Raw genomic sequence first — 121896 nt, 5'->3', positions numbered from 1 at the left:
TTTGATAAGTAATTGACATTTGTTTGTTGTCATCCAAGTACAATTTTTTGCCCATTTTCTCGGATAAATATCTTACTTGCTTCAAGGTATTAAGTAAAGGAATTCGCCTTGAATTTGTAAATCAATATATTCTTAATTTCACTCAGTAAAGTCAATTTTGTGGCGAAAGGAAAACATTTTCAATTTTTTTTTTTTGTAATTTGGTTATTTTGAAAAATTTTCAAGACTTGACAACTGAATATTATTTTTCTTAATTACGGCATTGGCGATAGTTCCACTAGTATCGGCTTATGGTGTATCGGCATTTGACCCATTTTTATTATCCTTATACAATGTCCATCGTAGTAAATAATTTAAAAAACCCTCGGCACCTTGTGTGGTTTGGTCGAAGTTTAGCATACTTTTTTGACTTATCCAAAGATCCTCTATAATAGCGAATAATCTTGGTGTATTTGTTTTACTTTTAGTAACAGAATCAATGCCATCTGATTTTACGGACATAGTGCTATGCTATCCACGCCTGCAAGCTCCAAAATATCCTGTAATTCATGCAACCTAAAATAAAAACATGGTAAAACACACCTTTGTTACAATATATCTTTTGTCTGGGGCTTCCTTTATAAATTTCTCTAGATCAACTGTATCTAAAATTTTTGATTTTTTTGGCTAAGAATCTTACGAAAATCTTTTTAATAATGCAATGAGTGTACTAAATATTGATGTGCTCGTATCAGTATTTCGTTTGATATTTAACATCGTACGAAGCATAAAATAGTTTGTCCAAAGTGTGGAACGTTTCTTGATTTTGTCCAAAGTCCGCTATCAGTACATATTTTCAGTACGAACGTAGCATTTTTATGTCCCTCGTGAACGTAATTTCAAAAATCTGGCAATTGTAAATTTTGGTTTGTCAAGCATTTCATGACCTCAATCTTTGTTATAGAATTTGGTGTATAATGATCAACTTTACTGCCTCTGAACAAGTCCATAATTATAAGTTTCGAGGCTACTAGTGAAAAAACGAAATTGGTTGTGAACAATTTTAAGATTGTAGTATTTTCAGTAGACAAATTTAATAAAAATTATATAGGTATATATGGATATTATAAAACCTTTATTTTGAGAATTTTTACATAAATTTGAATTGTTAATCATATTTTCTCAACTATTTATTTTAGAACAAATTTATAGGAGAAAAAGTTATAGAGAATACGAAGAGGAAGAAGAAGAAAGTCACATCTAGTTTATTTATCTTTATTTATTAATTGGATATTAAAACTCTAATAATTCACAATTAACAGTTATCTGTACAACATTTAAATCATTGTGAACTCAATTTTTCAAAATTTATTTCGAGTTTTCCGGAATGAAGACCAATTTACTCACGTATAAGGTTATTCATTCCAAAAATATTTTGTTCTAAGCTTATAGGTTTACCAAATATTAATTATCGAAATATTTAGTGATTATTTAAAAAGGCGATGCTTAGAACTGACACAGCAATTTATGCGGAAAAACTGTAAGCAAGGGTAAGGAAAAGGTATGTAGGTAAAGGTAAGGACAAACTATTTAGGTAAAGGTAAGAACAAACAAAAATATATTATTATAATAAATTGTTTCACATGACACCTCATGTTCGCACTTTTATTTAATTACCGAAGGTGAACTTTAACAACTAACCTAGACAAAATTTTACGCTGAATAATAATTTTACAGACTAACAGACAGTGAGTAACATTGAACTTAACATAGCAAAGATAACATCGTGTTGTGTAATAAAATATGTATATAAGTGTTAGATAACAAAACGTGAACTAAATTACTTAGCCTTTTTGAGTGCGGTGCTGATATTCATCTTTACATGTATTAAAAATCTTCGTAGTCAGTTTGAGTCTTCTTTTTCTGCAAAAACCGTCGATAGTACACGGATCTCAAGAGTACTCTTTAATAAAAATTAAAACATATCTGTTAATTTTACTTTATGCAGTTTAACAATTTAAAATATTATTTAATAAAGAATCGTTCTCTGAATGAATCTTATTGAGATATTTTTTATATATCTCAAGATCTCAAGACCTCAAGAATCTTACTCAATACTGTAACACCGTTAACACCAACAACAGGATGTCAGATATTAATAAATGTAATGAGTAATAAATAAATATTAATCAATGCTTTTATTAAGCAAAAAATATATATCATCGAATTACATTCAGTTCTTTATAGATATTAATTCCGTCTGTGAATAATTTATATTGTATATCAGGCACTTGTTTGAAAAACATGCACCTAAATGTAGTTATCATTCGAGCAATTCTACATATCCTGTCTGGTTTACAAAAGATATTATTAATAAAATTAAAATTCTGCAATAATTAGTGCAAAACAAAACGATTTCACTTTTGTACATACTGTACTGTGTGTAGTGTTAATTTCATGCGATCTTTATAATTTAATTTTACATACAGATCTATACATTTTGCTTGTCTGGAAATGATTTCGTATACGTTTTTTAATAAAGACTCGTGATAGAAGAGATGAGATCTGAAGAATTATAGATCAGTAGCAAGTTGATGCAAAATTACATCAATGTAAGTAAGACATTTGGTCGAATAAATATATGGATCTATAGGTAAGTAGAGAAAAATGTTGTGCCTCGGTGGGATTCGAACCCACGTCTCCAAGCAATCCGGGCTGGTATGCTAACCGCTACACCACAAGACAACTTATCTTTGCTCTGCTTACCCATGTGTTATTGTGCCGCTACAGTACTCCCCCCCCAGCGACACAGCGCGCGGTCGTGCTGGGGTGCGAAGGAGATAGATGCTGGCGTCGCCCCTACCACTCTTACGGTCGTTGTTCGAACCCTGGCGGTGCTGCGGACCCCGAACACAGCGGGCACAGGGCGGTGGCAGAAGGATGTTGCGTGCGCGTTGCCTGTCGGAGGTCACCAATATAGGTAAGCAGAGAAAAATGTTGTGCCTCGGTGGGATTCGAACCCACGTCTCCAAGCAATCCGGGCTGGTATGCTAACCGCTACACCACAAGACAACTTATCTTTGCTCTGCTTACCCATGTGTTATTGTGCCGCTACAGATCCTCGTGACTAAGTCTACCATTTATAAGCATTTAATATTGTTAATTAAATCACTTATAATAATTAGTTATTAGTAAACAATATATGCAATAAAAGTTATAGGAGTATTTCTTATTTATTCACTATGAAGTAATTATGGCATTGCCCAATCCTCAAACTTGATGTTAACGTTGTACCAATACAATTCGATACTGATACGTTAATTTCTTTTATAGTCGTATACGTATATAAATATGTACCTTATCTAATGATGTTATTTCCTAGAAAATTAATCTCTATCTATGTCGAATATATCTTGAATTGTGAATTCATGCAGCGATGTAGTACTTTCCGTGATGAAAATATAAAATGTTTTTAGTATTGGGTATTTTATGTTATTGTATGCTTTTATTAACAAAAAAAAGTAAGTTACTAATGTTTAAAGGACGATCACCTTTCATGTGTGTTTATATTCAATAATTCGATAAAATGTATCAAGTGTTGATAACACGGTAGTAGAATGATAAGGGCACGCACTTATTCGTTTACCAGATGGTAAGCGTAAATAGCTGCGCTACCAGAATAGGAAATGAAGACCAGAAAGAGTATTGAGATTTCGATGATTTTGTACGCGTGCAGTGCGTACAAGTAGACGTGAGAAGTAGACATTTATTTGTTCGTCGCAACAGATAGCAACAAACACCTAGTAAATATCCACGTTGTCTAAACGGCATATGCTAACTCAACACCAAACAGTGCTGTATCTAGTAATCAAAAGATGAAATAATGTGAAAGATGCAGTTATCTAGTTGTAATAGATAAATATAGAAGAAAGATTTAAGTCTGATAAATTTATTGTTACAGGACTGCTTATATTTAAGTAAACATACGACATTGTTAAGCCAACAAAATAGTTTAATGATATGGATAAAAGCAGAAAAAAATCAAGCGATTTAAAGGCCGTAAACGCATCTCAAACAAAATTGTAAATTTTAGTCAGTATTGGGAAGGCCATAGTCGATGGATAAGTAATTTTTCAGCACAACTTCAAGTTTATTATGTGGAATCAGACCTTGGTCAAAATTATCTTGTGACAGTATTTTCCTTTATTTTTTATCCTTTTGACATACACAAGTGTTTGTCTCGACTAACAGGCTGACTGATTCATCAACGCCTAAACTACTGAAGCTAGTAACATGAAATTTGGAAAGTGGATCACTTTTGCGTTATAACTACCCACTAAGAAAGCATTTTTTGGAAATTACGCCCCTAGAGAGGTAAAATAGGGGATACAAGTTTGCGTAGGAGTCCCGTGAGTTTTTAACTTATACGGGTTCCCTGGGGATGGGAGAGTGGACGGGGTGAAAAATGATATGTCCTAATTGCGAAATCCACGCAAGCACAGCTGCGGCAACAGCTCTTCTAGTTTTCTATATTTTTGTTTAACTACAGCTCTGTGGATTCAATTTTTGCAGAGAGAAAAATAAAAAAAAAACTGTAATTAAAGTAGACAGCAAAGTAAACCATCCATTGTCACAAATAAATAAAAAAAATATATTTCTTCAGGACAGGTAACTTAATATTGTCCACAGATTTTACACATACCCTCGATAGATATAATGAATTGAAAGTCTCTACACTAATTTCATCGCTTATTTTACATATTTATTATCACAGTTATAACATTCATAATTCGTTTCATCTGTGGCTCTGATAGTTCCAACTGAGCAGTGATTTTTCTCCTTTATAGAAAGCTATTCCATTCCTGAAAAAGATTTTTTTAAAGTGTCAATAGAAACTTCTGTTCCTAGAAACTGCGATAAACCTACGTACCTTATGCTGAAACCAACTGAGCATTGTTTTGTTTACCAATTTTCATTCCTTCGAGTGTTTTGCTGCAAATACATTCCTGCGACAGTAAACTCTGGATTAGATAATGCAGTAAGTCATATGTCAAATAAGTTGTCATTATAATAATAATTTTACTTTCTGTTTCTGTTCGTTCGAGCTTTTCTTTGATTGTCAACATAGTTTGCAGTGTTTTTTTGAGTATTTCAAGAAAGGTTGACATTGCACACACGCAGATTCATAATGGTTTATAACTATTTTACGGAAATTTATGTAGAACACATTAATGTAACAAGCAAATGATTTTGACAATGTGATGTCTATTTGACCATATGCATGTTTTGGAATTTTAGGATTATGTAGAAATACCAAGAGCCGAAAAACTATCAAAATACCATAGGAGCTTTACATAGAAAATACATTATCTGTTTTTTAAAACAATATTTTGTATTCACTTTTCTAATTATTTATGGTGGTTAGTAATAAGTAACTTTTGAAACAACTATTTTCAATATTGTGTGGACAATATCGATGACGCGGCCAAAAAACGAAATTATTTTCCGAGTCTTGGCTTGAGAAGAACTGTGCTATGGCTGTTTTCAAAAGTTTTACTACTTTTGTAAGAAGAGCAGAACCCCAAGATCCGACCGATCACCCACCGTAAGTACCGTTTTGGGTTTTCTGCCTGTTTGCGAACCGTTTTTGACTCGCCGTCCCCGAGCGAAAAAATCGTACCGGCCTCACCCTTTTTTTTTCTGTTGATCGCAAGAAACCGGAACCGTTGAGCACGCGTCGCGTTCCGCCACCACCCTCCCTTCTCAGGTCGCCGTACCGTCCTCGCGCGATTTCCCGTTTCCCGTTCCAAAGTCGCCCGTCCCGAAGGAAATCGCCGTTCAGGAGGGAACGACCGTGCTGGACGTTTTGTTCTTTTGTTTTCTTTTGTTAAAGCCGTATTGTAATTTTAGTATTAAGAATTAGCCGTAAAACTATTTTACCTGTGTAGCTGGTTGCAGGAAATAAAAAACCTGATTTATTCTTAGAAATTTTTCTGTTTTATTTCTTGTTTCCGCGGACGTTCACCAGACCACCTGAAGATCCGTGTCTTCGGGTTTAGAGCCACCCCGGTGTCCCCTCCCTGGAGAGGGGGCTGGCGTACGAGCACCGCCGCTAACGACCGAAGATGCCACCCCCGGTGGCGTGAAGGTGACCGCATAAGTCTAGGTAGGCCAAACGTGTTTCATTTTTCAGCTGCATAAGTCGGCCCAAAGCTTGGCACCGAGGCACGCCACCCCCACGAGATATCGGCGAAATTCGGGACCGTCACCGGACTCCGTCCATTCACCGGAGTTTCGTCGTAACGTAATAGCGAGTGCTTAACGTAATAAATAAATATAAAAAAGAAATAAACCAAATTAAAGTACCTATTAATCCTCCTACATAACCTAATTTGAAATAACTTAAACAAATACTAAATAAAATGATAAACTAAATCAAGAACCATGAAGATAATAATATAAATAATACCTATAATTCTAAGGAAAGTATTATTGTACAGTATTTAAAGTTGTAACGACATATTCATTAATAAGATTTAAGGAATCAGCGTTTATGTCACATAGATGTGACACACTGTCAAAAAGTCTACACATAATTAAGGTTGGAGACCTTACTAGAACGTTGGAGTTCGGAGTATCATAATAAAATGTATGAGTATTACGTGAGTTGAAGTGAACAAAATGTTTAATTTGTGACAATAGCCATGGACAATCTATCATATTGTGAGCAAGATTGAAAAGAAATTTAATAAGAATTAATGTGCGACGAGAGTTTAACGATAAGTAATTAAATCTGTTTAAAAGTAAGGAATGATCATAGCTGCCATCGACAAAATAGGTCAAAAATTTGAGATACTGTCTTTGAACAGATTCTAATTGGTCTATGTAAATGTTGTAAATGGGATACCAAATTAATACTCCATATTCGAGTTTGCTTCTAATTAAGGAAGAGAATAAGATGTTAAGAGGTTTGACACTGGTGAAATTTTTACAATTCCTGTATATAAAATCATACATTTTGAATGCCCTTTCTGTAATTTCTTCTATATGTTGATTAAAGGTAAATTTAGAATCGAAAGTAATACCTAAATATTTCACAGTAGTGGAGCATTGTAAGGGAGATCCATTAATCATGTATTGATATTTTATAGGTGTATGCTCTTATTTAGGCAGAGGCGATTATCAGCACACCATGAGGAGATGGAATTAAGATCCCTCTGCAAAAGTACGGAGTCAGTCAGAGTATTTATGCTACTATAAATTTTCAGATCGTCAGCAAAAAGTAGTTTTCTAGCTGAAATGGCTTCAGTTATGTCATTAATAAATAATAAAAACAAAAGTGGCCCCAGCTTAAAATCCTAAGGCACACCGGAAGTTGGTATGTACATTTCAGAAAAGAAGTTTTTGTATCTGACACATTGGCGTAGTTGCAACAGATAGGATTTGAAAAGTAAGAGGAGTGACTCAGTGAAACCAAATTGTTTTAATTTTCCAAGAAGAATATTGTTCATAGATACTATCTTTCATCGTAAACACGCTTGACTGCTTTTTAGTCTTTTACAACGACAAACTTTCCTTAAAAAAACACAAATTGTGTTACACATTTCAGCAAATCAAGCACAATAATTTTGTACCATTTTGTGTGTAACTTCATTACTGATTTTATTACTCGATTTTGCCACCTCATTTGTTACTCTACTTTTTGACCTTTCAAATGGTTCATAATTGTTTACGGCATTTTTTCCTTTCACCAAAAATATTTTAAATCAGTACACTATAAAATTTCGAAATCCGTTATGTTTGATCTGCAAATATAATACAATAAGTATAACAAAAAAAACAAGCAAGACAAGGACAAAAATTCCACAGTACTTAATATACATATATAAATAACGTGGAACAAAATACAATCTTGTACATACCAAGGGCAGATCTGCTTTGTGTTTACATCTTGCGGAAAGTCTTGCCTAAGCTACAAACAAATTCATTTATCGTCACCGTGCTGTTCCGTAATTACAAATGTACATTATCGTCTGTTTTGTTTTTTAGACTCACACGTGCGTTAAATGATTCATATTTAACAACCCTCAAGTATGTTGCGAGAGGAACGTGTCGCCTCAAGGTATATGAAAACTTCCATACATTTTTTAAACTGAACTATTACGTGAAAACGCTTTTAACATGCAAGTCCTTGACATTGACAAATACATTGATATTCGTACGTTATAATTAGGTTTTTATTTTATGTAGAAACAGTTTCGAAAATATTGTATGATATAGTGCGTCCCCCTTGAAAGTTGAAAGTCACATATTTAAAAATAACTAATCAGTGAAGTTTTAAGTATAACCATTTTTTTGTATAAAAATGCAAATGTGTATGTTGAAAACTATTGATTAGAAACCCTTCTCTAAATCTAAATTTGTAAAAGTTTAGAGAGTTTGCGAACTTTAGTTGCTATTTTCCAGTTTTTATCGTTCGCTCTTATGTCCTCTTCTATTTATTTTCCCAATTTCTCTCTTGGTCTCTTCCGATTCATTTGGACCCACTCATTTTATTCTTCCTTCTATGGCATTCGTTCTTCTGTCATTTTTGTATGGAATATTAATTAATTTACAAGTATTTATTGTTTTCTTACGTTATTCTGTCCTCGAGTTTTTCCGCATCAACTCTACCAGGAGTTTCGTTTATTGTTTGAAGTGTAATAGATTATTTATGTTGGTAATATGAATTTTAAAAATTTAAAATCAAAACATTAATCTTATACCTTATGTTTTGTGTTCATTTCGAAACCTATTGATTTAATAGTTAGTATCTTGGTGATTTTTGTGTTCGCAGGATCTAATACAGTCTATTATCCATAATTACAATTCTTATACTAAGTTGTATTAATCATAGTTTTTAATCTACGTTGTGTCGTTTTTCCTAGCAAAAGTAGAAAAGGATTACATCCTGAATTAAATCTTCTAGTCTAGAGGGTGCAATTAGGTTCGAACCGGTTTGCTAAAGAGTGTTTTCCATGAAACAGTAAGTAATTTTTTTGTTATTTAATTATTAACTCTCCGTAACTAATACACTTGTAAGTACATGACGACAGACTGTTTAAAATTCATAAAAAGATTTGCTAACTCAAATAATTAATTTATTGCTACATACAATTTTGAGATAAAATTTGTATATACAATAAATGCTTTACATATAAACTGTTGTTGATTAATATATCACTAAATAATCGCTTGGTTAGAGCACAGTTAACTTTAAAATGACATTTCAGTCCTTGCGATTACTTGCTTGGTCTTTATATTTTGTTGTCGTGCAACAATTTGGCTTTAAAACAAGCGATGATATCAGTTCTCAAAATAATACGTTGGTACTTGTGCACGTAGTAAGTATTAATAAATACACGAAGAATAAAATTAAAATACAAATAAGGTAAAAGCTTTTCAGGCATGGAAATAGGACTGTTAACGGTTTTGAGGAATTGTACCCAAAAGATCCGTATTTGAATGAAACATATTTTCCATTTGGTCTTGGTCAATTAACAACTGTAATTAATGTAAATGAATTTACTTATCTTTAATTATACAGATATTATTCTAGGCTGGTAAAATAAAAGAGTACAATATCGGAACAGCATTACGGAAAAGGTACAACGAATTTCTGGGACCCTATTATTATCCAGATATTGTTGAAAGTTGGAGTACGGATTACAATAGAACAAAAGCGTCTTTAGAGCTAGTTTTAGCTGGGTTATTCCCTCCTCACAAGGAAGAAGTGTGGAATCAACAGTTATTGTGGCAACCTATTCCTTACAACTATTATCCTGCTGCACAAGATAAAGTACATCAAGTGATTATGGAAGTACATTTCATTAGTTCTTAGCTTTTTAGGTTTTATTAGGAGTTACTTGTCCTTACTATTTAGAATTATATGATCAAGAAGTCCAATTGCACCGTGACCGCAACATGTTTGATAAATACAACAACATTTTTCAATATATTTCTAATCATACTGGTCTTAACGTTACGAAATATTTAGATGTGTATAATTTATATTTCGGGCTTGGAACAGAAGTAAGTATATACCTAACCAAGAAAAGGTACTTGATGTCACTTTAACATATATGATATAGGAAGAATGGGGTTTTGAATTACCAGAATGGACGAAACCAGTATGGCCGCAAACTATTGTTGACTTAACTATAAATGAATATTTTATATCAACAGCTACTACAGAAATGAATCGTATGGCGTCTGGTAGAAAATGAAATGTGAAATAGTGATCTTTCATGCTTCTAATTAGTTCATTTTAGGATACTTTTTACAAAAAGTAGTGAGTGATTCATTTTCCAAAATTAACAACATTAAATCTGGTAGAAAAGTATATCTATATTCTGCCCACGAAAATAACATCGCTGAGCTTTTGATACTTCTGGGAATTTTTGAACCGCTACATATACCCGATTATGGTTCATATGTAATGTTTGAAATTCACAAAATTAACAACGAACATGGTGTCAAAGTCTGTTGAAGTAGTACTTTATATTTATTATAGTTTATTTATTATATTTTTTGCAGATCTATTACGAAAATTATGTAGCAAATGGACCTCAACTTTTGAAGTTACCAGGATGTGATACCTTCTGTGAAATTACAAAATTTGTATCTTTAATCGAGGAATATTTTCCACCTGACGATTTATGTTATAAAAGTCAAAAGAGTCATAATTACCAATAACAGGAAGTATAGGTATTCTAAAATACAACCAGTTTTAAGTTAATAAGGATTCTAAAGATTTTGGCCTCTTTAACGTTCATTGTGCTACCATTAATAAATACTAGGTACCAACTATTAAAAGTTTAATTATTGATATGATTTTTACTTCCCAAGCATAAAGTAAAGTAGGTATTGTAATATGGTAATAATTTCATGTTTTCTTAACGTTTCATAGCCCGTTGAGAATGGAGCAGTGGGTCCCTATTTCTATATCGTGTTCTGTCGTCTGTGAACGATTTTATTAGACAGGAGAGCAGTTCTGTCTAAATAACCTTAGACCAATTTTTTAAAACTCTAATCCTAGTGTGACAGATTAATAAAAAAATTATATTGTAACGAAGCGAATTTTCGACGGGTGTTGAGCCACGACAAGAGTATAAGAAGAAGATTTTTTGTGACAACCACCCCGTGCCGTCGGTCGCGGCGAGGGCAGCTCAGTAGTATATGAGGGCAATTAGTGCATTCCTTAATTACCGTCCTAATTACCCGCCATGTCCTAATTATCCGCCCTGGCCTAATTACCCGCCCATTAAGAAGTCATTAAGAAGTGCCGCCATGTTTTGGCCTAATTACCTGCCCATTAAGAAGTCGTTAAGAACTTCCCTAATTACCCGCCGTGTCTCTGGCCTCTCATTGGTCGGGCTAGTGTATAAAATGAAAACAAAGTGTTGTGTTTGTGTCATTCTGTACCCCAAGTTCTACGTCGAAGAAGACCCCTAGGTGAAGTAAGTGATTTTTTTTTTATTTATTTTTCTGTTTTTTAATTATTTTATTTTGTATATAGAACCAATGGTTGGTGAGAAACGCGCCCTACATGTGAATTTGATGTCGAAAGCAACCTAAGTGCAAAAAACTGAAGCTGATCATTACGATTTTTTAATTTATTTTAGATGAATTAATGAATTAAATAAAATTATTGAAATATAACAAATTTCGCCTATACGAAAATACTCAGCAGACTCAGTTGTGGGAGTAAAAAGTCGTCTGAACTGTATTGAAGTCTCAAAATAGGTATACTGGTTTATCGAAATGTCGGATGGAACTCTAAGACGAAAAAATATATTCAACTAATAGCCTTATGTAAAAGTAAAAAATTATCGCAAAATTTGCTTGTCTATTTTATGTTATGTATCCACTTTAGCTTATTATGTACAAAGTAAGTATAGTGAAAAAAAATAAAGAAATAGAAATATACTTTTTTTTATTACTCCCCTATTATAATTACTGTTATCGGAATCCCAAGTCTTAAAGGGAAAGTACGAGTTATAACGTGACAATGAAAAGCAAGAAAACATAGGTCTACAACCAAAAAATTGTCAAGAAAAAGAATAGACGGACTTTACTAAGTTGATGTGTGCACACAAGCCGCATTACACGAATTTATTATTATTACCATACCCGACATTTAAGAGGAAAAGAGCTTTATTTTTGAAAAGTTGTACAAGTCTGTAATATTTTGTTAAGAAACTATTTAATTCATCTTAAATAATTTTAAAACATAATGATAATTAAAATGATATAAGAATTTGATATTATTCTTGATTAGTAATTACATCATTCTTGATTATTAATTAAATTAATTGTATTTGGCGGCCATCTTAGACTGCAGGAAATTATACCAAAATGTATAAGAGGAAAAGAGATAGCTTTACTTTGATAAATAATAAGTAAGGAAATATATATTTCAATAATTTTATTTAATTCATTAATTCATCTAAAATAAATTAAAAAAATCGTAATGATAATTAAAAGAATATAAGAATTTGATATCACTCTTAATTAAATTAATTGCACTTGGCGGCCATATTAGAGCGCGGGAAATTATACCAAAATATATAATAGGAAAAGAGATAGCTTTACTTTGATAAATTATAAGTAAAGAGATATATATTTCAATAATTTTATTTAATTCATTAATTCATCTAAAATACATTAAAAAATCATAATGATAATTAAAAAAATATAAGAATTTGATATCACTCTTGATTAGTCATTAATTACATTTGGATTAAATGATGTCACTGATGTCACAGGAAATTATACCAAAATATATAGGTAAGAGGAAACGAGATAGCCAGGAATCAGCTTCAGTTTTTTGCACTTAGGTTGCTTTCGACATCGAATTCACATGTAGGGCGCGTTTCTCACCAACCATTGTTTCTATTTGCAAAATAAAATAATTAAAAAACAGAAAAATAAATAAAAAAAATTCACTTACTTCACCTAGGGGTCTTCTTCTACGTAGAACTTGGGGTACAGAATGACATAAACACAACACTTTGTTTTCATTTTATACACCAGCACGACCAATGATAGGCCAGAGACACGGCGGGTAATTAGGGAAGTTCTTAACGACTTCTTAATGGACGGGTAATTAGGCCAGGGCGGGTAATTAGGACATGGCCGGTAATTAGGAGGGTAATTAAGGAATGCACTAATTGCCCTCATATACTACTCAGCTCGATTCTATGGCAGCTCGAGAGAACTTAGTGTGCAAAAAAAGCAGCAAAAGAGATAATCTATATGTTTTGGAAGTTTTCTTTACTTGCTTCAAATTTTTTTAGTCATATAGTTTTATCATTTAGCTTCTGTACTGGTGGCAGTAAATAAAGGTCGAATATCTTTTTTACTGGAGCATTATTTCGGTCACAGCTGCTCACGGCAAATGGGCGCCCTGGGCTCTTTTTATCAAAAACGGGTGTTTGCCACTTTATTTTTAATTTCTTTCCACGTCTTTTCGTTCAAATATTGGTCTAACGATATTTAGACAGAACTTTCCGGGGTCTGAAGTACAGTCGAATAAATACCACTTCTTAGAAAAATTAAAAAAAATTATTTTGTGCATTGCATTTATTTTTTTATGACAATCCGTATAACTTAGAATAAAAATATGTGTAGAATGTTAAAGTACCAGTAAAGAAGGAAGCTATGCAGTGACTTAAATAACACCCCCGCAGTCCTGAACAATATGAAATATCTTTAAAGGAAATAACCAACGGGCAAAAAGATATTACTATTATATGCTTTACCCCCTGTTTGTGTTTATACATTGAACAGAGGCTACCACTAAGCATGTAGCAAGGTGGTTGCCAAAGCTTGTCTCCTCAAAAGACAAGAGGCGACTAAAATTATGAATTAAGCTGCAGCAGGACAAGTTGTTGTTAATATTATTTTGACTAAGCAGCTCTTATTATGATCATTCTTATTATAATTAAAGATGGGTATGTGTAACATTACTGTATTTTGAAATTTTCGAGAAAATGGGGTGAATCATTCTTGATTTAATCAATAAAAAAATTGTAACGCATGAGTTAATCCAACCAGCGACCAGTTTCCACACGTCAACTCTTTATCTTGGTCGCCAGTGGAAGATATTTCTAGTTCACCTTTCCAAGGCCTCAATGCATCCCAATTAAATACTGCTCCAGAATTTTTAAAACCCACAAGGCCAGCTCAACAGTCCAAAAAAATCAAGAAAAGTTTATCTTCTGATAGTCTAACTTCAGATAATGGAAATTTGAGCAAAATAGCTGAACATCTTCAACCATTGAAACCAATTATGCAAGAGAATCCAGACCAATTCATTTTATCCTACGATCAACTTCAAATCTTTTTGGAAAATGTAACCGGCTCCGCAGACCCAATAGCAGTAGCTAAAGAATTTACTCAAGACCTAGCAAAACTAATAGATATGCTTTACCAACTATATCCACATCTGACAAATCGTACGATGAAAACCCGTTTCACTAAGATTCGGAAGAAATTAAACCCACTAGTTAATCCCTCAGATGATGACGGCGAAGCAACCGATTCATCCCAGACATTTTAAGTTTCTCATAGCCCATTCATATTACAATGGAATTTAAACGGGTTTTATACCCGCCTTCCTCAATTGCAAGTTTTAATGTCTGAATGTCGTCCTTCTATCATGTGCTTACAGGAAACTAATTTTAAAAACAACCATTACTACTGCCATAAAGAATATACTTGTTTTTATAAAAACAGATTGCTGAGTTCTATAGCTAGTGGTGGAGTGGCTATATACGTAGATTCTTCCTATCAGGCAATGCAAATTCCACTACAAACTCGTCTTGAGGCGATTGCGATTGAAGTGACACTCAAGCAGTCATTCTCAATCTGTAACATATATTTGTCACCTTCAACGACATTTTCTCTCGAGGAATTAGAAAATATTTATCAGCAACTACCCCACCCGTGCATCATTGTAGGAGACTTCAATGCACATAACATTCTCTGGGGTTCTATCACAACATCTTCAAAAGGCACAATAGTTGAGGACTTCCTTGGCTCCACCAACATGGTCCTTTTAAATACTGGACAGGCCACTAGAATCAACATAGCTACAGGCACTACGTCGGCCTTAGATCTAGCATTTTGTGACCCCTCTTTGGCTCATATATTCAGTTGGAGCCCTTACTCATATCTATATGGAAGTGATCACTTGCCAATTAAGTTGGACCTGCTCTCACAACCTTCAAATCCGAATATTGCAGTTGGTCAGTTTAAGCCTAGATGGAATCTCCTGAGGGCTAATTGGAATGAATATCAAGCAGAAATCGATCAAAATTTAGGGTCGTTAAATACTAACATGAGTCCAGAGAGTGTTCTATCTCAACTCAATCACCTTATAGTCAGTGCCGCTCATAACCATATTGGAAAGACCAAACTAATACCAAGAAAAACTGTCCCTTGGTGGAACGTAGAATGTGCAGAAGCATTGCGAAAAAGCAAAAGAGCCTTCAATGTTTGGAAACGTAAAAAATCACAAGACTCTTTTATTGAATTCAAAAAAACTCCGTGCACAAACACGTCTTATCATCAAAAGAGCCAAACAAAACTCCTGGATGAACTTTGTTTCCACCCTTCACAGCAATACTCCTACCAAGGTAGTATGGGACAGAATTAAACGTATTAAGGGTAATACTTATCAACCGGGTCCTGCGCAGATAATTTCTCACGGTTCTGTTATTGATGACAATCAAGGCATAGCAAATCTTCTTGCACAAAAATTCGAGACGGCCTCAAGCAATGCAAACTGCACCCCCGCCTTTTTATCCCACAAAAACCAAGTGGAATCGTCTTTTGCGCCCCCCCAAATCGATTCAGTCCACCCACTCAACAATATTTTTTCCCTGGAAGAACTAGAGAATGCACTTCAAGCTTGTCCCAATTCTGCTGCAGGTCCAGATGACATACCTTTCATCTTTCTCCAAAATCTTCCTTGCACCGGAAAAGTTATCCTCCTAAATCTTTACAACGACATCTGGACTGGCCATTCCTTTCCTGAGCTCTGGTCAGAAGCTATTATTATTCCAATCTTAAAACCCAACAAACCTAAATTCGATGTTAACTCATACCGGCCCATTTCTCTTACTTGCACAATGTGTAAACTCATGGAGAAAATGATAAACCGGAGACTTGTATGGTATCTAGAAAAGGAACATCTTTTAAACATCCATCAAAGTGGCTTTAGAAAGCTTCGTTCCACAGCCGACAACATTATTAATCTCGAATCTGAAATTCGCGAAGCTTTCGCTAATAGACACAAAGTTCTGGCTGTTTTTTTTGACATTGAAAAAGCCTATGATATGACTTGGCGGCATAAAATCTTAGACCAACTTCTTCGATGGGAACTCACTGGAAACATTTATTTTTTTGTTTTTAACTTCTTACACAACCGTACTTTTTCAGTAAGGGTAAACAACACGTTATCGAGAAAAAAGAACTTACAAAACGGCATCCCTCAGGGCTCCGTCCTTAGTGTGACTCTCTTTCTCATAGCAATCAATGATATTCTCAAGGATGTAAACCACCCTGTAAAAGGTGGCCTCTTTGCTGACGATCTCATCCTCTACATAAAAGGAAAGGAACTCCAATCAATAACCAGTCTACTCCAAAGAGCCATACACACTGTCCAGGCCTGGTCCGAAAATAACGGAGTTCGATTCTCAGCCGAAAAAACGAAATGTATCTGTTTCTCGCAGAAAAGCGGGCAATTACCTCCACCCCTCCAGCTTGAGGGAATAAATCTTGACTATGTTCCTCAAGCCAAGTTCCTAGGAGTGGTTTTTGATCAGCACCTCTCATGGAAACCGCATATAGATCACTTAAAGGCTACCTGTCTAAAAATTGTAGACCTTCTGAAAGTCCTCTCTCATCCTATTTGGGGAGCCGACACCCAAATCCTCCTTCGTATCTACAGAACATTACTACGACCCAAACTTGATTATGGAGCAGTGGCCTACTCAGCATGCCGTCCCAGGCTCCTTACACCTCTAATCACTCTTCAGAATTCTGCATTACGAATAGCCCTTGGGGCCTTCCGCACAAGCCCAGTTATCAGCCTCTATAGCATAGCAAAGGAACCGCCTCTTCTTTTCCGTTTCAAGTACCTTCAGTTATCCTTCGCAGCTAATACCTCTAGAAATCCCAGCAATCCTGTTTTCCAGCATGTATTTACCGATCGCCTGACTATACTATTTGATCGCAAACGACACCTAATCCCACCCATCTCAATTCGCCTTCAACAAGATCTGGTAACTCTCGGAATACCGTCCTTCCCCGCTATTCTTCCATATGAGTTCGCTACACCCCCGCCCTGGCTAATTCCATCTCTTCGACCAGACACCACTCTCCTCCAGTTCACCAAAACTAATACACCCGCTTCAGTGATCCAGACAGAATTTCATACCTTACAAGCAACCTGCTCAGATTCGACTTTTCTATACACGGACGCTTCGAAATCAGTCACAGGCGTCGTCGGTGCAGCCGTCGTTGGGCCTTCCGTACGCCGACTATTACGGCTACCATCTCCAGCTAGTGTGTTCACGGGCGAACTCTACGCTCTCCTCCAAGCCTGCAAGATTATCACCACGATGAGCGCCTCTAAATACTGCATTTGTACCGACTCTTTAGCCAGTCTAAGCGCACTGCGAAATATTTATTCAACCAATCCGTTGATCATGCAAATTTTTGAAGTGTGGACCATGCTCTCCAATAGCGGCAAAACCGTCCGTTTCATCTTTGTTCCATCTCACACTGGCATATCGGGAAACGAAGAAGCTGACAGGGCTGCTAAAGAAGCAGTCGAATCGGAATCTGCCGCAGAAATTTTGTTAGTCCCAGCACCTGACGCCAAAAGTTTATTTAAACAGGCTATCATTCAAAAGTGGCAAACAGACTGGACCTCTACGCCTACAGCATTGCAGCAGATTAAGCCAGAAGTTAACTGTATACTTCCACTTCCGCCAGATCGTCGTGATCAAGTCGTTTTAACGCGGTTGCGATTAGGACACACTCGGCTCACCCATGGATACCTGCTCAACCGCACCTCCCCAGCTACTTGCCAGCAATGCGGATGCCGTCAAACTGTCCAGCATCTCATCTGCGATTGTCCCCACTGGCAAACCCAACGCAACCATTTCCAAATATCACCCAACCTCGCCGAAGCGCTAGGAAGTACCATCCCGAACGTGGTCAACATCCTTCTGTTCCTTAAACATATTAAGCTGTTTGAATGCATATAGAAGGGTTTTTCTTTTTACTAAGTGTGTTTTCCCTACCATGTAAGGTTGCTAATGACCTAGCTGTCGATGCGACCAAATGTACAAATAAAAAAAAAAAAAAAAAAAAAAAAAAAGCTCTTTCTCTCAACCTCAAAATGAATCAATGTTTGAAGTTAAGTGCTACCAATGTACAATTTTATTGAGTGAGAAGTTATGAACTCTAAATAACGTTAATAACTTAGGGAAAACCATTCAGAATTTTATATAATCACAACGAAACTAGTCGAGCCTGAATAAGTGAATTTCTATCTAGTGTGTTTTATATTAACATTTACATTACTGCTCCCATAGTTATTTAAACAACAAGCAAATCTAACTAAATGCACTCTAAAATCACCTGCACAAATGTGCGAAAAATACCATAATGTGTGTAATGTCCATGAAAATTAACTGAGTGTGATAAACATTATAAAATATGTGGCAGATCATATTGCATAAAAACGTCACATATTAGGTATAAAATACGAATTCCTCTGTTTTAAAAAAAAAAATGCATTATTTGCAAAAATGATGATTACAAGAAATGAAGTGATAAATTTACTATTACAGGTACATACAAGATGTGAACGAATCTAACAAACTAATGGTTATTAAACTTTCTGGTCAAAACAGTGACACAATGCACATCCTCTCCAATTCATCGAAATTTCACAACGTATACGGTTAACGAAATGCTAATACAGTGACCTTATAATCTAACTATACCTGAGGTAACAGTGGTGTTATCAATTTATTAAAGATAAGTCTTTGGTAATTTTTAAGAAAAAACATCATTTTAAACCCATGGATCTCGAGAACCCACTCGACACCATCTTGTTCGCTAGATTCGCAAATTTTGTATGTCATGAGGAAGGATCTGCATTACTAACAATAAATTAATTGATGAAGTCTCGCTACTACAATAACCTTGTGAAAGCATGGATGGTTGACTAATTTAATTTTGAATCGAAACAAGTTCATTGCCATCGCTGAAGTATAAGCTTTCAGGTTGTTCAAGATTTATATCTAGAAAAGTCTATAAAGTACGTTAAAAAAATTAGGTATACAAAAGGAAAGCACATGGTGGGTATAATGACATAGTGGTGGTGTCGCTAATCACTCTTCAACTAAAGAGTGCAGCAAAAGAAATATTTTTAACACAAATGTTGCCACCGTGCCAACCGAAGAAGAAGATGAAGAACGACTTGTTCAAAAACTCGAGATCTAAAGAAATTTGGTTACGATGTGCTGTTTGTAAGTTATGGGCACATAGCGATTGCGCTGGTGTGTCCCATAAAACAAAACATTTCATTTGTGAACTTTCTGCCTAGATTTGTAATACATATAGGTAGTATGTCATTTTATTGCCTCAAGCATGTCATTTTAAAAGCACCTTTGAAGGTAAAATGACATATACCCACTTCTAAAGTTGAATTTTTTCTCCCGGCTTTATAAGAAAAAATAAATTTTAATTTAAAAATATAGATAAAAATAGCTCGTATCTACAAAGACTCATTTTAGAAAATTTGAGCATCTGAAAAAAAGTATGTCGATTTAGGACACTTTCCCCTACACATTATGAGATTAAAAAGAAATAATTTAGAAAAGTAATAAAAAAAATAATAACAAATATGTACCTAAGTTATTTTTGAATCTAGATTGCGAAATGCTACATTTCCATTCGAGAATGCAAATGAATTTCGCAATCAAGTATCAAACAACGTTTTTTCGAAAACTGAGAATTACGAGAATCCAATAAAATCAAAGCAAAGAAATCATATCAAGTGAATTTTTGAATCAAGACGATCTATACCAATGTAGCAAACAATAAAAATCAGTTGTTTCAAAAACTCGTTTTGGAGCTGCAATTTTATAGTGTTTTATTAAAAAATAAGTTCTGAACGAGGTTCTGAAAGTGAAACAACAAGAAGTTTTCGAAGCGGGACAAAGAGCGGTGTTGCAATTGATATCACAAAAATCGGTAAGACAATACGAACTTGCCTAAACGGAATTCAAAGAGTGGTGCAGTTCCAAGAAAATCTAAAAAGTGTCCGAATCTGTGTTATTGGCATACTTCGAGTGTAAAATAAAAAAGGTAGCACCCTCCACTTTATGGTCGATATATAATTTCCGAAACTGATATGTACCATATTTGAAAAACAAGTCAATTGGGTACCGACCAAAAAAGTCGAAGATTCTAACAACAGAAGAAGTAGAGAGATTTTTACAAGAGGCACCTGATAATAGATTTCTGCTACAAAAGGTACGTACTCCAAATTGATATAAATACATCGATTGAAATAATTTTGACCCATTTTTCAAGTAATCTTAATAATTGGCCTTTGCGGAGCTTGTAGAACAGATGGACTGCTCAAAATGACGACCAGTGATATAGAAGACAAAGATTACATTATACAAGACATTATTATAAGAATTCCCGATTCTAAAAATCATAGTCAGAGAACTTTCGTGATTTCACGTCTAGACCATATCAGGATATTGCGAAAATACCGTGATTTCCGTCCGGCAGTTACTACTAGTCAAAGTTTTTTTGTGAAATATATCAAGGAAAATGTGTTAGTCAAGTGGTTGGCATCGACAAAATAAGGAATGTACCAAAAGAAATAGCAACGTATCTCAAATTGCCTCACCCGGAAAATTATACATGGCACTGCTTCAGGCGTTCCTCCGCCACTTTGTTAGCCGACTCAGGAGCCAATATTACAACCATTAAACGACATGGGGGGTGGCGCTCTACTACGGTAGCAGAGACATATATTGAAGATTCTATACAAAATAAAATTTCGATAGCAAATCAAATGTTACAATCTTCAGCAGAGGTCACGGAAGTTACAAATAATAAAAAAGTAAACTTGAATAATTACAGCAGCAGCCTAATTGGACATACAGAAATAGAAGCTACGATAACTACAGGCACTGGATCTAGCATCAATTTAACCAATTGCAACATCGGGACTTTCAGTTTACATGTAGAAAAATAAATGATAAATTGTATTAATAATTGTAATTTGTAATAATAATAGAATTATTATTTGCTTTAATAAAGTAAAATCAGTTAATAGAATTCCCAATAAGTTCTCAAAAGTTTACAAAGTTTTTGACATTTATTTTACGTTCTAGAACGAAAAAGTATTTCGCGGTGATGTGACAAAAAAGAATCACTTTACCCACTAAAAATTCAATGGCGGCTGCTGACCTTTTGAAATGGGGGGACACAATTTGATTGATGAGAGTTAAATATGAAGATATAAAACAGGTTGTTACTACCAATTAATAGACGAAATTGTGTGACGGAAATAAATATGAAAATACATTCAATAAAAATAAAGGAAGTTCATTTTGGACAGTTTTAGGCGTTCCTTTAAAAACCGTTGCTTCTTTCAAATGATCTGATAAAGTCCAATTCAGCCATAAAATCAATCAGATCTCGAAATATACCTGGATTTTGTGATTCCCTACTTTCGTCCAAGTAAAGCAAATTCAAACACTCCACAAAATTGTATGCACATTATCAATCGGCGTAACATATGGCGATTTTTGTCGACCCTTGCGTTATGTGCCCGAATATTATTAATATAAGCGGTGTGTAGTTGTTTCCGAATGTCTGTACTACCGAGAAGATTATCCAAGAATATTTATCATACGTGTTCGCGCAGAATGAAAATTAAAACCCGCGATAGTAATTCAATCCTCCAGAGCACGGTCGCAACGGGCTCACAATCCAGTGTATCAGGCTCATATCAGGCGGCTACGACGTCTAGTTTCCATGCCAACGGTGTAAACAAAACATCTAAATCAGCCATGATTCGGTCCATTCGGTCTCTGTGCCGGGCTTTTATCAGCATTTCATCAGAAATAACATATCATATATCCAAAATATCTTTAGATGCAATTGGAAGTAAGTTTTGATACATTTTATACAAGTGGAGCGAGATAAAAAATTAGTTTTGATAATTATGACACAAATTTCCGGATAATTTTTTAAATATTGAAAATTACTATTTTGCTACATCCAGTGTGTTTGTAGACGTTGTAATTTTGGGGGGACACGTGTCCTTGTGCCCCCCGGCACCAGCCGCCCCTGTAAAATTTAAGGAAAATGTCAACATTTGATGACAATTTTCGAAAAATATAATTTGTCACTTTGATGGTTAGGCCACCACAAATACATTGAAGTTTATTGTTGTAATTAACCTTTCATTCTTGTAGATGTTAATCACAATGTAATTATGCACTCTACGCATTGTTAGAATTATGATACTGAGAAATAAGACATTAAACAGATAAGTCCGTTAAAAAAATATTGTTACGCAACAAAAATTATTACCAAAACTAGCGAAAATGCCTAGTTTACGACCAGTGCACATTATAAAGCAACTAAACAATACTCATACAGCGTCCGTTATATTTTTACATGGCTCAGGTAATGTAAATTATGTTTAACGTTATATAAAAAGCTATATTTTTTAGGGGACACAGGACAAGGTGTACTCGAATGGGTTAAATTTCTCATCAAAGGTTTCGCCTTACCACATGTTAAATTCCTTTTTCCAACAGCTCCGTTACGGCCCTACATCCCAATGGATGGAGCGGTAAATTAATTTATCCGGCACTAATAAATCTCAGCTAATTTTTATTTTCCAAAAAGCTTAGCAATGTTTGGTTTAATCGCTATGATATTACACCAGAGGTTCCTGAACATACAGAAACTATCGAAGACATTAAGATACAGATCAAGTCTTTAATTTCAGAAGAAGTAGATGCTGGCATACCCTTGGATAAAATTATAGTGGGTGGGTTCTCCATGGGAGGGGCTTTAGCCCTACATACTGGATATCGTTTTGTTCCTGGTTTAGCTGGAGTGTTTACCTTATCATCATTCCTAAATGATGAATCTGCAGTTTATAAAAATATCCAGTCTACAGAGACGCCTCTTCTGATGTGTCATGGAGACAAGGACACATTAGTGCCAATGTCATGGGGAGAATCGACATTTAATCAACTTTCAAATTTAGGTGTTAAAGGTGAATTTATACCAATAAAAAACACACTACATGAGTTAAAAAGAAACGAGTTGGAAAAACTGTTACAATGGATAACAAACATTATACCTCCAACCTCATAGCCCCTTAGTTTTATACATTGAATACAATTATTAAGTAATGTGAAAGCATTTTATTAAATTTATTTATTTAAAAAAATTCTTCCTTTTTACTACAATAAACCCAAAGAACGTTCTACAACAGCATGTGGCATTCCTGCAACTTCTATTGATTCAGGTATATTGAAGACATCAACAGGGTCTATTTCTATATCTCGACCAGTTAAGGATTCAAACATGACATTTGATGATGGCAAAAATGGTAGACGACCAACTTTATTAACTGCTTTTACTTCCATAGCAAGCCGAAGGGGTGCATGCAATCCTTGTGTATTGCGCAGAATAGTCATGTTCATCTTGTCTACATTTTTCCTATGCTAAAGGAGAAATGATTAATTAACTATTATAACATCTGAAAGTATTTACGTTTAATTCTGACTGCATTAATGGGTGAGATACTTCCAAGGCATTCTTTACAGATGACAGACCATCGGTCATCACTTCAGGAACCCCAAATTTACCATCACTAAATGGGAAATCTTCTTGCTCCGGTTTACATTTAACAGAAGGAAGAGCAAAACTCTAAAAAAACGCTTTTATTTTTATTTTTAAATACTTAAACTTACCATTTTGCACGCAGAAGTGTATTAAATTTTTAACAATACAAAAACAACTTCAGAATGAATCGGCACGAATTATGTTTGGTTATGTCAATGTCAATTTTGACTCATTAGTACGAGGAGCGTCACCTAGAGAGTGTTAGTGTACATGACGTACCCGCGAATGTTTTAAAACTTTCATTTTTATCTATTGATTTGTTTTTTATTAATATAATTACAAAAATAGACTTTTATCAGTAACATAATGCTTGTACATGAAATGAAAATAATATATTTAATATAGATATGATGATGACGACGGTATGTGGTCTTCATCTTCGTCAGCCTTTAATAAATGTTGAAAAAACACGTTTTGTTGCTTATTATCTTTATAGTAGCCATTTACATCTTCGTCGTTCTTAATTTTCGGTATGGCGATTAGAACTCCTGTGACATAATCTTTATTCTTGTAACTGAGATTTCCCTGTTTATCCTGAGCGATTTTTTCATAGACGTTCTGTTCGTAGTCTTTATCGTTTTGTGCAGATACTTTTTTTTTTTCATCCTGATAACTTCTCCTCTCATTTTGAGAATAATGATCGTTCATTTCTTCGGTGTTTTTACTGTAATATTTCTCCACCCGATCTTCTGATGGATATCTGTTCTGGTGATGGTGATGATGATGGTCAGGATGATCGCAATCGATATGTGAATGATGAAGTGCCTTATCGTTATGAATACGTCCGACTTTTCCTTTGGGATTTTTAACACCGCTTCTCCGGTGTTCTGCACTATCATACGATCTATCATAATTATCGTGAACGTATTCATCGCGATAACGATTATCATTTTCACGATGTCGATGATGGATCTGACGGTGTCGAGGGTTCGTGTCCACCTCAAAAGCTTTCGGAAAATATTGTAAAATTTTTTTCAAATCTTTGCTTTGTATGAAAAACGTTTGCGAAGTTGCTATTACGAAGAAAAATAAACATATTACCTGTAAATTAGATTAACATTATCTCTCTAGTAAACAAAAATAAAACTTCACTTACGATTTTTTGCATTTTAGCGAACTGAACTACTGTTTGTTAGTAAAAGAACTGATGACATTTTACGAATTCAGCAACATTTTATACTACTTTTGAGAAGCTCAATTATACGAATCGATCCAAATAAGTTACATAAAGTGGTTTAAAATAATAAGATATTAAGTATCTCGTAATAAGCGGCTTCATACTTTCCATATTTTGACGATGTGGAGAAAATTTTAATAAATTATAGGTTTTGTTAAACTTGGACTTCCGTGTTTAATTACTTTATTTTTGGTATTAGGTACACGTTAAACAACTAATGTACTTTAAATATTGTAAAATAATCTTTAGTGCAAATTATTATTTTGGTGGAAAATTTTGTATTTTAATTTGAGTTGTAACCCTAATCACGTCGTTCTACAAACATTTAATTTAGGACAAAAAATAAATCACAAACAATCCGTAGAGGAATCATAGAAAAGATAATACACATTTACGTTTGTATATATCTTTTTCAAATAAATTTCAAGCACTTTCAAGCACTCGTTGTTATCTCTCAGCGTGACTTTAATCACAGTCGGGAGAACCCAGATTGCCAAGCTGTCAGCGGTGACAGTTGTCAAAGTGCGGTTGGACGTAGTCTTGTGTCATGAATTTTTTTCTCGTTCATTTCTTAATTTAACATTAGTAATTAACTTCGTTTACTCACAATGACTCTTCATGTGATTTTTATCGGAAATTAAGTCTTTTTACAACACGTCTTCGAATTGTGATATTTAATTGTGAAAGTATTTTAAAAAGATGAAGGGCAAATTAATTTCTGTAATAAAACATACTTGTGTGGTATGTTTGATGTATTTAACGTTTTTACAAACAATAAAGGCCGAATTAGAACCTAAGGAAGAAAGTCTGGAATCGAAAACCATTTCCGTAAGTAATGTAAAGACTAGATTGAGGTTATGTCATCTGTCTTTTATTTAACACATGTTCCACAGAGTGCAGCAGCTTCATCAAACGATGGACCCGCAAAAGTCGTCGCAGTGGAAAACTTTGGATTTATTCATGCTTTTGTGGCTTCGTTCTCTGTTATTTTGGTTTCGGAGATCGGAGACAAGACCTTCTTCATCGCTGCTATTATGGCTATGAGGCATCCTAGGATGACAGTATTTGCTGGGGCTATTTCTGCGTTAGCTTTAATGACAGTTTTGTCGGGTAAGAATTTAAGAAAAAAGTGTTTATAATGGAACAAGGGCATGACTCTTGAGTCTTTTCAGATAAGATTTTTTAATACAGATTTCATAATTTCGCATTTAGTAAAGATAACAATTCTTAAATACATTCAAGTCGTTTTTAAAATTTATAACTGTGAATCTTTATGAATAGTAAATTATTAATGTATAGTTTTTACTGTAGATAATTTAAATTTTAGATACTTAATTATGACACTACTTAGTTATGACATTGTAAGTATTCAAGCGTAGAAACCTAATTTTTGATCATATTTTAACTGTGTCAAAAAATTTTGCTATCTATGTCAAGGAGGAATTGCTGATAATTAGAATGAAAATTGCACAAATTATGGCGGCATAATTACACCAGTTTTTGAAAAAATGATATATCAGCATGATGAATGAATTTTATTCCTGCGGTAGCTTTAAAGTTAGTACAAAGTGAAAGTGTCACTCTTCAATTAATACCTAGATTACCTTTTTTATACATGCAGTGCTCCATAAATGTTAACTTTGACATAAACTGCCACTAAAACACTAGATTGTAACTAAACAAATAGGAAACTAGGGGTTTAGAATAGGTTGTGACGGCACAAAATATATCAAATTTCAAAATAATATGTGTACTTTTGAGTGAATCGTTTTAATGTCTTTTCTGTTTCAATTAATTTGATAAATTTTTGAATTACTATTATCAGATGGATGTTAAAATCCCTTATCCTTTTTTGCCTATGACATTTACAGATTTAATAATAAATATCATAGTCGATTTAAATAATTAAAGAATTAAGTAGAATTCTTAAATATTCAGTAAGTATTGAAATACACAAATTTATCGAAGTAGTAAGAAATTACTATATTTTAACATTAGTAGTTAAATTTTATTGGGAATATTGTATCGCATTATGACGGATAAAAGTTATCAAAGGTTTATTCATACACATATTCATAATCAAAATTTCAATGCTAGGTTCTTATTATTTCTTAGAATGTAGGCAGTTTTACTTTGACTTTGCTTCTTTGGTAGTGGAGGTTTTAGTAAACTTAACGGTTTTTTTGGCTACACCAACACTGTTTTGTGTTTATTTATTTGGGAACTCATTAACTGACCTTCACAATTATTAAATGACATTAAATTTGTAAAAGTGCTAAATTGTTACTGAATTTTGTAAACATTCAAAGGAATTAATACATTGACAAAGGATGCAGAAGGTTTAATTTATATCAATAGATAAAATTGTCAAGTTTGTATACGAGATATATCGAGTTATATAATTATCGTGGTTTGAATAAGTGAAAAATAATGTAATGTACACCTTTGAGTACTACTTAAACTAGATAAAAAATGACGTGTTAGAAAGAAATTATTTTTAATGCTATTGTTATACATCTGGCGTTGGTGCATGAAACATTACCAACGTAATCAAGTTTGTCAAGTTATTTACGAAATGTTTACAAGAATAGTGCAGTTGCTAAATACCTTAATTTTTTGTCACACTTACAGAGCTTCTTATCATAGAACTGTTTGTCCTGAGCATTTAAGAAATAATACTCTGCTAACTATTATATCTAATCTCTAATTATTATTAAATTACATAGGTGCCGTGAAGGTCCTTATAATAAATTTGATGTTGTTTCCTTAATGTGACGTTAATTTTTTCAAGTTTATCAATCTAATATAAATACAAATAAATTGGCTATTAATGATTGAAGCAAATTTTTGTGTTGACAGTTCTGAATTACTGGCATCCATATTAGCACGTCAGTTCACAGTTGTCAATTTTGACATGAGCAACAAATGTGGTGATTGGAGGAGACGATGGCAGCTGACATTAATGTCACTTTGATAATTAGATACGTCATCATAAAATTTTAAATAGATTGCTAACCTTACAAAAAAACACAAATATTAATAGTCAGAGCGTTAATCAAAACCTTTTTCATATTGTTAATTAATTCATTTACCAATGGAAATTGATTTCGTACTTCTTCCGCTATTCTGTTTACACCGTGGGCGAGACAAGTACAATGAATCAAATTTGGATAAAATACTTTTAAGTGGGTTCCAGCTTTGACCATATATCACGCAGCATCAGAAGGCATTAATACGATTTTATTAAATGGTGTAGCATTGGGTGAAAATATATTGGTGAAACTTTCTTGAACAAATCTACTACAAATAGTTACATTATCCGCTTTTTTTAGCTCTTTAACAGCAATTAAATAAGAATCTGCAACTGCAACTAATACATTTGCTATATATCTGCGGCATACATCTCTTGTTTCGTCAACAAAGTAAATAGTTATTATTTTGCAAACGTGTCTTAATTTTAGCAACAGTTTCGGTATAACATGTATCTACACAGTTGTTTTCCTGAGAGTGCTTTCGTCTGGAATGGTCTTTTTACAATATTTTGCAAAAATGAATTAAATGTAGGATTACTTAACTTATTTAAAGGAATATTCAAGGCAAGCATAGCCTGGCATAACTCGAACGTGCATGTTTCGTCTTCATTTTTGGCTGTATAAGCAGTATAAGTTTCTCGTATTTATGTTTGAGTTACACTGGTGGAGATTCTTTTTTCACAATTTCTTTTGTGAAGAGGCGTTCTGCAGTGTTGGTCTATAAGATGTTTCTTTGCGCTCGAAATCTATTAAAAAAAATTAAAACAAATAATTATTTATGTAAGAGATACATATTATTGACATTGAATAACATACAAAACATATTTTTTTATTTGGTTCTCTTAGACTTTAGTCTAAGGACTGAAAATATATTTTAAAAACCTGGTTTGCCGCAACGTTTGCAAAAAAACACCATCTTCATGTAGAACCAACTCTGAGTAGGGCCGAATCCATGATGATAGTTTGGAAGACATTTTTTTAATTATGCGTAGTATCACTGCTCTGTCGCCAAGCTCGTAGACGAACGATGAATGAATTTGGAAATCGAAGAATGAAATACTTACAAATCCATTCTAGGTTTTCCATCTCTTCCAACCCTTCGTTAATACATTTGCAGAACTATCTATATTTACAACATCCGGCTTAGAGGGCGTTAAGTAAAAAAATCCAGTAATACACCCATAAATGAAGCCTTGGAAAAACCTGTCCGCATTATTAGAAAAGGTCGGTACTTATTTACCTGCATACTGCCAATAACCAACTGTATTAAAATTAAGATTTTTACCATTTACCAGGAAAAATGCATTTTGCATATTATCCGACCCTTAATTATGACGTGTGGCTAATTAACGGGCCACCGAACTGCTGCCGAATTTTCTGAACCACAAACCTCGCATCGGTTAAGTTGGCGCCAACAAAAGCCACGTCCCTCTGCCGCTGATAAAATATATAATGGGCATGCATGTCTGCACAAAAGAGACAAAGATATTTTTGTTTAATCTATTCGTCTGAGAAAAAGATTTCAGTTGGTAAAGTGCATGAGATATTTGTTTCAACTCAAATATCTTAATCAAGTAAAAAGGATATTTAGTACTGTACAGAATTTGTAAAACCCCTCTAATAAATTTCCGTAAACATAAAGTCATTAACATCAGTGCAATTCATTAATAAAATCAAAATATGTAATTATGAAACAAAAGCCAATGGTCTGATAAGTGTTTCGTAGCGATAAAATACAAAGTACAAAAATAGACCAGCATTAATTTTTGTTCTAAATGGATAATTGGTGTGGTGTTTACAAGATACTTACATCTAAAACTTGTTGATTATGAAGAAATAAAAATATCATTTTGTAATTAGAGTATGCACTAGATATTGATTCATATTTAGAAAAAACATTGTTTAATTTGGGAATCGAGTTAGTAGACAGCATCAGTTGTGATGGATTATTAAATAAAAAGAAATCGGTCAAAGTTTATTTCGACAGAACTTCCCGCGCGTCTGAAGTACAAGTCCAAAACAAATTCCGTTTCTTTGAAAAATTATAAAATTTGATTTTGCGATTTTTGTTTTGTGATAACTTCTATAAAAAAAAAACAGCGCCATAAATAACACCCTCGCGGCCCGTGCACCATGGGGTCCGCACAAGTACAAGTACGGGCTATATAAAATATATTCAAAGTAGATAACCAACGGAAAAAATGTCCTCTCAGCAATAATAAGATGCTTAACTTCGAGTGTTTATGTTTGCATATGGAAAGAATGTCGGCTTACGCTCAGGAAGTAAAAAAAACAATTTTTTACTGAATGAACTCAGGTATTAAATTTTCGTTGGAGGACGAGCAGGTGCGTAGCTTCACATTAGAACCAAAATTTCCCCCACTTTTAGACAGCCAGAGTTCTTCCGATTGAAATAAATTTTAAAAGATAGTGATAGAATGTGAACGAAGGGTTGATGAACTTTAAACAGGACACGCAAATCACTTCAAAGTTTAACAGTTCAAGCAGTTTCAAAAAGGTGGGAAAAGGAAAAACATGGTCTCAGAAATCAACAAAGAACACAGCTGTTTCCATAATTAGAAATGTGAAATATCTCATAAAGTAGGATAGATATCGATATACCCGACTTTGTAGAAGCAATGAGGTTTCTGCGAACCTTATAAAAAGACTACAAACTTTTAACACAATACAAAGAGGACATCTGTAAACAAATCATCTAAAAATGCTATGACTCACTGGGTCAATCGATAAACTAAGAATAATCGCAAGTATGTAAACTTTCAATTTACGGCGTTTATACGAGAATTCAAGTCGATTCGGCGTCGGACATTAGCCTCATTTCAAAAGACACTTGGAGACATTGTGAAAACCAAAGTATTAACCATGGGATCACGTGACGGTAAACACCTCACAAGAAACCTTACTCCTAGTGAATTTGAAGGTAATGTCGCATTTGACGATTGCTCTATCAGAATCATTTTTGCGATACTGGAGTTAATGGTTTAAATACATTCCCAATGTGTCAAAATTGCTCCTCAAATTATTCAAGAAAGCAAGGAAAATTTCCACAAATATTTCCTTTAGTTATTCCAGAAACATTGTATCTTTTTTTTCTGGAAAAATCCTGCTTTATTATACCCTTGTCAATGACTGTGATAAAAAAGTAGAATGAGCTTTGTTTTTTAGTGTTACTTTTCGACTTTGAATTTAAATACCGTTGGTAGTAAATCACTTGCAGAATTGTTATTTGGGAGACAAGTTAGATAAAACTATAACTCGTCAGTAAAAACGAAAATCGCAGCTTTGTATAACATTTAATACACCAAAAAACCTGAATTACTATTGGAAATGGTGTGCTGGGAAGGAAGTTTACGTAGAGGATGTCTTCGGTTATCTGTATGCAATTCTCGTCCTGCTAGCTTGCGGGATTTCGTTTCAGCTAATAAGAAGAGACAATTGTAGGAATCGAATCAAGGAAACAGCATCAGTTGTTACAGATTAAAAATAAATAAATGAATACAAATATTTATTTTACGAAATTCATTCTTTCGCCTTATCGGTCGACCGCAATAGATTACCCCCCCCCCCCCTCCCAGAAAAAATCGAATTCCTGTAAAACGTACGAAGTGATTATCTTTTATTTCGGACGAGATTTTTTGTGTAAAATTGTATTGTTTATTCCCCGACATATGGTGCATTTCTTTGAATTTTTCCATGTTTATTATTCAGCGCACGTGTAGTTGTCGGGCAAGTTTCCTGTATAAATTAATTGCTTTGAACACGAACATGAATGTTTTATAAATTTTTGTTTTTTCAAATTTGCAGCTCTTTTCGGATGGCTGGCCAACGTTATACCCCGAGCGTACACTTTCTACATAAGTACAGCCCTGTTTGCCCTCTTCGGCTTAAAAATGTTGAAAGAAGGCTGCGCGATGTCACCGGGAGAAGGTCAAGAAGAACTCGAAGAAGTTCAGTCCGATTTGCGGAAAAAAGACGAAGAGGTGAAAAGTCACCAGTGACGTTAAATATTGTTGTAAGCGTCTTTGTTTCAGTACGAGAAGCAAACGATGCTACCTGACGCAGAAGCAGGTACTCCCAGGAAATCCAAAAGTGGTAGTGTTTTTTCACTGATATCTAGGATATTTTTACAGTCGTTCACGTTGACGTTCTTAGCTGAATGGGGGGACAGGTCTCAACTGACGACGATTATTCTGGGCGCTAGAGAAGTACGGTTTATGGAACACAGGTCGTTCTCCGATAATTGTGTCCTCAACCCTATTTTTCAATTAATTTAATAAATGTCAGCCAATTTATTCATTCAAAGGCGCAATTAAAGCAGAACGGCCTGTATATAACTGTTGATCTGATTCATGTTGTCATTGAAGGATGTTTATGGCGTCATTATCGGAGGAATTTTGGGTCACTCCTTGTGTACAGGTTTAGCGGTTTTGGGTGGACGAATGATCGCGCAAAAAATATCTGTGAGGACAGGTAAGAACACTCACATTTTAAAGCTACACCCTTAGTTATTTTCTTATTTCAGTTACTATTATTGGTGGTGTAGTGTTCCTCTTATTTGCCTTTTCCGCCCTTTTCTTCGATCCGAACATGGAATAAATAAACTTATTCGTTTTAAAACTGAAAATTTATTTGCGATTCTGAATATTTTTCAAGCACTTACTAAACTTTAGTTTGACGAAATCAATACAGCGATGATTTAGTAATCCATTATTAATAAGCATTTACATTTAATTTATTTTAATGCTTTGTTGCCTGCGAAAATATTGTTTAGTGAAGTGTCTATCTGTTTTCATATGCGTCTTCATTTCCATGTAATTATTTAAATTTTTTCGATTTAAGTAAATATTGTCGTAAGAGAAGGCGATAAAATTGATGTGTGCTTTACATTAATTTTGTTTTCCTTCACCTTGAACTTTGAACCTCGAACACCGTAATACGGTTACTTTAATGCCATGTAACAAAAATAACTACAAAGTATTATTAAAATTTGTATAGTTAGTGAATTTTAAACAAAAGATGCAAGAATATTATTAGGTGAGAGTGTAAAACTAGCTGTCCTTCTATTAAATTATCGGATTTATTTTTTTATTACCTCGTTATAAGTGTATATATGTGTAACATTAATTTCAATTTGTTAGCATGCATTTTACCGTAATATAAAAAACGTGTAAATGCTGCAACATTTTTGAGATTATTATCAGTTTTCGTGTGTCTAGATAAATTAAGCTTGCCCTGCAAGAAATGTAACTTATTATATCTCTGTGATACACATTTTTATACTATTGATGCATTTTGATGAAGTTAGCTGTTTTGGAGTTCCTTCGATATACCCAAATGCGTTTCAGCTTTTATAATTTTTAAATGTATATTTTTTATATTTTGTACTAAAAAAAAAAACAGAATTTGTAATAAACGCAAACTATGATTAAGTTACTGTCTCCAAAAGAGTAGATTTAATCAAAATGGATATGTAAGTATCTATGTACATAATACAAGCTAGCCTAGTAATTCTAGTGTTCATTTATTCACTTTAAAATCCCCCTCTCTATTTTCTTGTTTAGTTCATGTTGGTATTGCTCATTTGTTAAAAGCACTGCAAATCTCTCGGTTTCTTAACCCACGGTTGTTTTAATCATTTTGTGGAGAAATGTATGCCAATAAAACCACGTTTTTAAAATTTACAAAGGGTTAGATTTATATTACTGTTAAAAACCTAAGACGTATCTTCATATTCCGAAATTCTTATTATGTAATAGCTGTAACTTGCAGGATTGTGAAAATGTAGGAAAGCTACTATTTACAGTTGCATATTTAATAAATAAACAAAGTCTCGATTACAATTTAAGTTGTGTAAAGTTAACATATCAATGTATAGGGACTTCTGAAACCCCTCAACAAGATTTGTACACTGCCATCAAAGGGCGGATGGATACATTAACGCATACCTATCACGACATCTGTGGTGAAAAAATGATGTTCTTCCTCATCCTTCTTTATACAGTTTCCGTCCAAAATAATTTCATGGTAATTAGATGCAGTATTGCGAGAGTCCCTGCGCTATGAATAGGAAGATACATATTTTATTTTTAGTATTTTTTAAGAGTGAGGAGTCACAACGTAGAAGACTAAATTTCTGAAAATATTCAGCTTAGTGTTTTCTTTAAGTAATTTCGGACTAAAATCAAAACATCAAAGGCAAAAAGTTTACGAAAAACCCAACTTTTATTGATGATGATATCTCAGAAAACAACGCAACTTGTTCTGCACCATCTGAGTTGACAGAAATAAGCGACACCGTTTGAAGTCTAATTTTGATATATAAAGGAAAACACACACTGCCCAATAGCTGGTACTGTTCTAAATCGCTTTCATACATTACTATTAAATTCAAATTTGTCGACATTATAAAATTAGAATTGCAGAAAGATGTACATGCACTCGTCATTTATTGTGACTAACATAAATAGCGCCAGTTTATTTTGTTATTTTTGACCACACTTTATTTCGTTGCATAACTGACTTGCTATTTAACGAGAACAACAAAAAACACAGTTTTTTTTTTTGTATTTGTAGTTTATTCCAGGTTACATCACCTTCAAGAGGCAAGAAACCTCTGTGAGTGATGTCAAACTCATATTTGACCGATTCGGGTTGTGAAAATCAGAACCTTTTTTGTGTCCTAAATTTATATAAGAAAACAAGGAATTAAGAATTGCAGATGAAACTTTAACTTGCAATTTTACGTCTCGCTGATGATAACAACAACGTTCACATAAATTACTACATAATTATCACTAAATTGAAAAATTTTTCAGTTCGGGTCATGTATAAAATTTTTTTTCATTTTGTAAAGATTCATTAAAACCGAAATTTTAACATATACCAAGAGAGCAATAAAAAATTGGTCTAAAATTATTTAGATAGAACTTTTCTCAGTCCTGAAGTATATTCGAACAACTATAGCCCCTTTGCCTGCGAGGACGCTGTCCGCTGTTACCGATAATGCTAAACATATTTAAAGCAGATAACCAAAGGGAAAAATCTATACGTGGATCTGGTAAAAATACGTAAGCGAAATTATGCAAGGGATTGAAAAAACTGTTTCTGTTTTTTCCTAGCCATGATATTAATACACTATCTTATTCTACAGCATCCTGCCTGTAGGCGACTGAAATTATTAGTAAAACTACAATGAAGCAAAACATTCAGATAATTCTCAGTTTAGTATTGTTAAATATATATGAGCGCAACATTACTTAACGTATTGTCAAATTTTCGGGAAAATGGGGTGAAGTTGTGACCCACGAGTTAATCGAATTAGCGACACTTGCTTTAGTAATTCAATATTTTTATGGCCCAGCAACTGAGTTTACCACTCCTCAGTGCTCTTATAAGGGTATAAAATGTGATACAATTGGGAATTTGTTTGCGAAAATCTGGATGTCTCGGGTGAAAAATCTGGTAGGATTCTTATTATTGTATCAAATTGTAGGAGTAATACGTTATTTTATAAAATTTAAACGGCATTGATTAAATAAAATCTGAGGAGATGTCATCAATTTTTTGTTTGAGAATGATTAGCCAAATTTTAGTTAGTGGTTACTATCTGCACAACATCGCTAACATATAAAATAGGTAGTTTCGAAGATTATCTGGCTAATAAAATCGACGCAGCCGACAGGCAGGTCATGAATCGTAGCCACTGGACCCTATCACAATACCTCTTTAGCGTACTAAATGAAATAATACTTAATCACATACCTTTTACCTCAAATTTGTGTGATAACCCAAATTTCCCGCCTTAAATTAACACTTGAAAAACTTTGAAAAGCCCGCGAAAAATTAAAAAATTTGGCCTTGGCTGTAATCGTCTAATAAAATGAAACCTACGTTGTGTTTGTTTTTTTTTTTTGTGGCGAAATGCGCTCAGATGCAAGTGTGGACCCCAAAGTTGGAAAAGTACCGCTAAATAAAACACAAAATATATAGAGGACACAAAATTATTTATTCCTGCACTCACAAAAAAAAAGAAAGAAAAAAGCTGCGACTAAGTTGTGCCCGTTGGAGACACCTCCTATAATGCTCTGCTACAAAAAAAAACTTGCCTAACTTTGAATGGAATCAAATTAAACGTTCTGAATCAATGCAAATATTTGAATATCACAAATTTAATAAAGACAAAGAAAAATCTGAATTAAAGTAACTGGATGCAAATATACAAGTTACTACGGACGTGTGGCGGCAAATTTAAGTTATGACAGTCAACAAGAAAACAAAATTTTAATAAAAACTGTATGCAGCGACAGCGGCACTAGGGCGCTATAAGAGTGTGGCGATCGAACTATATCAATTTCATTCTAGAGCAGAGCAGCCCCATAGGGGGCGTTGTAGCACGAGCGGAGTTTGGGGCTCCTGGTCATGGCTGTTCTCCTAACCACGACGGTGATTCTATTCTATCGCAAGCACTGTGCCCCAGCACCCCTCTATCACGAAGAAACGTGCCTAGACGAGCAGGTCGTTACTGTCGCAAACTCGTGGTTGGGTCTCGGCTATTGGGACAAACCGACAGCGTCACGTCATCCCAGTCGCCCCTGACTTCTATCTTAGGCTTGCATAGTTTGTGCAGATGGCGCGACCGTCAGCTCGACAAGGAACCGCGCACTCCGCTTCCGCCACATGTTATTGTGTTATTTACCTCAATTCCATTTTAAATGTTCACTTTCAATGACTCTAATATTAAACTACAACCGAACAAGTTAATTTAAAAAAAAGAATCAACAACATTTAAATTCGCCATACACTCTCCTGAAATTCTAAACAGCAAAGAATTCTTACCTGATTAAGATTGGACGTCAGAAAATTTATATGATGGAAACATTAATCAACAAAATATTATATGAAAAAAAGACTAACAAAGATTTATAAAAACAAAAAGATCTGGTATGAAGTAAAACTTCTGCAGTCAAAAAAATTACGGTAGCTTAGGAACTGCACAGCATGAAAATTTACATTTAATTTAAATTACAGCAAAGAAAAGTACTGAGGCTAAAATTGTGAGATAGAAAATTTTGTATCAGGTAAAAAATTGCAAAGCTAACAAAGTTGCATGAGGTTAATATGTTAGGTCCATTCGAGCGATTGGTTAATTTTTAAAAGTGAAGTTATTCAGCCGCATTGTGGTCCATCGTTTTACATTCTTCCAAACAAACACAAAAAACATAGCCTTCAATCTGGAGGCCCAAATTGGCGTCGGACGAATGCGTCGTTCAAAAAAATGTGTCAAAAATGTTTCCCAGATATTTGATCAATCCTGTGGCGCTGTGCCTATATCAAAGGAATAAAATGCACGTCCCACATGACCCACAATGTTGTTAATTTGTTCAACGAGATTTTACAGTTCAAACATGTGTTCGGTTTGAAAATACTCTTTCAACATGGCCGCTGCCAGAACAAAGAATTTACCTGATGTTAAATTATGCCACACTTTATCAACGATTCCAACAAAGAATTTACATTATGTTAAATGATGCCTCGATCCAAGTGACTGGTTACTTAAAACCATTAGTTTTGAGAGTTAATATCGTGGACGGACGGTCCCCAGCGTATCCTAAACAAAACAAATGATAAATAAACACAAAATGCATGCAGCGTTGTGAGGAAAGCTTCTCGGTGATGTAATTTTCCACGTTGCGAGAAAAAATGTCTTGGTGATATAGCTTTCCACGTTGCGAGAAAAATGTCTCGGTGATGTGATGATGATATAATAATAATAACTGCCTAATGGGAGATATTTTTAATCCCCCCGTACCTCAGTCCATGATATTATGAATTCTACCGTATTTTCACGGTACTTTTCCCAGAGTGGGACAACGTTAGATTGATTTAACTGCCGTAAATGAACTATTAGCAATCTTGTGTGAGGAATTAAGAAGTGTTATAATGTAACACTTGAGTATAAGCATCCAGAAACCTCATTCATAATTAGATAGGATGAGCTCTGACTAAGGGAATTTCATGAAATCTCCTAGCAAGTACTACTATCTGAACAAACTTGTGACTGGTAAATTGTGTTAGAACCAATTAACGTTTAAAATCCTAACATAAACTGTGAATTTACAAACAATGAATCAATTTACCGCAAGAATTAGCTACGCGTGTTGTGACGTTGTTGTCGTTCCGATTAATTTTCATTAAACAAAGGCTCCCCATTTTTATTAACTACCAAACCAACTAAACTTAACCTAGGTAACTCATCACGTGGTTTCACTCACAACAAACAAACCAAAAGTGACCCTCTACCTTAGATCATATAATAAATATATTATATGATCTAAGCCCTCTACCCACCAAATCAACTTCTACCAACCCTCTCAACAGAAATTCCCTAAGAGAGTTATCAACTACCAGAAAAGAACTAAACGTGCTCATGGTTGCCTATGTTTAACGATTTTCTTGATTGGATTTTTTTCAAGTTCAAATTATTCAAATGCGATTTCGCGCCGCTGTTTTTTTTTTTCAGAGCGAAATTTTAATTTATTTAAATCTAGTCACCACACATAGCACATAGAACGTATTATGCAAATTTTCTTCGTACCTTTATCGTTACGAAAAATATATTGCTAGAAAAAACTGAGTTTCATGCGCAGTATTAACTCCTTTAATTTAAACACGCAGACTATTAGACAGATATTTTTTTGAAATTGAAGATGTACAGAAAAATGTACGAAAGTAAATACCACTCCATTTTTCAGAATTTACTATTTCATGTATTTCATCGAGAGACTCCTTTTAAACTAATTTTACAAAAAATAATACCTCATTTTTTATCTTAAGTAACATTTAATTCACATTTCACGCTTACCAAACTCACAGCGGACTGCAGTTTCAGAAGCATATCCACTGGCAGACAGTGTAGTATATACATGTACATATCTATGTAGAAAATGAAATGTAAAATCTATGTATCAGTGACAATAAAAAATGATGTATTTCTAATACATAGTTCTTTTGTTCTGCTGAAATAAAGAATTTTATCACATTTACCTTTACGCCTTTATAGAATATTAATTTCTGGAAGTTTCGTGTTTCAAGTCTATTTATTCTTGTAATTACTTACCCTTGCCCTCAGTACAAAAACAAAGACGAGGGAAGACAATAGACTGATTGTCGCGTGATCCAACTATATGATCACAATAATTAATACATAAATGTCATACGAAACGAAGCTATTCTTTGTACGAAATTTACCGTAGGTTTTAAACCCCCAATGGTCCCATTTATTGCGTATATTTGGTTAGAATTTATCATTATGTTAGATGCACATGTTAGTAGATGAATTTAATTAAAATGAAACATGTTTCAGTATCTATCTTTTTGATTTTACGAAACTTAGTTTTATACACAAGGTTTTTTTTGTTATTCATCAATATATAAATAATAATAAATGAAAAAAATATAATAGAATATATAAAGCGTTACTTACATGTACGGAATAACCAAACACGCAATGCTACATTAAAGAAAAAAATTGATAGAAGGTTATTTCGACAGAACTTCCCTTGCCCTTGAAGCATAATTCAACAAATGTTGATTGTTTTTGACTCTTTGAAAAATTATAAAATTTTATTTTTGTTTCGTGATAACTTCTATAAAGTAAAAACCAGTGGTGCGGTCCACACAAGGAAGACTACATGAAATATACCGGGTGACTATTAATAATTATTGTGACTTTTTTTATCAGGTTGGCGTAAGATTTAAAATTTTATGATAGCTTACCTGTTTGTCAAAATGAAATTTGGCGCGTTATGCGCGCTCCTGTCAAAGTTGACAACTGTGAACTGATATAATAAACGACAATAATTCAGAATTGCCAATACAAAAATTTGCTTCAATAGTCACCCGGTGTTAAACGCAGATAACTAACGGGAACAAATGTATTCTCAATCTTTCGGTACATGCTTAACGTCGACTGTTTACTAAGCAAGTAAGTATTTACCTACTTAGCAAAATTTTTAAACGGAGTCATTAAATTTTTGATAGATACGAGACGTAAACGGGCGACCTATTTAATTTACGCTCGGGAAGTAGGTAATAATAAAAAGCAGCAAAATTTAGTTTGTCAGAGAATAGTAGGTAAATTGGTAAACAGGAAAATGCACATCTTCACACGACAATGCAGAATCATATAAAAAGTAAATATGTGCCAACACTAGAAGATAAAAGTTGAATAATTTCATCAGACAGTGTTGTTGCATTTGAACAACGTACGAGTACGTAAGTGTGTCTGTAGTTAGTGTGGCAACGTGTAAAGAGAATAACGATGAGTTAGGTATACAAATGGTGTCGAGCATCAATCTACCAGAATTTTATTTTTTCGTTTCACACATTTATAAGAAATGTGTAAATGGAATTTAATATCGATTATGCCGGAGAAGTCTTGACGTTTTAGATAGTCCTTCAACGGTGGGATTCGTGCCTCGCAGTAGCTAAGGTTGTTGTGTAATACATCAGATTGAGAGATAATTTAGTCTGATCACATCTGACTTGATACAAATTCGGTAGTTAGTTAAAACTATTTGATATGATAATAATAGATAAACAGAAAGTGTGTAAGTACCTGTTTAAAATTTATTTAGATAGGTAAGTAGTTTGAAATTTTAAAATATCTTAGTACATACTTATCCAAGACAGCTTGTATATCTAATACAGACAATAAATATGTATTAGTATACTTATTACATATTATTCTTTGGCCACAATGACGTCATGACTCCCTGTTCAAAATACACAAAAACAAACCAGGAAAAGAAAAGGAGAGGCGACAATTAGACGGGTCATGGACTATTCAGCTTCACAAAGTTCACATTAGCATTTCATCCATACTCACCATCTGTGGAGCCAGAAGCAGACAGAACGAATCAGTATCATGATTTGAAAGTTTTCAACATCTGCTTTGTGGAAGCGTTTAGCAGCAGCACATACAAACTTATTTATCATCGTGAAAAATTAATCAGTTCAACTACTTTAAAACAATTTTCTGAACACAAAATAATCGAAAATTATATTGCACTAGTCTTTCAAAAAAGGGTGAAGAAATAAATCAGTCTTGGTGATTTTATTCTTTTTTTTTTTAAGATGAAGAGAGTATAAATTAATTAATGAAGATTTTAATGATTAATAGAAGTGGAGAAAAACATTCTGTAGCGTTACTCTTGAAATAATGTTTAATGCTGAAATTAATCGATTCAAAATATAATAAATAAAATTATTCGCTTACTTCGAAGAAGTGGAAGTCTGTCATATACCCGTATAATAGTTACAACGTTTATTTATAATGTCAGTTGGCAAAAATCTTGATTGATTTTTAATTGTCTTTCTCATGCCTGTTACGAGTAGTTGATGATGAGTTGATGAATAAGATAGCTTGCTCGCTCAGTGCCAAGTTGCGAACATTTTTCGTAGATTTCAAAAATGAATTCTTTAAACTGTATTTAAAGACAAGTGTCCTTTATTTTTGACATTTAAATATTTAAACTTTTTAGTAAAGATTTATTGCATAATGTAGAATAATATATTCATTTTGATATGTACGATGCAACGCCAAATGCTAATACCATTTCATCATTTCGAATAGATTAAAGATGGGCTGTTTCTAACATAAACTTGTTAAAATATATAATTCAGTCTATACATATGCTAAATTCAAGATACTGTTCATCAGTGTACATGATGATGAAGTCATTGGAATGCTTTGCTACAAATAGGATAGTCTGCTTATAAGTTACAGACTAAACTTATTGTTGTTATTATTAATACATTACGTTCCCCTGTAATTGGGCCTCCGTGCCTGTTGGGGGACGTAATTAAATAAAAAAAAATTAGATACAGACCCACATTTACCATTTGAAGTCATACACAACTAAGTACCTCGATCTTATTAAGAAGGATTTGAGTTTAACACCGACGCATGTGAAGACGGAAAGCTGTTTTATTCCGTAATTCCGGTAAATGTACGTTTAATCCAGTTGGTATTAACACATCGGGTCAAATTCCTTGACAGATCACCAAGTATTTGGAAATTCCTAATATTGCTTAGTATATGTACGGTCTCGCTTCGAAGAACCTTCGGAAGTTTGGTGGATACCGGTGCTGACATTAGAACCCTCAAAGGACACGAGAATTGGAAGGGCGATGCAGTTCGCTGAAAGATACTTTACTCAAAGATTCATGAGAAATTAAGAACAAAATTATCCTATCCCTCAGATCTCCTACTAATAGTATGCTTATTCTTTAACAAAAATTTAAAATTGTGTTATTCATGTTGATATCTTAACTGAATATAGCTGATGTGTTTAATTCGTCGTTATGGCACTGGTGGCGTATTGTATTTGTTTACAAATAATTGTAACAATAACAACAATAGGATTGTAGTGTTGATCAAGGACAAAGGAAATCTGTTTGAAGATACCTTAAATATAAAAACATAATAAAATTCCTCTTTAAAATATTGAAACACAATGTATGGATGTTATCATTTGAGTTATAATACCCAAAAGCATTTTCTTTGTTGTAAAATAACACAAATAATAAAAAATAAGTAGGTATATGAAATGTTCCAATGAGAAGCTTAAAAACGGAACACTTTTATAAAGTGAAACATAATTTTATTTAGTTTGTGTTATGTAATATGTACTTAGTTGTGCTAATAAATATTCATTTCATGTTAACAAATATAATAATCATTCCGATCGTTGGTTGTTTGGGTTGCAAATGAAAATAAATTTGGTCATAAAATTTTCCTAAAATTGGGGAAAATCACCACCATAACCGATAATATAAAATTATTGGGTACTAACACAATTCGGCACTTTTCTCTTATCCATTTAACACATTTTATTACTAAAATTAATGGTTTGTATGCTAAAAGTTTAATTATTGTTTTATTATTATTATTTCTAAGTATAGTTATAGAACTAAGTTTGTAAAAACAAGTCCCTAGTAAAATTTACTTGCCACGCAGAGTTACGTATATTTAAATACAAGTAACATATTTACGTATAGACATATAGACTCAAATTTTAGATACGCATCCCAGTCTTAAAAATACTCGATTGGAATAAATTGGATTACAGTGGTAAAAGTTTTGCAGAAAGTGAAAACTATTTAACCACTTCCAACTCGCGCTGAAGATTCCCAGGAGACTTTCAACACCACCTGAGGATTCTCAGATTATCTCCAACGCCTGCCAAACTTTTCCAAGTGACTTCCGACGCCTCATGATAACCTTTCTTAATAAACGCCTGGAAAACAAACAATTGACATTTTACTGAAATGTTTGTTGGTTTATTCTGTGGCAAAGGTCACCGTTCTGTGAAAATTTGAACACTAGCTCGATTTAATTCGAGAGAATTTTTGTCGTAAAAAGAAGTGTAAAAAGTTCTAGCTTTGTATGAATCCAACTTTGGAGATAAAATTTTAAATTATAAATCCATGTACTCAAGATGTCGCGCAGATGCTCTACATACTCTTTAAATTTAGCGGAGTTATTGCCGTTAATTTTTTACAGAACTCAATATTGTTTAGTCATTAGGCAGTTTACAAATATTATTTTTAAAGTACCGAATTTTAACTTCTCGAACATAAACTAAGGAATTATTGCAACAGGGTCCATCCGGCGAATGGCTACTTGCATATTTTCTCGACGTTTCATGGCCTCTAGGATATGAAAAATAGGTCACCAGCTTACGTCTGTCTGTCTGTCTGTTGTCTGTCTGTGTCAGTTTTTGTTAGACAGACAATCTCAGAAAGTACCGGCCCGATTGTTGGCAAATTTTGCAACTTTGTGAATCTTAATTTTCTGTTAAAATACAGTTTGGTTCATTCTACAAAACACTATACAATATTTATGACCTTCCTGCAAATGTTTAAAATAAATTTTAACAGAAAAAATACACAATAAGTTCAACCTACACCTACATTCATGATCTGAAATTGAATCTTCTTACACTTTATTATTCTTTGTCGATACATAACAATAGTCAATAAACCATAGGTTACCAAATCTGTGCGTCCACTATGTACACATTTTTTACATAGGAAGGAATCAATCTGTATCCTTTGGATTTACATTTAGGTTGCATAATTTTATTCCATTTCCAAATTTCCTGGTTCATTCAAAACCCCAGTTGTTGTTCAATAAAAGTCAACGAATATGTACACTGATTTGTTGAAATATTAATTTACAACAAATCAATAGTCATCGATTCACAAACAACAAGTTAATGCAGGAGTATTGCATATAATTATACATATAAGTAATATAATATATATATATAATATACGTACATTGAAGATTACCTTAAACCCAATGTTGGTGCGGCTGCTTGATCAGCGTTTTTGCGTTTTGGCATCTACACGATATTCCTAAGGTATTATAAAATTTGACGACAATAGTTTCTGTCTAATAAAAATCGCCACAGACGACAGACATTGGAAACGGGCGATCATTTTTTTTACACTCGGGTTATGAAACGTCCACAAAAAATGAAACTAGCTAGTCGTCCGATGGGCCCTATTGCAATATTTTCTTCGCTTCTGTTAACGCAAGTAAAAATTGTTAAATGTAGGGGAATATTTTATGACAAAAAAATTGACCTCAGATTGTTTAAACAGGAATAAATATTTGTGAGGACGGTTAAAGTACGGGTAAAAAAGCATGCTATCCGCCTGTTTCAAGTGAGTTTTTCCAATACAAAATTTTTCAATCAACATTTGAACAAAAACAGGTTTATTAATTTGAAAAGATGGAGTGTACTACTAACATAACAGTTCTGTTAACTCTAATTTTCAGGAAAATGGGGTAAACCCTTCCTGATGTGATCAATAAAAGAATTTGGAAACGCCGGGGAGCGAATCGGGAGACTTTTAAAAAGCGAGTGCTTTTCCACAGCGCTCTTCTACCTTTTACTGGTGCTGTAGTGGCACTGCTCCTTCCACAGCATGCGGTCCTTTGCTAAGACCTCCGCTTGCCTCCATCTCATTTTTCTCCTTCGTAGTGTCTTTACCATCTCACTGTTTCAAGTTCTTTTTCTTCGTTTTCGGTCCAATCCTAAACAAAGTCAAAGTGAATTTATATACTACAAGTACAAGTAGTCTTATTTTATAAATTTAAATAGCATTTACAGTGTAAAATTGATCACTCAAATTGTTGGTGCGGTTGATTAGACAAATTTTGATTAAAGTTTTACCATCTTCACGATATTTTTAACGTTCATATAAGATTTCGCAAGCAACAGTCCAACAGTTTTGGAAATTGTCTGTCTGATAGAAACACAAACGACAAACAGACGACAGGCAAGGAAAGAATAGATAAACCACAAACATGAAATGTCAAGAAAAGATGAAAGTAACCATTCTGAAGTATAATAAAACATATTTAGTTTTTTTGAAAAGTTACAAAATTGAATTTTACGAATTTTATTTTTTTTATAAAACGCCTTTAAGTTAAAATAAAGATATGTATAATATTATTACGATGATTGGTGAATAAAATCGGCGTTGTAAAACTCAAAAATTTATTTCTTAATAACTCAAATTTACACGACTGATTACACAGCGATAATGTAGAAAATAATTCCAGCGCAACTTGCCTGGATTTTCGCGACACTCGCTGGACTCGACTCATTGACTGACTTGGCTGAATAAGCCTTTCCCGCAGGTGGCCTTTATTTAAAGCCATACTTCTCTTCTAGAAGTTCTGCAGTCGAGGTCTTTCTGGATTACCCATCGCAACTTCCGCTTCCAGGCTTTTCTTTAGCGAACGCCGCCCGGCCGCCGTCACCGACGATGAGTCATCATCGCCGTAGGCGTCGTGCCGGGACGGCGTATCGGTTTTTTTGTAACAATATCTATACCTGATCCTAAAGTAAATGTAAAGAAAAGTGCTACGCGTTTCAAATGAGTTTTTCCTTAACAAAATTTTGTGATGAACTGATGACTCATCAACATTTTTGGAAGAATACATCAATTCGGATTGGTACAGTGTAATACTAATAACATTAATAACAGCATTGTTTTCCCAAATTTTCAGGAAAATGAAGTGAGCCGTTTTTTATTTAATCAATGAAATAATTTGACTCATTAATTAATGTTTTTTGAGTCACCCTGTATAAGTAATCCTAAAACATATGAGTATAACAATAAATCACAAGTATGGACTCATCAGTTTTGAGATGACGTCATCAATGTTTTGGAGGGGATAAGTAGATATCTGTTTACCATGTTTACCATAACTTTAAACCGTCTGCAAATTGACACTGCAGAAAATAAGTCCAAATCTGTATGGAACGTGGTTAATGAAATTCGAGGCAATCACTGTAGTAATAATGACGTAAAATTGTTAGGCGATCCGGATAAAATAGTAAATGACATGGCGAGTTATTTTGCAAATGCAGGTTCAACCCTTTTAAATAATCTAGATCTTAATTCCAGTTATCATCCTTCTAATATTAATTGTAACGAAAAATCGCTGTACGTCTATCCTACCACTGTAGAGGAGATCGCTAGTAAGTATTATAAATAATCTTAAAAACAAAAGAAGTAGTGGTTATGATGATGTATCAAACGTTATTATTAAAAGTTGTGCTTTTCAAATTGTCGCTCCCTTGGCACACATAATAAATAACTCTATAAAGTTTGGGATCTTTCCTGATAAGTTGAAGTTAGCCGAAATAATTCCGGTCTACAAAAAAGGAGATCCCAGTATCATTAGCAACTACAGGCCAATAAGCTTGCTATCTTCCTTTGCAAAAGTTATTGAAAAAGTAATGCATGCTAGAATAAAAAATTTCTTTATCAAGAATAAACTATTTAGCCCCGAACAACATGGCTTCCTGGAAGGAAGATCGACGGATACTGCGGTATTCCAGTTTTTGAGGAAAATAATCGACAGCTTAGAAAAAAAAGAAATAATCTTAGGGCTTTTTCTTGACTTATCGAAAGCATTTGATTGCTTAAATTACGACCTTTTTATCTTAAAACTAGAGAAATATGGAGTCAGGGGGCCAGCTCTTGCTTGGGTCAAGTCGTATCTGTCCAATAGATATCATAGGGTTGTTTTAGAAAAAGATAACACAAAACATGTTTCTCGAGCAAAGAAAGTTGTGATGGGAATTCCGCAGGGTAGTATAATTGGGCCTTTATTCTTTATAATATATATTAACGATTTGCATAAGGTACAAGACGGTAACAGCTGTGTCGTAAACTTTGCGGATGATACAAATTTGTTGGCCTGTGGAAAAGATTTCCCTTCAACGCTAAGAAAAGTAGAAGATCTCATGTGCCGAACAAACATCTGGTTCAGTAATAACAAATTAGTACTAAACAAAGACAAAACTGTGGCTGTTACATTCCAGACTAAGCAAAATTTAGAGCTACCAAATGTAATACAGGTTGGTGACACTGATATGAGGTTATCAAAATCTACCCGATTTTTGGGAATCGAAATAGACTCGACCTTGAGCTGGAAGGATCATGTAGAATATTTGTCAAAAAAACTTAATACAGTCCACTATTCTATCCGCGTACTAAAAACATACTTAGATAAAAAACAGTTGCTAATGATATATCATGCTAACTTCCATTCTCTTTTAAGATATGGAATAATATTTTGGGGTCAAAGTACAGAAATCAATAGAATATTTATTTTACAAAAAAATATTTTACGAACCATTTTCGACTTAAAGTTCAGGGAGTCATGCCGGGGAATTTTCAGGTACAACAATATCCTTACAGTGACAGGACAGTACGTCTACTCGCTATTAATATTTATGTATCAAAATCAAAATGATTTCGAAATTCCAAAAAAACAACAAAACTATAACACCCGAAACAACAATTTGATGTTTCCAAAGCACAGACTTACGCTGAGCGAAAAAAACTGTTATTATGCGGCAATTAAAATGTATAATCATCTCAGTGACCCAATAAAAAAAATACAAAAATTGAATATATTCAAAAAGGAGCTATGCAAAATGTTGGTGCAACTAGAGCCATACAACTTGGACGAATTTTATAATTGTAAATAATTAAAATAACTTATCATTTAAGTCAAAATTTGTGTTTTATATGTAGTTATCATTTCGTTTGTTAATTGTGTTATAAAAATGTCTTCGTTATATACTGCAAATTATACTTTGTCCTGTATGTTTATCGATGTTATTTTATTGTTATTTATTTATTTTATTTGACGTTTCTTGCCCTGTTTTATATAATGTACCTGTGCAAGAATAAAGATATTCTATTCTATTCTATTCTATTCTATTCTATTCTATTCTATTAATGATTTATCATGTTTCCGATAATCTTAAAATGTTTGCAAAGTTTCAGAGCATTCGGTTTTGGAATTTCAAAATTCTATTATAAAATGTTATAAAATTTTGATTTAAAATTTAAAAAATATTTACTATTGTAAAAGTTGGAGATGACGTCATGTCATTGTTGATCCCGTCCTAATATAGATACAAAATTTGACAACAATCGATCCGGTAGAGTAGCAGATTATCTGTTTAATAAAAATCAATACAGACCCGGACAGACGGAAATGAGACACCAATATTTTCGTATACTAGGGGTCATGAAACGTCGAGAAAATATAAAAGTAGCCAGTCGCCTACTACTTTTAATCAATTACAACACTTCCTTAGCTTACGATCGGGAAGCAAAAATGTCTTATGAAATGTGTATTTTATATTATCATTTGTCCAGCATAAGCTAAGGAAGTATAGTAGTCGATTCCACCGGGCGACTTGTCAGTTTTATGTTTTCTCGACGTTTCATGACCCCTAGAGTACGCAAAAAGTAGTATCTCGTTTCCGTCTGTCTGCTCTCTGTCTGTCCTTCTGTCTGTGTCGATTTTTATTGGACAGATAATCTCCAAAATTTCTGGACCGATTGTTGTCAAATTTTGTGTGTATATTAGGAACATCATATAGATAGTAAACCGCTAACCAAAATTTGGCTAAAGGATTCTAAATTAAATTGATTTAAATGTTATACAAAATATACAAAATATGCTGTAACATACACCTTGTAAAACTTTCACGACTTAAGCGGCTTAAGCCAAACCACCCTTATAAATCAAACTGGTTATTGTAAGCTTTGTGGACCCGAACGGCAAGTATTTTATTACTCCCCATTATTGCCATAATGGAGCTGTGAATTGAGTTAAGTTATACAATAGCCAGTTTGATTTATAAGGGTGCTTTGGCTTAAGCCGCTTAAGTCATAAAAGTGTTACAAGGTGTATGTCAAATGAGTCTACCGATAATCTTAAAATGTCTGCAAGATTTCAGAGCATTCGGTTTTCCAATTTAAAAGGCACTATTATAAAATGTTAGAGCAGCCGGCAGAATAGAAGATCACATGGGCGGAGCTTAGGCTGCGCGGCTTCAAGTCACCAGTGTCGTACCATACAGCATTTCATTAATTATTTTTTATTTATTTAATTAAATATGCGGTGGCGTACGAATCCGTTTTGGGTTGTCTTGCTCTGTGACTAGTATTATTATCTATGTTCATGCCGTCATCACAAATTTTTGTTATGGAGAAACTCACTCGAAACGTACACATAGCATGCTCCTTTTTCGGCCCGTTTTGCTCCATTGTAGCTTAATTAGTGAAATTTGTCCTCTCCTCTCTTTTGAGAAGACAAAAACAAATTTTATTTCGTTTTAACACAAATACTTGTCATTCAAACGCACTAATAGTGAATTGTTTCGACTAACCTTCGCCCAATTTTTTTCTACGTCGCACCTTTTTTTTCATTTTAAAATAAAAATTGAAATTTCAGAATTGTTGGGAATTTTGTCGTGATAAATGTCAGATTGTAACATTTGAAGTTTAATGTTCAGAATATTAAATTATTATTAATAATGTGTGAAGCTAAAGACAATCTTACAGCCCTCGAAAAATGGGAAATTTCTCAAAGTAGCAGCCATGTTTGAGCCCAGCACTGTCTAAAGCTAAATTTCTCCGGATGCTTCAGAGCTCAACGGGTGCAGTTATATGAATCATGTAGCAGTAAAACGATTAGCCATGAACGTAATTTTTATCAAAATATTGTGACATTTAATCTAAGTGCCGAAGACAAATCCAGTGTTACGATTAGTGTGTAAATTTGGAACGGAATTCTAATTACTCGTAGAAATATCATTTCGTTCTTCTGGCGTTTATTTTATTTGTTATTTAACAGTGACATATTTTATGATGACTACCAATCCTAAACACATGAATTACATCAGTTCTATTAAAAAACTCAATTTTTATCAAAGCACTCGATTTGGGTGCATTAATAGCTCGGTTGTGCCCGCACGAGTGGAAAAAAATGTATAAAGTTTAGTAGTGTTCGCAATTAATATAAAGAGTATAGCGAGATGTATGTACGTCAAAAAATGTCTACCCAAAATTAGCACTTTCATTTGTTTCGAATTAGTGAAGGCCTTTGGAGCTCAATGGAAAACCAATGTACATATCTACTTTACACACCGCTTTTGCAAATGTGAAGACAGCCGGAAGTAATATTTTTTATGATTTAAGAACACGTTATATCTAACATAATATATATTTAAATGACTTCTTGTATATGAAAGTGTTGAGTACTCAAAAAATACTGTATGATCCAAAATAGGGGGGCTGTGATTGACATATGTTAGCTTATCGTATTTCTTTCCAATTACTTAGCTCTCTGTCTATCATACCCTACGTTCTTTGATCAGGGCCTTCCTTTCATACTTTTGGTTCATGTGGTATAAATCCTTGTGTACCACCTGTCCTCATTTCATCAATTCTCTCCAAGCTAAATGTTAACAGTAGCAACACCCAAATCATTAGGCTTTTGGCTCCTTAATTTCACCTCCGCTAATTACAACGGAACTTAATGGAACCCAGACTACGTGCTTCAACTTCATAAGCGACTTTAACCGGACAATTTTTCAAATAATTCGACAATAAAACTTATCGCCGCATTGACATCCGATCCTCCTCCTTCCAATTATTATCCTTTCACGATTGAATCGTAAAAAGCAGAAAGCCATCAATCAACAGGTGCCATTACATAACTAATGATAGCCATCTCAATGTTCCTCGTTCACATCGAAATAATCGTTTTCTTAAAGCAGCTCGAACACCATCTGCACTCTTGTCACGGCCAATAATTGCACCCATACAAGGACCTCTGCGAAGGACAAAATTATTAGCAGACGTCCTGAACTTTACGAGTTAAATTTTCAGCGATGCGCTACGCTTGCGCTGCTTTTTCAGCTTGTGGGTGTGAGTTTATCAACCGCAGATGTTGGAAGGATCGTCAGTTCGTGGATAACAGCGTATGAAAGGATGTCGCTGAAAGGACACGAGCTTTTGTTGGCAGGACTCGAGTCGTGATCTCGCTTGCGTTCGCTCAATTAACGCTTGAATCGTGAATTTTTATTTTAGTTAGGAAAGTTTTTGTCTTCAGTGACTGTGATATTATTTTAAGTAGATTTATTTGTTTCGTTCGGAGTTTTTCATTTCGCCGGAATTTACCTAAAGTAAGTAGAATTTATTTTTTAAATTGTTTTCAGTGAAAAAACTTTGAACGGTTGTTGCACCACAGGTACTAAATTTTCGTCGTAGTACAAATAACATATGCTTAATTATCTTGGTTCTTGGTTATCAGTTGAAGCTGATAATTAATCATTTCACTTGTACGAACTGTGCGTAAGCACATACTAGTATCCAGAGTACATCAGTTTATTAAATAACAATTGTAGCGATATAAATGAACATTATCTGGACATATTAACGATTTTTTAGTTGTGATAAAAGTGGCAAGTTTGTTCGCGTAAACACAAACAAATAGGGAACATTTTCAATTAAATACTTTTTAGTTTCTACGACTTTTAAAGTTTCTTCCGCGTCGCACCATATATTTACAAAACCCTCACTTTCGTTCGGAAGGAAACGTCAATAAGAACTTTCCTGGACAATATTTTTGTGGTTTTACCTTGAAAAAAGTTTGCAGAATATTTCGAAAGTGTTTTTGTTTGTCCAAAGTCACTTTTAATGAAATTATAGGACAACAGATTAAGAAGAAAGTTTAGAAAGTTGCAAGTTTTTTGTAATAATATTTTAATGCAAATTTATAGTAAAAATAAAAATAATCAAAACTTTGTCTAAAACTTAAGTGTTCTCACTGTTCCCAAATCAGAACCCAGCATAATATGATAACACCTTTCCTTCGTTTATTTTTATGAGGTGATATTTCACTAATCCATACCGGGATAATTACTGCAACTGCGATAAAACCCATTTTGTGAACTAGATTTAACGGTATATTTTTACACTAAAATTTAAATCTTATTATATAATTAACGTGGTTTGATTATAATAAACGAAGTATAGTAGTATCCAACACATGATGCTTAGAAATTTAAAAGTCGACAGGTTGTATCAGAGAAATAAAAATATCAGAAAAGAAGAAAGCACGACAATAAGACATTTTTTAAAAATTATTGTACAGGTTTGAAAAATTTTGCAAGTTAAAACGTGCAAAATAAATAAACAAAATTTATATAATTGCGTTCAATAGTAATAATTAAGAACCTATACGTTGGAATAAGGCTTCAGGATCTTAAACTACAAAAATAGTGATCATAATACAGCATTTACGATATACTTACATAACAAAATATTTTTTTCTCCAAAGTTGTCATAAATAAGTCCCCGCCAAATGTCTAACATGATTAATGTTCTCAAACTCAGCAACTTAAACCCACATTTTACAACAAATCGTGAGCAATACCGCTGAAACTGATAAAAAGATAATCAATCGAATGACACAATCTATCACCAGTCGAGGATTTTCTTTAATGAAAAAGCATCATCTGACCTAAAAGCTTCATATGCGCGTTCAATCCAGGATAACAATAAACAGTTGATCAACCTAAAAGGTGAATTGTTTTCAGAAGCACCTTTCAGTGAATTAACCACTAGGGGAAAGTTTGAAGCCATTCGTTTTTATATGGTAACCGCACGTGCAAATTTAATTCATTGAGCGCTTACTGCCAAATTTGTTCAAGTTCACACGTGCAAAACAGAAAACACAACAAAAATGGTAAGGTAAAGGTTGTGGACACATTTTTGCTAGTGACCTTGTTTCGCAAGTTATGAGACGATTTTATGGGCTAAGACGTTTGCTTTCAACATGATATTGTTATTAGATGTTTATTTTGTAGGAGTAATAAATAGCGGGTGATAATTTTTTAATAGCCTTAATAATATACGTCGTGCTGTATCTCGGATTTCCTCAAATTGTATTTGGTAGTTATGAAAATAATAGAAAACCTTCTATTTTTGTGAAGTACAATAAAGCAGATAGAATATAATAAGTAATTAACTAATTAGACATCGATTTGAATCATAAAACGTAAAAGAGATGCAGATGAAGAGCTTGTTGGCATAACCAAATCTTAACATTTTTTTTTATAAAGTAGTACTGCCTAGGTATAGTATAGTACTGTGTGTAGTGTATGGTTGTTATGAGAGCAATTAAAATCAGGCTTAAATGCTCAAATTTTTGCAAAGTTTAGTCTAGTAAATACAATTTTTTCAAAACATTAACACCTTCAGTAAACATCATTATGGCATCTTCAAAACTTGCAAAGGGACTTATTCGATGGGAATTATTTTGCCAAAATTCTGTCTGAAATTTTTTTTTACTCAGGGACCTGTATTTAACAAAATTTACGTTATTAATTATTTCAGGGAGCCATTAATTTTTCTGAAATGTGAAAATTACAGTTACATATTTACAATTAGTGTTACATTGTACTTATCAAAATTAATATAGTCGACAATGTTATTTCAATAAGTTATTTAGTAAAACTAAACTTATGCTGTTCTTAATTGTCACCTGACTAATGATAACAGATTCTGCTCGTTAAAAAAATGAACATTTAGAGTACATAATTTTCAAAATACAATAAATTTGCTTTCAGAATAGTCAAAGATTTATCAAAACAAATTTAGTTTTTATTCCAAAAAATGAAGAATATCATTATTAAAAGACATACTTATTAAATAGAGAACTTCAGAACAGTTATGTTTTTGTTTCACAGTTTAATAATAAGAAGTCTAGCAAGTATTTATTGCTGTATACATACACAATCTAAGAAAATAACATAATACTTTACTAAGTTTTTCTACAGCGAAATCCTCGCTACTGAAGTAGAGTAATAATATCGGCATTAAAACAGCATTACCTTAGATGTAGAAACTGTATTTAACTGTTTTTGTTACTAGTGTATAATTGAATGTCTTCCGAGAACTTTCTACTACAAAACTTTGTGTCTACGAATGCAACTCAAATAATACTGTCTCAAGTATTATCTAACAGTAATCTTTGTTTATAGTTAGTTGTGTTTTTAAAACTTAATTTATGTTAATGGTGTAAAATAACAGATTGTTTTGTTCACGTCTGTGTTAGCGAGTGAAGAATATACAGAGTGTCTCAGAAAAAATTTCGCGGCCTTGTCCCTTGAGAACTGATAGAGATATTGAAATTCTGTAAACTCCATTGTTTTTAGCTTGAAGGGGAAGCTTAATTTTGTACATTGTAAATATTATGTATAACGTATATGTTTTAACGTACTTATTTTCATAGATAATTAAATTACGATTACAGTCATGTAAAACACGTTTGTCTTGAACTAGTTTTAACTATAAAAAATATAAAGTTTCTAAATGAAGAAACATTATCGAATTGCCATTTAATGTCATGGAATCCGATGTGCAGACCGTTACATTATTGCTATTAATTTTTGAGCTACTTCAATACTTCTCTGTTGCCTGTCGAATATGGATCAATTTTTTGTTCTAAAAAACATTTATTATGAAAACTGGATTGGTAACAGAAAGCCCACTTGATGACCAGCTCGCGGATTAGATTTAAGGTCCTTCAATTTATTATTGTGACGATACATAACACGTTTGACGTATTTTTAAACCGTGCCTGATTTAGATGATTAAAAAACGAAATTGGGAATGTTTGAGCCTTTTTAACGCCCAATACGTTATTAATCGCGAACTAATAAGAAGTTTTGTATTCACTGTGAAGAACGACAGTTCGAAGATATGCTTAAATGACTGTTTTTAACACAGATTTTATTATTTTTTTGTAAAAATAAAACGACAGTACTTTATTTCACTCTAGTTATTTTTTTATATGTATAAATTTTATTTTTTTCCTCGACTAAAATACCTAAATGTTGAATATCACTGTAATCTTACTTTAATGTTTTGCCAAAATCTGTTAAAATATATATATTGCAATTAAAAAAACGCCAACTTCCGTGTGGGTCATCTATATATTTTTCTTAATGAAGTAGAGAAGTATATAGATATATTTAATTTAATAGCACAATAGTTATGTACACAAATAAAGCATTGTCAATATACCCAAATTCAAGGATTTTTGTTTAAATGATGATTATAACTTTTGAATAAAATTCGTTAAATACTATTAATTGTACTACTGTGGACTTAAAAGTCTAATTCCATAATACATGAACACATAATTTAAATATACGACAACCAGCCAAAAAATTGGTCTAAAAATTTTAATAGATAGGTACTATTTACCTGGTTTCCTGAAGCAGCAGCTGAATTTTGAAATTTAGATAATAATACATTTGAGATTCAGACAAAACGGATTTATTCAAGGTCGTCATTATTGTTACGAAGTAAAGAGCGAACCTTTTGCCCATCTACTTATTATGAAATAAAAGTTTTTTTTTAATTTTCAGATTCACTATTTGATTTTAATGAATTAAGAATGCAAAAATTATTGTTTTCTTTATTCACAAACTAAATTTATTGGATTCTTGATTGATCAGTTAACGTTAAATTTACTCTAAATTACTGTTAAAAAAATTTACACTGATGTTGAATCCCAAAACGGACAAAGTACAAATTTAAAAAAAATGTTTGGATATATTTGACTGACTCCATATTTTTATTTTACGCTGTACATTTCTTTTTCTACTTAATTAAAGTAAAAATACTTAAGAACGTCTATTTATAGCCTTTTATTTTTTTTATATAAAAACTCATGCGTTTAAATTTCAAAAAATAACGGTGAATTACTAAACCAGAGAAAGCTGTTTCGACAGAACTTCCCTCGCACCTAAAGTACAGTGAAACATATTCAGCATTTTTGAGTTGAGTTTTTACTTTACAGAATTTTGTGATGACGATGACATTATCAACATTTTTGCAAGGACACTTATATCAACATATATATTGATGCACTGTAATACTAAAAATAATAGTATTGTATTTCCAAAATTTTCTGGGAAAATGGAATGAGCCGTTCCTGATTTAATCAATAAAATAATTTGACACATTCATTAATTTTTTGAGCCACCTATATAAGCAAATCTAAAAAATATGAATGCAGTGATAAATCACAAGTAAAAACTCATCATATTTTGCATATTTCGGGTAGACTTAGGAATTTAACGCGTTACAATGGAAATTTGCAATTTAACACCTTTAAATTTCACAAGTTTTTACATGATTAATAGGGGCAAAATCAGTTTTATCTTAACAAATACTAAGCCCGCCCACCCGCCCCCTATTTTCCCATAGGATAATTATGTCATTTGCCGAAATAAGTCTTATCTTAGCAAGTACTAGCCCTGCCCACCCACCCTTTACTTTCTTAGAGGGTATGTCATTTGCCAAAATCACTCTTACCAAGTACTAGCCCCGCCCACCCGCCCACTATTTTCTCAGAGGATATGTCATTTGCCAAAAAAAGATTTACGTTAGCAATTACTATCCCCGCCCACCCGCCCTTTATTTTCTCAGGGGGTAGTACTTGCTAAGATAAGTCTTATTTTGGCAAATGACATATCTTTTAAAAAAATAAGGGAGGGAATGTTAGTTTTAAAACGAGTTAAATTCCTAAATCTGATTGGTTATTTGTTTTTTAACAACTCAGTCATTAATTTTTCTGAGACACCCTGTATAAGCAAATTTAAAAAATATTAATTATATATTCAAAATAAATCACAAGTATAGACTCAGCAAATGTTGCACATTTACGATAGGGTATATTCAGCAATATTTTGAGGTAACGTCATCAATTTTTTAGGGAGGATGAGTAAATATATTTCAAAAGGATTCGGTTTTGCAGTTCCTGATTAAATCAATAAAATAAATTCACGCATTCATTAATTTTTGACAAAATTGAGTCATCCTGTTTAAGCAAATTTAAAAAATATGAATGCAGTGATAAATCATAAATATAGATAGAATTTATGAGGCAAAATTTTGAGATGGCGTCATCAATTTTTTGGAGGGGATAAGCAAATATATTTTGGTCAAAAGTGTATTATGCTTACCATAAGTTTAAAACGTCTGCAAGATTTCAAAGCATTCAGTTTGGCAGATTCAAAATTAAATTGCAAAATGTTTTATAATATTGGTTATTTCTAAAAATCTGGACGTTTTGGGTAAAAACTCAGCACGGAGTCATAAACTATATGGGTAGGACTACGTTATTTTATACAATTTAAAACCCATTTACTATGTATAATTTTGAAGTGACGTCATCACATGATTGGTGGGGATGATTAGACAAATTTTGGTTACCGTTTTAACATCTACATGATATTCCTAATATAAGTACAAAATTTGACAACAATCGGCACAGTACTTTCGGTGATTATCTGTATAATCAAGACAGATGAACAGACGGACAGACAGATGAAAATAAGAGACCTATTTCTTCGTACTGTAGGGGTCATGAAAGATCGAGAAAACCTAAAAGTAGAAAATCGACCGACGGGGACTCGATCACAATACTTCCTTCGCTTACGCTCGGAAAGTAAAAAGCATGCCATTCTACATATTTTCAGTGATATTTTCTTAATAAGGTTTTGAAATGGCGTATGACAATAATCTAATCTATTAAAATTGGCAACAGATAAACTGACATGTAGACGGACATGGAAGACTCACACTGAATTGAAGCTGTGAAACATCAGGAAAACAAACCAGACAATTCGTTAAAATTACGCTATTATTTTACTACCTATCCTTATGCGAAACCATAGACAAAAATTAAACATTATTTTATTTAAAAGTAATTTCTACACAAACTCTATACATTTATACTATTTTTTTGTTAAATTAAAAATTAGATCGTCTAGATAATAATTATGAAGACCTATAGAAGTGATTGTGTATATGAACCGTATTCGCCTGAATTTTAATATATTCTCGTTTTTGTTGTCCCTCGTCCTCGCTCTCGGTCTGCTCCTCCTCGCTGCTGCCTTCATTTTTGTTCTTATCCTTTGTCCTGTTCGTCGATGCGACCGTAGTAATTCCTTCTAACTGAAACCTAATGTTGTCCGGAACGGAATTGAAAAGGTCCTCTACATTATTTCTCAGACTGCAATTCACAATTTCCTGGTTGTTGATAACTTCTTCGGAAGTTATTTGCACATCTTCACAGTTGTTATTAGTTTGAGTGGCGATTTCTCTACTGGATAATTCTATTTCTTCCACGGAGTCAACGCGCAAATTACATTCGAGTGTATGTTCCGACGGTCGTTCCAAAATAGTTTCTAAATTTGTCAACGGTGGACTACCTATCATCTGAGACATGACCACAGGAATCTTTAAATTCGCTTTATTTTGTATTCTTTGTTTGTAACACAATGGACCAGGTTTCATACGTTTTGGTCGATCTCTTTTCCGCTGAATGGATGCAGGAATACTTTTTGGACTTAAATAGTCTTCATCCAGAGATAAACGTGTCGAAGATGCATTTTCTTTCCTTGCTATCGGTCGGACAAATACTCTGTATGAAGTCGATTGGTTACCACTTTGACATGGCAATTTTTGTTTTTCTTTTTTATTATCCCTTTTTTCCTGAAGGATATCTTCAAGAATAATAAAGGGTTGTATACTATTTGGGACTGTTTGTGTCCATGCGTCTACCATTGCCAATTGTTTAGTGCATTTGCGTCGTAATTGTGGTGCCATGTCACTTTTTATATAACTGTCACTTTATAACGTCAAGCGTGTTGATTTAACGAATAATTTGTGATTACCGCAAAAACAATAATTACATTTCTACATCTTTGTTAGTTTTTTTTTTTGGGAAAATTAAAAACCAAGGTTATTAATAATTACTTTTCATTACTCAACAATTACGTAACGAGGTTTTTCATTTTTGGTTTAACCCCAGCTAACTTGAATTACCTAAAGGGGATAAATTTTCGCCATTAGTAACTTATTACGTTCTTTTTAGAATAAACAATAGTTAAGAAAACTTTTTTTAGACAACAAATTTTACTCGCCTGGGCAGGATACACTTTGCCAAAGGACAGGTTTTATTAAACAATAACTTTTTAATGATAGTGAGCATACTAAACTGAACTAAACACTGTAGAAAATGTTACCGTGTTCTCGGAATTTGAGGGAATGTGGGACATTTTGGACAGTTAAGCAAATCTAAAAAAAAAAAGTAGAGAGTTGGCGGACTCGATTACAATACTTCCTTTGCTTACGCTCGAAAAGTAAAAACGATAAAAAACCGGTAAATTTGTAAAATGTATTTTTAAATTCTCACCTCAGCTTACACTGGGGTAGTAAAAATTACCAAATATTACTGGAAAGTTAAGATTTTATGAGTACAGTCCAACAAATACTCCTTTGAAAAATTATAAAATTGGATTTTCCGATTTTTGTTTTGTGATAACCTCCATAAAGTAAAATCAGCGGTACAAGAGAAAAAAAAAAAAACTTGACACAGACAGACAGACAGACGGAAATGGGAGACCATTTTGTTCGTACTCTAGGGATCATGAAAAGGAAACTGGCAAGTCGCCCGACGGGACTCTATTACTATACTTCCTTAGCTTACGCTCGGATAGTAAAAATTAATTTATATTCTAAAGTTATTAATATTACTGTATTGCCAAAATTTTAAAGAAATCCTACGCTCGGATAGTAAAAATTAATTTATATTCTAAAGTTATTAATATTACTGTATTGCCAAAATTTTAAAGAAATCCATTATGTTCTATACATTATAATTATAAACGGTATAAATATGTACTATTTTTTTACCAGAATCCATATGCATAAGATACATAGGTAAATAAATTTTGTTAATTTTGTACAACCATTATTTAACCAATAAATTCATCGACAGACATACAGACAGACCAGAAGAAAACGGAAATATGAGATAGATATTTTTGTATTCTATAAGCTATGAAATATTCGAGAAAATATGAAATCAAATATTCGTTATGACCCTTTAGGATATGTCTAGGAACAAAAAAAAATTAAGGTAATAAACGTTATAGTATATTGTTACTATGCACCGAAGAGCAAAGAAGATTCCTATAATTTTTTTTTTATACGTCAATTAAAATTGCCTATAAAGAACACCAACACTACAGTTCCCTCAAAGAATTGGACATTAAAATTCATGTTAAATTCTGCATCTCTCTCTCACGTTTTCTGTGGTACCTAGTGTATTTTTGGAATTTATCATTTTAAATACCGTTCTTCATAATATTGTTAAAAGGTGTACTATCTTTCCAAGTTAATCCATTTAACGCTTGATTTAAAATCATTCAAGTATCTCTTACGGTTGGTCAAATTTTGCCAGTTGTCAGAATTTATAAATAAAATCAGAGCTAACTAAATGCGTAATTAATCGATTTTTACTTCCAGATCGTACGCTCAAGATATGTTGTAATAGAGTCCATCCGACGAATGGATATTTTCATGTTTTCTGGACGTTGCATGACCCCTAGAGTACAACACAACAGGTCTCCTCCCATTTCAGTCTGTTTGCCGTCTATGTCGATTTTTATTAGACAGATAACCGCAACTACTAAACCGATTATTGTTAAATTTTATATTTATGCTACGAATATCGTGTAGATGGTAAAATTTTGACCAAAATTTGTGTAATCATCCCCAACATCGACTAACACTATGATGACGCCATCTCAAAATTTTGTTGGTTAAACATTATTTAACAAAATGAGAAGATGAAAAAATAATTTCTCTGTTCGGTTACAGTTATTTTTATTTAAAATAATTCATTAGTGCAGTATAAACGATTTTATTTGTTAAATTGGTTATCGCTAAGCTTTTTTTGTACAAAAATTTTATCACTCCATTTCGCTATGTGTACCATAAAGTCGTTTAAGGGTGGCGTCTGGTTCGGTTTCGCCCAATACTAAATACATTGAAAACATCGTCGTAGTTTCCGGAATTGCATTTTTAAAATACTGAAATCTCCAACCAAGTCAGAATCTAAGTAAACCTGCGTTCTGCTACCGCATCACAGCTCGTTTAATGCCGATTTCTCGTTTCAATAGATTTTGACTTTTCGCGAGTTATTTACCTCAGTCGTGGATTATTTAATATTATAAATGGTATCAAAAGAAAGCTGACACTTTTCCCCAGGGGACCTCCTATCTCAGAATGCAAAAGACTTCAGCACTTCGTCAAAAAATGCATCAATGTGCCGGTTAAAATGTGATGTAAAAGTTGTTCAACTTTATAATTTTTTTTTGTAAAAACTGCATACTAGATATGAATATAAATATGGAGGTCCCCTGGACTGAAGTTTGTTAATTCGAAATATAATTTTTTTAAAGCGATATATCTCATATTTTTAAAATGCAACTCCGGAAACCGCGACGGTGTTTTCAATGTATTTAGTATAGGGCTAAACCGAACCAGACGCCAGCCTTAACTGGTGTTCTTGGATTTCTCAGCGAACATGACCATCTCACCCCGTTCTTAAACGGCGGTCTTGTAGTAGTGCCATTAATAAATATCAAAGTAAATGAAAAATAAATATTGAAATCGATAAAAATATTAAAGAAAAATCGTGTGGCGGGTAGTAATAAAATACCGTCATTTCTTTTTAAAGATTGTAGCGGAATATTTGTTAACGCTCGGTTTTATATTTTCCAACTGTCGATTAAGTCGTCGTGGTATCCTGATATATGGAAAGACACCAAAGTAATTCCTATATTTAAAAAAAGCAACATCTCTGATGTAGTTAACTATCGACCAATATCTATTATATCTAATTTTTCTAAAGTCTTTAAAACGTTGTTCCAATACCAAATATCTTTTGATTTAAAAAAATTGTGTCAATCAACAAATATGGATTTTTTAGTGGACGATGGACGTTAACAAATTTACCATGCATGATGCAAACAATTGCTAATGTTTTAGACACCAGAGGCCAAATATACCCAGAGATGTCTAAGGCTTTCGATAGTCATGAATTATTGTTGAATTGCAGGTATAGTAAATGTTGATTGGTCTGCATTAGGTATTTGGTGTTTTCTAAAGTTTTCCATTATGTCTTCTCTTCTTATCCGATTAGACGTTTTTTCCAAGTCTATAAAATAAACATGTATCTCACTCTTCTTGCCTATACATTTTTCAGTGGCTTGCTTGCTTGAAATATTAGGTGTTGTGTGCACATTTCTCTTTTAAATCTGCATTGAGCGTGTTCTATACCGATTTCAATCTGTTCTCTTATTATTCTTTTCATTATTCTTCCCCATATCAGGATACCTGATAATGTGATACTCCTGAAATTATTCAATTTTGCTTCTTCTCTTTTTTATATATCGGTAATATTATACTGACTTCCATTCTTTTAAAATCTTTATTTCTCGCACTATCTCATCCATTAGCTTGTTTAATTGTTCTTTTTCATTTTCTACCAAATTATCTTTCTCAGATGAGTGTCTCCATTCTCAGCAACATCTTCTATTAGTGGGTCTGTTATCAATGTTTATAGTGACTTTGATTGATGAATTAGAAGAAGAGAAGGTAGGACAAGGACTTTGAGTCTAAAATATGGCTTCTGATCATTCTTTTTGCTGTATAGTTTCTATTTTTTGTTCTTCTTCTTATTGATCATACTCCATTATATATTGCTCATTATTTTCTCTTCATGTGTGATTGTTTCCATTCTTGTCTTTTATGTTAGTTAGGTATATTGTATTCGTTCTTTTGTTTTAGTTACTTAAGTGTTCCGAAAAATAGTTTCTGGTTTTTGGTCGTCTTCTCTCCGAATTTTGTCTATGAGTCTTGGTTTTCTTTCTTTATTGTCTTCTTTGCTGGTTTGTGTTTTTCTTTGTATGCTTCATAATCTTCTGGTTTCTTTGTATTCAGTAATAGTCTTAAAATTTGTAATGTGGGTCTGGATTTTTACTAATCTTTTACATTTTTATGGTTTATTGAATTTAATTGCTTAAATCGCTTAAGTTTTTGCTTTGCTTAATGACACTGATATCGGGCAAGCAACATAATTTGCAATAAAGTCATCATGGATTGAAGATTTGGCATGTCTGTGTTTAAACCACTCTGAGAAATGTCAAAAAACGATAAATTTATAAGAAAAGATTGCGGACACATTTTTAATAAAATAGTGTAAAGCTGTAAGGAAAATTGCTACAAAATTTTATTACATAAATTAAATCAAATTAGAATAAATGCTGGTAATATTGCCCATTTTGTTGTACGCTAAATGAGTTGTCGTTTATTTCCATTGATCGCATGCCTCAGCATCTCTGCGTTGTCGGTTATGTCGTGAATTTCTTCTATTATTCTTAACCTTAATTCCAAATTGTTGAAAGGTGTTCGATAAATAGTGTTCTTTTCAAAAAGTTACAAAAAATCTGTAGGAGTAAGATCAGAAGATCTCCGGAGCAAGACAATCTCTATATATCAACTAATGATCCAATTACCACAAAATTCCTGTAACATTGCTAACTATTGTGGTCCTAGCTGAATGTGCTATAACCCCGGCTTGTTAAAAATAATTTACTTCATATAATCTTTGCAGACATGTTATCTGATACCGTCTAAATCTTTTCGCAATATTGCTTGACAAGTTCCATAGGATAATTCCATTTGCTGCATTAATAAATGTCGTATAAATCTATTATTATAAGTGTCTGCTCCATTATTTGTCTAACATTTCCAATATTTTCTGGAGTTCTCTTATCTTTCGACATGTCACTTCCCTCCTTTCTTTGCAGGGATGGTGTTTCTCAGAACTTTGTCACACATCGTTAAGGTAATACGTTCTAAAAATGGATATTTAGTTGACGATTTTGTTTACAAATCTTCCTGGAATTCATCCCAAGCCGCCTGAATTGAGTATTCCCGCATACTGTTTAGCTTCTGCTCCAATAGAAATGCCATCTTTAATAAATAAATACTCAGATACACAAATAAAGTTCTGAAAAGAATTGTTTTAAAGTTTAAAATTTGCTTGATGATTATTTCTCCAGGAAGCAAAAACAATCAAGAAAACAAGAAAAATAAGATTAGAAGGCACATTTCATGTGACAGTTGTTGAATTCACAGCGAGATTGATTAATAAACTGACATAAAATTTAAATCAAAAATACTTAATATTTATTTTATTAGGAGTTTAGAGATAGCGAGACAAATTAAGTCCATAGGACAGTCACATAAAGTCACTTAAACACGGAATAAAATACAGTATTTTATTGCTTCATTAAAAAATTGCGCTGGATTCACTTACCGTAGTTACTTGGTTGACAACCGCTATGATTTTCATATTTAAATTATACTACGGCGGAGTATAAGTAAGTAGTACTCAAACACGCTGTCATAGAAATGACACTTAAACCCCGGTACTAACAACATTTATGTTTATGTCAAAATCATCGCGGTTGTCAACCATAGTAAATATGGTAAGTCAATGCAAGGCATTTTTTTAATGAAGCAAGGAGAGAGAAACTATTTCAAAGATTATTATATTATTTAATTTCAGAGAAGACGTAAGGACTCAATTTTAAGTATGACTATATTACAAATTATGTTGCTCGCCCCACATAAGTTGTACTTATTTCCGTTTCATTTGCTAAAGGTTGAAATAATGAAACTGCGGCCGCCATGGATCATTTAAAAATTTGATTAAATATCTCAGATTTTATCCTTCTTCTTAGTAGAGATGTTATTATGTAATCGTAGTATTTTAGATACAATTTACCTTATAATTTAATTTAGCGTTACATTCTGAAATATCCAGTAAAGAACTAAACTCTGACTGCAAAGAAAATAACATTTACGAATTGTTTTAAAATCAGTTACTTTTTACAACCGCTCTAAAGTGCATAACACATTAAAATAACTGTGCTGCTTTATCTTCATTCGGTATGTGTTTGTAATGGCATTTTAAGGATGCACATTTAGGGGTAAGTTTATATAAGATTTCTTTACGTCAATGATTCAAATATGGTAGGCTATAACTGCCTTTGTTCTTGAAAATATTAATCAACATTGCATTATCAAGTCACGCTTCTGTACTTCACACAGAATCCCTACTTATCAGAAAGACTAAAGAAATAAAAGCCTCGAGAGCAAGCAACGAAGCTTTTGTGTTAGTTTATAATAACTAAATCTTTATGCAAAGGATCAAATTTAGTTATTTTAAAGGATTTTAGGAAACAACAATATATTCTATTTCGTGGTGTAATTTTCAGTTCAAGAAGTTTATAATTAGTTTGAATAAGGTAGCCGTCCGCACTCATAATTATTCATAACAAATTTGAAACTCTCTGTAAGTGATACCAACGTGTATTGACGCAAAAAACTTGTTAAATGTTGCTATTAGTATCTTTCAGCCCGTAGCAATACGTATTTATGGCCTCGCAGGTTAGATTACAGATATTGGGTTCCCGCTTTACACCGTTGGACTATTAGCGTTTAATTTCATTAGTAAACTGCAAAGGTTTATTTAAGGCAAAAAGTTATGCGCTCAAGATTAATGATTAAATCCTTACAGCTTCCTAGTTACGCCAAGTTTTAACCTTGTAATGGTATTACGAATTTACTAAATAAGCAATAATTTCATAAATTCAAGAATACAATTGTGGCGGCACAATAACACGCGGGTAAAGCAGAGTAAAGATAAGTTGTCTTGTGGTGTAGCGGTTAGCATACCAGCCCGGATTGCTTGGAGACGTGGGTTCGAATCCCACCGAGGCACAACATTTTTCTCTGCTTTCCCACATTGGTGACCTCCGACAGGCAACGCGCACGCAACATCCTTCTGCCACCGCCCTGTGCCCGCTGTGTTCGGGGTCCGCAGCACCGCCAGGGTTCGAACAACGACCGTAAGAGTGGTAGGAGCGACGCCAGCAACTATCTCCTTCGCACCCCAGCACGACCGCGCGCTGTGTCGCTGGGGGGGGAGTACTGTGGCGGCACAATAACACGCGGGTAAAGCAGAGTAAAGATAAGTTGTCTTGTGGTGTAGCGGTTAGCATACCAGCCCGGATTGCTTGGAGACGTGGGTTCGAATCCCACCGAGGCACAACATTTTTCTCTGCTTTCCCACACAATTTTCTCTAAATTTATATGTCTTTGATAGCATTTTGATGTGTCATTCTTGTTGCTGCTTAACATACATATAATGTATATCATCACTAAAATGTAAATGTTACATTAATGTAAATTTATATAAATTCTTCCAAATTTGTGTAAATTTCGGGAAAAAATACTATCCGCTTCGCCGCTGGAGTTTTTATAACTTACCAGATTAACTGTTTTTAGATATTTATTACACTGTAACTTCTAAAGTAGTAGTTAAGGGTGTTTTTAAAACAGATTGACATACCTATGTCGTTGGAAAATCTTTTTTTTTATTAATTTTCACTCCTGCAGAAGTAAAAAACTTGTTCTAAAAGCCTGACACGAAGATGAAAGTTTAAATTTGTCAAATAAGCGACGATTTGTTTAAATTTGAAAAATCGTTTTTCTACAACTTTCGGCAACATCTTCTATTAGAGGGTCTGTTATCAATTTTTATGGTGACTTTGATTGATGAATTAGAAGAAGGGAAGGTAGGACAAGGACTTTGAGTCTAAAATATTCCATGATTAACATTTCAATATGTAGCTTGTAGTTTCAGATCGATACTTTTAATTATAATCAAAGAAATTGAAGGAACAAGGAACATATTTTTTCACTTTAGGTCACATAATGGGCTAGAACAGAAAAAAATTGGTCAAAGATTATTTCGACAGAACTTCCCTCGCCCATAAAACATACTTTATATCGAATCCAGCTCTTTCGAAAAATTAAAAGATTTGATTTTGCGAATTTTTTTTATGACATGATATCTGTAAAATTTAACTAGTAAGTTACATGAATATTTATTTGTGATGCACTTTAATAATACCTTATTTATTACATGAACACAAAATGAAAGTCAATAACTTTGGAACGCACATCGATTCACATAAAACATGTAACAAAGAAAATCGTGCAGGAAACTTACTACCTAAGTCCAAGTAGCTAATGGTGCAAATTTAAATTCAATATTTCCCCTAAGCCTGTTTCAAATTATTATTATAGTAGGCATGCTACCCGGAAGAAGTCTTCTACAAAACAAAGCTTTTATTTGATTACGTTCCCAAATACTTCTGAACAATATCTAATCATTTTGAAAGTTTTTTGAAATATGTTTTTTCAATAATTGTTAATTCATTTATATCTGTGCTAAAAATCCGCTAGGTAGAACTTACCACGGAATTACTTCGTAAAAAATATGTAGAAATATATTAATAAATATTGATGTACAATTTCAGAACACCAGGGAAAATTTAACATTTATAAAAATAACCAGAATGAGTATTTATGATACTACAGGGTGTTATTGAAAGGTACGTACAACAAAATAGACAGTTCTTCGCGAAGTCTAAGAAGTCGGAAAAACTTATTTTGTGTTATGAAAATTATAACGGGAAAATTAACCCTTATCCAACCTTTTTAGACGCTACTGAAGGATAAATAGGTAAAATTAATTTATTTTAGTAAATCCTAGCAACGGTAACAATAAAACTTTTGTCAAAACTAAATGTTGCTATAGAAACGAAAGATGATCTTTTTATCAGAGGCGTACAACGAATTTGGATATAAACTTTAATAATTTTTATCTCTAAAAGGAGAACACTTTTACCTGAACTTTTTTTAACTTTTAGCACCTATACTTCGAGACCAATTGCCGATTTTATTTTGTACGTACCTTTCAATAACAGGCTGTATATAGATGAAAAATTTGAAGAATAAGTATTTAAATATGTGCGTGCAACCTGTTAATCAATCCAAAAAATAAAATGATTTAAATTTTAAGTAATCAGCGCATTGCCAAATAATTGATCGCGAAAAAGGAATTGCATTCCAGAAATGGGTCACCACAACCGCGAATTGTTATTGTTGTTTGTGATATTTAATTTTTTCAGGGTTTTATTGTTAAAAAAGTTTCATTATTTAAATTTTTAGAGCGCATAAAATTTAACTTTGTTCAGGAGTGAGACCTTTTTCTCTTGAGATTATTACAAAGTTTATGCAAACTTAAATTATTATTAATATTAAAACTTACACGAAATTAATCATTCTCGAAGACACGAAAACTGGTGAGATAAACTTTTTTTCCGAGTATTATAAAACACTTATGATCATCTAGAACAAAGTAAGTTCTATTTATCGATTATCCGACATCTGTTACAACAAGAAATGTTCAAACTGTATCTTATTTGAAGAATGAGGAATTTTTTAAAGATATTTAGTTAAACTATTTAATAAAGGTATTATTAGTATCTAAATTGCGTAAGTTATTGTTTAAATAGTTTCTACAGTCTACACTTTATATTGACATCATTAAAATATGCAGCTACTAAACATTTTGTAATTTACGAATTGTTGGGGTCCAGTTTGTTTTTGTTACATTTCTCAGAGCACATAAAATCTGATAAACATAATCGGAAATTCATCAGGGTTTTAATTGTTGTGAATCAACGTACGTTTTTTCGATACCGAGTGAGTATAATGGAATTTATTCAATTAAACACTACTCTGTGTTCTGTTACAAGAACAGCTGCTGGTATTAAATTGAAACATATTTTTCATAACACAAAAAATACTCATTCCAATAAAAAAGCATAGTACGAATTCCGAAGTTTCAAATATGAAGTATGAGACGCAATCAATCAGAGTGAGATATTCCAGGAAATATGACACTCGACAGACAAATTGCTTTTTCGAAGTTGCAAAATTGAAATAACCTCGGACAGAAAAAATAAGAATAAATCAATAAGTGCTGACATTGCACTAAAACACCACAAACACAAACCCGGCTGAAAATTAATTCTGTGAATTGCATATGTTATTGCTGATAATAAATTACTGATGAACATGGCGGTAATTTTGTTGTGGATAATGATAAATTGCCATGTAATTGATTTTAACTTCACTACATTCATTCAAAATAAATAGGACTCTCCTAGTTAAGTATTCTGCGCTTTGTTTAAATTCCATGCCATCAATAAGCAGATGTAGAGCTATTTTTTTGTAAAACAATGCCTAATCTTCATACAATTATCACATTGTTACCACTGTTTTCGATTTACAATTAATAATACTTTTGGGCATAATTTCTACAATAATGTTTTTACTCCACACATGTACATGTATTAAAGGAAGGAGAGATAAATAAGAAATTATTACGTAAATTTTCTCGATCTGATAGTCACTAGAGAGTCGATTAGTACTTCAAAATTTTGGTAAGAAACTAAGTAAAATTTCGATTAAAAAAAATGTTTCCGTATACCCTGATTTTTTAAATCATATATAACTAAATTAATACGAAACCATTTAAAAAATTAGTTTATCAGTTTGTGTTTGTGCTCCAAATATCCATTATTTTTAACTTTATTTAAGCGTACAACGCCATTATTAAATAGAAAACAAACTGTGAGTAACTCCGGTGTAATATGAACCGCTTTTAACATTTGATGAAGATGACTACGTATTTCATTCAACCCATAAATTTCTCGGTTTGATGTTTATCCAGCATACAACTTAAAAAAATAATAGTAAATAAATAAATAAATAAAACCCTTCGACAGAACAAGAATACAGCAAACTACAAATCAAAGTCTACAAAATGAATCACTTTACTAAATCAACCATATGGATGAGAGTCAGTGGAAAATCAATATTCCTACATGTTCACCAAGATAGTGTTTATTGAATCGTAAATTTGCCTTCTGCAATCATCATTAGTGGCGACATGTGATAATCTCTTAAATTAGAAAGGGAAGATTAATCTTTCTCGTTACTAAAAGCTGTCCGATGTGTCAATTTTATCATATTATAATAAAATCGTAACGTTACTTAAACTATTTGCCTGATAATGCAATAACAATTTTAGTCGTTGCAGTTATGTAATAAGCATCTCTGTAATAATATTGCATATAAGAAAATTTGACAAGGAATACGAAAGACGTCAAAGAAGTATGGAAGAAGCGTTATCCATACAGATGATTGTAACTCTTTAAATTTCGTACCCAACTTTTAAGTTGGTTAAATGCTCAAAGTAAACACAGAAAAATCTAAAATACACGGACGTATTATTCAGAAGGCAATCTTATTTCTTATTTACTTAATTGGAAAAATGAATGAGGTTTCTGATAGTAGTAAGTCCCTTTCAACAGATCTAAGCTGTTAGGTGTCATTACCTGTTCTTCTTTTATTTTTATTTCAGAGTTTCCAGATTGTAAAGACTAAAAGCATCCTGAGAATCTGTAATAATAATTTTAAAACTTTATCATAAAACAGAAGTGTTCTTTTGTTTAAAGTGTAAATAAGTGCCAATAAAGAAGTTTATTATTGTAACATAAAAAACATTTAACTAACTTAAATGAAATTATATGTTAATTAAAATATTTAGATATTTTGGAGATTTCTTGTAGATGATTATTATTCCTAATTATTATTAACAACATTGGGTTGGTACTTTATGACTATAAAGCGCTTAATTACATTTATTGCTATTTATTATTAAATTGGCTCAGAGCTAATCGCTGAGAGAATTTTTAATTTGACTAAAAAGTTAGTGATTTGGTTCCATACACTTAAAACACAAAGGAAAATATCACCGGAAAATTATAAAAAATATACATGGTGCCCAGATGAAACTCCGCGGCCTAATATCTGGAGAACCGTTAGTTTTTTAGTTGCAACGTATATGTTTTTTAATGGATTTTCTGTTTATTTTTAATCACAACAAATGTTCAAATGTGCACCAGTGTCTATTTAAAAAACTAATACTAAAAAACCCGAAAAAATAAATTATATCAAAAATAAGTATGATTACAACAAAAATTGAATACAATTATATTTATATTTATATTTTCAGTACAAGTAAAAAGTTTTGTAGTATAAACGACAAAAAAATGTGTAACACACTAATCTGATAATAAAAAGTGACAAACAACATAAGAAAACAAGTATCAAAAAACAAAAAACAATAACTTTGATAATAAGCCTACGTAGTTAGCTTGTTTATAAATAAAATACAAAAAGTAGGTATATCATACGAAAACAAGAAATAGTTACTATCAGCGGCTTGTGTAGATGTTGTTCGAAACGTTTGTTATAAAACAACTCTAATCTATGATTTTCAATTTTTTTTGCGTTTCCTAATTAAGAACACTTTTGACAAAAGTAAAAATGTTTCAGTTTTGAACAATAGTAGAAAAAGAACGAATGATTTTAAGTCAACATAAAAAAAATCAATAGATTTTATAAAAAGACGAATTATAATTATGCTCAGTACAAAACAAACAAATGATGTAAAAGTAAATATTTAATACGACAACAATGTTTCCAAATACGGTTTGTGTTCTTCGGTATTAAAAAAATCACGTAGCTCTAATTTGAATTTTTTTAAAAAATATTTACCAATCATCCAGACATAAGCGTTGGGTGTTTAAAAATAAACTGACGTGTATAAAATTATGTAAAAACGGTGTAATTATTTCTGACACTACGTTTCAAGATTGTGTGTAAATTTTTTTTAATATTTGATCAACAAACTAAGCCGTTCAAACATTTAGAAACGCATAAAAACGTTCTGCAACCTCCTACCCGTAGTAGACCACAAAACAGAAGTTATCCGGCTTCAGAGAGTGTAATAAAAGGTAATCAAACCATTTAGATTAACAGACGACCATTTATTATCGCCAATTTATTTTCGTCTGTTCTTCCATTCCATAAAAGCAACAAGTACAATTTTGATTGCGAAAATGTGCGTCATTTGAAACACGTATTTCCTATTGTTTAGTTAAGGTCTTGCTAATTATAGAAACACCAAATAAAGAACTTGTATTGTTATTACTATCGGGTTGGGATTATACAATCACAGCACAAAACAATTATTCATAATTATAACATCTCTCAGCTTGATCATAATTTGGGATTAGCATCATAAGTTAGAGGCACATTTCCCGATATTGCCAGAAGGATGGCTCCTTAATTATCATTGTCTTTCACCAGAGACGACTTTAATTTAAATCGACAAAATACTTTTTTGGTTCAGGCACTGCTGTTCCTTCATGTTGATATTAGACTTGCAGATTGTGCGTATTATAAATGGTGTGTTTTACGAAATGCTTGGAGGTAACACCTGTAAAAAAAAAACAAGGCGTAGCAGAAAGATGTAATTTGCGTGACACGGAAACAATACCAAATGTTTTAATAAAAGTGCTGTTCCTAGAAGTGGCAAAGTCAGACATAATCAATTCAAATTTATGGTTAACTGTACGCGCCACGACAAGACTAATTGCGAAGTATGCGCATAACTTTCCAAATAGCATCTTCTAAGAAGAAGTTTTAACAAATTTAATTTTGTTAAGTCAAACAGAATATTCGGTGTATGTATGAAGCCTAGGTATAATCATTATTATACCTTACTCTAACATGAAGTCGAGTTTCTTATGTAAAGTTCACATGGGAGAGTTAGATGGATGGAAACTCTATTCATGAACTGCTATACCACTACAACTTTAATGGAAGTACTACATCCTACGCTGTGCATGTCTGTTATTTCCTTTTGTGTACCTACTGATAATATCTTAAAAATATTACTGAGATCAATAAATTGTAGCCGTTAACCATTTATAGTTATTTAACTTACGATTCCTTATAATTTTGGGAGAATTAATGGTGATTATTACTGGTTGTAGGTTGTTGATTTTATTGGATCATTATTTTACAAAAATATAAACTACATTTCATTGTGCGTATGATCGTTAAAATTAACAAATTTTACAATTTTGTCTGTTATAATTTAAATGGTTAGGATTCGTAATTGATATACGATGTTAATTTTTCTGCAAATTCCAACACATTTTATACCACAAAATTAAAAATCATAAAATGATCGCGGTGACAGACTGACAAAAATGAACATTAATGAGACAGAAAATAGAACTGTGTTAAGACAAGTTTTCAGGACATTTACTCTAACAATTCTATGGAATTCTATAAGAAAAGGAAAAAATGTTAGCAGAAATAAAACGAATAGATAATTTCAGTTCAATTTGCTGTAAATTCCCGGCGCATCCACCATATTTAAATGCAGTTATTTTATTTACCACCACTGAAATGTAACAACAAGTTCAGTACAAAGATTTTTTCACTTTTAACTAATCTGTTACATGCTGTTTACATGGCTTTCTTTTTATTCCTTAATTAAACATTACTCGTATATGATTTCACTGAAATTCTTCATGTCAAGCAATTAATATACATTTCAATGGCCTCCGATTGGAAGCGAAACGAAATGCAAAAACTAATAACCCAACCCATTTGTTTGGTCGAAAAGATTAAAAATTCACACAGAATGTGAAAACATTACATTTCAAACTGAATGGCTCGAAATGTGTTATACAATGTGATCATTGATCAACAACGAACAATTAATATCATCATTCAATGTTCGCTCTTGCATAATGAATAAAATTAAACCTATTGCACCTGTCTCTCTTAAAATTAGTTAGCGGATTCCAGTTCAACTACAATGATTGTTATCTAGTTCAATTGTAAATATTTTACATGTTGCCTAATAACAAAATTTTTACTATAAATGTTTAAAATCTAATGTGAGTAGCAAATTGGGTCCTGGTTAACAATGTACTCTGATTTTTTTCTGATATTCACCCTTCGTAATTTATTTTTTAACCAATTAGCGTTCTTCGAGCACTTTAATTATTATTAATGTAGGTGTAGGTGGAACATTCCTATTTATGGGTAAGCTACTAACTTTAACACTGCAGCAAATTTTAAATAAAATTAAACAGCATGGGGTGGCGATCTAACGTATTATGGTGTAACTCTGGAACTGACAACCCTTTTCAATAAAACCAATCACTGCTGAAGCAGAAGTTACTAAGACAACAAGTTTTTCTTACACAGAAATACGTTTCCAAGTTTTGTATAAAAAATCTTAGGTCTACTGACAGCGTTGTTTTGTACAAACTTTATAGTGCAAATTACAAAACTGACAAATGTAACTAGTTAAAATGAATAACTAAAATTTGCTGAAGAATATTAGGATTTTCTGCTGCTGTCTTAATTTCGGAGTGTTGCAGTTATATTCTTACACAATATGTACTGATTTTACTTCAATTTTTTGACAGATTTATTATCTAATAATAACTATTACTGAGTATAAATCATTGTTAACATAAAATAGAATTTAAGTCATTAACGGAAATAAATTGTGTGTTATACATGTCTAATATTTAGGTTTTAGTCTTATTTTGTTACCATATTATGTAACTGTGCTAACTAACTCCTAACTTCGAAACTTTGTTACAAATAGATGACACAGACTTAATTGTGTTCCACTTGAATGGGTTCACTTAATTTCATTACGTTTTAGAACTACCAATAAACCGCTATAAAATACTGAAATAGTAAAAATAGTTGCATTGAGGTAATGGAACAATAGTTTAAATGTTAACATCATCGTGTCCCACGAAATGGTAAAATACCTATTATTTTTCAACTACGTTTAAGACCACTAAAATTGATTTAGAACGGGAGTCAGTCAAGCATATCTATCCGTTAAAGATGATATATCTATTTGGTGCCGCTGTCAGTAACTCGATGTATAAAAATAAATAATAAGAAATTCAATAACATTTTTATCATCATAAAAACCTCGTCCATTTTAGTTGGTATTCATATTTGTTAGAACAAAATTTTCTTTTCCAGGTTATTTATAAAGTAAATTTAAATGTATAGCAATAAATACTATAACATAAAAATAGTTTACCTATAAATATTTTACGCAATATTGATGCAAATATACAAAGAAATAATCGTGTTTCAAATCATTTCAAATGATCAGGTATTATCTGCCGGACGAGTTTCACTGTCTGTTATCATCTAATACTTCTCAGTTTATTAGATTATCTTCTCAGTATGAAATTAATTGTTTTATCCGACCCTTGTCATAAAATATTTATTTTATCTGTTACTAAAATTTTACTGTTTTTAACAACAAGTCATAGACAGGAGTTTTTATTTAATCACGAACAACATTGAGGTTTCTGTTAAAAAAAAATGTTTTAAAACTGTCTTCAATGCAAACTTCAAATGGAATGAATTCAAAAAAACTTATTTTTCTTAACTAAACATTAAACTATACTACTTTTAATATTCTAGTACTTTAACGTGGAATACCATAAGCCTTCACTTTGTTAATTTTCCTAAAAATATGCCAGTAGTACAGCCGCTGTTCCCCATTTAATGATTCAGGGGCCTCCATTCACAAAATACGGCATATTTCTTTTCGTACACTGAGTTTGACTTTTAGGTAATAAATTTGCGAGCTTCGTTTTCATCGGTTAATTCCGAGGTTTTTAAGTGACCTTCCAATAAAATTCACCCATTTCACTATTTAACAAATGTTCCTTGTAAAATGTGTGTCTGGTATCTATGAAAATTAGAAATAATAGATATTGTATTTAGAAGTTTAAGTGTTCTTTATGGTACACTGAAGTAAATAACATCGATGGAAAAGATTCTTCTTATTCACTTACCAATCCATAAATAACTATCGGGTGAGGAGCAATAACAAAACAATGGCAAATATTTTTGAACAAGATTTTTAATAAAATAAGTATGAAGTTACAAGGAAAATTGGCACAAAATTAATTAATTTTATCAAATAAACTACAGTAAATTCTGAAAACGTTGCCAATTTGTTGTTTTAAACCTACAAGCTGTTTGTTTAAGCTCGTGGATTACATGCCTTAACATCTCTTCTGCATTATTTTTTATGTCGTTAATTTCTTCTAATATTATTCTCAACCTTCATTCCTCCAAATAGTTGACACGTGTTTGATAAATAATGTTCTTTAAATAGGGCCACAAAAAGGTCTTTAAGGGTAAGATCACAATATTTTGGGGCCAGAGGTTTTCTGTATTTCGACTAATGATCTGGTTGTAGTTCTAGTCGAACGCGCTGCAGTCCCGTGGTGTTGAACATAATCTCCTTCCACTTCATTGTCGTAAAGTTGTGGTATAAAACCTTCTAAAATTTCTTGCTGATGTGTAACAGCAGTTAGATTATCTTAAGGAGGATTACATTGAATATAATTAATCCCTAGGCTAGGCAGTATACGCGTTGAGTAAATTTTACCTACAGTAGTTTACAATACATTTCAGAGGTTTCAATTAATAAAAATAAACTCAACAAAATGTGTTTAATGCTTTTTTTAGCTATACTATACATCTTGTATAATGCGCACTGTTTTTCATAGTAAATGTTATTTCTCCAGTAAGCAACAATAAGCAAGAGAACAAAAAAGTAAGCTAGAAAGAACGTTTCATGTGACAGTGGTTAAATTCACAGCAACAATCAGGGACGGATGAAATCGGGAATTTTTCAGAGGCACCGTTAGCCATGGTATAAATTTTTATACTTTGAGCCTTTCAGGTGCCGGTCTAAATTTTTCCCTCACGGAACTCCGGGATTGTTTCAAATTACTTCAAAAACATGGAGTTCTGGAGATTCTTTCTAATTACTTCAAAAACAAAACAAAGGAGTTCCCAAAATTCTTTCAAATTACTTCAAAAACAAAATACAAGAGGTGCACGAGATTCTTTCAAATTGCTTCAAAAACAATACACAAACAATTCCTGAGATTCTTTCAAATTATGTACTTCAAAAACAAGACAGGCACAGGCAGCGGGCGGATGGGACCATATGGAAATCGGGAATTTTCCAGAAGTGTCAGTTAGTAATAGGCGGTGCCCGAATTCAAATTTTGTATACTTTTAAATGAAATAAAATTTCAGCCTTTCAGGTGCCAGTCTAATTTTTTCATTGAAATCAAAGTTAAAAATCTGCCATTTTGAATGTCTTTTGCAGATATTAGGTCTATAAAATTATCGTCAATTAAAATTATTTTGTTAAAAACTTTTCTATGACGTAATCATTTTAGAGAATGCATACATATTTAGTTTCAGGAATGACTCGATTACAAATTATGTTGCTCGCCCGATGTTAGTCAACGTTAGTTGTACATATTCAGTTGTTTTTGACGATATCTCACCAGATTTATTGGTGAAGTTTAAAAAAAAACAATAATCTTCTCGTATGTCCATTCATGGTAATTAATACGTTGTAAATATACGTATACTTGGAAATTTGAAAAAACTACAAGGTATCACTAATGGAAAAAAAATGCGAAAATTTAGATAATCTCACTTTGTGTATACTAAAACTACAAATGATTATAAACTGGCTTTGACTTTTGCCATGTTGTAAAAACACAAATTATAAACAACTTACCAAATTTTTGTAGATGTAAAAGTGCTTACGCATTTGACATAACTCGTAAAAATCCTAATTTATAAACGCCCTTCACAAAACACGCTGAACATATAACGTAAATTCTCATTTTTTTATTTAACTTTATGACTTTAATGGTGACTAAAGAATGTTGTAATAACCTTCACCAGCAAATTTGAAAAAATATAAACTGATATGTCTAACGTTTATAAAGAGTGAAATACTAGATGCTTCAAACAAATCAGTCCTACAACGACGTTTATATATTATATCAGGTGGGAACAAGTGTATTAATTCGGATACATAGAATGTATAGATACATTATACATACATTAGAAAATTAGGTAAGCTATTTTACTAAAGAAATCATTTTTTGTTTTATTTTATGTAAGCAATTTTAAAAAATTCGTAATATACTATTTAATTTTTTTTTTGGGTGACTTCATAATCCTGGAAATAATTGAGCTCACATTCTGTACCCATTAAATCAATGTTGTAAACGAATTGTAAGGTATCACATCATTCTGTTGTTATTTTTAAAGTAAAATCTATGCGTAAAGTTTGGTTGCATTATTATTAAACTACAAAGTAAATTTCAATTTACTTAAGAAAATTTTGACATCATCGCTTCATTAAATTATAAATTCTGATTAATTGAACGTTAAACGTTAGTTAACCGTCGTATAGGTTGTAAAAGGTTACTACCTATATGACGTTTAACAACAACATAGTTTGACGAAGAGACACATACAGAGTGACTAACAGACCACAAACAGATGGAAAGGGGTGACCGACATATATTACAATCTTTGAAACGTCAAACAATTCTAGTAATAATGACTATCGCCTGAGTGAACATTTTAATGAAAATCTTGATAGGTCGCCTTTGTATTACATTACAATCCTAACGATGTGTATCAACAGTTGAGCGAATTCTAACACTGCGTAAAATCTTTTTCCGAGGAAAACAACAGCTTGAACTGATAAACAAGTAACAATTTTATACCTAAATGCATGTGTTTTTAATATATAACGACGGAAAATATTTATATAAAATTGTATGATTGTGCTATGTTATATTAAATAAAATATGATTATTTTTTGCTGCATTACAATCTTTTTTCCAGATCAATGCAACATGTATGGCCTAATTCTGGAAAATATGTCCGAGTACATAAAGCAAACCTACGGCGAGGAAAAATGGGAAGAGATAAGACGAGCCGCAGCCGTAGATCAACCGAGCTTCAGCACACATCAGGTCTATCCTGAGGGTTTGATCCCTCGACTTTCTAAAAAGGCTGTACAGGTAACAAAAGCATATATATCTTAACAAAAACTTTTAACAAATTTCTCGTCAGATATTAAAAGTCAGTGAAAAAGATTTCTTTGAGCAAATGGGTGTATTTTTCATCGGATTTGTCAGTCAGTATGGTTATGACAGGGTATTGTCGGTGCTAGGACGTCACATGCGGGATTTTCTTAACGGTTTAGATAATCTGCATGAATATCTTAAGTTCTCTTATCCCAGGATGAGGGCGCCGAGTTTCATTTGCGAGAATGAAACTAAACAAGGACTGACGCTCCATTACAGAAGCAAGAGACGGGGTTTTGTATATTATACCATGGGCCAAATTAAAGAAGTAATAAGAAATTAAATACAATGCCGGTTCATAAGAAGTTCTTTGCAGGTAGCAAGACACTTTTACCATAAAGAAATGAAGATTGAACTGGTGAGAGAAGAACTTCTATTTGACATGGTTCATGTAACTTTTCAATTAACTTTCGACAACAGAGCTTTTACTCTGGCATCGCTGGCGATGACGAGAGAAGAGAAGCATCTACCGATTAGTGCTTCTGTTCTGTTTGAGATTTTTCCATTTTGTATCGTTTTTGGGTAAATTGTAACTTTATAATGTGTTGATTGGTGTGAAAACACCTTTGAACGGTTCTTTTTTCAGTTCAGATATGGTAGTCCGTAGTATAGGAAATTCCCTAATGGTAATTCTTCCTGACTTATTGGGGAAAAAAATCACCAATTGGTTTGATCTCGTTAGGCCACTTACAGCCTTCAAATTTCAAACGGTACGTTGGTAACGGTTTGGTTTTTGGAAATGTACGAGGACTGTTTGATAAGTACCCGTTTTAAGAAAGAGAAAGCATTTTTTTTTAATTCTGTATATTTATTTCTCAACATAGTCTCCTTTCAACTCTATACACCTCGATCAGCGATATTCTAACTTTTTTAACCCATTCAAAAAAAATGATTTATCAAACTCTGCAAAATAAGCCTCTGTTTCATTGATTACTTCGCCGTTTGAAGTAAAGCGCCTTCCTTCAAGCCATTTTTTTAGATTTGGAGATAGATAAAAGTCACAGGGTGCTAAATCTGGCGAATAGGGAAAATGCAGCAGTAATTCATAGCGTAATTCAACCAGTTTTGCCATGGCAATTGCAGACGTGTGAGCCGGTGCGTTATCATGGTGAAACACGACTTTTTTTTCGACAAATGGGGCCGTTTTATCTTTAATTCAGCATCTAATCGGCTCAATAGGCTAGCATAATACTGCCCCGTGATTGTTTTGCCATTTTACAAATAGTCTATGAAAATGATGCCATGCGAATCCCAAAAAACAGTATCCATAACTTTTCCGGCCGAAGAAACCGTTTTCGCTTTCTTTGGAGCACGTTCGCCGGGTAGAGTCCCTTGTTTTGACTGTTCTTTGGTCTCTGGAGTTAGTGGTGTATCCACGTTTCATCAACACTCACGTAACGCCTTCGAAACTCCTTCGAATTGTGCTTAAACATATTGAAGCAATGTTCCGAAGTTGTAACGCAATTTTGTTTTTGCTCCACTGTGAGCAAACGCGGCACCCATCGTGCCGATAGCTTTCTCATGCCCAGTTTTTCTCGAAGAATGTTGTGCACACGTTCGGTTGAGATGTTTGCAATCTCAGCAATCTCTCTGATCTTCACCCGATGGTCTGCTAAGACAATATCGTGGATTTTGTTGACCATTTCCTCAGTAGTTACTTTAATCGGACGACCTGGGCGCTCTTCATCCAAAACCGATGTTCTGCCACTTTTGAATTCGTTGAACCAATATCTGATGGTAGTCATCGAAGGTGCTTGGTCCTTATAAACTACCTGCAACTTGATTTTGATTTCTTCACACGTTTTCCCATCCAAAAAAAGAAATCGAATCACAGATCTATACTGCTCTTTTTCCATTTTTGCAAAAAACACAAAATTGTCAAGTTTCAATAAGTGCTGTAACAAAACTACTTGACCAATTTGACTGAAATTTTGACAAGCCTCGTTTGAAAGATGGCATTAGACCATGGCATACAAATTTTGGGTCAGTGGTACCCACAGTCCTCAAACACGGGTAGTTATCATACAGTCCTCGTAAATGCATGAAACTATTGATTCATTCCCTGTGGATTAAAATTCTACTTAATATAAATAAGGCGAAATGAAGATAAAGTCAATAACAAAATGAACTCAGTTAAAATTTTTAATTTACTGTATACTTTTCAGTCACATTAAACCTTTTTCCTTGCAAGAAAGAAAGAGAAAAGATTCTTTTTCTACATTATTGATTTCTTACTACGATCCAGATTAGCCAAATGTTTCAGACTTATTTTTAGTTTTGTGTTTTTTCTTCGTATTTTACAGTTCATTCGTTCAAACTCTTTCTTATTTGTATGTTTTTCATTCTTTCATTTTGTTTCTTTCTTCAAAATGTTATCTCCTTGACAGTTATTTGCTTCTACTTTTGCATCATTAATTCAATTTTTCTTAAACGGTCCTTATTATTCCCTGTTTTATTTCACAAACAAAAAATCTCGGTAAAGACAGAATAATTTTTAAGATTAATGAAACGAAAACTTTTTTCTGTCTTTTGTGTGACAGTGAACCAGATTGAGTGTAAATCCAGAATATGAGATACCCCTCTAAAACGAAATCGTTGAATGGGAACGTAGTGATTTTCGAACAGTTCTATATCACTCTTATACAGACACACAATACTGACAACTCTCGGTATATGTTGTCTAATTTTGCGTAATTTGTTTTACAAACTTTTAAATTAAAGGTATTTTTTAATCCAGTTCTCTCAATCAAAATTTTTCTTCGCTTGTGCTTTTCTGTTTTCTTATTTTTTTTTTATTGTCAACATCTGTCCCTTTTTGTCCTGAATAAAGTAATTAAGATGTTAAAAAATAATACTATAATACTGAGAATTATTTATTGTTTTATCCACCTTGCTCAAATGAATTTTTTTAACAATTAAATTATATAATTTAATTGTTAAAAAATTTCCAAAAAACTGAAATAACGTGGCAACGTCGAATTTCACAAATAAATTATTCTTATAAAACCTAATTCAAGGTAAGCTAGAATATCTAGAAACATGTATATAGAGTATTCCATTTGAAAAAGCTAAGTTAACTCCTTAAAAACAGAACACTCTGTATAGTTGAAAGCAGTTTAAGAGTATGATCGTTCAAGAACTGTACAGCCTTCTTCTTAACTTTTTTTCTTTAATGAGGTGTCGAGGAGCGCGCGCTTAGTGATTCACCCTGTACAACTCAGTTTTTTAAACACAACATCCACATATTTTTACAGTTCCGATCTACTTTCTCCAAGTTATTTTAGTTTTCTCAAAATATTTTAACAATGGGGAGGATTACAAAAGTAACCGTAATATTAGTTAATACTATTTAATAATATTAATAATTAATAAGTAATTTAATCTTAGTATACAAAGTACTTGTTAAAATAAGACTAATTTTGGCAAATGACCCACTCTTCTAAGAAAATAAAGGGTGAGTGGGCGGGGCTAGTCTTTTTCTTAGAAGAGTAGGCCATTTATCAAGATGAGTCTTATTTTGGCAAATACTAGCCTGGCCCACCGGCCTTTTATTTGCTTAGAGGGTAGGTTATTTGGCAAGTACTAGCAAATTTCGATCCATTTTCGACGATTTTTTAAATTTAACTAAATCTTTTTCTTGTTGATTTCGGGGCGCAGAAATCACTTTCGGCCTCATTTCTTCGATAACTTCAACTTTTTTCCAGAATTAGTTAATTAATTCAGGGCATTGAAATATCACAATTTTTAAAAAATACAGAAAGAAGATCTTGCGTCATTTTTGCAAGTAGGTGCATGTTTTCAAGTTCAGTTCGGATTGCATAGTTTTAAAATCCTAAAGATCTAAAAATATCTAAAATTCTAGCTCTAAAGATTATAGAAATTCTAGTGATTCTAGATTCTAGAGATTCTGAAGATTCCAAAGTTTCCAGTGGTTTGAAAGATCCAAAAGTATAAAACTTCCACGGATAACATACACTAGAAATTGCGAACTGTAAAGACACTTAAAATCCTAAATAAACTAAAGTTCAAATCTTCTAAATATAAAAAAGATCTAACAAAATCTTAAAAATTTTAAAGAACGTACGAGTCCAAAGTGTTCAAAATTTCAATAGATTGGAAAGGCTGTAAAGGGTATAAAGAGTCTAAGGACTCTAAGGGGTCAAAAGCTAAAATTCTGTTTCGAATACTTGAAAGATTCTAAAAGTTCTAGAGAAATTCCAAAAAGCCAAAAATTCTAAAACTTGTAAAAATAGCGTGACCTCTTAAAATCACAAAGATTTTAAAAATTCCAAAGACTATAAAGAAAACAAAAATCTTAAAGCCATAAAAATCGTAAAGGTCGGAAAAATGCACTAAAGGCCTTGAACACCTTAATTATTATCTTATTTTGTAAATCTTGGATACTGTAAAGATTCCAGAGATTCCAAAAATTCCAAAAATTTAGACTCTTGAGAGCTATAAATTTTAGAAAATCTGAAAAATTTAGAAAGTGTGGGGAAGATGTGGTAGACCTAGAAATCTTGAAAATATTGGAAATGGTTGAATTTCAAATTTCCGGTATAACTGGAGCCTTATAATTTTAGAAATTTTGGAAAATTCGGATCATTTTATGTTCTTTGGAAAATCTGAAAATTCAGACTAATTTGGAAAATCTGAACATACTAGAAATTTTGAAAAATAAAAAATATTAAATCTCAAAATTTCAAAAGTTTACAATATCTTAAGATTGTAGATATTCTATAAATTCCAAAGTTTCCAAATGTTTGAAATACTTAAAAGGGTTCAAACCTTTCAAAAATTCTAAAGATTCGACACATTCTAAAAATCTTAAAGTTTTCATAGACTAGAATTTGCGAATTGTAAAGACACCAAAGATGCTAAATAAACCGAAGTTTTAGGTTCTAAATAGAAGAAACATCCAACAAAATCTTAAAAATTGTAAAGATCTTGGAAATATTAATGTTCCTAGAAATTATAAAAATTCTAAATACGTCTCAGAGATTCTAAAGATTCTAGAAATTCCGAAAGTTTCAACGGTTTAAAGACTCTTGGGGTCTATTCATTTTAGAGAATCTGGAAATATCTAGAAAGTGTGAAAAATCTGGGAGACCTAAAAATCTAGAAAACTCAGGAAAGTGTTGAATTCTGGCATATCCGAAGACTGATATTTTAATAACATTTAGAAAATCTGGAAATTCTGGAAATTTCAAATATTTACGCAACTCTAGAAATTTTAAACATTTTACTGAATTTGTGAAAATATTCCAAATATCGCCGGTAAAAATGAAATAATGGTGTACCTGGTGCGTCTTCAAATAATTTTTGGCCACTACAATGTTTGGAACGTATTACCCATTAGAATTTCTAGTTTGATCTACTGCTATCCAAATAACATGAACCCCAATATCTAACTCTTTTAATTCCCTACAAAACTACAATGTAAAATAACGAAATACATAAAATAGCAAAAATTAGGATTCCTTCTTAAATTTGGTTCCTCAGGAATATTATTTTAGCAGTTTCTCTGTTGCTAGCAAGAAAATTCGTCGGATTTTAAAATTTCAGCTCCTCGATTTGCATCCTCTCTACTTTGCCTTCCTCTCCCCTGCCGCTCGCAAAAAATTCTTAATGTTATAATTTTCAGATATCACTTTCGTTTTTAATAATAATCTTAATCATATATTTTACTAATAAAGTACATATGGCATGTCGAATACTGTATACAATAATATACTGATAGGTACATTTATTACATAAACGGAACTGTAGCTTACTACGTACAAAATCGCAGTCACAAAAATCGGTATCTTGTTCTCATTTCCTAAAACTCTCTCTGCCTTTTCTCCCTCTCTTTTATTATTTCTTTCACGCTAAAGTTGATCTTGTTAAAAGACTTTCCTAAGGGAACTTTACTGTTTGTTTGCATATTACAGCAAACATAAGAGCAACAAAACAATAAATGAAAAGACAGTGATAAATTATTTACGTTTCCAAAAATCATTGTGGGATAACATTATATTATGATAAAATTTCCAGATTTTGAATCGTACTAACAACATTTTTGAACTAGTAACTGTAGAGCCTGTTTTACACGATAAACCTCCTGACAGAGGCAGACAAGAAATGATACTTAGCGACGAACTCGACGTAGACGAAGATAGAAATTTGAGGCTTAAAGGTATGTTGTTTTCACCACATAATTTACCTAATTCAACAGATGAGCTTCACAGGACAAATGATTTACATGGACAATTGGAAGATGATGATGTATTTGGGAACTCCCGTAATGCCTGATTTGAATTCCCTCATCAATTCCGGTCTCTATATTAATGATCTCTCTATGCACGACTTCAGTAGGTAAGTGCGTGTATTAAAAACCCTTATTTGGTAGCTCCTCGCTTCAAGAACTCCGAAAAGTTGTAAATTCGGTGCGAATGTGCGATTGTTAAATTGTCTGTTCATTGCATGAACGAAACAAAGCGGAAAGCAGACATTTCCTCGCAATACATTATTCAGTTTCAACTTTGTTACTCACCTCACGTCCTTCTCTACGAACAGAGAAATATGAAATAACGTAAATATTAAAATGTATCAAATACCTGTATTTTAAGTTATAAAGTTAACCGAAATTTAATTATCTCTAATTTTGGGTCTGAGACCGTTATACTGTTTGGGACGTATGGATTAAATTTTAAGAGGATTAAAGAGGCGGACTCTGCTTCCATTTTAATGTTGCAAAATTGGCAGTTAATTTATCACATTAACTTAACATCCAATTTTTGTTGAAAATCTGTGTTCTAAGAAGATTATGTCAGCTTACGAGCGTCAGTCCTTTGGAGGAGTATTAAATCAGAATCCCGGACGTACGCGTTGTATTTTTTTTAAATGACATCTGAAAATCCACTTTCATACTTAACGAACTCAATGAGAAGCTTGATTTTTCCTAACAGTAAACTGGATATTATATTTTATAAATTGCTTATCCGAAACCCTAGTTGCTTCCGCCTGAAAAGAGTTGATCAAGTCAGTCAAGACGTTTACAGTTGAATGGTTGGGGAAAAATCGTATTTTCGAACAATAAAAGTATAGAACACTTTATCTTAGCGGAAATGACTACCATAACAGATACCCAGGATACTTAATCTTCGCGCTTAATTAATTTTTCCAGCGCTTTATTTTCTTTTGTGGTCTAAAATTACAAAATCGATCTTATTGATACTCATGTAACAAATTATAGCTATATTTTCCTAGTTTGCTAGATTTACATCACGTCTACTTTTAGTATACAGGTCTACAGGCAATATGTCTCATTTATTACTGAAGATATCAACTTACAGTGAAACCAGTTTCAGTAACAATTTGAATTATTGTAAGAATGACAACAAAATTATGTCTGTCATTTTTCTAACGTAGCGTTAGTTAACGTTCTAAAAGAAACAAATTAATTGCACATTTAAATAGTTCAGTAAGAAGAAGATACAATCTTGTACAAAGTGAAATTTTTTTAAATAATAATTTTATTGATTTATTTATTTGTTTTTTTAAATTTTCATGCTTCGGAGTTAGCTGTTGTAACATTTTTAAGATAAAAACTGCATGCTTCTGTAAAAAAATATAATTTTTTAAAAACAATAATTTTATGAAGGTAAAAATAAGCAGAAACTTTTGTAACAAATTTCAAACCAAAATTCTCATAAATCGAGAAAACAGTTTAATTTTGTCATATCATTGATATTGCAATTTTATTTTAAAATATGAATAGCTTTCCAGCTAAAATTCCGCTAGCTAATATCTTGAAAAAGGACAGAGATAATGAAATTCTGTAAACGCCATCGTTTTTACGTTGAAGGGGAGATTAGTACATTGCAAATATGATGCATATATAGCGTCGCGATGGTAACCATTGTTTTAGATTTCTGTCTTAAAAAAAAATGTAATGTGTAACATATGACAATTCGATATATCTTTTCATTTAGGTAATTTACTTGTAATCGTAATTCAATAATCTGTCATAAAACCATGCAAAATTTTACAGCTTCCTTTTAACGGTTCCACCTGAACGCTCATTTTTAGTCGACGAATTATTCGTCCCCTTAAGATTTCCCATTAGTATTACCCCTATTTTAGCAACAAACTTTATCATAACACGATATGCAGTTTCATACGCTTCGAAAATTACAATAAAATGCGGTTGTTAGAGAAAAGTCTCAATAATAAACTACTTCGTATCCCTACTTGTTGATATCATACAACATTTTCTGGAAAAGTTAAGGCATTACAGTGTTTTAGAGATGTCAGACCTCTCACATCGTTTTTTTGCTAAGCCGTCGTCTTTATCCAGCCAACTGAACTCGAATTAAGTTTCGTCTGTATTTCAATATTTCATAAAATTAGTTCCGTCAGTCCCAGTATTAAATTCCTTCTACGCTCTATCAAATACAAAAAGGTGTCAATTAATTATTTCTCTTTGCTCCATCCTTCTAAATATAACTTTTTCGTTAGAGACCTGATGTTGGCTGGAACCCAACAGTCAGTCGAACTGAAATTAGCTTTAGATCAAGAACAACAGAAAAGTAAAAAATTGGAGGAATCTATGCGAAAATTGGATGAAGAAATGAGGAGGACAGACGAATTATTGTATCAAATGATACCAAAGCAAGTAGCGGATAGATTAAGGAAAGGGGAAAACCCGATCGATACTTGCGAGGTATTTTAAAAGGCATTTCTTTTTTTAACGTTTGACGAATTCCTATTTATTGCAGATGTTCGACAGCGTTTCAATATTATTCTCTGATGTCGTTACATTCACTGAAATTTGTAGCAGAATTTCACCGATGGAAGTTGTGTCCATGCTAAACGGAATGTATTCGATCTTTGATAGATTAACGGAACGAAACAGAGTGTACAAAGTAAGATGATTAGTAAACTAATTCGCATGTCCTGCTTTTTCAATTAATTTGTTAAATAAAATTTACTAGTCTAGAGAAAATTTTATAAATATTAAATAACTAAACAGTTAATACAACTGTAATTATTAATTCTAGCAGAATCATTTATAAAATATATCTCCGTCTAGAACGAAATATACCACTTTCACCAAAAATAGCATTTTTGTTTTCATCTAAAATCCTCTAAGGACATTCTAAGCAAACCTTACTCTTTGATTTGACCTATAAATTCTGTCCACGTATTCACCGTCTTAACAGAAAATATATCTTCCTTTGTACATTTCTACCGTAATTAACTTACCATCCTGTGTTGTATTGTGTTCTATATGCTTTGATCTTTCTATATTTTGTTCTCAATAAAAAAAAATTTAAATATGCGTATTAGGTGGAAACTATCGGAGACGCCTATATGGTAGTGTCTGGAGCTCCTGAAAAAGAAGGCAATCATGCCGAGAGAGTATGTGATATGGCTTTAGATATGGTAGATGCCATACAGGACCTCAAAGATCCCTCTACAGGTTAAACATTCATGTAACTATTTTCTCAATAACATTTTCTTTTATTTGTTAGGACAACATTTGCGGATACGCGTTGGCGTTCACTCTGGGGCTGTGGTGGCAGGAATTGTAGGTCTAAAAATGCCTAGATATTGTTTATTCGGTGATAGCGTGAATACAGCATCTCGAATGGAGTCTACAAGTGAAGCTATGATGATCCACATTTCGGAATACACGAGAAAGCTCCTTCCCGATACGTATAAAGTGTTAGAAAGGGGAGAAATTCAAGTTAAAGGAAAAGGTTGGAGGTTTTTAATTTTGTTTTGCTTGTATTTATGCAGACATATACAGGTCACATGAAGACGTATTGGTTGCAAGGAAAAGAATCGAGAACCCCAATAGATCGTCGAGAAACAGCACCATTAGTACAACAGGAGATCGATCCTTTAGATAATAGGGAATTTAAGTCGAACATTCATGCGGAGGACCGAAGAAGTGTCGTTTACTCTCCCATCACATTTCAAGATGTGGCTCGGAGGAGTATAGCAAGTTCTCCGGTTAAACATTCGCAGAGTACAAGAGGTGAGTAAAAAAGTGTCAGTTAGATGTAGATTCTGTGGCTCTTTTCTTTCGATTATTTTTTTTTATGGTGCAGAGAACGTGTTATCTAAAAATCCAATTACTTTTCTAAAATAAAGAGGCTCATGAATTTTCGGAATGTTCAATAGTTGGTACATTAAATGCTTGCTGAATTTGGAATGCGATCGGAATTTTCAGTTTATTAAAAATTCAAATTTAAATTGTGTTAGAAAGGGAGAAACTTTATTGATTTTCCATAGCGCTAATCTGGCGAAGTAATATTGGTACAGACAGAGATATAAATAATTACTTCTTAACAGCAACTTATCTGATGTAATTTATTTCAGTGCAGCGATTGTTACCAGAAAGAACCTGTCGATGACATGTAGCTTTGAATATTTAAATTATTAAAAATAAAAATAAAAAATATTCAGGCTTAAAAAATTTTTGCTAATTTCAAGTGATTAACTGTCTGATTAAATAACTAATTAAACATTTATAAGCAGACAAAGTTTAAAGGGATGAATTATGACTTTATAAACAATTCTTTTAAAAATATCGAACAAAGAAGCATGTATAGCTTATGTGTCTTTGTACGTATATATATAACGAGCGATAAAAAAACTTTCGAGTTACTTACCTGTTGATTGTCTTTTGTCACTGAAACGTATGTCAGCATTTATATCGACACGATATGTCAAAAGCTGGTCTCAAGTTACGTAGACATAACGTCATTCGTTCGTGAAATGCAGACGCACAAAATACAGAATTTTCGAAAAATTAAAAAATTTAATTTTGGAAATATAGATATGTACGTACTGTTAAAGTATAGGTAAAGGAGCGTGCTATGTGTATGTTTCAAGTGAGTTTTTCTACAATGTTGTAATGACGCCATCAATATGTTATCAAGGACACATATTTCAATTGGAATAGGTGCAGTGAACTCATAAGACCAGTACGCAACAGTATTGTTTATTCAAATTTTCTAGAAAACGGGTTGAACCGTTCTTGATTTGATCAATAAAACAGATTGCCTCATTCATCAACTTTTATGGAAAAATCTAAATGTCTAAGTTAAAGACTCAACACGAATTCATATAATTCATTCAAGAGTATTTTTCTTCTAAAAAATTTAAATAACATTTACTGTTGTAAATTTTCGAGATGATTCATTTTTAATAATTAATAATAATAATAAGTTAATCATCTACATGATACTCCTATAAAATTTGATGACAATGAGTCCAGGAGATTATCTGTCTAATAAAAATTGACAGACAATAGACGGCAGACAGACTGACAGACAGACGACAGAGAGGCGGAAACGCGAGACCTACTGTTTCGTGCTCTAGGGGTCTTGAAACGTTTTACAGTAGTTTCTTAGCTTATGCCCGGGAGGTAAAACAACAAGTGACATGATGCAAACTTGCAAGCACAAACAACTGAATGAAACAGTGAAATCCAAACGACAAATGTAATAGACGATAATGAATCTGTACACATTTTGGTTGTGCTCTACTAACTACTTTCCCGAAAAAAAGACCTTTAAATACTTGGATTTAAGTATGTGAACGTATTTTGCATCTTTCATATTTTAACTTATTGATGGAATAAAAATTTTGTAACAAATTTGAGTCTGCGGTGTTAACAAGATCCTATTAGATGATTTCAGCAATTAAAAATTGTACACAATGTTTTTTTTCCGGCATTATTTTTACTTTCCAACGTAAGCTAAGGAAGTATTGCAATCGAGTCCATCGGTCGACTCTCTACACATATGTTTTCTCGACCTTTCATGACCCCTAGAGTACGAAGAAACAGGTCTTCCTTTCCGTTTGTCTGTCTGTCAGCCGTCTGTCCAGATTTTTATTAGACAGATCATCTTTGAACCTGCTGTCAAATTTTGATTGTTGGAAATATCATGTAAATGATAAAACGCTATCCAAAATTTGGCTAATCACCTCCACCAACAATTTGATGACGTCGATTCATTATATAGCATAATTAACATAACCGGTTTTGTATGAAATAATATACTCTTGTAATACTTGTGGTTTACGAATCTTATCTTGATTTTGTTTATTATTGATATATTTGTTTAATCGCATTCTGTGTTAGCAGCATAGTACGGACATCGTTACAGCCGGCGCAGCTCAGGGTTAACGGGACCTCTTTTTTTCATTAGATAAAATAAATTTAATAATCACTCACTAAAGTTAATCACTCTCCCATTTTTTATTGATCAAATTACGAACGAGTCACCCCATTTTCTCCAAAATGTGAATTGTAATAATAATATTCAGAACGTTTTGTTCGATTGAAGCTTTTGAGGCGATAAACTCATTCAAATCGAATAAATTTCTACGTGACATTCTTCCGATGTATAAACAGGAACACTTCACATTGATGTGAGGCCAATTTTCTTGTTGGTTATCTGCTGTAAATAGATTTTACATTGTCCGTATTTGTGGGGCGTCCGGACAGAAGCAGTTTTATAGGGATGCAGGAGCATCAGGCCTCCAAAGTTAAGCGGCCCCTTGTGACCTAAATGTAAAGGAAAATAAAATGTTTTTAGTTCAGATATTACAAAAATATAATTTCATCTTCGACTGGGCGTTGTTGACACATATAATCTCGAGATGGTGCAAAATGCAAAATTGGGCAGTTCCATCCGATACAGTAATTTATAACTTGCAGCCAGTCAACTACCTGCATAAAGAGCTCCGGCAGCGGGATGGCTACGTTTTGTTTTTCCGTCATTTATCAGCGAATCTTATAGTTTGGTAAAAATAAAAAAAATGATGTGATGTAATCGAGGCTACGGAAAGATGTGAAAAGACCTATCAAGTTTTTCTGATTGGTGCTATAAGGAAAGAGTGGAGCAAAATCTTGCTGCTCGACGGTAATGCTCAACTTCAAGATTCAAAACAAGCGTGAAAATGTAAGTTTCTTGAGGATTTCAGGAAAAATAGATTACTGCTGTTCCCTTAATTTTTAATAATAACAATTTTATTTTCATTTACAGAAAACGAAAGAATAAAAAAATAATTGCATATTTCATTTTTCAATTTAGAAAAAAATCGTAGTTAATTGGAACGAGCAATGTAATTTCTGTTTTTAATACCGCATAATCCAAAAGTTTAAGGAAACACGTCACCTCAAACCAAAACCAACAACTGAGATAAAAACAATTTGTAACTACACATGTGTTAAAACTAGATACTCTGAACACATTATTTAGGTATATATTTTTTGCACTATGCAATAAATAAGATTATTGTTAACGACGAATACAACGATTGACACCAGTTGGCGTCTAATTTTTAAAATTATTTATCAAATTTTATTTTGTTGATATGGTATAATGGGTTGTTGAAGTCTAGCACTGTGTCAATTTTGCCAAATAATAATACTCGCTTTCTCCCACAATATTTAAATGTTTCGTTTATTTTGAATGGGTATCTTGAATTTAATGTTATTGTTAAATCTTCATATGCAATTATTATACATATTTTATTCCCATAAGAAAAGACAATATGTAATACATAATAAGTTGTCTTTCCTGCTATGTATCATCAAATAAAGTTGTTTATCTAATTTCGACAAAAATGAAGGTATAATATTCTCAAAAAAATGAGTTATCTAAAACGATCGTAGAAACAGTGTTGTGTGCAACACGTGCAAAAAGTGATATTGCACTTACTAATATATGGCCTACGGCCTCGCAGGACCATTTGCACGTTGCGTGCAATAAACGATCACTTTTTACACTTGTTGCATAAATTATTCTCGTATAAGCATAAGCTAGGGTTTCATATTAATGGTACATACATATCGTATAGGTCCATTTGATGCATGGTTAGTATGATGTCTCGCCGTACAGTGTAAATAATTTACATATTTTTTTATTTAATGAATATTATTTGCGTGTATGTATTTTAACAAGGAAATACTTAACAACAATATATGAGAACAAACAAAAAACAAATTAAAGCCGCAGACAAAACTTACTAATGAAAAAAGTCATTCATGTCAAGAGTATCAAGGGATTTGCGTAATATGGGCCACACTTAGGGGCGTGGATTTCGCCACATTTTAATTTAGCGTAGCAATAAGGGTGTCACTTATACCTGTTATCAAGCTTGTCAAACACCAAATGATGTAATTATCAAATCTACCATACATGCAGCAATGGTTTCAATTAATATAAAATGACAACACAGTGTTGATGAGCTCATCTGGAGGAGTCTAAGAATTAAACAAAAAACCCACATCTTTACAAATTTTTTGAGTTTTAAAGTGTCATGTGAATAAATTACACTATTTACACATTTTAATACTCGGGTGTAAGCTGCGACAATATGGCAATATGACCATTTCGAGGAATGTTTAATTTCATGTTTTCTCGACGTTTCCGAGTTTATCTATAGAATACAAAAATGTGAGTTTATCATTTCCGTTTGTTTCTTATTTATCTCTATGATTTATTATCCACTATTCCATCATCGTTGCCTGTCTGTCTGTTGGCGATTTTATTAAACAGATAATCGCCGAAACTATTGGACTGATGAAATGAAATTCTACGAATACTTTATATTTATCTTGTAAATGATAAAACGTTAACCAAAAATTTTTTGTTCTTTCCTAACCTCACCAAAAATTTAATAACTGTGACTGTTCCTTTATCTATTATTAAATCCATATTTTTTTACTTGCGCGTATCCATTGCCATAAACAGGGTTTCTATAAATGATTGTAGGGTCAAAATAGGTCATGAAAACGTGCCGCCTTTCACTTTTGGACTTTACAACGCCCAAAGATTCACGACAAATACGACACGCATCTGTATAACTGGTTGCCTATATGCTTCATAAATAAAACTAATTCATTAAATAAATTTAATGCGGTTAGACATCACAGTAAATGTTAAAAACCATTTTGTTCAAGGCACATGTTCACTCTCTTTTTAATTTCATTAATGTTCTATAAGATCCTTTCGTAAATACTTTGGTCCCATTGTTCAATTTCATGTTGCAACATGAACTCCTGACTTCTGAGGAAATCTTGTCAAAGATGCAGATTCTTTCCAAGTCGTCTCAAATCATCAACAACTTGCTCAGATACTGAAGGTCTTCCAGGAGATTTCTCGTTGTCGACACTACCAGTCCGAACAAGTCTGTTGATTACATCTTTAATGTGAGCCTCTAACGATGTTTCTTGAATTATCAAATCACGGTATTTGGCCCGATATTCTTGCTTACACGCGGTTCCAGAATACACCCACTCTTCATTTTCGAATGTCCCATTGCGATTGTAAGACATAACAATGAAAGTGTCTTGTTTAACAGAATAAACCATTTTCACGGTCTTCGCTTCCTAGCACAAAAATAAATTTTTGTTTAACTTATAAGGGTTAACATACAAAATAAAATTCGTAAAATCAAATTTTACAATTTTTCGAGTATCTGGATTTGTTGTACCGAAGAGAGAAACAACTGTAATGGAGTTCCACTATTACCATACACTTTTCATTGCTGCTAAACACTTATGAAAGCATATCTCTTGTCTGCGGCTGACCTACTAACTACTGCAGCCTCAAGAACTGAAGATGTTTTAAAATTAAAAAAAAAATCGTGTCGCAAAAGACAACATTATATTAGATCAAACAACTTGTTGCTTGTCCAACAGGAGTTGTCCTTGGTCTTGTTCGCTAGCGTAAATGTCTTAAATTGGGCTGAGTTTAGTCAATTTAAGTTGACAGGTCGGATACCTATATTTTCTGCCGTTTAGATAATATTGTTATCAAAGTTTATATTCTTTTTTTTGTTGGTTTTGTTTCGTTTTTCAGGGTATATGTTAAATGGATTATGGTAAACAAACTATTATCTTCAACAATCATTATTATTATTGAACCGTATTGAAATTGAATTTAAAAAAATAATATTACGTCGAACCAAGAATTTGTTATCGGTTTTGTGTGTTCATTCAGAAATCTCCAAGGTTAAACGCAATTATATTTCTAAGTTTTTTACAGATAGCTAAACAATTACAAAAAATGCTGATAAGTTAGACAGAATCTTTAATAAACAAAGATTATATTAATTAACCGCTCCTTAAACTTTTAACTACTTAATACTCCATTCAATTCCTTGAATAGGAGTTATATAGATAACAGTCCTAACACTAAAACTGCTTTAGATAAAATATATCTGTTATATATAGATACTACAAATGAAATAATTTCTACGTTTAACAGAATATCAATTTTTGACGTGTTTACACTATTTAGATTAGCTTAAGATACTACAATGGTGTACCTAGCTTTTTTCGTAGGTCTCTCAACTTGTTTAATGGAGAAATTTACTACCACTACAAGTGAGTTTGTTGTGTGAAGAAGCTATTAAGACTATTAACAAAAACTGCAGCGTTTTAAAGAGTTTCGAGTTTAATAGTTAACTTTTCTTACAATAATATCTCTTAACATTCATCCAACATTTTCACTAATATATCATCCAGATTTTCTCAATCTATTCAAACAAACATTTTTTCTGTCTAGAGTTGCGATCCAATTCAGCGGGAGCAGTCTATGGAATGTGTGATCCTGCTGACATATTCGGTTCCATAATTCTCGACAATTCACCAATCAAAGAAGATAGCGATAAACTATCCTGTCAACTTCAGAAACGCACGAGCGTTCCGACACCACAAAGCAAAAAGACCTTTTCCCAGGAAGTCAGTCTAGTAGCGCAAGGATCACCTCTGACGTCACCACCAGCTATCCTGCTATCGAACCACCTGGATAAAGCTTTAAAACCTCAGCCAAAGGAAACCACAACCGAAAATAAAGACAAAGACAATAACCAACAGTACGAATTTGGTAAATCCATGTACGATTACGCGAAGAAATTCGATAACAACAAGAGAAACGAAAAGTGCGTGAACAACAGAGAAATTCCGGTTTCGAAAAGTGAAGGAGACTTGCAGGGGAAGAAATCTTTAGTTAATAATTTGTCGAATAGTCACAATCAGCACTTAAACAAATCTCACCATCACCACCATCATCAACATCAGTGTTGTTCAGGATTTGGAGCTGCGAACAGGCATAGGTTTCAAAGCAATGCATGTGTTATTAATTGATTTAGATTGTTAAGATTGTAATTAAAATTAAAATGCACAAATCAGTCGGTGAAAACGTGAATGACAATATTCTTATGTCAATAATGAGAAGTAAGAAATTTCAAATCTTTACACAACTGTCAGTAAATACACAGGGTGTTTCATCTCCACTGATCGATTAAATTACTTCAAGAAAACTAGCCACATAGGGAAGCGTTACACTTCCAGTTTCGCTGGAAATAAAAACAACTTTTGTGTTGAGTGCAAAAATGATAGTTCCAACTATGCAGCTGTAATTTAAAATGTTTCAGATATCGTAAAAAATTAGAGGTTTATAAATTTCATCTTGTTTAGGTACTCATAATTTAAAAAAGAATGCTCCTATTTGCAAAAAAATATTATACAAGGTGTTTTTGAAATACATATACAAAAAATTTGAGGCGTCTAGTGAGCCTTAGAGGTCTGAAAATTTTCCTGATAACACCACTGATGAATCACCAGGTACAGTTAATGTATGTACAGTCGTGGCCAAAGAAAACTGGAGCACTAGGTTTGACACATATTTCCAAATAAAAAAAAAATATAATAGGGTTTAATTGTTTTGTTTGACAAATCAAATAATTGTAACAAAGTCACTGTCCAACTAAAAGTTTGTTACGTCAAAGTGGTCCAGTTTTCTATGGTCGCGACTTACTTTTATAAATTTCGGCAACCACAAAACCACAACAATCCCAGTGACAACGATAATGACAAGTAAAATGCCAAAAAAAATTGTTATATCTAATGAATTATTGCAAAATTTACCAGAAAAATAGGTAGGTTCATCGTAATAGTCTAACAGTTATAGGTTGTGCAGTTGTTAATTTGGAAGGCTTTTCCAGATGTCTGTTTTTTTTATCTTGAGTGAACAGCAAAACCTTTTGTTATTCCAATAATACTCAAATCGGCAAACGTATTTAAAAAACTTTTCTTAAACAACGCAGATAAAAATAAAGAACTTTAAATTCGTCGGAAACCGAAAAATCAAACTCATAAAAACATAAATAAATCATATTCTAACTTCAACAAATGTCAAACAAAAATTAAATTCAATTTTCAACGTGCCGTTTGCCAGACAGGCCGCAGCTGTGTCTTGTTTATCATGTCCGGATTACCCGTATTTGTGCAAAAACCACTTCAATCCGATTTGTCAAATCTTCAAGTGTGTTGACCGGAGTTTGATATACTAACGGTTTCATGCGGTCCCTCATGAAAAAATTGCATGGGTTAAGGTCAGGGGAGCTAGGCGGCCACCGCACGGGTCCATTTCTTCCAATCCATCTCCCTGGATACTTCCACATATCTCAGCGAGTCGCTAAGGGAACATCATTCAGGAGGTCTCTTAAATTTGTGTTTCAAACTTCCAAATATGCGGCAGCTCTCAATCGAAGTGGCAAACATTTGGATCTATTAATTTGTTACCAATCAGTCCTGCCCATACATTAAAGCTTAGTTCTAAAAATGTATCCCATGAATCGCATATGGGGTTTCAGATATGACTATTATGGGCACTGAAAAAACCGTCTCGCGTAAAAATTGTTTCATCTGTAGATTTTTTCTACAAAGTGTGGTTCATCTCTATTTTTTTGAAGTAACTTCTCACAAAATCTTACTCATCGGAGTGGATCTTCTGGTTTCAAAGCCTAAACCCAGAGAACATGGTAGACGTGAAGGCCTTGTTCCATTGATGCCTGACCAAACTTTTGCTTAATTACTAAAGAACTATCATTTAACCGCCTTAACTCAGTGGCACACAACAACTTTTCAATGCAATTTCAATGATTTTCGTATCAAAAACGAGAAGACTTTCATTAGAAGTTTTTTTATTTTTGGGGTGTACTCATCAAGACCCATTACCAGTTTTTTTTTTTTGTACATATATTTCAAAAACATCCTGTAGTGACCCTAAAAAGCGTTGTTATATAATGTCTGTCACATTTCTTTTTATATCGCACAACAGTTTCGAAATAAGCTATCAAACCTTTGAGATGAAATACTTTGTTATTAATCGTTTTTGATTATATTTTGGTGTGATACTTTGAACAACTATTATTCGCACAAAAATACTCAGTCTGATACTTCAGAGATTAGATTCACCAAAGATTTTAATATTTGTACCTACACTTATAATTTATGAAAGTAGTTAAATTTTATGTACATATCATGTGAAATAAATTGTACTTAACATTCATGAGATTTTTTATTATAAAACTTACAATGTAAAACTTATAAAACACTGATAATGCTTAACTATATTTAAATAAACCTATAGATAATTGAGTAAATATTAATGTTTAACTGATTGGAATTACATTTTTCCACCCTTTGGCTTGAGGTCCAAATTTATACACGAGCCGTTTTCCAGGAACAGGTAATAGTACTTTACTTTTGTAGTAGTATCTGAAAACCAAAGTCAAAATTAAAATTACTTCTTATATAATTTATTAGTGGTCAACTAAAAATATCATAAAAGTGGCCTTGATTTTTTGTAAACTTTGTGAAATATGTCTACAATAAAGCTAACACTAACTTTTCAATAACTCTGTCAAATGTCAACATATACAACAGTATAGAATAATAAAATAGAAAAGGGCTTTTTTTTTAGTAGGCATAATGGTTGATATATCAAGACGACAAGCCCTGATCACAAAATTTTATCATGAAATCTCCTTTGTCCTTCAGTTAAAATTTCTACAAAAATATTAACCATGTTCATGGTTATAGTAGTTACAAAAACTAGGGAATGTTGAACACGTTCGCTTTCGCAGTAGCAAATAATTTATTAACTTAAGTGACTTTCTGCACTTAATTGCTTTTTGTGCTTTATTATTGCTTTCCAAATCGAACCTTGTGTACGAAGTTGCGTATCAGAGAGGTTAATGAGGGAAACGTATATAAACAAATAAGCAGAACAAACGTTGTAAATATAGAACAAATATTGCAGAACCGTCAATAATAAACAGTGAAATAGCGGGTGTTCATTGTCTGATTTCGGTATTTAATTTCGCAAACAAAAAAATGTAAACATGACAGTGTTTATAGGTGTGTTTTAATTTATTAAAATTTGGTGTAGATGTTAGCATTGGTATTGACATTCGTCAAACGTCAAACGACAATTTATTTTTTTCCTCTAAAGTTGTTCTTTATACTTTTATTTAATGCATCAGAAGAAAAAATAAAATTTAAGGTTCGAGTAAAATAAAATCATGCATTGTAGTCAAAAAAACAAAATTCTCATTCGTCCTATAGGACCAATTATCAACACCCCATTACTGAATTATAACAACGGCATTCTTATGAAACTTAAATGCCCAGTTAGCTTTTTCATTATCTTTCCGACAAGATCTGCCAGCAGCTCATTCAGCGGAACAGAACCGGCGCAGAATTTTAGACGCTTCACTTACCTCATGGCCCTACTGAATTTCTCGTACGTCATATTTTCATTTTTCTTTCTGTTTCCCCACAAACGGGCAACTTTATTACTTTGGACGAACTTGAACGTCCCTTCTTCAAAATTTTCCCACTTTATGAGTTGTGGACAGGTTTTATTATCGCGTAACAGATGCAGTAGGAATTCCCAAAGTTTTTCTGATCGCTTCCCTAAAAAGAACGTAATGTATTGTATTACAGCTGAACTTGGTGTGGGTGTCTAGAAAATACAGACAATCAGTAAACAAAAATCGTCGGCAAAACTTTATCTGAACCTTGAACTTCAGTTTTCTTGGATTCTATTTGTTTATCGGTATCAGCGTCTGGGGATGTGTGAAAATGTTAATCAAAACGAAAACTCATGTCTAATGTTGCGAAAACACAGCACAGCAAAGCATTAAGATTTTTTAATTTTTTATATAATAATTAAACATGCTATAATAGTAGTCGTAAGTCGTGGTACTTTTTGATAGAATAAACAAGGTTATATTTAGATGAAAATAGTTATCTGACATATGATTGTAGTCTTGTAAAAACTGCATGCACAGGGGGCATGAGTAAGTAAGTACTTATACGAAATTTCAAGTGGAAATAATTTCTATAATCATTCACTATTTTATCAATCCAAATTAAGAATATTTAAGTTATCAACTTATCAATGAACGAATGTTTTCTTTTTAAAATAATAAAAGGCGTTAAAAAATAACGAAAGAAATTATGTGCATATTTTTTGCGTTACCTCTCATGTTTTGCAACGTTGTTGTCCAAACATTTGTAACTTCCTGTTTATATTTGACACCCATTATTAAATCTCTATACAGATTAAGCTAGGCAACCAAGTAAGACAAGACGATGACATAAATGTTTAAACTCTGATATTTTCTCTGATTATAAAAGTAAACCGCAATAGCCACAATTAAATCAGATTTAAAGGTCAGACGAAAATGGAAAATGGGAAATGCGTTATTACTTTACTCACCATTTTTATCTGAAAAGGGTTTGCATCTAGGCCGCCCTGGTTTCTTGCTGGATCTTGATAAAGTATCAAGACTTTCACTAGTCGAAGGTACTTTACTAAAATTACTGAAAACTGAAGAGTTTTCATTGTTGGCCTCATGGAAGTAATTATTGCCGTCGATAAAACCTAAAAATCGTCATCATGAAGTAAATCACTAATTGCTATTACGTTGACGGAAATGTTATTATCTTTGCAAAAATAAATGAGGAAACGATTTTTAGTATAACCTGCCACAACATATTTTGGTTTATCATCTAATTGAATGGATTTATAATTGTATCTGCGTCAGATAATGGCAAGTTGATAAACATCACTAATAATGAAAATATTGCGAAAGGTCGATCCAAATCTACGCTAAATCTTACATTCTGTCGGATGGCATCGAACATATTTTTCTTTTGCATCGAAAATCATTTCCCCTATGTATTGAGAATTCGATAACAGCTTGCAATTCTCTTCTGACAAATTTTTAAAAATGAAGCCAGATATACATCGAAAACGTTCGAGGTGGTTGTGGTTCACATCTGTGAACTTCATGGAAATTTCCCTTAAGATAAAGTCTAATACTTCTTGGTTTTCCCACTGATCCATTGGTTTAGGATGGGGATTTTGAATTTCGTTTATTATTCCATCTATAATATCTATTTTAAAAAATTAAACAAACTGGTGATTCATGGACTTACCCATGTCGAAGTCTGTATAATTTAAATTTTGCAAGAAATCCCAGTCTAAGACCTGTAAAGTAACACTCTATTAATAAAACGCAAATGTCAATCGTGTTGACGAACAATGTTTGTCGCCTAGCAATGCCGCTAAACTATAAACATTTATCCAGCAACAGGATCAACAGAAACTTGTCTATGAACAAAAACAGGCGACAAAGTAAATCAAAAAGAAAGAACTGTTGTTCGCAAACAATTAGCGTTCATGTTTCATGCTAGAATACATTTTAAGCGATTAAACGACAAGTTTGTTAATTAACAGTCCATTTAATTACGTTATTACATTCACATTAAATCGACCATACATAGGAGAAAAAATTTAAACTTAAATTTTTATCACACTCAAAACAAACAAAATGCGCAGAAAATTGTAACTCGTTTCCGCGTATTTTTCCCAAAATTACATTAAATCATACACTAAGATAAGATATTTAGATAACATACATATTTTTTCTATAAATAACAAGTCATGTATTTGTAATGCGAATTCATAAAAAGTATGCTATTCTTATACCTATTTAAATACGTCGTATTAATTTTGGTTACTTTAAGCAGAGGATGTCATTGAACAATTTTTACAAAAATAAAACTCTACAAACTCAAGATTTAAAAACATTCCATAAAATGCCAAAATTTCAAAATAACAACGAAACATTTCTGATTTGTTTAATCAACGGAGATGAAAGTGCCCATCGTTATTTACTGGGAAGTATATTGGGAACAAAACCACTTTTCCCTATTTCTTATATCTATTTACAGTGTAACTGTTTCGAATATCTAACATCCATTATCAGACGCAACTAAAATTTTTGTTTTACTTTCTACTTACAAATTTATAAGAGTTTCAACTTTCATATCTAGTAACAAACAGGAGAAACAGTTTTATTGAGAGCGTGCAACTGTAAGTACAAAAATTGTTGAAGATATTAGAAAATAATTTGAGAGTAGAATAAACATTTTGATAATTAAATATATTGAATTTTCATTGGAACTAATATTAATAAACATAATAATTTTAATAATCTTAAATTATTATTTTCAAAATATAACAACACGAACTTTATATTCAGTTAAAGTTCGGCGAAAAATAGTGTGGTTATGGTACTCACTTTGCGGTAAGTTTTATGAGTTCGTCACAGTAAATCCGCAAACCGTCGCCTATTATACGACTAACAAATAATGTCAACACGGCACGTGGCTTACCTAACTGTCTATGTAAAGTGTCACTGCTTGCATTTATTGAATTTTAAGGGAAATACGCTGTAAAATACTTATAAAGTCAAAGTCATAAAAACTCTATATCTTTGGGCGAACTTTACATGACAACCTTTTCGTATAAATACATTTTCAATAATGCTACGACTAGTAATGGAGAAACATGTATTCTATCTTTCTATAGTTACAAATGTTATAAAGGTATGTATTTGCAATTTGAATTTACTCGAAAAATTTTATGTCAAGTTTCCATTACTTACACTCATACCAGAAGTACTACGATCACTTTCGTCATGTTTATAAATGGACTTTATTATAAAGGTTTTCTATTTGTACCATGCTTTTAAATCAATGCGAAAAATAATAAAAATATAACACTGGGAATAGTTCCCCATAAGTATTCATTCTTTGAATCAAAATATTATGATGCAATGTTTTGTGTAATGTAAAAGAATCTGAGTTTGTGAATCGAAATAAATGATTTCTTACAATCCGTAACTGAAACATCACAATTATTTTTGTTGTTTAATTAAGTATGCGCACAAATAACAGAAATTAAACTGTATAAATATATTGTGAGATATGTTTTAAAATAAACTTTAATAAAATTGTGCCTTTTCGCGTTCGGTAGTTTATTTTTATTTTCTTTTTTATTAACGTGTACTTGTAGAAATTTAAAATTACATAACAACACAATGGATAATAGAATACAAAAGAAAAAAATAAACGTGTGAGATCTTAGGCTAGTAAGCCGCTGAAGATTTTTCAGACTTAAGACTAAGTATTATTTGCAATATTCGTTTTAATTACCAAAATAAAAGTATCGACATATAAAAATCAAAACTTAAATGATGGGTACATTGAAAACTAAATTATTCTTTTTTCTTTTAAAGCTCCGAACTGTGTGACATCCTACCTAGATTTCCAAAGTTTACAGATTGAAACATACTAATTGTTGTACAATATTTTATCAAAACTCAAAATCTAAGTCAGTAGTGATCTAATATACTCTTCACGTAAATTTTTAAAATTCATATAATATTTCCTTAATTTTTTAATTTATTTAAAGCAAATCTGCGTGCTGCCGAGTGGTTGCTATAGCGCTGTTCTGTTTACTGTTAAAATATTTCAAAAACAAAACGTGAATTTAATGAAACTGTTTTTCCGTTTATAAAAATGGGACAAAACGAGGATCTTCCAACGAAAAGGAAATGGCTGAATTTGACCTCTGAAGGGTAAAAAAGAGGATACAAGAGTAATATAGTATTGTGGGAACATTTTCTGAAAATTATCTGTTCATCGATGTATACAAAATTTTCCACACTTAAATTAATGCTAAAGGAACATAGAAACATAGATATCGGAAAATACAACCAGCTGATCACTTCCTTGAAAAGTGAATCTAGGCTGTATAAACCGAAGAAGGCAAAAATTCTAGAAAGAAAACAATGTCAGCAGTTTTTGAACACAGTGTCAGACGATGAAGATTTAATGACGAAGGTAACTATTTTTTTCTTGTATATACAGTTGCGGCCCCCCAAAAATGCACGATTTTTCGTTGTCATGGAATTTTTTGAATTTTTAAATTAATGTAAGTCTGGCTATTATCAGTGCCGCAGCATTTTTGAATAAACTAAATGCCAAATTTGACAAATTTTGTAGTTCGAGCGCCCATGATTTGAAGATACATTTACAATAGAGAAAATTATCGTGCACTTTTGGGGGGCCGCAACTGTACATAAGTGTAATATTTGTTTTGCATTTATCTAGGTTGCACTGATAATAATGGGTATTTCTGGGGCTTGTCGCTGCAGCGAACTGACAAATCTGAAGAATGAAGATTTAGAGAATAAAGGGTATATAGATTGTATATATGGGTTAAAATTCCGACTACGAACACAAAATGACAAAGGTTTTTCAATCAATGTTGCTGAAAGCTGTAGGTGATACTTGCGTTTTTTTTTTGTGCGATATGTGAATGGGAAATGCACTGTGTAGCTCAGTGACATTAAGACAATGTCAAGAATTCCTGCAAAGATCGCATCATTTTTAAAATTACAAGTGTTGTATAATGGTCACAGTATGAGGCGATCTCAGCTACTTTATTGGTCACTGCTGCTGGAAAACAACCACCATAAAGCGGCTTGGTAGATGGAGATCTACTAGTGTTGTAGAAGGTTATATAGAGGAAGCTTTATCAAATAACATTGATACAGAAAAAAGAATTCAGGGAAACACCTACAACAATCCAGAAAGATGTAGCTCCTTGTTCAACTTATACTACAGATATACGTAATTCATTTCCAATAAATACAGTGGACAATAATGTGCAGATTTTGAACAGTAATACAGGGTCGCTAGAATGTATTGAAACGGTTAAATATCTTGAGAACCAATTGTACAAATAACCTAAAAATAGATATAGAGATACAAAAAGCTGTGCTCCAATTATTAGTCAAGAAAAGTTGTTTTTACTTCATTTGTTTTCGAGATGCAAGGCCAACTTGATTTTTTTTTAATGGCACTACCATATGCATTTTTGAATACAGCTTTTTTTCTGAAGTCATTGCTATAGCGCAATCATACTTTCTTTCTGATTGAAATGGCAAAATAAATTATTTTAAATAAAAATAAATAAATAAATAAATAAATAAATAAATAGATAGATTGATAAATAAAAAAGAAAGATGACATAGCTACCTCTGAAAATAATTTTAATTTGACCTGTAAGGTGTTTCTTGTAAAAATGGTGCATTTAATATTTACCTAGACTTAGAGAATTGTTACCAAAATCCGGAATTACCAGCAGAAACTATTTCGTTTCAACAAGACGGTCCTCAACCCCATTTTGGACGTCAAGTGCAACAGTTCATTTAAGATGAAACTTGTCCTGACAGATGGGTAGGCCAAAGAAGTAGGTACTACTGAGTGGCCTGCCAGGCTATCGGATTTGAGACCTCTTGACTTTTTTTTGTGAGGCCATTTGATAAATCGCTTTTATATCAATAAACGGATTCACATTAAAGACTTACAGGAACGCATACGTAAGGAAATTGCTAGCACTCGTCGAGAAATTCTCATTAACTCACTACAAAATTTTAATCAGCGTCCTTTTTGCCGTCAGGAAGTTAATGGAGAGCATTTTGAGCACCTTTTGTAGAAAACAAAAGTTTAATTTTAGTTTCGGTTGTTGTTGGTTAACTTATTTATTGTTTAATATTAATTACAGTTAATAATAATTATTAATTTCTTTAATTATTGTTTAACAATTTATTTTGCCACTTCAGTCAGAAAGAAAGTATGATTCAATGAATTCGGAAAAAAAGCTCTATTCAAAAATGCATTAATTATATGATAGAGCCATTTAAGAAAAATCAAGCTGATGTTGCATCTCGAAAACAAATGACGTAATATACATACAACATTACTATTTATTAATTATCAAAAGTTTATAAGATAAAGATGCATTCTTCTGGCAAAAGACCTCCTTAATTAAAACAATCTTAGCAAAAAATTCTGTTTAAAATTTGAAACTACAGTATGTACTAATGTTGTGCTACATGATTAAAAGAAAAAATTGGTCTTCAAAGTGTAACACACATACAAGAATTTTCATATAAACGGTAACAAATATGTTTAAAACCTATAATTTATAGCCTTACAAATGAAATAACAGTTTTACACGAAAAAAATTTTCCATACACGGGGGAATCACGTATAAAACAAATATTTACAGTCAGCGCTTCAACCTTTAAAATCATATGTAACAGTTTACGTTAATTTTAATTACAAAGCGATTAATTATTTGTTACTTACGTTCAAATCCAAATCAGTGCACATCTCTACAACAAAAACAATAACACCGAATTCTGAGAATAGAAACCGGTAGTGTTGTTAACACATCGGATGCGAAAATAGTATAATCGTCGAACTGTGCTTTGGGCTTTTCCAAATAGTGAACGCTCGTGATAGCGGCGATTATCGTTATCTCGTGACGTGAAAGCATACAATTTTATTTAAAAAAATCTACATAATCGAATATTGCTGTAAATCTATCAGATGTGGGTGATAGATTACAAACGCTAGTATTTTTATTTTATACGTATTGCAGTTAAATATCTGAAATGTAATAGTTACATATGGGTTACCTTTACAAATTTGTCTACCTCTATTTTTGGTGTGATTTTCTTCACCGCAAATGTTTTTTATTCAAAAATTCGATTGTTAGATGCAAATTGAGACATTTGTACTTACCTAATTTTATAGAAACTCTCAATCCGGTTAGGTACGCACAATTTATTCTTGGTGTGGGAAATCCCCGTTATCACACTAACAACAAACATATGACTACTAGCTCGCAGATTTACAAATACATATCATAATAAAGTGTGCATTTTAAATAAAGGCGTCAAAACTCGACAACAATCTGGAATTTTAAAGAAAAATAATATATATAATGTAAAATTTTCGTACTTTTTAGGCATATACTTATACTTCTGGATACTATTATTTATACATTAATAACAGTCGAAGATTAATATGCACCTGCACCCATAAATCCGGCATACTACGGCAGACACGGCGTCAAAATTTCAGCTCAACTATATGCAGTTGTAGTAGATTTGAGTTTCAATTTTTCGAAACTTATTCAAAAACTAACTCTCAATGAACATAAACCGAACGATACATTCAAACGTATGTCTAAAAATTGATGTTTATAGAGAGAATAACAAACAGAGAATAATAATAATAAGAAACGATTGCTGTCGACTTTGTAAAGAAAAAACCGAAACGATTCAACACATAACTTAATTCTGTAGCATCCTGGCACAAACTGACTATAAAGCTAGACACTACAACGCAGCCAAAATCATTCACAAAGACAAGCAACAAATTTAAACTTGATCCAAGGTAGGTACTAGACCCTATTACACTTACATTTCATCTCCATTATTCCTTGAAAACACCGAATATAATATCCCACAATACTTATAATCCTACAAACAGCTAACATACCAGATATGATACTTATAAGGAAACATATCACACCAAAGTTTCAAAATATCTACAATTACCAACCGAAATGAAGGCAATGCTAAATCTTGAGAAGATTTCAATTCTACCTTCAGTTATCTCCAATGTAGATGTAGTACCAAATAGTTTAGTTGAGAATTTCAAACATTTACACTTAAATGATTCAATAATTGTCAAAATCCAAAAGACTGTTTTGTTAGGAACATCTCATATTGTCCGTAGGTTTCTCGAACTGTCTGATCATGTCAGTCAGAAGTCATGGGCAGATAAATGAGCGGATGGGGTGAGATTAGAGAATAATAGCAGACGAATTTTATGCTGTAATTCTAGGATCTCAAAGTTTTTTATTAATCTGATCAATGCATATCATTACTTGGTCTTAGTATCCGTAATGATGGAAGTCTTGCCTGACTGCCGGTCCTAACAATAAATTTGATACCTAGACTCTATAAAAACCTAGTTGAAATATACCTATCAGTTTTTACTTTCCTGGCGTAAGCTAAGCAAATATTGTAATCGAGTCCATCTGACGACTGGCTTAGTGTCATGAGCCCTAGAGTACGAAAAAATAGGTTCCCCGTTTCCTTCCGTCCGTCTGTCTGTCTGTCTGTTTGTCCGCCATCTGTGTCGATTTTTATTAGACAGATTTTCTCTGAACTACCGGACCGATTGTTGTCAAATTTTATACCTGTATTATGCATAGCATGTAGATGATAAAATGAAGTTCTACACTCTGACATATCTAAAATTTTGCCTTTTTGTGAACGCATACAAAATTGAAGTTTCTAAAATGTCATTACACGTCACTGAAAACAGTGTCGTAAAGCAGATTTTTATTATTGTAGTACCAGCTGAATCGATTGCGCTTAGGAAATATCTTGGTAGGTATTGATAACACAACATTCTGCACATATTGTAACAGCATTGAATGACAAGTACTTATGTGAAATGCTTTGTATTAATTCTTCTCGGCAGTTTAGCAAAACCCAAATTGTCAACAGTGACATACTCCAAAATGGTGTACCACACTAGTTGTTACATGTTAACACTGACATAGTTAAATTTTATACAAAACCTAATTTATTAGGCTGCGCGAATTTTTAAATTTTCAATCAGTACAACAAAATGCAGTGTCATAATTTTCAATGGCCACTAATGTACATAGTAAATGTCGTTTATGAATCCGAGTTTTTACCCGAGACATCCAGATATTTGGAAAAAAAATTAAAATTGTATAACAACATTTTGTAATTTAATTTTGAAACTGCAACTCGAATGCTTTGAAATCTTGCTGATATTTTAAAGTTATCGTGACCTTAAAAAATTAATGAATGGGTCAATTTATTTTACTGATTAAATCAGGAAGCCATTGAATCAATAAACTGTGGGCGCTGATTTACAGTTTATTAGTACCGTATATATCATAACAAACTTTATACCAAGAATAAACATTTTGTATAGTAGTAGTAGAAGTAGAAGTACAATAGGTGAGTCACTAAGCGTGCCTTCCTCGAGGTCTATTAACCGACTTCGGCAATGCGGAAGTGATGATCATTGCTGTCCGATCGCCAGCGCTATTGCAGTCGTGGCCTACAACTTCGGGAATTCTTAATAACAATTATTACTTTTTCTCGGTTTTCCTCAGTTGTACGAGTTCTCGTAGATGTTAGAATGCTTTAAAAATTAAAAATGACTCTTTAACATCACAATTTTCGTGATGATCTTGATTAGATAAACCCTGATTTGCATCAACCGCCACTGAGATCAGTGGCGGCTCGTCAGATGAGGCAAGTGAGGCGGCGCCTCACAGCATATATCTTAAGAACAGATTGAGTTAATTTGTAATTAAAAAAGAGCTTTCAATGCATTTTTAGTTACAAAAATATGTTGAAATTGCAAATCTGTAGATGATTTTTTATTTTTTACGCTTTCTGCTGACATTTTCGGTTGAATACCGTACGATTTATGCCCCTAGTTTTGTAACTGAAGCGGCCAGAACGTCGGTTCACTTGAACCAACGAAGCCCAATCGCAGACACGGATTTCCATTGCTCAGCTCCTATACCCCTATACATGCGTTCGCTCGGAACTGAGGCGATATCTTCGGTGCTTCTCGGCCATTTTCGGCGTACTCATTAAACCATTTTCCCATTTATTTTACAGAACAGAAGGGCTGCGGGGTGCGTGGGTAATTTGCATGAATGTGAATAAAAACCCACCATTGATGTTTTTGTCTCTTTCATAGGTACAGATAAGTGAAAAATGAATCCCGAGTACCATATCGTCATGTTCCTTCTTGAAAGTCCGTTTTCACGGCGAACCGAGCTAGAACGTCGGCAAATTTTGCTAAATATCGAGCAGTCAAAACCGTTCATTCATTTATTAACTTCCATTGATAACCAACAGAATCGTCAGTAAGTCTTTTAAATCAACTTGGTACGAAACTTATAAATGGCTCTGCCGTAATATTTGTACGAGGTCCCGGGATATAACGATTTAAATAATTTCATCTGATGTGCAAAGTTACATGAAAGTTCCAAAGTACACATTAAAAATTTCATGGGCCTAAAACGTTTAGAAAGGAACACAACAACTATTCCCGAACCCCTCCAAGAAAGTGCTAGTTTAAAAAAAAAAATGACTTGTGAAAACATTGTTGATTAATTGTGTTATGGGTGTTGTTATTAATATTATTTTTATTATGACCTACCAGTGACCTGGAAATGACCGGTATTCGGACAAGACTTCTATCATTACTAACTATTAAGACCAAGTAATATGCATTAATCACATTAATTTGATTATTAATATTATTATTAATGATATTGTTGTTAAACTTCTATCATCGCCTCACCACATCAGACAGTCACGAGCCGCCACTGACTGAGATTGAGACGTGGTTGAAACGGCACAGTCGGCCACCCAAAATTAACGCCTAACGTGGCGCCGTAGTTTTTAATATTTGTCTTGTTTATTGCCCCCCTGTTAAAAATGCCCAATCAAATCCAATCAAAATTATTTTGGGATCGCCCAATATAAATTAGATTGGGTACGCCCAATCAAATCCAATCTGCGAGTAGTCCGCACGCCAATGGCACAAAGAAGGTAAAAAAAGGCCACCACAATGGTCACGTGGTACGCAAGCAAACATATTATCACTATTATAGCGAACAATAAAACTTTTTTAAAAAACAACCCTTTTACGCGGGTTTAAGTGTTAATATTATCCGAGAGAAGTATATTTTTGGGAAAAAATTCTGTGTTCGACACGATAACGTTTACAGCGATAAGCATACCAAAAAAAAATTGCATAATATTTTCTACAAATTACCAACCCCAATAAGGGGGTCAACGGAGAACGTAACCACCCACTTCGATGAGAAGTCGTAAAGAAACACATTACGGAACCATTTTGCATCCTACGGCAACGATACGGACTGTAGGTGCCTCAATTTCACGTTTAAACGACGGTCACAGTGTCGCCCAATCTGGCCCAATCAAATCCAATCCCAAATTGGGGGCGCCCAATCAAATCCAATCTGCGAATAATTCGCACGCCAATCGCACAAAGAAGGTAAAAAATGACCACCACAATGGTCACGTGGTACGCAAGCAAACATATTATCACCATTATAGCGAACAATAAAACTTTTTTAAAAAACAACCCTTTTACGCGGGTTTAAGTGTTAATATTATCCGACAGGAGTATATTTTTGGGAAAAAATTCTGTGTTCGACACGATAGGATTTATGACGATAAGCATACTCAAAAAAAAATGCATAAATATTTTCCTGCGTATTAGCAACCCCCATAAGGAGGTCGACGGAGAACGTAACCACCCACTTCGATGAGAAGTCGTAAAGAAACACATTACGCAACCATTTTGCATCCTACGGCAACGATACGGACCGTAGGTGCCTCAATATTACGTTTAAACGACGGTCACAGTGTCGCCCAATCTGGCCCAATCAAATCCAATCCCAAATTGGGGACGCCCAATCAAATCCAATCTGCGAATAATTCGCACGCCAATCGCACAAAGAAGATAAAAAATGACCACCACAATGGTCACGTGGTGCGCAAGCAAACATATTATCACTATTATAGCGAACAATAAACCTTTTTTAAAAAACAACCCTTTTACGCGGGTTTAAGTGTTAATATTATCCGAGAGAAGTATATTTTTGGGAAAACATTCTGTGTTCGACACGATAACGTTTACAGCGATAAGCATACCAAAAAAAATTGCATAATATTTTCTACAAATTACCAACCCCAATAAGGGGGTCAACGGAGAACGTAACCACCCACTTCGATGAGAAGACGTAAAGAAACACATTACGCAACCATTTTGCATCCTACGGCAACGATACGGACCGCACGTGCCTCAATATTGCGTTTAAACGACGTTCACAGTGTCGCCCAATCTCGCCCAATCTGCGAATAATTCGCACGCCAATCGCACAAAGCAGGTAAAAAATGACCTCCACAATGGTCACGTGGTACGCGAGCAAACATATTATCACCATTATAGCGAACAATAAAACTTTTTTAAAAAACAACCCTTTTACGCGGGTTTAAGTGTTAATATTATCCGAGAGAAGTATATTTTTGGGAAAAAATTCTGTGTTCGACACGATAACGTTTACAGCGATAAGCATACCAAAAAAAATTGCATAATATTTTCTACAAATTACCAACCCCAATAAGGGGGTCAACGGAGAACGTAACCACCCACTTCGATGAGAAGTCGTAAAGAAACATATTACGGAACCATTTTGCATCCTACGGCAACGATACGGACCGTAGGTGCCTCAATTTCACGTTTAAACGACGGTCACAGTGTCGCCCAATCTGGCCCAATCAAATCCAATCCCAAATTGGGGGCGCCCAATCAAATCCAATCTGCGAATAATTCGCACGCCAATCGCACAAAGAAGGTAAAAAAGACCACCACAATGGTCACGTGGTACGCAAGCAAACATATTATCACCATTATAGCGAACAATAAAACTTTTTTAAAAAACAACCCTTTTACGCGGGTTTAAGTGTTAATATTATCCGACAGGAGTATATTTTTGGGAAAAAATTCTGTGTTCGACACGATAGGATTTATGACGATAAGCATACTCAAAAAAAATGCATAAATATTGTCTGCGTATTAGCAACCCCCATAAGGGGGTCGACGGAGAACGTAACCACCCACTTCGATGAGAAGTCGTAAAGAAACACATTACGCAACCATTTTGCATCCTACGGCAACGATACGGACCGTAGGTGCCTCAATTTCACGTTTAAACGACGGTCACAGTGTCGCCCAATCTGGCCCAATCAAATCCAATCCCAAATTGGGGACGCCCAATCAAATCCAATCTGCGAATAATTCGCACGCCAATCGCACAAAGAAGGTAAAAAAAGACCACCACAATGGTCACGTGGTACGCAAGCAAACATATTATCACCATTATAGCGAACAATAAAACTTTTTTAAAAAACAACCCTTTTACGCGGGTTTAAGTGTTAATATTATCCGACAGGAGTTTATTTTTGGGAAAAAATTCTGTGTTCGACACGATAGGATTTATGACGATAAGCATACTCAAAAAAAAATGCATACCTAAATATTGTCTGCGTATTAGCAACCCCCATAAGGGGGTCGACGGAGAACGTAACCACCCACTTCGATGAGAAGTCGTAAAGAAACACATTACGCAAACATTTTGCATCCTACGGCAACGATACGGACCGTAGGTGCCTCAATTTCACGTTTAAACGACGGTCACAGTGTCGCCCAATCTGGCCCAATCAAATCCAATCCCAAATTGGGGGCGCCCAATCAAATCCAATCTGCGAATAATTCGCACGCCAATCGCACAAAGAAGGTAAAAAATGACCATCACAATGGTCACGTGGTACGCAAGCAAACATATTATCACCATTATAGCGAACAATAAACCTTTTTTAAAAAACAACCCTTTTACGCGGGTTTAAGTGTTAATACTATCCGACCGGAGTACATTTTTGGGCAAAAATTCTGTGTTCGACACGATAACGTTTACATCGATAAGCATACCAAAAAATATGCATAAATATTGTCTGCGTATTAGCAACCCCCATAAGGGTGTCGACGGAGAACGTAACCACCCACTTCGATGAGAAGTCGTAAAGAAACACATTACGCAACCATTTTGCATCCTACGGCAACGATACGGACCGCACGTGCCTCAATATTACGTTTGAACGACGTTCACAGTGTCGCCCAATCTCGCCCAATCTGCGAATAATTCGCTCGCCAATCGCACAAAGCAGGTAAAAAATGACCACCACAATGGTCACGTGGTACGCAAGCAAACATATTATCACTATTATAGCGAAAAATAATTTGTTTTTAATAAACAACCCTTTTACGCGGGTTTAAGTGTTAATATTATCCGACAGGAGTATATTTTTGGGAAAAAATTCTGTGTTCGACACGATAGGATTTATGACGATAACTATACTCAAAAAAATGGCATAAATATTTTCTGCGTATTAGCAACCCTCATAAGGAGGTCGACGGAGAACGTAACCACCCACTTCGATGAGAAGTCGTAAAGAAACACATTACGCAACCATTTTGCATCCTACGGCAACGATACGGACCGTGGGTGCCTCAATATTACGTTTAAACGACGGTCACAGTGTCGCCCAATCTGGCCCAATCAAATCCAATCCCAAATTGGGGGCGCCCAATCAAATCCAATCTGCGAATAATTCGCACGCCAATCGCACAAAGAAGGTAAAAAATGACCATCACAATGGTCACGTGGTACGCAAGCAAACATATTATCACCATTATAGCGAACAATAAACCTTTTTTAAAAAACAACCCTTTTACGCGGGTTTAAGTGTTAATACTATCCGACCGGAGTACATTTTTGGGCAAAAATTCTGTGTTCGACACGATAACGTTTACAGCGATAAGCATACCAAAAAAAAATTGCATAATATTTTCTACAAATTACCAACCCCAATAAGGGGGTCAACGGAGAACGTAACCACCCACTTCGATTAGAAGTCGTAAAGAAACACATTACGGAACCATTTTGCATCCTACGGCAACGATACGGACCGTAGGTGCCTCAATTTCACGTTTAAACGACGGTCACAGTGTCGCCCAATCTGGCCCAATCAAATCCAATCCCAAATTGGGGGCGCCCAATCAAATCCAATCTGCGAATAATTCGCACGCCAATCGCACAAAGAAGGTAAAAAATGACCATCACAATGGTCACGTGGTACGCAAGCAAACATATTATCACCATTATAGCGAACAATAAACCTTTTTTAAAAAACAACCCTTTTACGCGGGTTTAAGTGTTAATACTATCCGACCGGAGTACATTTTTGGGCAAAAATTCTGTGTTCGACACGATAACGTTTACAGCGATAAGCATACCAAAAAAAAATTGCATAATATTTTCTACAAATTACCAACCCCAATAAGGGGGTCAACGGAGAACGTAACCACCCACTTCGATTAGAAGTCGTAAAGAAACACATTACGGAACCATTTTGCATCCTACGGCAACGATACGGACCGTAGGTGCCTCAATTTCACGTTTAAACGACGGTCACAGTGTCGCCCAATCTGGCCCAATCAAATCCAATCCCAAATTGGGGGCGCCCAATCAAATCCAATCTGCGAATAATTCGCACGCCAATCGCACAAAGAAGGTAAAAAAGACCACCACAATGGTCACGTGGTACGCAAGCAAACATATTATCACCATTATAGCGAACAATAAAACTTTTTTAAAAAACAACCCTTTTACGCGGGTTTAAGTGTTAATATTATCCGACAGGAGTATATTTTTGGGAAAAAATTCTGTGTTCGACACGATAGGATTTATGACGATAAGCATACTCAAAAAAAATGCATAAATATTGTCTGCGTATTAGCAACCCCCATAAGGGGGTCGACGGAGAACGTAACCACCCACTTCGATGAGAAGTCGTAAAGAAACACATTACGCAACCATTTTGCATCCTACGGCAACGATACGGACCGTAGGTGCCTCAATTTCACGTTTAAACGACGGTCACAGTGTCGCCCAATCTGGCCCAATCAAATCCAATCCCAAATTGGGGACGCCCAATCAAATCCAATCTGCGAATAATTCGCACGCCAATCGCACAAAGAAGGTAAAAAAAGACCACCACAATGGTCACGTGGTACGCAAGCAAACATATTATCACCATTATAGCGAACAATAAAACTTTTTTAAAAAACAACCCTTTTACGCGGGTTTAAGTGTTAATATTATCCGACAGGAGTTTATTTTTGGGAAAAAATTCTGTGTTCGACACGATAGGATTTATGACGATAAGCATACTCAAAAAAAAATGCATACCTAAATATTGTCTGCGTATTAGCAACCCCCATAAGGGGGTCGACGGAGAACGTAACCACCCACTTCGATGAGAAGTCGTAAAGAAACACATTACGCAAACATTTTGCATCCTACGGCAACGATACGGACCGTAGGTGCCTCAATTTCACGTTTAAACGACGGTCACAGTGTCGCCCAATCTGGCCCAATCAAATCCAATCCCAAATTGGGGGCGCCCAATCAAATCCAATCTGCGAATAATTCGCACGCCAATCGCACAAAGAAGGTAAAAAATGACCATCACAATGGTCACGTGGTACGCAAGCAAACATATTATCACCATTATAGCGAACAATAAACCTTTTTTAAAAAACAACCCTTTTACGCGGGTTTAAGTGTTAATACTATCCGACCGGAGTACATTTTTGGGCAAAAATTCTGTGTTCGACACGATAACGTTTACATCGATAAGCATACCAAAAAATATGCATAAATATTGTCTGCGTATTAGCAACCCCCATAAGGGTGTCGACGGAGAACGTAACCACCCACTTCGATGAGAAGTCGTAAAGAAACACATTACGCAACCATTTTGCATCCTACGGCAACGATACGGACCGCACGTGCCTCAATATTACGTTTGAACGACGTTCACAGTGTCGCCCAATCTCGCCCAATCTGCGAATAATTCGCTCGCCAATCGCACAAAGCAGGTAAAAAATGACCACCACAATGGTCACGTGGTACGCAAGCAAACATATTATCACTATTATAGCGAAAAATAATTTGTTTTTAATAAACAACCCTTTTACGCGGGTTTAAGTGTTAATATTATCCGACAGGAGTATATTTTTGGGAAAAAATTCTGTGTTCGACACGATAGGATTTATGACGATAACTATACTCAAAAAAATGGCATAAATATTTTCTGCGTATTAGCAACCCTCATAAGGAGGTCGACGGAGAACGTAACCACCCACTTCGATGAGAAGTCGTAAAGAAACACATTACGCAACCATTTTGCATCCTACGGCAACGATACGGACCGTGGGTGCCTCAATATTACGTTTAAACGACGGTCACAGTGTCGCCCAATCTGGCCCAATCAAATCCAATCCCAAATTGGGGGCGCCCAATCAAATCCAATCTGCGAATAATTCGCACGCCAATCGCACAAAGAAGGTAAAAAATGACCATCACAATGGTCACGTGGTACGCAAGCAAACATATTATCACCATTATAGCGAACAATAAACCTTTTTTAAAAAACAACCCTTTTACGCGGGTTTAAGTGTTAATACTATCCGACCGGAGTACATTTTTGGGCAAAAATTCTGTGTTCGACACGATAACGTTTACAGCGATAAGCATACCAAAAAAAAATTGCATAATATTTTCTACAAATTACCAACCCCAATAAGGGGGTCAACGGAGAACGTAACCACCCACTTCGATTAGAAGTCGTAAAGAAACACATTACGGAACCATTTTGCATCCTACGGCAACGATACGGACCGTAGGTGCCTCAATTTCACGTTTAAACGACGGTCACAGTGTCGCCCAATCTGGCCCAATCAAATCCAATCCCAAATTGGGGGCGCCCAATCAAATCCAATCTGCGAATAATTCGCACGCCAATCGCACAAAGAAGGTAAAAAATGACCACCACAATGGTCACGTGGTACGCAAGCAAACATATTATCACCATTATAGCGAACAATAAAACTTTTTTAAAAAACAACCCTTTTACGCGGGTTTAAGTGTTAATATTATCCGACAGGAGTATATTTTTGGGAAAAAATTCTGTGTTCGACACGATAGGATTTATGACGATAAGCATACTCAAAAAAAAATGCATAAATATTTTCCTGCGTATTAGCAACCCCCATAAGGAGGTCGACGGAGAACGTAACCACCCACTTCGATGAGAAGTCGTAAAGAAACACATTACGCAACCATTTTGCATCCTACGGCAACGATACGGACCGTAGGTGCCTCAATATTACGTTTAAACGACGGTCACAGTGTCGCCCAATCTGGCCCAATCAAATCCAATCCCAAATTGGGGGCGCCCAATCAAATCCAATCTGCGAATAATTCGCACGCCAATCGCACAAAGAAGATAAAAAATGACCACCACAATGGTCACGTGGTGCGCAAGCAAACATATTATCACTATTATAGCGAACAATAAACCTTTTTTAAAAAACAACCCTTTTACGCGGGTTTAAGTGTTAATATTATCCGAGAGAAGTATATTTTTGGGAAAAAATTCTGTGTTCGACACGATAACGTTTACAGCGATAAGCATACCAAAAAAAAATTGCATAATATTTTCTACAAATTACCAACCCCAATAAGGGGGTCAACGGAGAACGTAACCACCCACTTCGATGAGAAGACGTAAAGAAACACATTACGCAACCATTTTGCATCCTACGGCAACGATACGGACCGCACGTGCCTCAATATTACGTTTAAACGACGTTCACAGTGTCGCCCAATCTCGCCCAATCTGCGAATAATTCGCACGCCAATCGCACAAAGCAGGTAAAAAATGACCTCCACAATGGTCACGTGGTACGCGAGCAAACATATTATCACTATTATAGCGAACAATAAAACTTTTTTAAAAAACAACCCTTTTACGCGGGTTTAAGTGTTAATATTATCCGAGAGAAGTATATTTTTGGGAAAAAATTCTGTGTTCGACACAATGAAATGTATAACTGTAATCATGATTAAAAAAGTTATATAAATATTTTGTATAAATTAGCAACCCCTGTAAGGGGGTTGACGCTGAACGTAACGACCCACTTTGATAAGAAAACGTAAAGGGACACATAACAATTATTTTTTATTCTACGGGAATGGTCCTGACCAGACTTGGCTCAATATTGCGTTTAAACGACATTCATAGTGTCGCCCAATCAAATACAATCTGCGAATAATCCGCACACCCATCTCACACAGAAGGTACAGAATAACCACCAGGGTGGTAATCTGGTACGCAAGCAAGCATATTATCACCATTTTAACGAATAATAAAACTTTTTTAGAAAACAACCCTGTTACGGGGTTTTAAGGGTTAATACTGCACCACCGGAGTATACTATTGGAAAAAAATTCTGTGTTCGACACAATAAAATGTATAACTATAAACATGAGAAGTTAGATATTTTGTATAAATTAGCAACCCCTGTATGAGGGTTGACGCAGAACGTACTGACTCACTTAATAATAATAATAATAATAATCGTAATTTATTATCCAACAGACAAAGATCTATGTGGATACTTGTACATAACTCCGGATAAGTATACACAAATACATATAACAAAAAAAGAAAGAAATCAATACAAAACAATTATATAACTAAACACTAATCACTAAAAAATTATATAACTCAACATGCAGGAATGTCAACTACAGTGGCGTAAGAACTGCATTTTTACACAGATAAGTGAAATGTTTGATATTCTGTAAAAAGATGTCAGCAAGAGGAGCAATATTATTGTAACTTCTGCACATATTATATAACGGCGAATAGAAATGTTGATTAGTTCTACACCAATCTATTGCAAATGTTCCAGCATATCTACAATTTAAGCGCGGTATGTGAAAACTAAGATTACCAAGCAGATTTTGTGAAAAAATTTTCCCGTGAATCAGCTGATGTAAAAATATAATATTTGCCACCGTTCTTCTATCCTTCAACGAGTATAGATTAAATTCATTGAAAAGAACTACGCTCGAACAAGTTCTTACGGGATATCTGCCAAATTTAACATAAAATAAATGTTTACAAAATTTTCTTTGAATACGCTCTATTGAAGATATATGAATTTTGTAGTATGGATCCCATACGACGGATGAATATTCCAGTTTAGAACGAATAAATGAATAATATAATACAAGCAAAGAATCAACATTGGTAAAACCGACAGTATTTCTTATAATAAACCCTAACATTCTATTAGCATGATCACAAATATGTTGAAAATGGAGTATAAATGACAATTTTGAATCAACCACAACACCAAGGTCTTTAATTTGGAATATTCTATCTATTTCTGTATCGTTTAATTCATACTTAAATTGTGTAGTATCAGGTGATCTAGAAAAGGTTATTACTTTACATTTGGCTACATTAATATTTTGTTTATTATTGTGACACCATATAATAAAATTATTAAGATCATTTTGAAGCGAGTAACAATCATCAAGCGTGGTAATAGTTTTAGCCACCTTCATGTCATCAGCGTACACAAAGATAGGACACTTAAATTCTAAAAGTGCGTCATTGAAGTATATAATAAATAAAATAGGTCCAAGGTTTGACCCTTGCGTTACACCACTCGTAGTTACATAAGTTTGAGAGCGAAAACCACGGTACTCAACATACTGAATGCGATTACACAAAAAGGATTGAAATAACTTTATTAAATTACTACACAGGCCAAATTTGCTCAACTTATCAAGCAAAATCGAGTGATTAACCACATCGAAAGCTTTAGATAAATCTGTGTAAATAACATCAACTTGTTTTTTACTTTCAAGAGAATCAGATATGTATTGGATGTATTCACACAGATTTGTTGAAGTTGACTTTCCTTTTATAAAGCCATGTTGACTGGGGCTAAGTTGATTAGATACATGACTATATAAATTATTAGCTACAATTCTTTCAAAGATCTTACTAAAATTTGAAACTATTGCAATGGGCCTATAATTCTCGATGTTATTACGTACGCCAGATTTGAAGACCGGGATAACTTTAGTAGACTTCCACTTATTAGGATATGCAGCCTCAGCAATAATTAAATTAAACAAGTAGCAAAGGGGTTCACATAAACAAGAAATACAGTCTTTTACAAGGAAAGCAGGCACATTGTCAGGACCCATAGTAAAATTAGAATTGACTTTTTTGACGGCATCCAAAATATCACAGGTATTTATTACGAAATTGTGTAAGACGCTCACTATATCACTTTCTCTATCACAGACTGGGAAACTATCACAGATATTATCACTACTAAAGACGTCACTGAAATGAATCGCGAAATGATTGACAATTTCTTGTGGATCAGTTAGTTCAATACCATTATTGAACACATGGCCTGGGATACTCGAGACATTTTTCTTTTGATTAATATATGCCCATAAATGAGATGAGAACTCGTGAAGAGACGCATAACACAACTGTTTTGTATTCTACGGCAATGATCCTGACCAGACGTGGGTCAAAATTACGTTTAAACGACGTTCACAATGTCATTAGTCAATTCAATTTTGAAACATTGTTTGTAATCCAGGTTCAGGTGGAATCGGTATTTTGGGTTGCCTATTTTAAAAACATAAATGGATCATCTTAGCTGAATAACCCTGTATATGCAATAATTTTAAACACGGTATTCCCCACCCTGGTAGTATCGAAATATAGAAAAAACAAATTGAAAATCGAATGGGGCAAAACCTCCGTGAACCACCTTCGATACGAAGACGCTCAGCCACCTCGTAAACAGAGTTGGAAAAACGTTCGA

The 121896-nt window shown here is 33.3% G+C and overlaps 7 protein-coding genes across 11 annotated transcripts; 4 read left to right on the top strand and 3 right to left on the bottom strand.

Moving 5' to 3' along the window:
- Positions 1-9186: 9186 nt before the first annotated feature.
- Positions 9187-10840, top strand: LOC135122622 (venom acid phosphatase Acph-1-like). The gene is made up of 7 exons (XM_064046914.1): positions 9187-9362; positions 9417-9524; positions 9578-9817; positions 9868-10050; positions 10110-10233; positions 10290-10498; positions 10555-10840. The coding sequence occupies exons 1-7, from the start codon at positions 9240-9242 to the stop codon at positions 10711-10713; spliced, it is 1146 nt and encodes a 381-aa protein (XP_063902984.1). The 5' UTR covers positions 9187-9239; the 3' UTR covers positions 10714-10840.
- Positions 10841-22529: 11689 nt separating this feature from the next.
- On the top strand, positions 22530-23683 carry LOC135131072 (lysophospholipase-like protein 1). Its single transcript, XM_064058604.1, has 3 exons — positions 22530-22761; positions 22809-22930; positions 22987-23683. The coding sequence occupies exons 1-3, from the start codon at positions 22680-22682 to the stop codon at positions 23461-23463; spliced, it is 681 nt and encodes a 226-aa protein (XP_063914674.1). The 5' UTR covers positions 22530-22679; the 3' UTR covers positions 23464-23683.
- LOC135130394 (proteasome maturation protein) lies at positions 23553-24240 on the bottom strand. Its single transcript, XM_064057805.1, has 3 exons — positions 24217-24240; positions 23866-24021; positions 23553-23816 (listed from the first exon to the last, which is right to left on the bottom strand). The coding sequence occupies exons 1-3, from the start codon at positions 24238-24240 to the stop codon at positions 23553-23555; spliced, it is 444 nt and encodes a 147-aa protein (XP_063913875.1).
- Positions 24241-24297: 57 nt separating this feature from the next.
- Positions 24298-25333, bottom strand: LOC135131057 (uncharacterized). Of its 2 annotated transcripts, XM_064058591.1 has the most exons (3): positions 25094-25333; positions 24445-25038; positions 24298-24384 (listed from the first exon to the last, which is right to left on the bottom strand). In XM_064058591.1, the coding sequence occupies exons 1-3, from the start codon at positions 25103-25105 to the stop codon at positions 24334-24336; spliced, it is 657 nt and encodes a 218-aa protein (XP_063914661.1). In that variant the 5' UTR covers positions 25106-25333; the 3' UTR covers positions 24298-24333. The 2 variants fall into 2 exon arrangements, with proteins under 2 accessions (XP_063914661.1, XP_063914653.1); XM_064058583.1 differs by having other exon boundaries at positions 24298-25038.
- Positions 25334-25656: 323 nt separating this feature from the next.
- LOC135131046 (putative divalent cation/proton antiporter TMEM165) lies at positions 25657-33735 on the top strand. Its single transcript, XM_064058573.1, has 6 exons — positions 25657-26011; positions 26068-26284; positions 32032-32207; positions 32259-32432; positions 32592-32697; positions 32750-33735. Exons 1-6 carry the CDS (start codon positions 25874-25876, stop codon positions 32821-32823), a joined length of 885 nt encoding a protein of 294 aa, XP_063914643.1. The 5' UTR covers positions 25657-25873; the 3' UTR covers positions 32824-33735.
- A 17869-nt stretch (positions 33736-51604) lies between these two features.
- LOC135131014 (soluble guanylate cyclase 88E) lies at positions 51605-97679 on the top strand. Its single transcript, XM_064058526.1, has 13 exons — positions 51605-51809; positions 79141-79319; positions 79372-79653; positions 79702-79907; positions 79972-80095; positions 85422-85563; positions 85616-85742; positions 87888-88092; positions 88148-88294; positions 88719-88851; positions 88904-89131; positions 89182-89412; positions 95966-97679. The coding sequence occupies exons 2-13, from the start codon at positions 79152-79154 to the stop codon at positions 96544-96546; spliced, it is 2574 nt and encodes an 857-aa protein (XP_063914596.1). The 5' UTR covers positions 51605-51809; positions 79141-79151; the 3' UTR covers positions 96547-97679.
- Positions 97680-98751: 1072 nt separating this feature from the next.
- On the bottom strand, positions 98752-107302 carry LOC135131024 (ETS homologous factor-like). 4 transcript variants are annotated; one of them, XM_064058553.1, is made up of 6 exons: positions 107203-107302; positions 101695-101746; positions 101377-101652; positions 100973-101137; positions 99969-100164; positions 98752-98964 (listed from the first exon to the last, which is right to left on the bottom strand). In XM_064058553.1, the coding sequence occupies exons 2-6, from the start codon at positions 101696-101698 to the stop codon at positions 98859-98861; spliced, it is 747 nt and encodes a 248-aa protein (XP_063914623.1). In that variant the 5' UTR covers positions 101699-101746; positions 107203-107302; the 3' UTR covers positions 98752-98858. The 4 variants fall into 4 exon arrangements, with proteins under 4 accessions (XP_063914623.1, XP_063914631.1, XP_063914609.1 ...); XM_064058561.1 differs by having other exon boundaries at positions 101377-101643; XM_064058539.1 differs by lacking the exon at positions 107203-107302 and adding an exon at positions 106765-106889.
- Between the last annotated feature and the right edge of the window lie 14594 nt (positions 107303-121896).

This window comes from Zophobas morio, unplaced genomic scaffold (assembly GCF_036711695.1).
Source record: "Zophobas morio isolate AGI-343-1 ecotype UQ-CSIRO unplaced genomic scaffold, CSIRO_AGI_Zmor_V1 ptg000002l, whole genome shotgun sequence".
NCBI lineage: Eukaryota > Metazoa > Arthropoda > Insecta > Coleoptera > Tenebrionidae > Zophobas > Zophobas morio.
This window is presented reverse-complemented; position numbering and strand designations above follow the sequence as displayed.

Bases quoted from the DNA above. Each gene is read 5' to 3' on its own strand.
- LOC135131014 (XM_064058526.1), top strand. From the start codon at position 79,152: ATGTATGGCCTAATTCTGGAAAATATGTCCGAGTACATAAAGCAAACC. The intron at 88,093-88,147 runs GTATTTTAAAAG...TATTTATTGCAG, and splicing joins ACCCGATCGATACTTGCGAG to ATGTTCGACAGCGTTTCAAT. The intron at 89,413-95,965 runs GTGAGTAAAAAA...TTTTCTGTCTAG, and splicing joins ACATTCGCAGAGTACAAGAG to AGTTGCGATCCAATTCAGCG.
- LOC135131046 (XM_064058573.1), top strand. From the start codon at position 25,874: ATGAAGGGCAAATTAATTTCTGTAATAAAACATACTTGTGTGGTATGT. The intron at 26,285-32,031 runs GTAAGAATTTAA...TCAAATTTGCAG, and splicing joins TTTAATGACAGTTTTGTCGG to CTCTTTTCGGATGGCTGGCC. The intron at 32,208-32,258 runs GTGAAAAGTCAC...TCTTTGTTTCAG, and splicing joins TGCGGAAAAAAGACGAAGAG to TACGAGAAGCAAACGATGCT.
- LOC135131072 (XM_064058604.1), top strand. From the start codon at position 22,680: ATGCCTAGTTTACGACCAGTGCACATTATAAAGCAACTAAACAATACT. The intron at 22,762-22,808 runs GTAATGTAAATT...TATATTTTTTAG, and splicing joins TATATTTTTACATGGCTCAG to GGGACACAGGACAAGGTGTA. The intron at 22,931-22,986 runs GTAAATTAATTT...TTTTCCAAAAAG, and splicing joins ACATCCCAATGGATGGAGCG to CTTAGCAATGTTTGGTTTAA.
- LOC135122622 (XM_064046914.1), top strand. From the start codon at position 9,240: ATGACATTTCAGTCCTTGCGATTACTTGCTTGGTCTTTATATTTTGTT. The intron at 10,234-10,289 runs GTAGAAAATGAA...AGTTCATTTTAG, and splicing joins AATGAATCGTATGGCGTCTG to GATACTTTTTACAAAAAGTA. The intron at 10,499-10,554 runs GTCTGTTGAAGT...TATTTTTTGCAG, and splicing joins ACAACGAACATGGTGTCAAA to ATCTATTACGAAAATTATGT.
- LOC135130394 (XM_064057805.1), bottom strand. From the start codon at position 24,240: ATGAAAGTTTTAAAACATTCGCGG. The intron at 24,022-24,216 runs GTACGTCATGTA...GCGTTTTTTTAG, and splicing joins AAGTTTTAAAACATTCGCGG to AGTTTTGCTCTTCCTTCTGT. The intron at 23,817-23,865 runs GTAAATACTTTC...TTTCTCCTTTAG, and splicing joins TAATGCAGTCAGAATTAAAC to CATAGGAAAAATGTAGACAA.
- LOC135131024 (XM_064058539.1), bottom strand. From the start codon at position 106,788: ATGTGCACTGATTTGGATTTGAAC. The intron at 101,653-101,694 runs GTAAGTCCATGA...TTTTTAAAATAG, and splicing joins TTATACAGACTTCGACATGG to ATATTATAGATGGAATAATA. The intron at 98,965-99,968 runs GTAAGTGAAGCG...TTTGGTTTTCAG, and splicing joins AAATTCAGTAGGGCCATGAG to ATACTACTACAAAAGTAAAG.